At 32.0% G+C, this 144,179-nt stretch overlaps 2 protein-coding genes and 1 long non-coding RNA gene across 13 annotated transcripts in view; 1 reads left to right on the forward strand and 2 right to left on the reverse strand.

The window, feature by feature from the left end:
• The first annotated feature begins 562 nt into the window (after positions 1-562).
• Positions 563-74,797, forward strand: LOC132756609 (otoferlin-like). 5 transcript variants are annotated; one of them, XM_060747722.1, is made up of 24 exons: positions 563-688; positions 8,186-8,323; positions 8,835-8,996; positions 11,889-12,060; positions 12,427-12,554; positions 14,424-14,564; positions 15,993-16,013; positions 16,239-16,262; positions 18,582-18,738; positions 19,364-19,542; positions 20,421-20,504; positions 21,968-21,994; positions 25,465-25,599; positions 27,114-27,257; positions 27,963-28,090; positions 37,602-37,772; positions 45,806-45,966; positions 52,884-53,026; positions 53,656-53,744; positions 55,890-56,036; positions 61,755-61,945; positions 65,343-65,524; positions 73,346-73,446; positions 73,892-74,797. In XM_060747722.1, the coding sequence occupies exons 2-24, from the start codon at positions 8,204-8,206 to the stop codon at positions 74,070-74,072; spliced, it is 2,988 nt and encodes a 995-aa protein (XP_060603705.1). In that variant the 5' UTR covers positions 563-688; positions 8,186-8,203; the 3' UTR covers positions 74,073-74,797. The 5 variants fall into 5 exon arrangements, with proteins under 5 accessions (XP_060603705.1, XP_060603707.1, XP_060603706.1 ...); XM_060747724.1 differs by lacking the exon at positions 21,968-21,994 and adding an exon at positions 1,676-1,744 and having other exon boundaries at positions 631-688; XM_060747723.1 differs by lacking the exon at positions 15,993-16,013 and adding an exon at positions 1,676-1,744 and having other exon boundaries at positions 631-688.
• Positions 22,642-24,467, reverse strand: LOC132756613 (uncharacterized). The gene is made up of 3 exons (XR_009629348.1): positions 23,905-24,467; positions 23,587-23,671; positions 22,642-22,938 (listed from the first exon to the last, which is right to left on the reverse strand). It is a non-coding gene; the product is annotated as an uncharacterized LOC132756613 (long non-coding RNA).
• Positions 74,798-80,957: 6,160 nt separating the features above from the next.
• Positions 80,958-144,179, reverse strand: part of LOC132756610 (eyes absent homolog 1-like) — a 78,925-nt gene continuing 15,703 nt past the window's right edge. For 3 of the 7 annotated variants that reach the window (XM_060747734.1, XM_060747731.1, XM_060747732.1), the window contains exons 2-19: positions 142,424-142,491; positions 135,928-136,067; positions 130,235-130,324; positions 125,789-125,890; positions 123,005-123,068; positions 121,341-121,615; positions 119,220-119,300; positions 118,645-118,712; positions 116,325-116,487; positions 114,943-114,999; positions 105,746-105,805; positions 105,261-105,415; positions 99,919-100,008; positions 93,112-93,170; positions 89,492-89,652; positions 88,919-89,033; positions 87,385-87,506; positions 80,958-86,351 (exon numbers count right to left, since the gene is read on the reverse strand). In XM_060747734.1, coding sequence (XP_060603717.1) covers positions 86,170-86,351; positions 87,385-87,506; positions 88,919-89,033; positions 89,492-89,652; positions 93,112-93,170; positions 99,919-100,008; positions 105,261-105,415; positions 105,746-105,805; positions 114,943-114,999; positions 116,325-116,487; positions 118,645-118,712; positions 119,220-119,300; positions 121,341-121,615; positions 123,005-123,068; positions 125,789-125,890; positions 130,235-130,262 — 1,782 coding nt within the window. In that variant the 5' untranslated portion in view covers positions 130,263-130,324; positions 135,928-136,067; positions 142,424-142,491 and the 3' untranslated portion in view covers positions 80,958-86,169. Of the gene's footprint in view, positions 86,352-87,384; positions 87,507-88,918; positions 89,034-89,491; positions 89,653-93,111; positions 93,171-99,918; positions 100,009-105,260; positions 105,416-105,745; positions 105,806-114,942; positions 115,000-116,324; positions 116,488-118,644; positions 118,713-119,219; positions 119,301-121,340; positions 121,616-123,004; positions 123,069-125,788; positions 125,891-130,234; positions 130,325-135,927; positions 136,068-137,377; positions 137,524-142,423; positions 142,492-142,932; positions 143,072-144,179 lie in introns of those variants that run through there. The other 4 variants (XM_060747727.1, XM_060747728.1, XM_060747729.1 and 1 more) reach the window with 4 other exon arrangements.

Raw genomic sequence — 144,179 nt, forward strand, 5'->3', positions numbered from 1 at the left:
TTTTAAGATTCTACACATTGAGATGCATATTTTATGTACCAAACCACAATCTTAATCATTGCATATCTTAAGCAAAAGAAAATTGTTAGGCATGTTGCAAGCAATAGAATAAAGGCATGTTGCACAGCACATAGAAATAAATCCCATGTTACAAATGTTTGTACATCGCAAAAAATATGTATCCATTTTTTCTAACTTGTAGACGATAAACTGCGTAGTGTTATATAAAATGATAATTGTAACTGAATATTTTCTTAGTCAGTATTATATCTTTTTGTTTTCTAGATTACAAAAATAATTTACTTTTTAAAGCATGACTATTGAGATATTGTATTGTATTGTTAATAAAAATGAAAGTTAATCAAAATTGACATAAAGTGTTAAGTCGTGATAAAAAGAATGAAATTATATATTCACTATTTCCTCTGCTTTTTAATGTATAATATTTAATTAAATGTCAAATTAGAAAAAAGTTTTGATCTGACTTTAGTTAAAGTTATTTGAAAATCTGTTGTTACATTTACAGGGTAAATCAGAGTTTATTGGCCGCGCCCTATGCAAACCGGTTGTGAAATTGAGTAATGAGAAGTATGAAGGTCCTAAATTTCCACCAAGTTTGGAATGGTGGGATATTCACCGAGGGCCGGACAAGGCCGGCGAACTTCTGGCAGCTTTTGAGCTCCTGCAGGTATGTCTACTTTTATATATCGAGACATTTTTATTGTGATCCAAATCTGGATATAACTTATACAGAAATATTCTACAATAAAGCCCAGAGATGCATTATGTTACAAAATATGGATTTGTTATTTCAATGATGCAATCTTGTTTACACTATATGGAACAAGCATTCTGTATGGAATTTTTTTTTTAAATATTTACAAAATTGTAGTGTAATACTAATGTTTCTTCAACAAAAATACTAATGTTTCTTAACAAAAGTTGGATCTATTGCTGACATAACAATGAGAAAAAACATCTATCATAAATACCGTACTTTTTTTTTTTTTTTGTAAGTAGAAATCAAAAATCATTTATTCAATTGACCATCACCTTTTACAAAATTTTCCGTTTAATTTTTTTCTGCATGTATAATCAGAATTAATTTGATGAACCTTGATTGTAGAAATGACTATTTGGAAATTTTCCCAAATATAGCAGAGAGTAGATTTTTATTTTTTCTTAAAAAAATAACAAAAACATCATACTTTGTGTAAGAAGATTTATACTGTAGTATTGACAACTTTTATAAAAAAATTTACAGAAAGGCGGCGTGTAAAATTAAACATCTTTGTCGAAAAACATTAAAAAGTTTATTTTTAACCCTTAACCTGCTAGGACTTGACCAGACTGTTGACTAAATTTAAATTTTCATCATGATATCCCTTAAATTGATAATGGACAGTTCCAAAGATTAAAGCTGGACAAGTCCATTTAAGTAATTCAGCAGGTTAAGGGTTTAGCTTATTCTTTAAACAAATTGCTTTCATTGAAAACTTCCAAAAAGTAAAGATTTTTTAAAACATACTATAATTTATTTATTTACGACAATTAAAAATTTACTTTTGATGTTATCCTAGTGTTAGAATTAGAAATTTATGTTGTTTTTTTTTTAATGCTTTTATATTTGGCTATACATGCATTAGTATATGTTTATTTGATATGGTGTCTATAGTTTCCTTTTGACGAAGAAGAGCTACTACTGGCCAATCGTACGCCACCGTATGCAAAGAAATTTATTCGGGTATTGTAGGCAAACTTACGCCATTTCTTCTTTTTCTTGAATGTGCTATTTTTTTCAATTCCTTAGAATTTCTTTTTCTTTTTTCTTAGAACGTTTGCCCACTAGTTCAATAGAAATGGCAAATGTTGCACATTTAAATAATGCACCATTTTGTACATTTCTTTTTAGATATTTTTTTTTAAGTAATTATAGAATTATTTTGGTATACTGTGCATTTAGTTAAAAGTTAGAAAAAGAAATTCCCAATTACACAAACGTTCAGCATCAGTTTAACCACTGTTTCTATTAACCTTTCATCCATTTATTTTTTCATCTGTCCAAATTTTTCTTCTACTTGTCCCCTCTTCTTTCTAATATACCTTTAACCAGCTAGATTATTAAGTTTAAAGGCCACAGTTTATAAAGGTTGATTTTTTCCAAAGCAACAGTTTATAAATGTATTTTAATAAGAAAATATAAAAAATGACTTTTTTTCTAGAGCAGAGTTAAATTTTTCTAGGGTGAAGTGTCATAAAGAATTAATCAGTTTTAATAGATTGTCTTAATTTAACTGTGGAATTTTGACTTGGTGTGACTGGAATTATTTTTTCTAAGATTTATATACCATTTCATGTTAAAGCCTCATAGTGAAGACTGGAAACACGCCCAGCTATGTTGCCTCTTTAAGAAAAGTCTTTATAATTAGGTCTAAACCAATAACTTGTGTGCAAATTTGCAGATTATTCCCGCACCCTGTTATTTTTGCCCAGAATATTTTTATATTGTTCAAAATGACCAAAAACTTTGTTATAGATTTTAAATTTGTTTCTGTCAGTCATTTTACAATAGGTCTACTTGTTTCTAGATTTTTTATATATTTTCATTGCAATTATAAATTTACCTATCACTTTATTCTTCAATGACACTTTTCTTTAATCTTTTTATCTTTCATATTTTTTAATCTTGTCCTCAAATCATTTTGTGACTCCTGATATTGTATGGAGAAATAATTATTATGACACACTATAAATTACCTTCGTTGGCCTATATTTTTGAAATGATAAAACATTATCCTTGAAAGTGGGAATGGCTTATGTGACAGTTCTGGACATGGTGATATAATTCAACATTTTGTTGGATCTTAAATCACCTGTGTCCTTGACTGGTTGTATTTAAGTGAAATTGGAGGACAAAAATTAAAAGATAAACCATCAAAACAGCAACATGCACTGTAAGTCCCTTAAATATAATGCAACACAGTTTCTAAAATTGGGAAAACCAATGCAAAGTATCATGAACCAATCAGATTTCAGAACTGAATGGGTAGGTTTGAACCTAAATACTCAAATATAGCCTTTTTGCATTGTTAACCAATCACATTTCAGAACATAGGTTTGAACCCAGAAACATAGGTTTGAACCCAGTTACATAGGTTTGAACCCTTTTAACATAGGTTGGAACCCAGTTACATACCCTTCACACTTTCTATAGCTCACAAAATTTGGCATGTAAAACTTGGTACTAATGTTGATATGTTATATGAATGGTTATATAGCATATGAATGGTTATATAGCATATGAATGATTATATAACATAGATAGGTAACAGAATTAAACAAGGTGTATTGAATGTTATTATTTCTTACTTAGCCAGGTGATAGTGTAAGTATTTAACCTTGTATGCTCAGCACGTTGGTGTTAATAGAGCTTTTACATAAATACATAATTATACTGTCAAACCTGTACAGAAAGGCCAGTTGTCGTAATTCAAACAAGTCCTATATTGTCTTGTTGTGTCTTATTAAATGTGATTTTAAACAACTGATTTAAAATGGGAGAGACATCCTGGTGGTAAAGGCATCTGTCTGTCAACAAAGAGATAAGGGGTTTGAGCTTTCCTCTTGTCTTGGTCATGGTTACTCAAATGACATCATTTGACATCATAATCTGGCTAGTTCAAGGTAGCTGATACAACTATAATTAGAATTTTTTTGTGTCTTTTAAGTACAGGTTTGACTATGATCTAGCCCTTGATTTGCTGATTCTGTCTTTTGTAATTTGCCCTGCTTTGAATTTGAAGAAAAATCCCTTCAATATTAATGGGATTTCAATATTAAAGTACAAAAATTGAGCTACCAACAGTATACAGTGTGTTCAGACTACACCGATGTGCAAGCTGGCCTGGCTGTATACTGATGGCGAAGGTCAATCAGATTGGTTTCAGCAGGTTAAGGGCTAGATAATGCAGCATTATATAGCGGAGTTCATGCTTTATACATACCAGTTATGGTCCTTGGTTCTTTAGTTTGCCGATTGTAACAACAAAAATTTGTAACAGCACTTTTTTGGCACTAACATGCATACCCTTTGCTTTTATGAAGTCAGTTTATAAATAAAATTGATTTCTTTTCGATATTTTCAACATTTATAAGTTACAGTAGTCATATAAATTAATACATTTCTTCCTAAATAATTATAAACCCACCTGCTTATAGCTCAATAGAGAGAGCATCAGATTTGTAATCCAGAGGTCGCTTGTCCGAGCCCCTGGTAAGAAAAATTTCTCCATGGCAAATGATCTCGGATAATGAGTGTTATGGTTATTTGTCTCTCACCCCTGATTCAATAGTCAGTCGGTTACTTGTGGAGAAATGGTTAGTTATCCGATAAAAGCCGGTCAGTTGGATGGCACGCTGAGATATGACCGAGAAAATGTGTTAAAATCAGTGGTACAACCAGAAAAACAAACAAATAAATTCTAAGTGATTATATTGTTTGCTTTTGTGCAAAAAAAAAGAATAATTAACTTAATAAGGCTTAATGCATAAAATATAGTTTTTATGAGCTTGCCTTAAAGCAATGCTAAATATAAACAGTAATTTAACAAAGATTCATTTTTATATGTTTTTTTTTTACAAGATAACAATTTTTGAATTTTTAGCAGCTATAATGCTTAGTCTTTTCATCCAGCTAAGAATCATATGAGCCTGCATGTTCAAGCAGTTCGACCTGCCAGTAGGATTTTGGCTGTTGTCAATTAAAATACCTAAGATTAATAATGGACTATTCCCAAGTTTTTACCAAGGCAGGTCCATTACACAAATGAATCAGAAACAACTGATACATAAGCTTCTATCAAATAGCAATCATATCTGAGCTACTTTTGCAGGTTTCTGTAACTAAGTTGTTGATGTCAATACAATACAATATTTTGGGGGCGTCCGTGGCCGAGTGGTTAAGGTCGTTGACTTCAAACCACTTGCCCCGCACTGCTGTGGGTTCGAATCCTGACAGGGACTTTGGACTCTTCCATGTGAGGAAGCTATCCAGCTAGCTTCAAAATGTCGGTGGTTCTACTCACCATTAATTTTGTGCCTGAAATAATGCATGGAAGGGCATCTGAGGTCTTCCTCCACCAGTAAAGCTGGAACGTCACCATATGACCTATACTGTGTTGGTGTGACGTAAAACTCAATTAAACAAAGAAACGAACAAACAATACAATAATTTGCTCTTTAAAGGGCCTCTGGCCCCCTGTTTTAAAAATTTCGTTTATTTTGCTTTGACTTCTTAACTACCTACCCATCATTGCCCAAAAATATGGGCCTATCTGAAGATTTTGTATTCGTGATGTGTCTGGTACATTGTAGTTTAAAGATGTAGCTTTGAGTGGTACACCTATGCACTGAAAACACACTTTCAGGAAAAATATGCCCATAACATAGTTATTGCTTTTAACTGAATCTAAACATTCAACACTGTTACCTGATCAAGAAAAGTCATATAGTTATGTCATGTTTTTTGTGTGTTTTTTTAGCTCACCTGTCACAAAGTGACAGGGTGAGCTTTTGTGATCGCTTTTCGTCCGGCGTCCGTCCGTCCGTAAACTTTTACTTTAAATGACATCTCCTCATAAACCACTTGGCCAATTTCATCCAAACTTCACAGGAATGTTCCTTTGGTGGTCACCTTTAAAATTGGTCAAAGAATTTAATTCCATGCAGAACTCTGGTTGCCATGGCAACCGAAAGAAAAAACTTTAAATATCTTCTTTTAAAAAACCATAAGAGCTAGAGCTTAGACATTTGGCATGAAACATCTTCTAGTGAGTGTCTACCAAGTTTGTTCAAATAAAAGCCCTGGGGTCAAAATTGGCCCCGCCCTGGGGGGTCATTGATTTTCCCTATATGCATATAGTAAAAACTTAAAAAATCTTCTTTTAAAGAACCCAAAGAGCTAGAGCTAAGATATTTAGCATGAAACATGTTCTAATGGATGTCTACCAAGTTTGTTCAAATAAAAGCCCTGGGGTCAAAATTGGCCCCGCGCGGGGGGTCATTGATTTTCCCTATATGCATATAGTTAAAACTTAAAAAATCTTCTTTTAAAGAACCCAAAGAGCTAGAGCTAAGATATTTAGCATGAAACATGTTCTAATGGATGTCTACCAATTTTGTTCAAATAAAAGCCCTGGGGTCAAAATTGGCCCCGCCCTGGGGGGTCATTGATTTTCCCTATATGCATATAGTAAAAACTTTAAAAAATCTTCTTTAAAAGAACCAAAAGAGTTAGAGCTAAGATATTTAGCATGAAACATGTTCTAATAAGTGTCTACCAAGTTTGTTCAAATAAAAGCCCTGGGGTCAAAATTGGCCCCGCCCCGGGGGGTCATTGATTTTCCCTATATGCATATAGTAAAAACTTAAAAATTCTTCTTTTAAAGAACTCAAAGAGCTATGGCTAAGATATTTAGCATCAAACATGTTCTAATAGGTGTCTACCAAGTTTGTTCAAATAAAAGCCCTGGGGTCAAAATTGGCACCGCCCCGGGGGTCATTGGTTTTCCTTATATGTGTATAGCAAAAACTTAAAAAATCTTCTTTGAAAAAACCCAAATAGCTAGAGTTAAGATATTAAGCATGAAACATCTTTTAGTGAGTGTCTACCAAGTTTGGTCAAATAAAAGCCCTGGGGTCAAAATTGGCCCCGCCCCGGGGGTCATTGATTTTCTTTATATGTGTATAGCAAAAACTTAAAATCTTCTTTGAAAAAAACCAAATAGCTAGAGTTAAGATATTAAGCATGAACCATCTTCTAGTAAGTGTCTACAAAGTTTGTTCAAATAAAAGCCCTGGGGTCAAAACTGGCCCGGCCCCAGGGGTGTCATTGTTTTTAACTATATGTGTTTTAAAAAGCCCAATGAGCTAGAGCTTAGATGTTTAGCATGAAACATTTTCTTATGGGTGTCTACCAAGTTTGTGCAAATAAAAGCCCTTGGGTTAAATTGACCCTGCAACATTGGGCGAGGGGACTATATACAGGTGAGCGACCTCAGGGCCATTATGGCCCTCTTGTTATTGGGAGTGGGGGGCACTTCTTAAGAAAGTGTCATGCAACTTATCTGAAATCAGCTATTATAAATGTGGAAAAGGTAAAGTCTTTGGACCTTGGTCATTTTTCAGAGGCTCAGTATAGCTGCCAAATACCTGCTTACAAATGGACCTTTCCAGTTTTTATCAGTGAAAGATTTCGTTCCGCTTTTCTTTTTATTGCTAGGTCACGAACCTTGCATTCTTTTGTGTAAAGCAGGTCAAGCAGTGACCATGTATTAACCCCTACGTACATGTAGCAATTGGATAGACAGTCGGCTAATTTGCATAAAACTGTAAACACTGGAAAAGTCCAATGTACAAGCTTAAATGTTGCCTTAAGTATAAATGATAATGAGTGATAAAGCTTGATTGTAAAAGAATAACTAAAAACTATTTTGGTACTATATTGTTTCTGAAAAACTGCTTTAAGTTAACATATTCTCAAATCTGTATTTAAACATATATCTTGGTACCAGTTATTTGTAATCCTTCTCCTGGCAATGTGGTGAGGGGGGAGTAGAATCAGGTAGTAGGAGTGGTTTCAGATACCAAATAAGGTGTGGTCCACAATGGGAGGAGCTATGGGAGAGCTTGTTACAAATGACTGGTTTACAACATTTAAGGCATATTTATCAATTTGTATGGTATTGATATAGAAATAAAATATAACAGTGTACATGTATATACAAATAATATTGACGATATTAATAAATTACACAAGTTAGAACTTAATCTAATAGAACTTATCTAGAAATTTATACATATTAAACACAAGTTGTTTAAGTCAGTTATATCAAGGATAAGAAATTGATATGTTCTAGATTGCATGAACTTGCTTAAGTCTTGATTTTGTAAACTAGATTTAATTTATTCTCTTTGTATAGGTCAAACGTTTCTGGACATATAACCTTTACTGTTTCTAAATATAGTCTTGAAAGTCTGTGAGCTTTTTGTAAGTAGTAATTTTTGCATTACAGTAATGTTAATGGTTGTTTCAAATTTTTGTAATCAGTCAGTAGTTTTCCTTCCCTGTCCTTTAGCGCAATAATATAATCATAAATGCGGTAACATTTTACTTGGCATGTTTCAGCTAGCACCGTTTGGCGACATGGGTGGTCAGGACTTACCTCCCCTGAGATTACCTGCGGAATCTGAACGACAGGACAGGGGTCCGATCATGCCAGTTCCTAAGGGTATAAGACCCATTCTTAGTAAACACAGAATTGAGGTAAGGAAAAGGAAAGATGAACATGATAACATAAAAACTGATTTTGATTTAAATGAGTTTTTTGTTTACTTGATTACTCGTCTTTTACACATCTTCCTTCACTACTGTGGGTTCAAATCCCTTCAAGGACTATAGATTCTTTTATCTGAGGAAACTATCCTGGAGGTTGGTTGTTCTACTTGTGTGTCGCTCGTGCCTGAAAAAATGCAAGGAGAGACATCTGAGCTCCTCCTCCAATAGTAAAGCAAGAAAGTTGCCATATGACATACAGTTTCAGTGTGACTTAAAATCATCATACATCTTGTTTAATTAAATTTTAATGAAATTAGAAGATTCCTGACGTTTAGAAACTGAAAGATATTTTACATGACCAGTTCGGTCTTCTGTGAATGGTAGTAAGGTGACATACTACACATCCTTAGTGATCTCACAAAGACTTTAACACACAAACACTGGGTTTAGACAGGACTTTTTACCAAAAATACAAAAAATTCTCGTTTTATTGTTTCAGGTTCTGTTCTGGGGAGTAAGAGACTTGAAGCGAGTACAGTTGACAACAGTTGACAAGCCTCGTATTGACATAGAATGTGCCGGACATGTGTTACAGTCTGCTGTTGTACTGAACTGCAAGAAAAATCCAAACTTCAGTGTACCAGTCAAATACTTTGATGTTGTAAGTGATTATTATGCCCCCATTTCGAAGAAAAGGGGGTATATTGCTTTGCACTTGTCGGTCCGTCGGTCCGTAGACCAAATGGTTTCCGAGTGATAACTAAAGAACCCTCAGGCCTAGGAACTTCAAACTTGGTTTGGTGATTGGTCATGACCAGTAGATGACCCCTATTGAATTTGGGGTCAAGGGGTCAAAGGTCAAGGTCACATTGACCTTGTAAGCAAAAACGGTTTCCGATCAATAACTAAAGAACCTTAAGGCCTAGGAACTTCAAACTTGGTATGGTGATTGGTCATGACCAGTAGATGATCCCTATTGATTTTGGGGTCAAGGGGTCAAAGGTCAAGGTCACATTGACCTTGTAAGCAAAAACGGTTTCCGATCAATAACTAAAGAACCTTAAGGCCTAGGAACTTCAAACTTGGTATGGTGATTGGTCATGATCAGTAGATGATCCCTATTGATTTTGGGGTCAAGGGGTCAAAGGTCAAGGTCACATTGACCTTGTAAGCAAAAACGGTTTCCGATCAATAACTAAAGAACCTTAAGGCCTAGGAACTTCAAACTTGGTATGGTGATTGGTCATGATCAGTAGATGATCCCTATTGATTTTGGGGTCAAGGGGTCAAAGGTCAAGGTCACATTGACCTTGTAAGCAAAAACGGTTTCCCATCAATAACTAAAGAACCTTAAGGCCTAGGAACTTCAAACTTGGTATGGTGATTGGTCATGATCAGCAGATGATCCCTATTGATTTTGGGGTCAAGGGGTCAAAGGTCAAGGTCACATTGACCTTGTAAGCAAAAACGGTTTCCAATCAATAACTAAAGAACCTTAAGGCCTAGGAACTTCAAACTTGGTATGGTGATTGGTCATGATCAGTAGATGATCCCTATTGATTTTGGGGTCAAGGGGTCAAAGGTCAAGGTCACATTGACCTTGTAAGCAATAACGGTTTCTGATCAATAACTAAAGAACTTTAAGGCCTAGGAACTTCAAACTTGGTAGGGTGATTGGTCATGATCAGTAGATGACCCCTATTGATTTTGGGGTCAAGGGGTCAAAGGTCAAGGTCACATTGACCTCTTGGGTAAAAACGGTTTCTGATCATTAACAAAAGAACCCTTAGGCCTAGGAACTTCAAACTTGGTATGGTGATTGGTCATCACCAGCAGATGACCCCTATTGATTTTGGGGGTTAAGGGGTCAAAGGTCAAGGTCACATTGACTTTGTAGGTAAAAACGGTTTCCGATCAATAACAAAAATACCCTTAGGCCTAGGGACTTCAAACTTGATATGGTGATTGGTCATGATCAGTAGATGACCCCTATTGATTTTAGGGTCAAGGGGTCAAAGGTCAAGGTCACATTGACCTCTTAGGTAAAAACGGTTTCCGATCAATAACTAAAGAACCCTAAGGCCTAGGAACTTCAAACTTGGTATGGTGATTGGTCATGACCAGTAGATGACCCCTATTGATATTGGGGTTAAGGGGTCAAAGGGCAAGGTCACATTGACCTTGTAGGTAAAAATGCTTTCAAATCAATAACTTAAGAACCCTTTGGCCTAGGAACTTCAAACTTGGTATGGTGATTGGTCATGACCAGTAGATGACCCCTATTGATATTGGGGTTAAGGGGTCAAAGGGCAAGGTCACATTGACCTTGTAGGTAAAAATGCTTTCAAATCAATAACTCAAGAACCCTTTGGTCTAGGAACTTCAAACATGGTATGGTGATTGGTCATGACCAGCAGATGACCTATTGATTTTGGGGTCAAGGGGTCAAAGGTCAAGGTCACATTGACCTTGTATGTTAAAATGGTTTCCGATCAATTAACTAAAAATGCTTAGGCCTAGGAACTTCAAACTTTGTATGATGTTTGGTCGTGACCAGCAGATGACCCCTATTGAGTTTTGGGTCAAGGGGTCAAAGGTAAAGGTCATGACCAGTAGATACTTGATAACCCTTATTAATTGTTTGATCACTGGGTCAGAAGTCATGCATAATAACCTTTTCACATGACTTATTGGCTGCTGATAGGGGGCATACATGTTTTACAAACATATCTTGTTTTATTGAACTTAATATGAATGGAGTAATAGATAAAAGTGTAAATTGCATTTATATGGAGAAAATGTTTAAATAGATTTTTTGGCACTAGCAAATACAGTTGGGTTTGGGCCACCAGTATAAGTAGGTGCCGGACAGAAAATCTACTTACTTTGTGTCAGACTGCAAATAAATTTTCTATTTTATCATTTTCCCTGAAATTTTCAAAACCAAAAACAGAATCAAGGAATTATGATAATGTAATATCAAAATATTCAATAAGTAGAACATTTTCACATTTTGTTATGACAAATAAACCTTTCTATTACAAGGTCCATACTTCCTTTATAAATGTATGTTTGATTTTTTGTTGCTTTTAGTTTGTACAAATTTATTTTAGTTCGATTGTGTTGGAAGCTATAAGCTTATTGAAACACTCCCAAATCCGTTCCTGGAACCAACCAGTACTAAGCAATGAATGTTAAAGTTTCTTTCTTATCGAAGCAATGGCTTGCCCCTGACAGAGCCAGCAATCCTCAAATTACTTTTGTCTAGTCTAGTGTGTTAACCACTTGGCCATGGCACCACTCTTTAGTCTATTGTCCACTCTATTTGTTGCTTTTCAATATTTAAATGCTTTTTTCAGTAATAATGACTTTCCTATGCCCTAAGTATAAAGCCAGTCAAATCTGAGTGTTAATTTGCCTTATTTTTAGCATTTTTATATTGAAACCCCTTAAATAAATGATGGACTGTTCCAAATTCATAGCAGGGCAAGTCCATTTCACAATTCTAGCAGGTTATGATATTATAATCAAAAGTTGGGTCTGATATTTTCAGGAACTACCAGAAAATGAGCTCTATTGTCCACCAATAACCATCAGATGTGTAGATTGTCGTAACTTTGGTAGATACGTTTTGGTTGGCACCCATGTCATAAACTCCATTCATAAATTCATGTATATTCCAACAACGAAGAAAGCCAAACAGGCATTGCAAAAACTGTTCCCAGGTTTGTAAAATGTCATTTGTATTCTTTTCTTTTGTTTAAGGTAAAAAAAAAAGTAAATTATGTGGATTGTTGAAGATTGTTTTGTGACTGTTGATAACCAATAATATTTTAAAGCTATATATCAGCGTATATAATAATGAATGAATAGCTAACCATTAGAATGTGTATTTTTTGGTGGTTAAAGATTTAACTTGTTTTCATTCATACTATTTGAGTCAGCTTTGATGTTGCACCAGTATATTAATTGCCTGCAATACATTAATGGCCCACAATCTATTCATAGACAAATGTAATTGGTACTTATACAAATTCGACATGCTATGGTTAGCCTCTGTAAAGGTCAATAATATCTTTTTTCATTTATAGGGAAGAGGCCTGATGCACCACATGTGATACACACAGGACCAGTGTCGACGAAGGCATCAGATGTGGCGGTCAACATTGATGAAAACTTTCCACTTATAAAGAAAGAAACGCAAATCACAATTGACAAAGTAAGAAATATTATATTTTAATTGTACATATAATTTTCTGCATGAGTTGTGCGTTTTGTAAAAAACCTTGATTATCAAAGAATCATTCTTATAAACTGCACTTTTTGAAGAAAAACAGTTAAGCCTTTGTCAGCTGCAGTAATGGTTAACTTTTTTGTGGTCTTATTATACCCCTGCACAACAAAGTTGTAAGGGGTTTATGTCCGGCCGTCCGGCGGTTTTTCCTTGTCCGCCCAATAACTTTAGATTCCTTTCACCCACAGTCTTCATATTTGGCATGGAGATTAGTCATGATGAGTAGATGACCCCTATTGATTTTGAGGTCACTGAGTCAAAGGACAAGGTCACAGGGGCCTTGACTGAAAAAAGCTTGTCTGTCCAATAACTTAAGATTCCTTTGACCCACTGTCTTCATATTTGACATGGAGGTTAGTCATGATGAGTAGATGACCCCTATTGATTTTGAGGTCACTGGGTCAAAGGTCAAGTCACAGGGGCCTCGACTGAAAAAAAGCTTATCTGCCCAATAACTTAAGATTCCTTTCACCCACAGTCTTTATATTTAGCATGGTGGTTAGTCATGATGAGTAGATTACCCCTATTGATTTTGAGGTCACTGGGTCAAAGGTCAAGGTCACAGGGGCCTTGACTGAAAAAGGCTTATCCGCCAAATAATTTAAGTTTCCTTTGACCAACAGTCTTCATATTTGGCATTGAGGTTAGTCATGATGTGTAGATGATCCCTAATGATTTTGAGGTCACTTGGTCAAGGGTCAAGGTCACAGGGGCCTTGACTGAAAAAAGCTTGTCCGCCCAATGTCTTAAGATTCTTTTGACCCACAGTCTTCATATTTGGCAAGGAGGTTAGTCATGATGAGTAGATGATCCCTATTGATTTTGAGATCACTGGGTCAAAGGTCAAGGTCACAGGGGCCTTTACTGAAAAAAAAACTTGTCCGCCCAATAACTTTAGATTCCTTTGACCCACAGTCTTCATTTTTGGCATGGTGGTTAGTCATGATTAGTAGATGACCGCTATTGATTTTAAGGTCACTGTTAAAAGGTCAAGGTCACAGGGGATGAAGACTGAAAAAAGCATGTCCGCCCAATGACTTAAGATTTCTTTGACCCACAGTCTTCATATTTAGCATTGAGGTTGGCCATGATTAGTAGATGATCCCTATTGATTTTGAGATCAGTGGGTCAAAGGTCAAGGTCACAGGGGCTTTTACTACAATAAGCTTATCCCCTCAAATGCATAAGAATGCCTGTATTAAGTGTTATTGATTTTGACATTTTCACATTTGAAGCATATAATTAATTATGTTCTCATATATTCATAATAAAACATCCCCATGCAAAGCTGCATGAATGGGGGTATTCAAGTCATGCAGTGGCAGTTTCATGTTTGAGGTCAAAGGTAAAGGTCACTTTGATCTTTGCCACAAAAAACATGTAGAAAACAGTAGAATACATAATTTAGCAATGCTTTGGCTTACTTCCTTCAGATTTGGCAGGGACGTTGTCCTTGAGCTCTAAATGACCACTGTTGATTCTGACAAAGTGGTATGCGGGGGTATTCACGCCATCACAGTGGCAGTTCTAGTTCTCTCAGAAAGTATTCAAGCTCTAAACTTGGTATGTTTAAATATTATCTGAATGTGATGCCATATCATCAAAGCAGGTAATCCATGAATTTTGCAAGTAATACCCATTTACCAACATGGATTTTTGTAAAGTAATACTCATTTACTAACATGGATTTTTTGGCTCTGGTTAACCTTTTTGTTAAGGCACATTTCTTGACAACTGTCTAGAATTCTTGTTCAATATCATACTTGTTAAATTTTGAACTTGGGACAATTTCAGGGTGTGCAGCAAAAAGACAAAAAGACTGAGGAGAACACTCGACGACGGAGACGGCGATCAACAATTGAAGAAGAAGAGCTAGATGAGGATGCAATGGACTGGTGGAGTAAATACTTTGTGTCCATGGAAACGCTCATTATGGTAAGCCCTCTTTGAAAGATTTGGATAGTTCAAGCTATTTTTTGTGCTTAAACATGTTACTAGGAGAGAAAATTTCATTGCTGTAAGATGTTAGTAGGCAAATGATTATAACATTTAGTTGGCACTTTAGATAACAGTTAAATAGATCTAGATTTATTTTGCTTGTTCATAAATTCAACAAATTAAAATGTAAATGGCATTTCTATTAGTATCTAAAAACAATATAAGATTGACAAAAAGATGTTTGAAAAGTAAAAATAGTTGTAGAATTATAGATTAGTTTTTGACAATTAAATCTTTAAGCATAAACAGTTTTTTACAACTTTATTTATTCACTGATATCTGAAATCCCTTTTCCTATGACTTATTTGCCCTTGTTAATCATTGTATGTTAAACATTCCTTTACCCTTCAATTTACATTTGTTAGTCATTAGCAGATTTCATTCAAAACAAAACGATATAGTCAAAAGTCAAGGTCATTAATAATTTTCTTTAAAACAAAACGATATAGCTAAGTCAAAAGTCAAGGTCATCAACAGATTTCTTTAAAACAAAACCCTATAGATAAGTCAAAAGTCAAGGTCATCCCACTGAAATCAGATTTAAATTGACTCAATGTCAAGGTCACTTGATTGACAAATTGAACAAATAATATAAAAATATAAAAGGTCAAAGTTCATTATTTAAGTTATATTTGGAATATGCTGATGATAATGTCACCCTGCTAATTGGAGTAAAGTCACTTAAAATCAAGTAATTTTCAAGCGTACCCTAATCGTTCTCGTAAAACAAGGTTCTTTTTGTAAAAGAAATGATTCCTGAATAGAATTAACCCTACTGGTCAATTCTTTTTTTTACAAAGTAAACCAATTAAAATGAGTGATAGGAAATGATGATCAATTAGGTTTTTGTTTTGCATGCGCTGTAGGCAAAAAGTGTCATGTGATCAGTCTTAATATTGTCCTAGCATGATTGTCATGAGCCTCTGTGTGACCTAGATCAGAACCCATCACATCCTGGTCAGTAGATGCTTATCTAAATTAAGCCTATCACATCATGCTTTGACAATGTTGTAACTAGCACCCAGGTGTGCACAATTAGTTTATATGTAAACTTTTTAAAATCTCTCTTGTTGTAACAACTAGATTTAAAGTCTTTATTGTTATTTAACCATCTTGTATCTTTTAATTCAACTGCAGGTACAAAAACTTTCAAATATGAAAACTTGCTTTACCCAACATTTGATTAAGTAACATACCGGTAATTATTTTACAGACTGTTTAATTTGTCATAACAAAGTAATACCAAATTATTATGTATTTTATTTATTATCCTTTTTTGTTTGTTTTCAAGTTCATGATTTATGAAGGGGTACGCAGAAATTGTAAAAAAAATGGGGTTTTTAAGATGTTTTGTTTTTCATTAAGGAAAATGCTGGGATAATTAAGGTAAGGTTTAGCTGTCACACTTAGTGAAGCTTTTAGCGAGAATGTTTCACCAACATAGTTAGAAGTAAAATTGTAAGTGAACAATTGGTAATCATTCATGACGAAAAATCTAAAATGAAAGGGCTTACCCAAATTACCATATATGATTAATGTATGAATTTTTTTAACAATATGGGTGTGTGATATTTATCTCTGACACTGACATTATGAAGGATTTTAATTTAGGATCCTGCGGAAAACCACGATCAGGTAACCATTCTGCAACATAGGTTAGATCAACAGTTTACTGTTATGCTAAAATTTCAATCTATATATTTTTTTTTTACTTTTTTTTTGTCTTCCTGTCTTTTTTGCTCTTGGTGAATGCTTCAGTATTTTTCACATAAATTACAGGACAAAGATTCAACTCAAAATTGTCTTTAATGACATCTAAGAAAATATCCTTTGAGTCTTTTTCAGGTGTGATTATCATTTTATTCCGTTTTTATATATTTATTCTTTTTTTTATTTTTATTCTTTTTGTTGATAAATATGAAACGGGAACATTTTTGAATAATTCAATGAAATTATTATAAGAAAAATTTGTAGAAGTTTAGTCATTTTATACATTTTACAGGAGAGGGAATGAATTTCTTCCTCAATATCGAATTTATAACACAATTAGCATTTTTGCACCCCATATGGAAACTAAAATTTGCTCTTTATTTTTAATAGGAAGAGTATGTAATATTTATCACATTGTTGCAGCAGTAAAAATGTTTCAACCTAACATTATTTGAGGCATGAAATTATTTGATAAAAATGCATGATTAACCCATTTATTGATTGCTTTTGAAAAAACTTTTGGACACACGTAACTTGCAGAATTTGGTTGGAAAATTGCACATTAATACTTTGTTAAACCACCTCATTTTGATGTGATATAATTATAATTTTATATCGAACCATTAAGATACTCATTGAGTTGCCTAGAAATCATCAATGTATAGTTAAACATTGTATTTCAGGAGAAAAAGGGGCACAACTCTTTCTTTACACTATACTACACAATCTTCATTTTTCTTATGCACCTTTCTACACAATTACACAATGACAAACTTTATGTGAAAGTTGAACTAAGTTCTTAAGTTTTAATAGAAAACATGGTTAAATTTAGAAAATATAAATTTCAAAAAATATTAAACAGCATGAGAAATGAATTAAAAGGACATTTAGGAAAGGTGATTTTAAAAAGGACATTTATCAAAATGTTATTAGTGAATATTGTTATGAATTACACCTCCGAGTGTGGTGCATATGTCATTGTGTTGCAGTTTTCATACTTAAAAAAAAATAAAGTAAAGGGAGACAACTACAATATTACAAGAAACTTTCTAGTCTATAGTTACTCCTCTTGCATCATTCATTCATTGGAAACATATGTCGAAATATAAAGTTTTTATGGAATTCAATGCATGAACATTATTTATTTCATGTAATGGATATAATCCAAAGGATTGCTTGACAATGATAACTTGCCGTATAATGTGAGGTTTTATTTGTGGAGTCTGTAGCCATGCATACCTGTTGGTTATAATTCATTTCATATGATCAGGGTCTTTCGAATAGAATTTGAAAGACCCTGACATGATTGTGGAATTAATTTCCACAAAAAGCGAATGAATGTTTATTTAATGAAACAAAATTATATTCTCAGGTATTCTTTGTCAATGTTTTCATTTCAAAAAACTTATATTAAGTCTTAAAACATCAAAAATGTCATCATATTTTACTATCTGCATCTGCTTATGGTCATATTTGAATATAATTTACAGTGTTATTATACCTTTTGGTGTTGTAAGAATGTAATGTTGTGATATTAGGCATGGTGCACCATCACTATTGTATAACCAGCCCATCATACCATGATCTATCATGTTTTACCTTGAATTCCGAATATCAAATCTTCACTTTACAATATGAGACAAAAATACAAATCTATCAAGCATTCTTGGATAACTATTAAACCAATAAGCGATAACTTAGCAAAACTGGTCAGTATTTGAATTACAGGAAAACAAGTTTAAATCAGTTACTTTTGAGCTGTTAGAAAAATAAAAAAAGAAATATTATGTTTCCTTTCCTTTTAACATAGTTGAACTTTAAACTTTCCTTTCTATTCTCAAATCATGTTTTTAGGGCAATATATTATTTCAAACCTATATTTCTATTAAACTTTGTTCTTAAAACCTTTGAATTTTTTTTTCACAAATCAGATTCTTAGGTAATATATTATCACAAATAGTCAATATATTATTATATTCACCTGCTTTTAGTTTAAAAATGTAAGGGTGCACATTATTTGGTTAAATAATAATTTCTCATTTTGTAGGTTTAGTACAATATGTTGTTTTTTTTTGTGTGAAATGTGTCATTAATGTTTCTATGAGAAGTAAAAGAATATTGGACAACGGTACGTCATCGTTTTGTTCTAAAGTTGATTATCTTACATGCGCAGTTTATCCAGAAAATATAAAGTTATATATCTATTAAAAATGAATGGATATATTTAAATATTTTTGAATATAGGAGCATGACAAGAAACGAGGAGTGGAGAACTTTGGTGACCCTCTTGACCTTGATAACCAGATCACGCCCATGCCGACCAGTCTGGCAGATAAAAACCAGTCAACCACACCATATGGTGCCATAACCAATGGCGATCCTAAACCCCCGTCTCCTGAAGGTAAATCTTGCGCCATCAGTAAAGCCTTCATAAATGCTTACATGCCATTAGCATAATTTTAACATGTCATTATTGGTTGCTACTTGTATTATCCACATTTGAACTATTGTGCCTTATTGTAAAGAACTTACCTTTCAAAGTTTTTGAAGTGAGCATATAAGAATTTTACACCAGCTACTTGTACAGACCGGAATAACTAGCTCAAGGGTAACTGTTTACAGTAGTAAATGGTTGAGGCATTAGAATCGCAGCTACTGTTTATCTCTGTGTGATCAGAAGAGGCGACTAAATGGGTTGGAATACTTGGAGTCAGCTCTAGCAGGTGAGGTTGTTTTGACCTCTGGTGTTGCTTTGAAGTTTGAAACACCTATCATCTTCCTGTTTTGGCACCGTATGATCCTATACTGTGTTGGTGCTCTGTAAAACTTAATACAAACAATATACATACATGTATAAGAAAAACCTGCAGGCAATTTGGCAAGCAGAAGTTAATAAAAGAGTTGTATCATCTTTGGCTAAATTATGACCATTTGTTTTAAATATCTGCTTTTGACAGAAAAAAATGGTTTTCTTGCCCTTTTTATCAAAATATATAAACTGTATATAAAATGTCTGTTTTATATAGATCCAGATTTTAATCCTAAAGAGGCAAAGAAAATGGAAGAAGAATTAAAAAAGATGGAGAAAAAGAACGAGAAGAAAACATTCAAGGGAACGGCAAAATCAGTCGCCCTGGCATCCAGACTGTCTCCAAAATCTCAACGTAAAAAGGACGCCTTATTGAACTCAACAGCGCAACTTAAGGTATGAAAATATGTCATACAGAGTAATGCTTAACCTTTTGTCATTTTGTCAACTTGTAGTATTTACCGTTTAGGAATGGCATTTTTAGTAACATTATTTTTAAAAGTTGATGTTGTGGTTTTCATTTGTACTCTTAGAATGCTTGCTTTAAGCTCAGGGTATTGGAAAAAGAAATTTCTTGGTCATAAAATAATCCTCAAATTTATAAGTTGATTCCTTAGCATAGACCTAGTATTCATGTCACACAGCCTCTGTTACTAATTTGTGTAATTCATGCAGAGAAGTTGACACTTACTTGTGGGGAACTGCTGCTTCAAAATCCAGAAAAATTTTAATTTATCAATAAATGATAACTTATATCTGACCTAAATCTTACCTTTTTACCTTTTAATATGCCTGTTTAAAAAAAATGGGTCATATACGTGTAATGGGAATGCCAGTGGCAGACAGGTAGATGCCAGTAGCAGACAGGTAGATGCCAGTTTTGTCCAGAGCATAATGAATGGAGGGATTTTAGTATTACTTAATGAAGATGTTCCCTTCACGAAATGAAGCATCATGCATATGAACCAGATTTTCTTTGGGTCACTCATAAATGTATTAAAGAAAATGCTTCTCTGGAGGTTTGGTCAAGGTCACACAGAGAGGTCAAATGTCAAATGAAATTATGGAAATGTGTGTACAAACCATTTGGTCATCATGAGTCACAGTCAGGACACTGTTTAATTTTATGACCTGCATATTTTTATGACAATGGTACCCTTGTTTGTTGTAATGTTTTATATCTTTTATTTTGGCTTTGATTGTTGTTATATATGTTTATTATGATTGATTTAATATGATTCAATATGATGAGGTATAACTGTATGTGTTAACAGGGATTTGTGAACAAGGCATTTTCTAGGAAAGATGAGATGGATGAAAATGAAAAAGCCCACAAAGCTCACATAAAGAGATTCGAGGTTCATCACTAGTTATATAATAACTACTAACTTTACATGTATTTAGCTGGATTATATACTAATTTTGCCATTCAGGAAGGAAGGAAACTGTATTCTTTTGCTCATATTCTGTATAAGACTGACCGTCTGTTTCTCACATCATTCTGATTAAAAGCCTGAAAAAAGAATTTATGGGTTGACAAGTCAAAGGTCAAGGTCAAAAAATTATAAAATTTACAAAATGAAGGTTAAATTATCATCTGAAGTCCACAGAACAAACAAACTTCTTTAAAAAGTACATTTGCTCATGCATATGATCTTTGACCGTCTCAGGAAAGATTTGTCAACTACAGAAATCATCAATGAGGTTGAAGAATAATTTGACTATGAAAGGTAGTTTCTGTCAAAAGTAATTTTGCTATGATTCCCTGTATGAAGATCAAAACTTTTAAGGTAAAAGGTCAAAGTTTAAGATTGCTGAGCTTAATTCATGCATTGTTTGTCTGTGGCATTTTGGTTTGAAAAAAAAACATGTATCTGGGTTAATAGGGCAAAGGTCAAAGTTGCAAGTTATAAACAATTTCCGTTCAATCACTTGAGAAAGCTATGGTCTTCTGCCATGAATATATTCCTTGTCATTGCTAAAAATGATCATATGACCCATGTTGCTCTCAGGGTCAAGGGTCAATGTTTTATATGACCTTGTCATGAAGGAAGCATATGTCTTATACAACAAAATCTTCTAAAACTAATACATGTAGCTGCTTTATTGAAATGTACTCAGAACTCTATATATGTATATCATACATGTAAATTATACTAACAAATTGTAGATTAGAGTCTCTTGTTATATGAACCTGCTTTGGCATTTAGCTTTATTGTCAGTTAGAAGCTATCTAACTAGCTTATACGTATAGAAGGTCCTTGAATCATACTCCAGTTGCTTTAATATCAGTGTCTGTAAAGAGCCTGCATGGCTTCAAATAACTTGCTCCCACTCCCCTATGGGTTCGTCTCATTGATGTGACATGGGGTTTTAAATGACTTCATGTGAGGAAGCTATCTAGCTAGCGGTCCTTGAATCATACTCTAGTTGCTCTATACTCCAATCATACTTGCCTGAAAAAAGGCAAAAAGAAGCACCAGTGGCCATGTTTATACCATAGCTGCAAAGTAGGCATAAGTTTTACCTAAAACTCATCAAAATGAGTAAACAGATAAACAGAAGTTGCAGACTGTACTTTGAATTTTATTACCTCATAAGAGCACATGGCATTCTCAAAGTTGACACATTCTGTCTGTCATTATTTGTCTGAGTGTTAGATTACCCATGCTTGCAGAACAGAACTAGGCCAGCCCAAAATTTCATGCAGTCTGTCCAGGCTGATTTTACTGATGCCTGTGATAAATTTTAAAATAAAATAGATTAATGATGAAATTAAAATGATCAAAACAGTTATCATGTCCCCAATATTCTTATCTAGGATGAACAACAACCAGCATCTCTTCAGGCTTACTTTACATAAAATGAGCGGTGTCACGACAAAGCCAACATAGTGCGTTTGCGACCAGCATGGATCCAGACCAGCCTGGACATCTGTGCAGTCTAATCAGGATCCATGCTGTTCGCTTACAAACCCTATTACAAGTACAGAAACTGATAGCGAACAGAATGGATCCTGATCAGACTGCACGGATGCACAGGCTGGTCTGGATCCATGCTGGTCGCAAACCCACTATGTTGGTTTTGTCGTGACACAGCTCAAATATGATTTAACAAAATTAATCAAAGCGCTGAAAGCACTGATGTATTCGCTGCGCATTATAAATACATATGTGTCTTACTAAAAACGTTGCAATTGTAACGAATAAAGGAATATGGGCCACTGAATTACAGATTATTAATCTGATAGAGACATTATTTAACACTGGTTGTTGAATATTACATTGAAAGAGGGAAAGAAAAAAGAAGATTTTAAGTTTTTGCTATACACATATAAAGAAAATCAATGACCCCCGGGGCGGGGCCAATTTTGACCCCAGGTCTTTTATTTAAACAAACTTTGTAGACACTCACTAAAAGATGTTTCATGCTTAATTTCTTAACTCTAGCTATTTGGGTTTTTTCAAAGAAGATTTTTTAAGTTTTTTTGCTTCGTCTTTTTTTGTCAATGTTCCTCTTGGAATTGAATATGGCAGTATTTTGGCTACTATTACCCAGGATGCATCAAATCTTGGAAAATCCCGAAACACATGATAACTTGCGTTAGAACAACCCCAATAATACTGAATTTAACTGTATGACGTCTAAGTTACTTCTCCATCTATATTAAGCTCCATGACATGTCCAATCAATCAGTAAATCAATAAGTTGATTGATCATTAGAACATTCAATCAACAATCATCAATCAGAGAATGAATCATCGAGTCAATGAAATCGAGGAAATCAACACTCTGAAATTAAACAAATTACATCAACATAAAAATAGAGTTAAATCAATTTCCTATGTCTGAAATGCATAATTATCATTTAAATAAAAACCTCCAAATTTATGGTCAATTACAATAAACCCATTAACACTTTCTATATGATCTACGTAAATAACCGAGGTATATCGAGTGAAAAAATACGAGTTGCTTCCCTTATCTTCGAGTAAAATTGATATCTCTTATGCTTAAACAAAACCGCTAGTTTGTTCTGATTAAATGTCCGATTTTAAAATGTATTACACCAATAGCAAACGTTGGATCTTAGCTTCGTCACAGTATATTCTTCAACACATCTTTTGACTCCACAAAGTATTCAAATGAACAGTTAAACCTACCACATGTCAGACCATTTTACATACGATTTATACAGTGAGAAAACAACCGGTTATCTTTATTCCTAAAACTACTGATAAGAAAAGCCTCTCGTCTGCTAGTTCTGAAAGTGTTTATCGGTGTATTAAATATTTACAACACATTGAACAGCTTACTTAACCTGTAGGTATATTAACATATAATATAGCTATATGCTTTCTATTGGCCGCCACAATCATAAGTTCATTTAATGAAGTTATTATAAAATACATCATAATCATAAATAAATTCTAAACTCACCAGTTCGTGGAATTGAATGTACCAATAATAGCATTATCTTCTTCAAACACGCATACTGTCAAACTCTCTCTCTCTGCTGTAACTTCTGCAAAATATAATAAACACAATGTGCAAAGTGATATGAATAAAATGTGAGATTAAGTAAACAGAGAGCTAGATTAACGGATTTTTCTGAAAACAATTCTCAAAGGTTCCAAATCACGAAAACTGATGACATTTCAAATCAGACCACACTCATTACTTAATTAAAAAATCATCTATGACATACACTCTATAAAACACTAATTTAAACCAAATGCAACTCAAAATAATACTGACCAACTATCAATAATCCATATTTCCAATAAATTAAGAACACTTTGAACTTTTTACAAACAAAGCCGCTTAAACATAGACAAAACTAGTGATATTGCGGGAAACCAAGGGAAACAACTCAAACAACAAAAAATATATCAAGACACCTGAATTATCAACACTGTTACACATCATGAAATCCAAATAAGAATTCCAAAACAGATTACATTAAGTTCAAATAATATTGGTAAGTTTTCTGTACCTACTTATAGAAAATGATGAGATCAGCTTTCACATACAAATATAGCGTCGAAAACTTTGTTTTGGTACGAACTACTTCCTTACGCAAAGTTAACGCGAATGAATACTAATGATATTTTTTACTGATTATATCCTGAAAACATGCAAATAATATACGATAGAAATAACACAATCAAAAATGAACTACTGACAATTCAAAATCTTATCACTTGTGTGTGACAAGAAAATCTGTGTAGAACTACTTTGCGTTGTTCGGTACCCATTCTTCTATTGAAATCCCGCAAATTGTGATAGAACTGTATTCACTGCTAACGCAGCGAATACAAAAACTAAAAAATAACCAAAAGGATAATGTGATTCATTTATCACACATGTTTATAAAAATATTGACAACACCAAACTCAAAAATAAATACTGATTATGCACATTTACATTCATAGACTAACAGATATGTTTTTGTGTTGCTTTAGACTTAAACAATTTTATTCACTAATACATGTTGTCAGTTTTCAGTGTGTCTAACAGTTCTATACCTCCTCTTTTGGGAAATTTAAATTTGTAATGACTTTTTTCCAAAAATGTCCTTGAAAATCTTGTTGGTTTGGTGAGTTGTTTGGTTCTTGTTTAAGAACTTCTATTTTCTGTGAAACAAAATCTTCTCCTAGCTTCAGAACCTCAGTTTGATAACTCAATCGGATTGCCACAAATACCTATGATCGCAGGATCTTGTATGAAATGTTTTCCATTTCCTGTGAATGGAAGATGCTTACATTGTACTTTTGCAAACTTCTATTTCTTTTTTTTTTCTTTTTTTTTTTCGCTCTTTTATCGAGAATAATTATTTTTCCACTTCTTACAGGAGTGTATGTAGCTGAGGTTTTAATACTTACATTTAATTTTTGTTATGAATTAAAACTCTATAACTAAATGTTCCTAATACTTGTATTAGTAATAGTGGTGTAGGACCTAAAAATGGTGGTGAGAGGCATGAAACCTAATTTATAGTGGTGTAAGACCTAAACTTAGTGAAATATACACACAAGACATCCATTTATAAAATTTATCCATTTTGATTGATTTAAAAAGCCTTGATTATTCCTTGTTCAATGTATATATAAAAAAGAAATGAAATTCTTAAATGTATTACTTTTTAAGTTATTGTAGTGTTAAGTGTTATTCAAGTTGACTTTGTTAAACAGTGAGATTTTGTTTTCTAATCATGTGTTCATTAGTCAAAGACTTTCTGCAAAACAGTTTTCAGTGAAAGAATATTTAGAATATTAATTTTACCATTTGTGTGATAATGTACAACTTGTTTTCTAGGTGTTCCCCAATGAGCTGGAAAGCCAACCAGAGTTCAATGGCTTCAAAGACTGGCTACATACATTTGAACTTTACAGAGGAAAGAACATGGGCAATGAAGTTTCTGATGAAGGGAGAATTGTTGGAAAGTTTAAGGTAATTAACTGTTTATTAAAATAAGTCATTGTATAATGAAAGTATTAAAGTAACTCATTGAATAATGAAAGTATTAAAGTAACTCGTTGAATAATGAAAGTGTAAGGTAATTGGTTGTATAATAATGTAATAAGTTGTATGTTCATATAGGTGTCTTCTCTACCTCCTTTCCCCCCCCCCCCTTTTGAGGCCTCAAATGGTGAAGAAATGCCTTATTTAGACCCCAAACAGTTGTTTCCGTTTGAAAAATGTTGTATAAAAAGTTACTTTTTCGGCGCCATTCTCTATCAAAAAGATACTTGATGGGGGTTTCAGAGGGGGATGTGCCCCCACCAGCTTAAGGGATTGAAGGCAGCCCCCGTCATGGCCAAGAAGATTTTGGATTTATCATAAATGAAGATAGATGACTCAATATTTTTAACGGTTACTGAAAGATAGATATATCTATTGTGCTATGTTTGCACATATAAGAATGAAAATATGTCTTATTTTTAAAAAAAAAGTGAGAGCAAAATGTTGACTGTGTCAGAGTATTACACTATGGCGAGTTATATACCTTGTATATATTTTATACAGTAAATGGGTACTGCATAGTAATTTTGTTCTTGATGATCAAGGGGAGATTATTTTATGATAATTTGATCATTATTGGCAAAGCAAATGTTCCGGATGCCAGTGGTATTTTAAGGTAACTGATTCTATATCGAAGAAAACCAATTTTATTTTTAGGTAACTGGTTTTATATTAAAGTAACCATTTGTACATTAAGGTAATTTATTGTATATTAACCCATTACTTCATATACACGCCTTTTAACGCCTTTTTCACCCACCCCCCCTTTTTGTTGTCTCAAATGGTGAAAAAATGCATTATTTAGGCCCTTAACACTTGTTTTTGTTTGAGAAATGTTGTTAAAAAAAGTGACCACTTTTTCGGCGCGGCCCCCCAACCAAAAGATACATCAGGGGGTTGCCAGAAGGGGGATGTGCCCCCTTCTGTTTGGGGGGTTTGAAGGGGGGCGGAGACCCCTCATCGCCAAGAAAATTTTGGACTTGTGAGAGGCTATAAATGACCCCAGATTGATCATAAGGTAACGTGTAACCAACGCTGAAAAGCATTTGACTCTATCTCAATCCATTGAGAAGTTGCAGCACTTTGAAATCAATTATAATGGAAAAACTCAACGCAAAATAGTGATTTTTGGCAATTTTGAGATGTCCCCTCGTTGCCATGGTAACAGAAAATTTAAGCCTGAGCATGTTGTTGCAAGGGCAATGGTCCAGTCAACATTTGTGCCAAGTTTGATTAGTGTTTAAGCAGTTTTTATAGTATTATAGCAATTTGAACTTGTAACGGGAGACTTTTCAATGAAAACAGCCATTTTTCACAAAATGCTCATGAAGTAATGGGTTAAGGTAATTTGTAAATGAAAGATGGTATTGCAGTTAAACATTTAATGCACAGTTGCAAATAGAAGTATAAATTATTTCATTTGTATTATTTGTACATTTTAGGGATCACTGAAAATTTACAAGATACCACTACCAGCTGACATAGAAGACAAAACGATTACTGGAGGTGACCCATCATTTGGACTCTTCCAGGGCCTTCCTGGTAACGAGCCAATTAAGGTCCTAGTCAGAGTTTATGTTGTCAAGGTATGTAATTACTGGTCTCTTTAGGTGTAAGAATGTGATGGCTATTGATTCATTATGTACATTACTTTTTATCAGAATTCTGGTTGCTATGGTAATAGAAATTGTAAAATTTTGGCTTTATAAGGTTGAACTTGAATATTGAAATAATATTGAAGTCATGTGCTGAAACTTGGCACGAGTAAGTGGTAATATGTATACATATTTTTATTCCCTGGGACCAGAAATTCCTTACAAATGATATAACTCAAATATTGCATAATAGGTATCAGGTTTTAGAACTTTTATGTTTGAAAAGATTGCAATATAAAGATTATTCCTCCTTTTTGTGCATTAAGATTAAAATTTTGCTCTTGTCCGTCTGTGTGTCCGAGTGTCCATTCATCCATTCCATGTTGTCACATGTAGCTCTAAAAGAGCTTGAGCAAAAGTCAACAGACTTCTCAGGAATCAGCATGTGAAGTTGTGCAATTTGGGTTTCGTGTGTGCATTAATAAGTTTTGTTAAGAGTTGTTCGCCTTAACTTAGTAAAAATTTACAGTTTTTAACATGATAACATTGCAAAAATTGGATGTCGTTTTTATGTCCCAACCATTTATGGGTAGGAGTCATGTTGAATTTCCTTTGTCATACTGTGCTGCTGTTCATCAGTAGACTATCTTTTGTATTTAGAATGTATAGCTACATAAGTTTGTTTTCTTATTTCAGGGTAATGACCTTCACCCTGCTGATATGAATGGCAAGGCAGATCCATATTTAGTTATTCGTTTGGGAAACACTACGCTGAATGACAAGGAGAATTACATATCCAAACAGCTCAATCCGGTGTTTGGAAAGTAAGTTATTATGAATAACATAACTTTGAATGGAATTTTTTTTTTTCTACATAACTGGACTTGAAATAATTTTTCGAGATTTATGTACCATTTGATGCCCATCTGCACCAATTACTTGTGATCATTAGTTAAGTCGGTTTTTCCAGCATAACAATTTCGATTTTAAAGAATTAACAAAAATTGTAAAAGAATTTGAATGCTTTTAACTCAAATTAAGCTAAGAATTGAACAAAATATAATTGTTACTTTAATTTTTAGTAGATTTATTACCTTTTTCTTATCTTTTTAAGTTCCCCAGTTAGTTTGAGTAAGAAATTTAAATTTCACTTTTTCTTTTTGACCTCAGTGGAGTTCCTATGGATAAAAGAATATTATGTTAAAAGTACTTAATTTTTGCATATGAACACAATATTGCAGTAAAGAAAAATAACTCTGCCTGCCTTAATTTCACTGCTCATAAGGCAAAAATTGAGTTTCTTCCCTTTGAGCATTGTTCAATGTTCCACCCACTTGTCATTGAATTTTTGCTAAGAGTTTAAAAATCAGTAAGTTTTAAATTTCAGGGCTAATGTTTTCCCATCTTTCTTTAAAGTCAGATACCCGCAAATTCCCAAGTCGGGCGGATGTTTTATTATTCACTATTTGCGTGCAATGCTTCAATAGTAAATATATCTTTTCAAACCGCAGACCTTTAAATCATTCGTATATTTTAATTTGATTCACCGAATGATGGCAGATTTAACAGATTAAGATCTAATGTTCGTAGATTTGATTGTTATGCTTGGTAAAGATCAACTGGAGGGTCACTGTAATGACAATGCTAAATATTTTTTGGGCACCAGCTTAATGACTGACTGATATTTTTAGGGCACTAAACTTAAACACTAATTATATGGTTATATTTTTAACATTTATATAATGCTTATAGACATTTTTTAATATTTTTCTTATAACAAACTGGTATTCAATGTTTGTGTTTTTCTATATACCTGTATTTGGGTGTTTGTCCATCTAATTATATTAGGTCAGATCAGATTTAATTAAGAGTAAAAAAAAACTGACCTTGACCTTAAGTGACAGTAACAAAAGACTAATGCCGCTGTGAGGTCTGACCAAATTTCTAACACAAAATGGCTACACAGTTGAAGTCTTGGTATTCAAACCCTTAAACTTCAAAATGAACTGTTCCAAATGTAAAACAGGACAAGTTCATTTCACAAATTCAGTGATGTAAGAGTTAAAGTAGCGCGCCTCAAGATTTATGTTAATTTTCAATAAAATTTTTAAAATATGTGTAAAGGAATAATAATGTGTAGTGACCAAAAGCAAGCAATTTACACTAACAACTCGCGTAAATTACTAAAATGAGGTAAAACTGTGCAAAAAAAGCCCTTACTGCATTAGTAACGCATTAAAAATATAGTCATAATAGTGAGAAAAAAAAGCAGTCATTAACCACATGTAACATGTCAATTAATACTTGAATCTATAATATTTTTATATTCCTAAAGTCTAAGTCATATTTTATATAAAGTTTGCTTTATTGAAATATTTTGGCTTATCTCGGAGGCATGTAGCTTTAAAGATGGATTTAAGCTTCCTTGAGGTGTGATAGACTAGTAAACAACCAAGATCATCTGTCCGATGAGACTTAAATAACATTCTGCTGATGAAATAATAATTATATGTTGCCATTAAAGTTTTCTTTTCTCTTACAAAATTGTATATGATTATTTCTTGTGTTTTCTGATATATTATTTCCTGCAATGTTCTCAGTCAGTCAACAAAGCCTAAGTCACATAATTTAGTTAAACCTGATTATAAACAGCACAACAAACTGCAACCCTAGCTGAATTTCAGAAATGGACAATTTTTTATTTTTTTGAGTCCTCAGACCAAACAAATAATGGTAGCCAAATTTCAGACCCTGATGTGCTTATTTGCAAATACCGAAAGTAGTCCAAACTCATGGAAGTAGTTACTTCCCTTTATATTTAAGATCTGTGTGTCAATTTTTGAGATATCAAGATGTAAATTGTAAGTTAGTCAGCCACCAGTACTCAGCCTGGTCAGACTGCATCGATATACAGGCTGGCAAGGCTTCATACTGGTGGCAAAGGCTAATCATTTTATGTTTCAAGCAGGGAACAAAGGATAAAAATTTCACATACATTATACATGCAAGCTTAACAGAGAAATTATACATACAAGCCTGACAAGGAAATTATACATACTAGCCTAACACAGAAATTAAACATACAAGCCTAACACAGAAATTATACATACAAGCCTAACACAGAAATTATACATACAAGCCTAACACAGAAATTAAACATACAAGCCTAACACAGAAATTATACATACTAGCCTAACACAGAAATTAAACATACAAGCCTAACACAGAAATTATACATACTAGCCTAACACAGAAATTAAACATACAAGCCTAACACAGAACAAGCCTAACATAGAAATTATACATACAAGCCTAACACAGAAATTATACATACAAGCCTAACAAGGAAATTATACATACTAGCCTAACAATGAAATTATACATACTAGCCTAACAAGGAAATTATACATACTAGCCTTACATTTCAATTATACATACTAGCCTTACATTTCAATTATACATACTAGCCTAACAAGGAAATTACACATATTAGCCTAACAAGGAAATTATACATACTAGCCTTATATTTCAATTATACATACAAGCCTAACATTTCAATTACACATACTAGCCTAACAAGGAAATTATACATACTAGCCTTACATTTCAATTATACATACTAGCTTAACAAGGAAATTATACATACTAGCCTAACAAGGAAATTATACCTACTAGCCCAACATTGAAATTATACATACAAGGAAATTGTACACATAAACTATACATACTAGCCTGCATCTGCAAAGTTTCTCTTTTACATTTGATCTAATGGTCATTTTTAAAAAGCATGTAGGAGAAGAAGACTGTTATATAGAGAGAAATTGTTATTACTGGTTAGTTTATAATCCAGGAAAGCTCGCTAGGTGGAATGACCACCGAAATACGGCCAAAATATGTTTAAATTCAGCAAGAAAAACAAACAGATTTAATGTCTCAAATATTGTAATTAAGATCATTTAAAACTATTAAAATTATAGAAAACAGTTGAATGTATTGAAAACAATTGACATTGAAATGAAAAATCATAACCAGTAAGTGTATGTCACAAAATATTAATTTTTTTCAATGCTTGATGAAATTAATTTTAGGGTTGACAAAATATATACATATGTGAATGAAATTTATTTGGGTGGTCGGCAGTTTTCCAGAATGTATCGCACTTGCTGCGATAATGGCGACATTTTGTGAATGTCATTACATTTTGCGTATGTCATTATTATAATATAGGTCTTAGATCTTACAAGATACTAATTTGATTTGATCTATAAGACAATTATAAACCGTTCTTTGTTTTATTGTTTTTTATTTTAGTTGGATTATCTTTCAGCTGAACTTTAAATATTTTACCCTGACTTATAATGACTTTTAAAATATTTATATAATCATGTTTGAAAGATAACAACAGCTTATGTCACCTGTTGAACAATAATTATTAGGTAGGAAAAATAATTTACCGTGCTCGTTATTAAAGTGGATTGGTCTGTAATGGACACATTTTCCATAATTATTTCAGTATTAATGAAAAAAAATATAAAAGTATCATTTGAATATTCTTATGAAATTTTGTTTTTAAAAAAATGTTGATAAAGTTGTATTAAAAATGAGGTATTATGAAAGTTTATATGATAAATATTCGTATTTTGTTCAAGAACATTTTATTATCCACTATATAAATATATGAAATATCCCATCAAATATCTCACACTTGCCAACAACATCAATTTTTAACTGCAGTTAAGTTTGGTGTTATGTCTCGTACTAAATACTATCAGACCTTCCATCATAGACCAATTCACTTTAAGACAAAACACAAAAATTATGTTTTATATTAAACATATTTTTTTTAAGAAGCAAATTATGTCTGGGGATTAAAATAAATGCAAATTGTCAGTAAAAAAATAATTTCATTTGCTAGATTTTTAGTTAATTAATTTTTCTTAAATTTAATATATGATAGAACATGATAGTTCACCTTTTGTGAAAAATTTCAAGTAAGTATTACAGAAATAGTGTCAGTTTTAAAATGTACGGTATTATAATTATTCATATATACCAATAGCATATTGAATCACCTTCTATACCAGATAAGTTTTCATTGCTAGCATGCATTTAGCTATATTTAATAATGATAATAAAAGAAATATTATTAATATTTACAACTTAAAAACAAGTTCTTGCGAACCTGAGGATATATTATTTACTAGTAAATTTTGTTTTTAATACCAAAATTAAAATTCTTTGAAATACAAGGCTACGATACAACAACACAGAAAACTGTTTTTCCGTGTTATTCAGTAAATTATTGATTTTGCAATAACAAAGACACAGATTTTTTTTTACAGGGATAAAACAAGAATTTTTTAGCTTAAATAGTATTATGTTATTATATTTGATAATTTCAGCTGTCTGATTGAAAAAAAAAAACACACACTAATATTTCAATCATAATTAAATACTCAGTATTTGCATCGATCAGTTTTCACAGAAGCTTTCCATTCACATTGTGTAACATTATCTTATACCATATGGTAGCAATCCAAGTTTCAACCCCCCCTGCCCCCCTTCCTTGCTTGACCACGCCCCTTATTTGTGCAACATTCAGGTAGATTTTTCATTACAGATTAAAAATTTGATTCACAGATTTAAAGAATGAAAAGGAATACTTGAATTTGTTTTAATGGCTGGGAACATGCAAGGGAAAAAGTAACTTATATGTATCAAATTTCCGTCTGCATGCTTATACTCTAATGTGTATACAAGCAATTTAGCTTTTTAAAAGGGGCTTAAAGGTTAAGGTCATTGGCTTTGAAATCAATTGCCTAACATGGTCATGAATAAGAATCCCGCAAGAAAAATTCAAATATTGTAAGAAAGCTTACTAGCTTGATTGCAGACGGTCAGTAACTTGACCCAGGTGTTTGCCCCTCCTTAATTGATGCTTGAATGGTTAAACAAGGGGTCTTCATTCAACCTTCGTCACAATTATGACAAGAAACAAGAGAGAAAAAAAGAATTTTACTATGTATTTTGGAACTCAAAATTTTCTGAGCAGAGATCATGTTCATGACTATTTTCATATAAAATACATGTATATCATATTATGACAAATGACAGAACATGCATTTCTTTTTACAAAACTAGTTGGTTCTAAAATTAAACATGGAGTTTTGCTGAACACAATTATGACCTTCTAAAACTCCTAGCTCCAACCAATGTAGATATTCATGCTTAAAACTTATCACATGTGTTTTTTTTTTCAAAACAAGTTGGTTCTTAAATCAAATATGGAGTTTTACTGAAAACTATTTTGAAATTTGAAAAATTCCTTGTTAATGGTCAATCTTTATAACCAATGAAAATATTTACGCTCAAAACTTCACACAGTCATGTTTTTAAAGTGATTACTGTTTGTCACTGTGATTCTACTCATTGCATATTTTTATATTCCTGAATTATTCATTTCCGTTTGTCACCTTAGATACTTGCTTCATGATTCAGTCAAGTCAATGAGGGTTGTCAAGTGTGCCGACCGTGTGCCAGTTTTTTTAACATTTTTTTTTCCTACAGAATATTTCAAAATATCTATTGTTTGAGAAATCATATTAAATTGTTACATGCCTGTTGTAAGAAATCAAGAGAAGGAAAAAAATGTACGCATGAAAATATGCGTCAGTGGTAATAACCAGTTGCGACCATGTGCACGTGTGTTGTTTTCGGTTAAACTCGTCAAGACATTTTTTATATCGTACGGTGCATTGCCTTGCTTACATGCAAAATCATATCATGTCTAACTATTATTATCCATGCAATATAATGTACTTAATTTGCAGATAAAATCAAAATTTGAAAATCTGGCATGCAATGATTTCTCCAGTTTCTTTTGGTATTGACAAAAGGTTAGGGACAGTGACCCTTATAATTAATTAACATGAACGCCATTGTTTAATTTAATTAATAACCGGCGATAAAATTTCAGAACTATTTTATGACAACTTACATTTAGTGAAATATTACCTTTACACCCAGTATTTGGGAACTACTTTTGTTATGAACACATGGTATTAAAATGAATCATTCTGTGGACTTGACCTGGTTTGACTCTGGACTGGTTCATTATCTGTTAAGGGGTTTCAATATTGAATTACTAAAACTGAGTATCGAACAGTGGACATCTTACAGTGTACCTCTTGGGCGGATGATATCTATAATGATGTGTAGACTGGCTTAGCTCTGTTCTGGTGATAAAGGTGTTGCAATATAATGGCAGGCACTCAAAGGTACCAGTCTTGTAACATCTGATTGGCTTATAATACAAAAACTGACCAATGATAGTGATGGGATTTCAGACATTCTTGTGTCTTTTTCCTTTCTTTTCACTATACATTTATATTAAAAGTACTGCAAGCCCCTGACTAATCTCTCACTTCACTTCTTCTAAAAGTACAAATTTGTGTCATGTGAGAGGCTGAAAAAGAGGTATTAAATTGAATAAATAAAGAAAATAAATAATAAATAAGAAAATAATGTATAAAAAATGATTGAGTTATTACCAAGTTGCTCAAATCACTGTGTGCATTAAATTTGATCATAGGTAAGGAAAGATGAAAACGTCGTAATTATTTCAGTATTAATTTTACACCATTGTATTACTCGGGACATTGTATGAATTATTCATTCATAACTAACTTTGGAGGTAAGCCAGAATTTACAAACATAGTAGTAGTGTTTTGCCCGATCATTGTTTTTATCATCGGTATAAATCGTCTATTATTGCCAACAATGTTTTTAAAGCACAATTTTTGTTATATTTGTCTTCTGCCGACCACCCTTGACCGTCTGATTATTCCAGTTCATCAGTTCCTATAACGATCCCCGCGCTCGCATTGTCAACAAAAATGTCTATTTACGATGAGATTTTGTAAAGACAATTTTCAAATTATCTTTTAAAACAATACATGGATCACACTGATTTTGTGGTATCTCTTAAAACAAAAGAACATATCTATCGTTGATTGTTAAATGGCGAACAAAAATTGACGGAATGCATTGACGTTTAGTGAGCCGTATTTCTATTTATCTGATAATGATTCCGGTCTGATAGAGATTTCGATAAAAGCATTGACGTATTAAGAAAGGGAAATAATTTTACCTAAAATTCTCCTTCGGTCTTCAATTGATCTACATTTGACCAGATTTTTAGACTTGAGGCGAAAATTTTGCATTAAATCTTTACTGACATCCTTTAATGAAATAATGATAAAATTTTTCTTTTTTTTTCTTTTGGTTCATCAGTGTGTATGTTTTTAAATGTTAGAGAAATTAATTGATTGTTTATAAGTTTTTATTTGTACATTGTATATTTACAGTACATTTATGTGCGAAACTTTAGGTAAAGTAACTGTTAACAAACAATGCTATGATGACTAAAATAATGAACTTTATCATGATTAATTTTGTTTTATTTTCTTATTTGTATTTTTATTCATTTTTAATTATTTTTTTAAATGAAACCTAGTGTCTGTTAAAAAGGGGGGGGGGGGTAGGATAATTATCTTGTGTGGAAAGTCACCATATGACCTTTACTGTAATAATGTGACTTAAAATCCATCAAACAAGTAAAAAAAATAAACATTTACCTTTTTACTTAATCATTTAAAAAATATATATATATAGTTTCTAAAAAGAACTCTACTCATTACTTAACTGTTTTGAATAAAAGTTTTAAAATTAGTTATCCTAACTTTACTTCAAAAAATTAAATTTCGTGTGCAAAAAGTCTCAATTATTAATTATTAGATATTATCATTTGCTAATAAAGACACTTCCTTGTGTGGAAATATACATGTACCTAATACTATACAAATGTACAAAATTCAGGAGCGTAAATTGGAATTGTTAATTGTTTTTTTAAATGCCCTTTTTATGTAAATTATACAAAATAGATTTATTGAATCAAATAATTAAAGTAACTTATCTAGTGACGAGCTCAAATGAAATGTTTGTTTTAGCTCGATTTAATTTTTCATTAGTGTCTTAGCCTGTATAATTTTGAACAATTACCTAGCGCGTTTATTGTATATAATTTTATACATGATTTAATTTAGGTATCATGTTTAATATTGGTCCGCGTTTTTTTTAATCTATAGATCCGGGAAGACGAGCTAATAAATGAGAGTTTTGCCTCGTTTCACTTCATATGCACTTTGATAGGTTGATTGGAGTTTAGGTTATACATATTTCATTGAAATTTGACGATATAATTTTTAAGAAAATAAACTCAAGATTTATGTATTATCAATAATTTAAATTGTGACGAATGATAAATTAGTTATATTTGCTCACTTGCAGATATCAATTGATAATAATTGAGTGAATTGCCTTTGATGTGTGCATTTGTGTGCATTTCTTTGAATTACAGAGACTTTGAAGTCTGCATAATTAGTGCATTTATATGTGTGATTCATTACTAACAAATTTGTCTTTTACTATGTTTTTTTTTATTTAAAACTTTAGTGTTGTACGCATGTACGAACAAAGTTTATTTCTCCATTTATTTTGCTGTCAGCTGTATTTATTATGAAATTTTGACTCTTTGAATATTATCAACAATTATAAGAGACCCAATCCACCATGTGTGTCATGTGTGACCAGACGCAGTATGGTCTTCTGCTAAATTTTAGTAATTTTAACCTCGAAAGCTGCTGGAACTGGAAAAAGTTAGCCTATGTCACCAGTATAGAACGAGGCCAGCATGCACATCCGTGCAGTCTGACAAGGCCCTATATTGTTAGTAGCTGTATTTTGGTGTTTTGATATAGAAATCCCTTAAATTATGAATGGACTGTTCTAAATTCAACGCAGGGCAAGTCCATTACACAAATTTAGTGTAAATATTTTACACACACTATGTCAGCAATGTTGAAAAGTTCAGAATGTAATAAAATTGGTGAAATAAGGCAAATATAATTATGTCCTCAAAAGTCCAATCAATGCAAGAGCATATTAAAACTTATTAATTTTGGCAAAGAAGTTGATATTAAGATAAGTCAAATAATATACATGTTTGTCAAACTTGAATCTACAGAAACAAAAGGAAATGAAAAAAAAAGTATTTTTGTGAAAGTCCCAGTAGACAAGATTATGTTAAATAGCCTCAAAATATGCAGAGACTTGCACCTTTTAAATTCCTTTCATCTGTAAAAGTTTTAAAAAATGAATAACTAAATTCTGTCCAATCTACTTTTCAATCTCGAAGCATTTTAATATGTAAAAGGATTTTTTTCTAAAAAGGTAGTGAATATTGAAATGACAAAAGAATATCTTATATTTTTACAGATGTTTTGAAATTGAGGCAACGTTTCCAATGGAGTCATTGTTGACGGTCCAGGTTTACGACTGGGATCTTGTCGGGATGGATGACCTGATTGGTGAGACGAAGGTTGACCTAGAAAACAGATACTACAGTCGACATAGGGCAACCTGCGGAATTTCCAAGAAATTTGATGTGTGAGTATTGATGGATTATATTTTTAGCTCGACTATTCGATAAGAATAAGTAGAGCTATTGCAGTCACCCGAGCGTCGGCGTCCGCGTCGGCGTCGGCGTAACCACTTATGTTAAAGTTTTTGTAATAGTTCAAATATTTTCAAAGTCCATTGACATATGGCTTTGAAACTTTGCACACTTGTTCACCATCATGACCCCAACCTGTAGACAGGAGAAGGTAACTGTATCAAGCATTTTGACAGAATTATGCCCCTTTTTAGCTCGACTATTCGAAGAATATGAGAGCTATTGTAGTCGCCCCGGCGTCCGCATCGGCGTCTGCGTTGGTTAAAGTTTTTTGTAAAGTCAAATATCTCAATTATTACTTGAGATATTCAATTGAAACTTACAATACTTAATATTTATAGTAACAAGGTACATCAGATTGACAAGTTTGATAACTCTGCCTACAATATTGACAGAATTATGCCCCTTTTTAACTTAGAAATTTTGGTAAAAGTTTTTTGTAAAGTCAAATATCTCAATTATTGCTTGAGATATTCAATTGAAACTTACAATACTTATTTATAGTAACAAGGTACATCAGATTGACAAGTTTGATAACTCTGCCTACAATATTGACAGAATTATGCCCCTTTTTAACTTAGAAATTTTGGTTAAAGTTTTTTGTAAAGTCAAATATCTCAATTATTGCTTGAGATATTCAATTGACACTTACAATACTTATTTATAGTAACAAGGTACATCAGATTGACAAGTTTGATAACTCTGCCTACAATATTGACAGAATTATGTCCCTTTTTATTTTAGAAATTTTGGTTAAAGTTTTTTGTAAAGTCAAATATCTCAATTATTGCTTGAGATATTCAATTTAAACTTACAATACTTATTTATTGTAACAAGGTACATCAGATTGACAAGTGGGATAACTCTGTCTACAATATTTACAGAATTATGCCCCTTTTTAACTTAGAAATTTTGGTTAAAGTTTTTTGTAAAGTCAAATATCTCAATTATTGCTTGAGATATTCAATTTAAACTTACAATACTTATTTTAAGTAACAAGGTACATCAGATTGACAAGTGGGATAACTCTGCCTACAATATTGACAGAATTATGCTCCTTTGGAACTTTTTTGTTAAAGTTTTTTTGTAAAGTCAAATATCTCAATTATTGCTTGAGATATTCAATTGAAATTTAAAATACTTTTTTGTTGTAACAATGTACATCATTGGCAAAAATTGCATAACTCTGCCTGCAATATTTGCAGAATTATTTGCCCCTTTGAAACTTAGTAATTTTGGTTAAAGGTTAAAGGTATTAAAAGATATTTACTTGAAACTTTACACATGCACTTAGGGTCATAATTGGAGGGTCATAATTGTATGTCACTGACCAAGTTCCATAACTCTATCTTGCATTAAGGCTGATTCATATCCCCTTTTCTACTTAGTCTCTTGGTTAATGTTTACATGCAAGTTTTACATATCTCAATAACTATTAAAGATATTTATTTAAAACTTCACATATGCATTTAGGGTTATAATTGTAGGTCACTGACAAAGATCCATAATTCTATCTTGCATTTAGGCTGATTTTTCTCCCCTTTTTCAACTTAGAAATTCATGGTAAAGTTTTGTTTGTAAGCTGTTATCTCAATAACTACTGAAGGGTTTGCCACTTTGTGCCTTTTTTGGGACAATTTTATGCATTCATAATAATGAAGCAGTGATTTACTTGATAAAACATCTTAATAACAAGCCTTTGTACCTTGTCTGTCAAATTTATTTTTCATAGGTAATTAGTATTATTATATTCAATAAAACACCCTTGTGACATTACCTTCCGAATAGTCAAGCCAATACTGTATAATTAGACTCTCTCTAAGGCCTATAACATGAATTTATAAAAAAAAATTAGCCCTTTTGTCAACTTAAAAAAATTAACATTATCAAGGCTCTTTTACTATCAAGCACTTAGAATAGTCGAGCGTGCTGTCCTTCCGACAGCTCTTGTTCGACTTAGAATTTACGTTAAAGTTTTTGTAATATTTCAAATATTTTCAAAGTCCATTGACATATGGCTTTGAAACTTTGCACACATGTTCACCATCATGACCCCAACCTGTAGACAGGAGGAGGTAACTCTATCAAGCATTTTGACAGAATTATGCCCCTTTTTCGAGTTAGAATTTACGTTAAAGTTTTTGTAATAGTTCAAATATTTTCAAAGTCCATTGACATATGGCTTTGAAACTTTGCACACTTGTTCACCATCATGACCCCAACCTGTAGACAGGAGGAGGTAACTGTATCAAGCATTTTGACAGAATTATGCCCCTTTTTCGACTTAGAATTTACGTTAAAGTTTTTGTAATAGTTCAAATATTTTCAAAGTCCATAGACATATGGCTTTGAAACTTTGCACACTTGTTCACCATCATGACCCCAACCTGTAGACAGGAGAAGGTAACTCTATCAAGCATTTTGACAAAATTATGCCCCTTTTTCGACTTAGAATTTACGTTAAAGTTTTTGTAATAGTTCAAATATTTTCAAAGTCCATAGACATATGGCTTTGAAACTTTGCACACTTGTTCACCATCATGACCCCAACCTGTAAACAGGAGGAGGTAACTGTATCAAGCATTTTTTTTACTATCAAGCACTAAGAATAGTCGAGCGTTGCTGTCCTACCGACAGCTCTTGTTAGTTATGATTTTTAAAAGATTATTGACAGGTTATAATTATGGCCCTATGTAAACGTTTGTTTGAAACTATAACTCAAGCTGCTAGGCGATTTCTTCATAAATTGACGGCAGCCTTATATATAAATCTATATATACGTCATGATTATCCAATGAAAAGCAATGTTACAAACGTGCAGAATTATAAGATTATTTTCATATATTTCTACATACTTTAGTTTTTGACGTCAAATCACAAAGTCTTGTCAGTCCCCACTGTAGGTTCAAATGTTGTCAAGAACTTGATTTCTTACATTTGAGGAAGCTCATAGTCCACCAAGCTTACAGGAGTCTGGTGATTTCTACACAGATACTGTGTGATCTAATAAAGGGCACCTTAGGATCGTTTCCACCACCAGTAATGCTTGAAAAAGTTGTCAAATGACCTTAACAACATTAATGCAACTTTAAAAGCAAGAAAACAAACAGTTCAGACAAAACCTTTTCAAATGTTTTTCTTTTTGTGAAGATGTGGTGGAAACAAATTATTTTGAACAATATCATGAAAATATGTCAACTTTTTTTATCATGGACTAACATAGCTTTTTCTTGTTGTACAGGAAATTAACTGAATTACAATTTAGAATTTAGTTAACTTAGCTTTAATTTATTTTGTATTCATGTACATCAAAAAAAAAATTTATACATGTACATGTACATCAAAAAAAATCTTAAAGTTGCAGCATTAAGAAGGAAATTGTTTGATAAACATGGAAAATAATCATGATTGGCTGCAATGTAGAACTAAAGTGACTTTTTTCTATGCACCGGATATTGATGCATGTGCATGTAATGATATAGAAATATTTATATCTGAAAATTGACACCAATTTAATGAAGATAAACAATTACTTTTCTTAATTTCAATGAATATCTTATGATAAATTGATGGGAAGTTTAGTTTTGTCATTTGTAACTTAAGGAAATGGGAAATAGGTGGAGTCTATGCTAAGCCCAGCTCCACTTAACACCCTCCCAGGGTTATATCATATCAAACATTAGCAAAAAAGTTGCGCGCTTGAGCTTTTGTTTGAATGTATTAATACATGTATATTATAAGTACATGTGTACTGTGTGCCTACTTCATACATGTAAAAGAGAATGAAACAATAAAATATTGATTTGAATTCTTCCTAAGGATGGGCTTGGAAGAAACTTTTGTATGGCATCTGTACTATCATTCCATGCCAGATTGCAATGGCTTCTCATAGGTGTTGTCAACTGCAATAACTATGTTTAGATTGGTTAATTTCAAAATGAGGCACAGAATGTAACCAATCAAAATTGCTGTAATAAAACTTTGTCAAACTATGAGTATTGAATGCTTTTTCTTATTCAAATTAAGAAAATTATTACTTCCTGGTGTTGTTTTTGATTGTAATTAATATAATATGGACATGACTGGCTTTTTCATCAGGGACAGCAGGCATTCTGGGGCTCTTTGTTTTCTATATCCAAGCTGGCTTCAACTTAAAATCTAAAGTTTAAAAATATTCTCGCCATATTTTTGGCATCTTTTTACGGTTATAAATATTGTTGTATTCAAGTAAAATCTTACTTTTCACATGTTACCTGGATGTAAAAACACTGTCATTATGTGGGCAGATACGCTCACTGTTTCAGTTGTGTCTGTCAATAAATTATTAAGTTTAGCACAAGTATTTTATATTTATGTCTAATTTATATCTAATTTATATCTAATTCAAACTAATTTGCAGCTGACATATAAGGAATTATGTTTCAGACGAGTTACAATATATCATGCTGATATTACACACAAAGGAGTTACCTCCCTTTGGAGGTTGACATGTTGCTTTAATTTTATTTATTATATTATATTTTTTTTTCAGATAAATTTAATTATTCAATCTTGCTTTTCATTAGTAACATTAATGTCACCCCAGAGGGATATTTAGATTGTATTTGTGCCTCAAACTATATGTTCATTTTATTTAAATGAGCCAATTCACAGTTAGATTTGTTCATGAATTATGGAAACTGGAATTAAGACTCGCAGATTGATAGCCATTTTGAAATATTAATATATACTTTATGTGACATTGGCATCAATTACTGATTAATTCACAATTGCTTACAAAAGAATCCTTTTAATTCTGGCTTTGACAAACTGCGTAGGAGTTTAAACACATGGTGGTTTTTCCAGCATGGTCGTCCATAAACCAAACTGTTTTATACATTAAGTTTAATATAATATGCTATTATATGCATTAATCATTCATCACAATAAAAGGACCAATACATTTTTTCAGCCTGTGTCCGTATAGATTTTGCTCAAAGTGCTATCATAAATTATGACAATGCAATCGATTGAATAACATGACAAATTGGTGCTATATGACCTTTCTCTACCTGTTCAATATAACCATATTGATGTTCAAGTCCTCCTATGAGAAAGCACCCTCAACATTATTTATTATTTCATTTCACATATTAACTTTTTTAAAGAAACTCAATTTTTGAGCTCTTGAAAAAATAAAGTGAGGAATTGCTACAGCTAACTCAGGAAACATTGGTGGTTCTACTCAGGTGGCCTGTTTGTGCCTGAAATAAGTTAAGCGGGAAAGTGATTATATGACCTTTACAGTGTTGATGACAATATACCCAACCCCCAAAACAAATTCTAGTAATATCAACATCTCAAGGGTCATACAGATTTTTAATGACATCATCAACATCTTTTTTTTTACATCATCTTTAAAATAACATTAAGGGTAGTTTTGTCATATTTTAATGGAAATAATTTCAGATGTATATTTCATGAAAATACAAATTAACAAAATTTGATAATCTTTTCGTAAAGATAATGCAAAATTACAAAAGAAAAAAAGAAAGAATATGTATATTATGGTAACAAGTATTCAAAGAAATGTGGTTTTAAAGTTGTTTGTACAATAAACAAAACAGTAGTGTAAATGAAAGGAGAATTAACAATAAAAACAACTAAGTGCTGATCAAGATATGCGTGTTAAGAAACCTGACTGTTTTGACCTGCATTGTTTTTGCTTGCGGGGTTTTGACCACATCCGTTTGCCAGCCAGCACTGGCTGTTATAGAGTGAAAGTGATCTGGTTAAAGCCATTAGTTGTTGAAATCCACACTGCAGCCTCCCCATTTATAATTGGCGAGTGGTCAAACTGGTCAAGTGTGCTTTCCTGAAAATTTCCGTAAATAAACTTATTTTAGTCGTACAGTAATGGAGGGTTAGTTTCAGGTTTACAGATTTGATGGGCATATGACACATTAATAGATGAAGATCAGAATATAGGCTATGCTATTATTTTCTTCTTTATCTTTCTACCATTCTGTATATTGATGCATATAAATTTTGCCACTTAGTAAATAAAACAGTAAAAGAACAGCATGCACAGTTAAAGGCCCATTATGCCTTAGAAAACCTCTTTTTTTTTATATCTCAAAAGTTTTTTTAAATTTTGGCGTTCTTTTATAGTATCCAAAAAGTTACTCATTGGCTAATTACCGAAACCATCTTTTTCATCTGTTGCTTTCTGGCAATTAATTCAGTTATAATGAATTAATATTTTATATGGAAGCCAAAATAATGTGCCTTTAAAATCAGTCCCCTTAAACTTAGGGTGTGCTTTTTTTAGCTCACCTGAGCTTGCTCAGGGTGAGCTTTTAGGATCGATGAATGTCCGTCGTCCGTCCGGCCGTCCACAATTGCTTGTGAACACTCTAGCGGTCGCATTTTTGCCTCAATCATCATCAAACTTGGTCAGGATGCTTATCTAGTTGAAAGCTCGGATGAGTTCGAACATGGGTCATCTCAGATGAAAAACTAGGTCACAAGAGCTAAAAATAAAAAAACCTTGTGAACACTCTAGAGGTCACATTTTTGACCCAATCATCATCAAACTTGGTCAGGATGTTTGTCTAGGTGATAGCTCGGATGAGTTCGAACATGGGTCATCTCGGATGAAAAAGTAGGTCACAGGAGCTATAAATAGAAAACCTTGTGAACACACTAGTGGTCACATTTTTGAACCAATCATCATCAAACTTGGTCAGAATGCTTGTCTAGTCAATTGCTTGGATGAGTTCGAACATGGGTCATCTCTAATGAAAAACTAGGTCACCGGAGCTAAAAATAGAAAAACCTTGTGAACACTCTAGTGGTCACATTTTTGACCCAATCATCATCAAACTTTGTCAGGATGCTTGTTTAGATAATAGCTCGAATGAGTTCGAATATGGGTCATCTAGGATGAAAAACTAGGTCACCGGGGCTATAAATAGAAAAACCTTGTTAACACTCTTGCGGTCACATTTTTGCATCAGTCATCATCAAACTTGGTCAAGATGTTTGTCTAGGTGATAGCTCGGATGAGTTTGAACATGGATCATTTCGGATGAAAAACTATGTCACAGGAGCTAAAAATAGAAAAACCTTGTTAACACTCTAGTGGTCACATTGTTGACATAATCATCATCAAACTTGGTCAGGATGCACGCCTAAGTAATTGATCAAAGAAGTTCAATCATGGGTCATCTCGGATGAAAAACTAGGTCACAGAAGCTAAAAAATAGAAAAACCTTGTTAACACTCTAGTGGTGACATGTTTGACTTAATTGTCATCAAACTTTGTCAGGATGCTTGTCTAGGTAATTTCTCGCATGATTTTGAACATATGTCATCGCGAATGAAAAACTAGGTCACAGGAGCTAAAAATAGAAAAATCTTGTTAACACTCTAGTGGATACTGTTTTGATCCAAATATTCTGTTTAATTGGTCTGAAAGTTTGTTTTGATGATTTCTAAGTCAAGATCGAACATGGGTCATCTTGGATGAAAAACTAGGTCACACCGCCCAAATATGGAAAAACCTTGTTAACATTCTAGTGGTCACATTTTCGACTCCATTATCATCAAACTTGGTCAGAATGCTTGTCTAGGTAATTGCTTGGATGAGTTCGAAATCGCATGTGAAACTAGGTCACCGGAGCTAAAAATAGAAAAATCTTGTTAACACTCTAGTTGCTACTGTTTTGATCCAAGTATCCTGGAAATTGGTCTGAAAGTTTGTTTTGATGATTTCTAGGTCAAGTTTGAATATGTGTCACCTGGGTAAAAAACTAGGTCGCACTGCTCAAATATGGATAATCCTTGTTAACACTGTAGTGGTCACATTTTTGACTCACCTGTCATGAGACTTGGTCAGAATGCTTGTCTAGGTAATTGTTTGGATGAGTTTGATAATTCAGGTGAGCGATCTAGGGCCATCATGGCCCTCTTGTTTAAATTTCAGATCAGGGTACAATGGATGGCGTGATCCTGTAAAACCAACTCAGATTCTATCGAAACTATGCAAGGATGGTAAGGTGGATGGCCCTCACTACCAGCCAGGGAGAGTTCGAGTTGAGAATCGAATATTTACAGCACCTATTGAAGAATTTGAAGAGGAAGATGGTAGGTCAAATACTGTTTTCAAATATTAAAGAACTATCGAAATTTTGTTTTGAAGTTGAAGAACAGAAGATTAACGGTTATAACCTGCAGTAAAGAAACCAAAAGTTCGCATTATAGAGCCAGACCAACATGCACGTTTGTGCAGTCAGATTAGACTCGATGCTATTTATAGTCAAACTGTAGAAATCCTAAAACTTCAAAATTTTAATGGACTGTACCAAATTTAAAACGAAGCAAATTCATAACATAAATTCAGCAGGTTAAGGAAAGCTTTTTTTAATCAGTAATAATTCTTTGGTTATATTTTGATACATAATTATACTGGGTAAAATTTCTTTAGAATATTCAGTATTTTAATTTTATCTGTCCAACATTATGAAACTTACCTTTTTATTTCTATTAAAAATTATTCTTATTTTTGAATAAGCACAAACTGTAAAATTTAATGTTTATTTATTATATGCCTTGAAGTGTTACTAAGAGATAATGCTTTAATTAATATTTGGATAATGAACATTCTCTGTTTCTCCATTATTAAACTATTTTCCCTTCTTTCAATGCCTGCAATTTGGTTGGATGGAATCAGCCACTGATCAAAGGCATTTTTGTCAGAGTATACTGTGTTTAATCAGGCAGTGGCGATGGTATAAAAATATACAAGAACAAATTGTTCCTTTATCACCGAAATAGATAACCTGTTCGGAAATAGATAACCTGTCCCGCCAGTGGTGATATACAAATATTGAGAACATTTTTTACCCGAAGAAACTGCCCATCTGTCAGTGAAACAGCCAACCAGACCAAGAAAATATTTGGAAAATTTTATCTTTATGTTTATAACAGATTTTTCAAAATATTTTTCTTTTATTGTTGTTTTAATATGTGTCTAAAAATAGATTTGTAATTTATTCAGTCCAAGACAGCAAACTTTTTACCAAGAATTGATCTTCAGATTCTTTTTTTTTCTTTTCTTAGTTTTTTATTTTTGTTACAAAAAAAAATTTCTTTCTTTTTTTGTTCATTTATTGAATGTATACATTTGTATTAAATCTCCAAAAACGTCATAAGATCTACCAGACTGATGTGTAAAATATATTTTCATTCTGCTAAAAATTGCTAACCATTAGTTGTAACCCTTTTATATTAATGCAGGCATTTAGTTTTTCAATCCATTAAAAAGGCTTATCTCTGGATTAAATAAAACTGTAGGTAAAAGGGGCTCCACCAAGATTCAAAATTGAATTTTTTTTTATAGAATTAGAAGATCTTGGGCACTAAAACAGTAAATTATGAAAGAGATAATATTTTTCATCAGAATTATATTGGATGACAAAAATATAGTGTGAATTCTTGGCCAAATTTGAGTGTAATGCATTTGAACTCTTTAACTTTCTAGGGCATTTTGCATAATATAAATAATCAGTTTGGAAAATTGGAGAAAGAGAATTATCTGAAACTTTGCAAACTAATTATTGGTATAGATCTATATTAAATGGTTTAAAAATCTCAAAAAAATTTCCAGTCAGGTCCTGTCTAAAAAAACGAGTGAAGTCCCTTTAAGCCTATTTTTTATTGTATAATAAAGTTCAATGCAAAACAAATTTTATCACTGACCTTGTTCTACATGATACATAATTTATTTCATGATTAATTCTCGTATACATTTCCGACAATGGAAGATAGAATATCATCAAATTACGAACTTTATGTATTTCACAAACCTTAAAATGATTTTAAATTAGACAATAATTTCCCATTTATTCAAGAAATTGATAAAAGCACTTTCACAAATTAGAACTTGAAAGTGAAACTGAGTCTATAAATATAATTTTAAGAATGGTAAAAGCTTCGGCCTTGTGGTAATGACTGCTATAACAGCTTTTTATAGTGAAGGGGTGGTTTTTTGCACTTAGATTTTTTAGCTCACCTGAGCTTGCTCAGGGTGAGCTTTTAGGATCGGTGAATGTCCGTCGTCCGTCGTCCGTCGTCCGTCGTCCGTCCGGCCGTCCACAATTGCTTGTGAACACTCTAGCGGTCGCATTTTTGCCTCAATCATCATCAAACTTGGTCAGGATGCTTATCTAGTTGAAAGCTCGGATGAGTTCGAACATGGGTCATCTCGGATGAAAAACTAGGTCACAAGAGCTAAAAATAGAAAAACCTTGTGAACACTCTAGAGGTCACATTTTTGACCCAATCATCATCAAACTTGGTCAGGATGTTTGTCTAGGTGATAGCTTGGATGAGTTCGAACATGGGTCATCTCGGATGAAAAAGTAGGTCACAGGAGCTATAAATAGAAAAACCTTGTGAACACTCTAGTGGTCACATTTTTGAACCAATCATCATCAAACTTGGTCAGAATGCTTGTCTAGTCAATTGCTTGGATGAGTTCGAACATGGGTCATCTCTGATGAAAAACTAGGTCACAGGAGCTAAAAATAGAAAAACCTTGTGAACACTCTAGTGGTCACATTTTTGACCCAATCATCATCAAACTTTGTCAGGATGCTTGTTTAGATAATAGCTCGGATGAGTTCGAATATGGGTCATCTCGGATGAAAAACTAGTCACCGGAGCTATAAATAGAAAAACCTTGTGAACACTCTAGTGGTCACATTTTTGCATCAATCATCATCAAACTTGGTCAGGATGCTTATCTAGTTGATAGCTTGGATGAGTTCGAACATGGGTCATCTCGGATGAAAAAGTAGGTCACCAGAGCTAAAAATAGAAAAACCTTGTTAACACTTTAGCGGTCACATTTTTGCATCAATCATCATCAAACTTGATCAAGATGCTTGTCTAGGTGATAGCTCGGATGAGTTCGAACATGGGTCATCTCGGATGAAAAACTAGGTCACAGGAGCTAAAAATAGAAAAACCTTGTTAACACTCTAGTGGTCACAATTTTGACTCAATTGTCATCAAACTTGGTCAGGAAACTTGTCTAGGTCATTGCTGGGAATAAATCGAACATGGGACATTTCGGATGAAAAACTAGGTCACAGGAGCTAAAATAGAAAAAATCTTGTTAACACTCTAGTGGCTACTGTTGTGATCCAAATATTCTGTTAATTGGTCTGAAAGTTTGTTTTTGATGATTTCTAAGTCAAGATCGAACATGGGTCATCTTGGATGAAAAACTAGGTCACACCGCCCAAATATGGAAAAACCTTGTTAACATTCTAGTGGTCACATTTTCGACTCAATTATCATCAAACTTGGTCAGGATGTTTGTCTAGGTAATTGCTTGGATGAGTTCGAAATCGCATGTGAAACTAGGTCACCGGAGCTAAAAATAGAAAAATCTTGTTAACACTCTAGTTGCTACTATTTTGATCCAAGTATCCTAGAAATTGGTCTGAAAGTTTGTTTTGATGATTTCTAGGTCAAGTTTGAATATGTGTCACCTGGGTAAAAAACTAGGTCGCACTGCTCAAATATGGATAATCCTTGTCAACACTGTAGTGGTCACATTTTTGACTCACCTGTCATGAGACTTGGTCAGAATGCTTGTCTAGGTAATTGTTTGGATGAGTTTGATAATTCAGGTGAGCGATCTAGGGCCATCATGGCCCTCTTGTTTATTTTTAAGGACAAACTTGAATGAATGTCTGAGTTAGATAGCAAAAGGCAAGTGTTCTTTTTTTTTTTAAATATTTTAATAGGCTTTTATGTAAGTACCTTAGTGGTCTTATGAAAACATGGTATTTATTTTGACATTTGGAACGAAGGAATTATTTTTAACTCAACTTTTCCAAGAAAAAATGGAGCTTTTGTCATGACCCTTTTCTCGGCAACAGCATTGATTAACATTTGAGCCGTGTCACGACAAAACCAACATAATGGGTTTTGCGACCAGCATGGATCCAGACCAGCCTGCGCGTCTGATCAGGGTCCATGCTGTTCGCTTACCAACCCTATTACAAGTAGAGAAACTGATAGCAAACAGCATGGATCCTGATCAGACTGCGCGGATAAGGGAAGATAATCCAAAATTTCATTTTTGCAAATTTATGCCTTTTTTTGCTTATTTTGTTTTGTTTTTGTTTTGTATGTCAATTTCTCAAATACTGTCAAAGAAAATCACATTAAAGTTGGAAAACTTGTTCAATTTTTAAATTGTAATACATTTCTAATGGCCAGGTAACTTTATCATTTTTTTCTTCACAGTTATTCCCCCCTTTTTGTCTTTGAATTTTTTGGTAATTTTTTGTTATTTCTCAAAAAGCATCAAAGATATTTCCTTTGAACTTGGAGTACTTGTACCATTATCATTTTCATTTATTGATGTATTTATTTTTGTCGATTGTCACTCCTTACCTATCATGCTGCGTAATTTTTTTGACTATTCTGTATTCTGTAAACATACAGTTTATCCTTCTGGTCATTATAAATAACACCTGATATTAGTACTTCCAACATTAGTACCTTTTTAACTGTATAATAACATACAGGATAGTTAGAAATTACATATTATATTTCTAAACGGATCTGGAAATATGAGTAATTTTGTATACTATAAAACAATAAGTACAAAATTAAATCTGAAATAAATTACCAGCCAATTGTTTTTGTAATTTCTAAATTACCGACATAAAAGTAACAAAAAAATATTAAAAGCAATTTTCAAATTACTGACATATTTTCTCAAATCTGAAGGTTATATAAAAGAATGGTATAAATTGTTATTGCTTAAAAAAACAACAAGAAAACAAATTCATTGCTTATTTCATGTAAATTAATTCTATTTTAAGAAGGGCAGACATTTTGTTTCACATTTTTACAGTTCGATCACGCCTATAACAGTGAAGATAATGGTCAATCAAAAAGCTGCGGAATTGTAATAAATTTGTTTCTCGCTGCCTTCTGTTTTAATTCCGTTCTCGTATATTTTATAAACAACCGTTAGCTGTAAAAGTCAACTAGATAATCATCCGTACATGCTAATCCAATAAAATACACATATCTCAAATTATTACTTTCATGCTACATTCGGAGAATAAGTTAATTACAGATTAATTTATTATACAAACAGGTTTAGTGAGCGAAATAAAGAGAACTAAGTACCCCTCCTATTGGTTCCCTCTGATAAGACTTCTCCTATTTCACTTTAAATACCTCAATTATCCAGAATTTATTTTATTAAGATATTTCACAAGATAAGGATGATGCATGCCTCATTTGAAATATTGGTCAGCTTTTGTGATAAGAGAGATAAAAATCTTTTAAATCGCAAGAATTGCAATGTTTTTTTTTTCTGGAGACATTTTGTTTTTTAGGTACAAAGATCTATAAAACCACCTGTTCTCTATTAATCTAATGGGCATTGTTTTTTTATAAATTTGCTTCTGTATGAACATTGTCTTAACATGTTTTGAATAGTTTTATAAGGGTTTTAGATGGTTTGAATAAGGTTTTACAATTTTTTAACATGTATCGATTACATTCCTGATCCTAGCATATAAGATTTTGCTGTATATGGTGATAGTTAATGTGAGAGACAGGATTTCAGGTCTTCTAAACGTTTGATTTCAAGCTAAATTTTTGAAATAGATCCATCCTGCTTTTGATTTGGAGCCACTCATTGTTGGCATAAGGGATTTTGATGATTAGAATGCTAAAATTGTGGAGCCAACAGTTCAGGCTGGCCTAGCTGAGAGTTGGACCATTTCTCTCTGACAGACTAGCTTCTGAGTAAACAAACTAAAACAATTGAGGACACCTCCCCTTATGTTAACATGTCCTTCAAAATTTTATCAAAATCTAATGAAATATTCTGCCTCACTTACAACATGACAATCAATTTATATGCTATCCTGAATGTTTTGTCCACAAAGCCCAGTTTATTTCATTAATGGAATATTTTTCCAGATTTTAATGGGAGGCTGTCAATTTTATGGAGAGGATCTAATGTGATGTCTTCCGCACCAGTTAAACAACAAAACAATGTAATGGAAATTCAGTAATTTGAAAAAGGGATTAAAATAATAAAAGTTTGATTTTGATTGTCATACCATATGGCTTAGATACTGACCAGTGATGTATTGTTAAAGTTTTTTTTTTACATCTGACGCACATGGTTTATTGTAAATACATACTAAAAGGGCGAGGCTAACCAATTGATTTATGTATTTTTATTACATGTATTATTAGAATTACTGCTCATGAAAGAGATCTATTGTCAGATGTTAGTCCAGGGTCTTTGGATTCCTTTTAATCAAAACTTGGGTAAAGTATAGGAATATTTTAATATAAATGAGCCATGTCATGATAAAACCAACATAATGGGTTTGCGACCAGCATGGATCCAGACCAGAGCTTTGACCATTCCTATCTCAGTTGTTTGTCAAACTTTATCAGTATATCTGGTAAATAATTTGTATATAAAGATAATGTTGATGATAAAAGTGCCATCAATTTGTCAGATCACTTTTACATTTATCAACATTGTTTTTATGTCTTTGAGGGTTCAGTGCATTTCTGTCATGATTTAAACTCCTGAATTCTTGAAATGAATTTGTCCAGTTCTGTAAATAAAAATGGCCATTATAATTTTTGGGGAATCAGTAGAGTTATTCACAAACGGGGAAAAAATAAGGTCACTTTTTTAATTTGTGAAAGTTGGGGAGACATGCGCTTTTTTACAAAAGCATCCTCTAGTTTAAATACTGTTACAAAAAAAACTTGCCTCTGCCACCAAGAGCTTGCAGACAAATTCTCGGCATTTTCATTTTTGAAAACTTTTTATCAACAGAGAGTCACAAATTGAAGGCAATGCAGATAACTCTTTAATAGGGTGGTGATTAATCAATATAGATATTGTTTTAATTCAGTTAGATACAGTCTGGTAAGTCATGAGTCATAAAATAGTATTGTGAAACAGAATTGATCTGAGCAAAATAATGTTGCAGGTCAGAGGAAGTCAATGGATGAACACCTGGCCCTGGCTGTCCTTAACCACTGGGAAGAGATCCCTAAAGTAGGCTGTAAACTGGTTCCCGAACACATTGAGACAAGGCCCTTGTACAACCCAGAGAAGCCGGGCATCGAACAGGTTTGTCATATTAGACTGCTTTACAAAAGAATTTTCAGTTGATTACACTCTGATCATAGTCCCAGACTGTGCACATGTCATAATTTTTTATGCTGTTACGCATCTTTTATGATATTCTGTGTTTTTGATCTAAAGTAAGCATATTTTCGGGCAATATTTTCAAAGTGACACGATTATGAAAGGTATTATCTTGCTATTTTTCTGTGTATGCTCACAACAGCCATATTAGGCTGAAATAGATAGTCTACTAATGCCATCTTTAATGGTTTATATTACTGAAAGTCTCCAGGTCTAAAATACAAATTATTACTTTTGAAAAGTAAAAAAATATTAAAATTGCAGGCTGCCAAAACCAAAATTTTAGACTGGTATAGAATTTTGCAAGACTGGTTCTTACGTTTGTATTATTTTATACATTTGGCTTTCAAGGATTTCTAAAAATGATTATTATTATAAAGGTATAATTTTCTTGAGAAAATTCTGGTTTGAAGAAACATTTTTTTTCTTTATTATTTTTAACTTTGAACCTTTGATGTCTGAGGTTTTAAAGAATCTGTATGAAAATAAAAACAGAAAAATGTGTATGTTCATGTTTAAAAATTATTATTTTTTTCTTTTTTAATCCCCAGGGTAAAATAGAGATGTGGGTTGATATGTTCCCAATGGACATGCCGGCCCCACCTCCAGCTGTGGAAATAAGTCCCAGGAAACCAAAAAGGTAACAAAACACCAGTGATATCAAACTAAAACCAAAATATGCAAGGGCTGTTTCGAAAAAAAAGATTTTAAAAAGTATATTTTGTACAGAAAACCAAAAGATAAAATGGTATTAATGGCATTGTTAATGGCATTGACGGTAAGTTCACAATCACTATGTTGACACCCCTTGTATATTTATGATATTTTAGATTTTACGACTTATTTTTGTGAATTCCCCATCTCTGTTTAAGATATGCCTTTAGTTACTCTGCAGAAATTAAAAGTAATAATCTTTTGCCACTGGTATAGCAGTCTGACCCAGCTCTATTGTGTTGGTTAAATAGCTTTAAATTTTCACCTTGAGCTCCCCAAAATTGACAAAAACGAAAGCTTGACAAGTCCATTTAAAAATACATGTATTATGCAAGTTAAGAGTAAAAAATGTTTATTTTGCCATGTTTCTTGAACCTATTCACTTTGCCTGCTATGAAAGCTATAAGTTAGACAATGATCTAAGATAGTATTCCAACCCTTACTTTATATGAAGACAAAGATATCAAGATAGTACTCCATCCCTTAGTAGACAAAGTTCCTAGCAAAGTACTTCACCCCTTACTTAATAAGTAGACTAAGTTCCTAAGATAGTACTTCACCACTTACTTTATTTAGTTAATAAGTAGACAAAGTTCCTAAGATAGTACTTCACTCCTTACTTTATAAGTAGACAAAGTTCTAAGATAGTACTTCACCCCTTACTTTTATAAGTAGACAAAGTTCCTAAGATAGTACTTCACCCCTTACTTTATAAGTAGACAAAGTTCCTAAGATAGTACTTCACCCCTTACTTTATAAGTAGACAAAGATCTAAGATAGTAATTCACCCCTTACTTTATATGAAGACAAAGATACCAAGATAGTACTCCATCCCTTACTTTATAGGTTAGTACTTCACCTCTGACTTTATAAGTAGACAAAGATTCTAAGATAAATTAAGAAAGCTTTTCTGTCTGTAATGAGATCAAAGTTATTCTCAGTAAATGCTTATGTTTACATCACTACATTGTCTGTGTTGTTACATTCAAATAAGAAAGTCTAATTTTTTACACGTTCGACCCTTGACATACTCGATAATCAAGTAACGCTTGTGCTCATTGTTTTTTTCCTGGCCTTTTTTTCTCAATTTTATTCTGAATTATAGACCAAAAAAGACAATTTGTGTTCATAATAATTCATAAATTGAATTGAAATCAAATTTGCAATGATAAAACATTACTTTTAAAGTCATATATCAAACGCGGCATTAAAAATACTATATCAAATGTGTCCAGTAAAACAGGAGAGCTGTCTGTTCTTGCCTCCTTTAGGAAGAGTATTCTCCTACCAGACGGTACCTAATCACGAAGTATATACATAGATATATTTATTGATGACAGAAAAGTGAAATTAAAGAAACTTAGAAGGAACATAAAATAGATTTTCTGACAGAAAAAAGATTAAACAGATGGGATTTTTAGAAATTAATTATTTTAAAAAATACCAAAACAAGATGGGTAAAACACCTACAAGATTGCTCTGATCTGTCAAATGTTTTACAAGCCATATGGTTTTAATTGTTTTTTTTTTCCTGCAGATATTTTTGTTCAAGGCAGATTTTTTATGAATTTTTATTGTTTGCTAGTTTATATGAATAAGAATTGAATAGGGTTCTTTTCTTTTCACTATATAATGGGGGCTTGTATAAGGACTTTAACAGTTTAAAAAAGTGTCCCTTCACTATCCAAAAATGCATGCTTCACAACTGTAAAAAATGCCCCTTTTACAGTAAAAAATTTGTTTTGTTTACTGCTACAAAACAAAAATAACAAAATTTCAAAGCTACATTTTAAAGCAGCACCTTGAACACTTAATAATTCCAAGTACAATTAATCTACAAGGTTGTTACAGCAATCTCAAACCTTTATGTTTTGCTTCTTACCAAATAAAGTAAGTTCTGATCAGTATCAGACTTCTTCTTAAAAAAAAGATTCTAAAACAGTTACTTCACAATTTCAATAAAAATGGTGTTTTTCATTAAATAGAAAAGCCTAGGATTCTTCGCAATTAACAGAAAAAGAGCCGTTTTAGTATAGGTTATTAATTTTAAAACTATTTAAAAAAATTTCAGCTATGAGTTACGCTGCATTATTTGGAACACTGACGATGTTGTCCTGGAGGATGATGCATTTTTCACGGGCGAAAAAATGTCCGATATTTATGTAAAAGGCTGGATTAAGGGTCAAGAAGATATGCAGTCCACAGACATACATTATAGGTAAGATTTTTGCATAAAAGATAAATGATTCTTGCATAAAATATTAAAGATTCTTGCATAAAACCTGGGCACCCAGGTATACATTAACGGAGACAAAAAAATGCATTAACAGATAAAATCATTTTAGCGCAGGATTTTAATTACGGATGACTCAAGGCACCATGTAAAAATACTGCAATGATAGCCCAGCAAAACCTCTCTAACAAAATTATACCCCACCCTCCCCCATTCCCCGGGAAAAACTAAAACAAAGCAAAAATATACTACGATTTTATCAATGAACTGTTATTTTTTGTTTCCTTAAAAGGAATGTAAAGTCTATTATTTCATGAAAAGGAACGATTTGGAACTTTCAAAGCATTAAAACAACTTTGCAAACAATATTTAAATGATGTGTAGGCGGAATGTAACAATACTGCATAATGAAGAACTAGTTTCTATAGCGGTTTTTATCCGGAAGTGGATGTTGTTCGGTAAAGGCTAAACCTGTAACGCCTGCGGAGATATAGCTTATAACTCTGTATACATTGCAAGCAATGTATACAAAAACAAACTGAGTTAACAAGATGATAGCATTTGATAGCATTATATTTTAAATCCTAGACAATAAGCATATATGGTGCTTCCAATAGATTTCATATGGCAGAAAATAACATAAGAAAAGTAAACATTTTATTTGTTTTTGTATTTTGATTACCATTTTGGTAATTGTTATGCCCATGACTGTGTACAATGTATATGGTATTTAAATTCATATTGTAACGGAGATATCAAAAGATTTTTCCAAATTAGCTAGCAAAATTCTGTTAAGAAATAGTAAGAAAGTGGTCTCCCTTGCACTAGATGTCTGTTGTTGAATTAGATAACATATATACAACTTTGAAATGTTATATAATATATATTGTTACCTCAGTATAAATGTACTATAAAAAATACACAAATTGCAGTTAAGGCTATGATCACATAAGTATTGTTGTCGTTTTTTTTTTCAAATTTGGTATTGTAATATTGTTTATAATTATATACATGTATATAATCAGTTCAATAAATACAAACACTTTTTTTTCTCGCTTTTGACGTTTTGTCTTCTGCAGAAAAAATTGAGCCTATAAAATAACAAGTATCTGTTCAACTATATGCTAAACGGAACGTGATGTAAACACGGAAATAAAACTTTGTCAAATAAAAACAGAATCTTTTAATACGAATACAGCAGCATAAAATACAGTTAATTTTTGTCACACAAAGTCGAGACTTGTTTTACGGCTTTAATGAAAGAAAGTAACAATACAAAATTATATGCTCTTTTTCCCTTCTTTTATTTACTGTATTAGTTTGAACAGATTAATATTACTTGGAAAATGTATAGTTGTGTCAGTGTCACCATTTTTATGGTGGCTCATATTATGATTGAAAATATTGATAAAGCCAATATAATCTGTTTTTAATTGAAAATTAATTCAACATTGTAGATAAATTGTTTAAAAAATGATATTTTATAAATAGTGAAATATCCAGCCAAAATCACACCCAAATTGTATAAAATTTTCACCATTTTCACGCTTAATATTAAATAGAATTTTCATACAAAAATTCATTAAATTAAATTTTGATATAAAAATCACAGCTAAAAATTTCACAATATAAAACGAAAATTTAAAAATCACTCCAAGTTGAATTAAATTTTCAGACTTAATTGCAATAAATAAAATGCATTTTTATTTCTTAATTATAAATCTTGTCAATTAAATTTTTTGACACTAGTTTTTTTTTAATGTAATATTAAACATTGTGTTTTTAGTTTTCTACATCATTCAGGAAACTGTTTTTAATGATTTAATGTAATACTGAATTTTTTTTTCTGACACCAAAGAAAAATTGTTGAAATATATGGCATTTGTACCTGACCTTCATGTATATGGTCTGCGATGTACCCTCGCATGAAACCGGAGCACTGTTTGCATTATATTAGAATTCTCAGATGAGAATAGATAAATTGATTTTCCGCTTGATGATTTAGGTACAAAGCAAGTGGAATAATTACGTGGCCTAAAATTAATTTGCTCATTCAGAATTCCGACATACGATCCATCCAGCCTTTGCAAGAACTAATGTTTGGTCTATGGAGAATTCTTATTATGTTTTCCTGTAAATTACAATGGATTAGGAGTGATTTTATGCTCAATATAAAATAAGGAAACTATAATATGATTCTTCTGAAACAAACAAAGCCTTTTTTTTTAGCGTTAGCAATAAACATCTATGGTCATTTTTAAATTGTACAATTTGTTTAAGCTATATATCTACTGCAAAAATTATTATTTTAATTTTAAAAAAGTATGCTTTCAAAATGCTTGTGAGAAGGAAATATGGTAGTAATTGCCTTTAAAGTGAATGAATGACACAAACTGGTCTGTGCTTAACAGATACAACCATTCTTAAAATTGGGTGGGGAGGGGGGAGAGTATTTTGTTCCAGAATATTTTATTCTATTTATGTTCAATATCCATGTGTGTAACATTCTATGGAACAGATAAACTTCTGTACATGCCATAGTACAGGTACAGCGTGAATGACTGTAGAAAGGATTTCATGACCAATCGTAACGATAGTGACTTACTCCTTCCGGGAATCAAACCTGGGTAAATTCCCGATTCACAATCCAAAGCTCTACCTATTGAGCTAACTGGATGCCTTATTGGCCATTAAAATTTTAAAAACTGATTATTGATTCAGAAATATCATGAATGGTGAGATGTAAAGCTGAATTGTATTTTGGCTTGTTTAGATGTCACATCAAAAATATATGCACAATCGTGCAATACAATTCAACAGTCTCAAAAGTGGCATGGGTACGGTATGTGATAAAAAGAATGAGCAGTATAGTGATATTTGTATGCTTGACCGTTTTAGTTCAGGACAACTTGAGTGAATTGGATGTACTTAAATCTTCAGTTCTTGTTGAATTATACATGACATCACCAGTATGTTGTCAAAAAAAAAGTTATAATTAAAAGTCAACTTTATTTGATTTCTGTGATGTCAAATACTTATGTGTCATGCATTTTGCTCTGTGTCCGACCCTAAACTTGATGCTTACTGTCTGGGTAAACAAAATAATTTTTGAAAATAAAATAAATATTTCAAACCACAAGAACTAAAATTGTTAGATGCCAAACATATTTATATATAAAGATATCATACTGAAAAAAAAATGTTCTGTTATCATAAATGTCAAATGTGTGACATATAAACCGTAGGTTTTAGTTTTCCTACATAGACGATTCAAAGCGCAGTTGTATGCAGTTTGTAAAATCATGTCAGTGTTCCTTTTATTTTCCACAATATTTTGTTACCGTAAATTAATGACAATACTTAAATAGTTATTAATGTCATTGTAAAAAGAAACATCTTAAAAAAATTTCAACCAATAAGAAACACATTTTTCATTTTGGAAATTAAAATTTTTCATTAAATGTGAACTTTGATCGTAAGCATTTTGTAAAGACATTAAAATTGTTTAAAATGTTTCCCGATTTTGACAAAGAGACAAATTGCTTAATATGTACACCTGCATCATCACATAGAAGGTCAAACATCGCGCTTGAAAATACCGCCTTATTTGATATTACTTTCACGACTTTGGTTAGAGGATACGCATAAAAACATAGACGATACCTCAAAACTCACCGTTTTGTACGCTTTTTAAACATTTTTTTGAAACAAAGTTGTCAAACGTTCATATCTTATTTCTGTACCATTTAGGCTAAGGATGCAAACAGAACATCTTCCATATGAAACTGTTGCTATTTGATATTAAATGCTCAGTCAGTCAGAAATATACGTGTTGAAATATAAGAATGGTTGAAAGACCGATGAGAAATAAAATTTTCTGCAAATAATCGTAATGCGCCATCGTTGCGAAAATGTGCAGATGTCATGAAATGAAAAAAAATGCTATCTTCAAACAAGAAAGAGTATTAATATTCCTTGACTGGCAGCCGTAAAATGTTCACGATTAATTTTTTTTCAAGTCATTTCAAGTAATAATAATAATAAAAAAAATGAGAAAAAAATTCTACCATATCCAGATCCATAAATATATTTCTTGAATAAATAATAAAAAGAATAATAAATTTTTAAAAAAGGTACTTTAAATGACAATGCACTTTGTGTAAAGTACGTTGATAGAATGTTATTGTTAGTAGGGACGATAGATGAGTTATAATCCATTTAAGAGAAAGAAAGCAACACGGTAAATCATAAATATTCAACGATAAGAAAATATTCTTATTGAAAATATGTTGACAGGAAATTAGTCAAACTACGGGCAAAAATAGGTGACAGTACATAAAAGGATAAATCAGTTTTAAGCGTTTTCAAAGCCGGAGTAATCTTTACTGAAACTTTTTGGCGGATTTGTAAAATCGAACAATGCAAACTCGAATGGATTATAAGATAACTGTAGATAATCGTTAAAGAAAGTTGTGATTTATTCATTTTAGCTACCCCTTAATAAAATGTAACCCAATCTTTTAAACAACGGCCTTTTGTATGGTTTGGAAATAAAATGTCAGATAGGAAGAAAAAGCCATATTTTCAACACTTTTTATGTTCTTTTAACCTTAATTATGGTAATGACATGCAAAATAGGAAATTTCTTAATACTAGCTTTTTGAAAAGGTGATGTAAATAAATAAACAGGTACAGTTGGAAAATTATAGAATTCTTTGTATTTACAAATATAATGAAAAGAAATAAAAAACGTTAATTATTACCTTTCTTTACAGTATATTAAATATATTTTTTGTGAGCGGGGGGGGGGGGGGGGAGTGAAAGAAATGAATTGTTAATATTTTAATATGCTTATATTTTCTTTGGGACTTGTTAGAACACCCTTTCAGACAATCATCAAATATTTCATTCACTTGTTTATTTCAAGGTATTCAAAATTGTATACTTCTGTATTTGATTAAAAAAAAAGAAGAACCTTGACAAAATTAATATTTCTACTGCCATGCCAAAAATATATTAAAATTTTATCATTAATTATTGTAATGTTTATAATAAAATGATAAAATTAAGTACGGTAAATAGAAACTTGGTTTTGAAGTCATCAGGGTGTTGGTACAAAAAATAAGATTATTTTTATTTTCACATCAGGCCCATATTGTATATTGATAATTTACTTCACTTTATTTAAATTTATTAATGTCTGTGTTTCAACAATGTATAAAAAAAGAATTTCTTTTAAAGCAAACCACAAGAAAATTAATCAGATCTTTAGTAATAATTTTAAAATTATGCACAATTTGTATTCTTTTTACCTTCTGGATGCTTTTCACAATAATAGCCTAGTGGTACCCTCTTAGATAAATTACAGCATCATATCCTAGTCTTTCATTTTTTATTATACAATCTTTTAAATTAACAATGGATTGTTCCAGTTACAAAATGAGTCAAATCCATTCAAAAACAACAGGTTAAAAGGTCAAAATGTTTCAGAAATATAGAGAAAAATAGCAAGAATTATATAAAAATTTAAAAAGTTGCTTTATGAGATAAAAAAACAACATGTAAAAAAAAAAAATTGTTTACGCACCACTTCTAAAAATTAACAGACACAAACATGTGAAAAGGTCTACCAAAAGTTATAAATATTATTGTGTACAATATCATATGTGTTACATAATACATGTACATATTTATCTACTTCAGGTCTCTGACAGGGGAAGGTAACTTTAACTGGAGATTTATATTTCCCTTCGATTATCTGGTTGCCGAGGAGAAGATCGTGATCTCAAGGAAAGAGACTTTGTTTTCCTGGGATGAGACTGAAACTAAAATACCAGCACGACTGAATCTCCAGGTCTGGGACGCAGATCATTTCTCAGCAGACGACTTCCTAGGTAAAGTCATAAAGTAGTTCGTAGAAATTATTCACCAAAACCTGAAAGTTGTCTCTTAATGGCCTTTTCTTGTCAATTCTCTCACAGTTCATCTTAGAGATTCAAACCTTCTCTTACATACAATCTTTATGTGCAGATTTTGTAAAAGACAAAGTAGGCACTATTGTTATTTTAAACAAACATTTGTACATAAAAGAAGGCTTAAGACAAGTTTATTATACACCTTTTGCATAAAATTTAACACAAAAAAAAAACACAGAAAATTATGCGCAGAACGAAGAATTTCCTATCTGACTTGAACTCACCTCAATTGAGACATTGCAGAGCACCAACCTTTTACATTCCTCCAAAAATACATAAACCAAACAATTCAGACAGAGACCACAATGTGCAGACCGTAGAATTGAATATAAAAAACACATAAAGCTACATAACCTAGGTCTAAATTATTACTGGTAACAATTGATATAACAGCACTGTACTTGTCCATTCCAAATATGAGCATGGCATCATGGCATTAAAAAAATAAAGACTCCACACAAGACTAAATCAAGCAAAAGACATGGATCCCCTTATGGCTTATGCTGTAAATACTTTCATAGACGTGCTTCCAATTTAATGGGGGATTTTTTAAGAGCAAATCTTTGGCACTACATTGGGCGCAAAGTATGCACCAAGATATTACATGTTCTTCATATATTCAATTGCAAAGGTCAGCTCACACAACAGCAAAAAAAGCCAGTTTCCCCAAGTTTCAATACGGCAAATCACTCAGTAAAAGACATGGACATGTCATACAATGGTAAAATAGTGATGAAAACAAAACGTTATGTTAAGAGGAAGTATGGGTAAAAAAAGATTTGTGCAACAACGCTGTTGGGAATGAACCTGATCCAGGGATAGATTGGAAAGAAGAGATTTTCATTGCTACAAAACTGATTTGCGAGGAAGGGGAAAAAAGGATAATAAAATTTTTGTAAAATTTGTGGAGAAACTGTCCGTGCAATGAAGATTAATTGAAAATACTTACCACAAGCAAAATCAAAGTGCTGCAGCACTGAATGCGACGGACATGCAACCGGAGAGACACCAAGGCTTCTTTTAGAAAAACAAAACAAAATAAAAACAAAACACAAAATATATAACAGAGAAAATTTGTTCCATACAAGTTCGAGATTTGTAGAGCAATATATTTTGTGTCCCAAATTGATATAATTCAGATTTTCTACTTTCAAGCACTTAAATACAGAATGAAATTTATGCCTAAAAACTCTGGTCAAACTTGTAAATCAGTGTCCTTATCGATTTATTCTAAGAAATGATATGTAAATAGAAAAAAAAACTATCAACGAAATATTTCTAGAATAAATCCAGGCAAATAAACTTCAAACATAATACATTGTACATTTGAGAATGCTATTTAGAATTGCTTCGTGTTATATCATAGTGGGCATACAGACAATAAAATATAAGTCATTCGTATTTTTATTTCTCTTGGATATGTCTCATTAAAAAAAAAATGGTTAAAATCATCGGCAATTAATAGTGTATTTCTTAGATTTTTTTATTTACAAGGTAAAGATGTAGAGGCCAGAGCACATCGTTTTTATTTTAATTTAAATGTCACTTAAGCACTACAGTGTTTAGTTGTCCTTTTCAACTTCACACTAAATTCCATTTTCAACTTGTTTGCTTCTTACAATTGTATAGCATTTCTAAAACTATTGCATTACAATCCGCTGGTTGTACTTCCTAATCGCCTGTCCAAAAATCAGAACAGGTAAAGCAGAATCTATTTTTAGAATATCGAAGGTTAACTCATATCATGACCTAGTAAAATATGTAAACAAACCACAAGAATCGGAAGTAGAACTGATATTATAACTTCCTTACCATGATTTCAAGACTACATGGCGGTAAAGTGTCTTACATGCATTTTCAAAAATAGATATTTATACTAGCCATTGAACTGTATCTAATATATTAATAACTGCTGAATATTCAGCTAAACCCGCGGTATGAGTCACGAAAATAGTTCTTCTTTTATTAATGCGCGAGTTATCCTAGAGTCACGAAAACTTTTGATTTGTTAATAATAATGTTTTGTATAATGTAGAAATATTTATTTCCTACTAATAATGTCTTGGAACTCAGAGGTTACACTTTATTGTAGTATAATTTGCTGTCCTACTTTTTCGACAGCGGTAAATCGTTTCAGCAGTAATTTGCATATTGCACAATAATACTACGGGACTACAACGTTTTTATCAATAATATACGTTCATATTTTAACTTGGATAACTTAATTTGAAATTGAAAAGGCTAAATATGGAAGACATTAAGATATCCAGACAAAGTATGGGAGTTTTGAAGGATCAAATTCATGTACTATTTCTTGGGCTGTTAATTGGTTTAGGACACATTGCGCGAGTGTAGCCAACGAAATCCCATGTGTAGATGACTTAGCTCTGAACGCGCCTGAGGGCGCGTCCGTCGCAAAAATGAAGAAAATAATAAGGATACAACTAACATTTTATACAACAACAAAAAAAAAAAAAAGAAGAAAAAAAACTGAATTATAAAATAATTTGTTAAATAAAAACAAAAATGTTATGCACATGAGATTCAACAACAGACTTGGCTCTATTTTTAGAATTATGGTTCTATTTTTAGTAACATTCAAATAACATCCCACTTCAGAAACAGATTTTCTGTATAAAGGGTAGTACATACCTGAACTTAGTTTGTGATTAATAAATTTATAAACCTGTCTTGACATTCAAGTGTGTTCCTCTAACATTAGTTTATTTGCGAGTTAAAGTAATTTACTTATAACATTTATAGTAATAATAATATTTATTCATGAAAATGAAAAGCTTTTTTAGAAAAAATTTTAAAGCTGCATGCCTCAAGATGAGCAAAAATATTTCAAGAAAATAAAACTTGAGAAAAATGTAAATGTCTAAGAAAAGCAAAAAGATTCAAGTAATAATCTTCATGTTATAAAATATGTGGGATAAATGACTGATTTTGTAGATTTTGCACCATATTTCTACTGTGTGACTTAAACACAGTAAGGGCTATTTTTACCTAGTATTGACCTGTTTTTGGTAATTTATGTGAATTATATGTGTTGTTTGAAATGTGTAAATTATTTACTTTGTTCACTCCAAATGTTGTACTTTTAAATACATTTTCAAAATATTCATGAAAATTGGCATGAATCTGGAGGCAAATGCTGCTTGAATAAGAATTAATGAAAAATGTTGTGATTAATTAATAAATATTTATTACATGAAATTTTGCATTAACGAAATAACTCTTTCAAAATAGAAAAAAAAATCTTTAAAATTTGCTGCCAAATATGTGCCACATTCCATTCTTTTTTTATTTTTAGGTGCATTGACTTTGGATCTAAACAGGTTTCCAAGGGGAGCTAAATCATCAAAGTTATGTACGTTGAACATGTTAAAGAATGATGGAAGTGTTCCACAGATGTCTTTATTTAAGCAGAAACGAGTAAAAGGATGGTGGCCATTTGCTGTGAAAAATGAGCAGACGGATGAGCTGGAATTGACGGTAAGAATAATTTTTTTTTTAATTCATGCAACGTAAATTGCAAATTTTGATACAGAAAATATAAGACCTCTTTTTTGTGGGAATGGTTTTGTACTGTGTTGTTATTAAAACATTTTCAAGAGCTTTCCCAGTAAATTGTTTTTCTATCCATGAACAGGCTCAATCAAACTGACCCTGTAACATTTAATTTTCACTGTTTTAGACATTTGTTAGGATTCTTTATTATCCCCCGCCGAAAAATTTCAGCGGAGGATATAGAAATAGTCTCCGTCCGTCCGACCTTCCTTCCGTCCGTCCTTCTGTCCGACATTTTTGTCCGGAGCATATCTCTAAAAGTATTTGAGTTATCACCTTGAAACTTCATAGGTGGATAGACCTCATTGAGGAGGAGTGCAGTGCACAAGAATGATAACTCTACCTTGCATGATTTTTGAGTTATTGCTCTTTGTTATTTTTCAAAATTGATTTTTGTCCAGAGCATAACTCCAAAAGCCTATGAGATATTAACATGAAACTTCATAGGTGCATAGATCTCACTCAGGAGGTGTGCAGTGCACAAGAATGATAACTCTACCTTTCATAATTTTTGAGTTATTGCCCTTTGTTATTTTTCATACCTAATTTTTTAACCTGAGTGGAGCATAACTCAAAAAGTGTTTGAGATATCAAGATGAAATGTCATAGGTGGATAGATCTTATTGAGGAGGAATGTTGTGCGCAGGAATGATAACTCTTCCCTATACAATTTTTGAGTTATTGCCCTTTGTTTTTTTTTCATGCTTTTTTGTCCAGAGCTTATCTCAAAAAGTATTTGAGGTATCAACTTGAAACTTCATAGGTGGATGGATCTCCTTGAGGAGGAGTGCATTGCACAAGAATGATAACTCTACCCTGCATTATTTTTGAGTTATTGCCCTTTGTTATTTTTCAAAATTAATTTTTGTCCAGAGCATAACTCAAAAAGCCTTTGAGATATCAAAATGAAACTTCATAGGTGCATAGATCTCACTCAGGAGGTGTGCACTGCACAAGAATGATAACTCTACCTTTTATAATTTTTGAGTTATTGCCCTTTGTTCTTTTCATACTTTTTTCAATTCAATTTTTTTCTCAAAAAGTATTTGATTTCATAGGTGGATAGATTTTACTGAGGAGGGATGCAGCACACAAGAATGATAACCTACCCTGCATATTTTCAGTAATTGCCCTTTGTTATTTTCAGCCATCAGTATTCACATAGGTTTCAAATCTGTAATCACTATAGCCATCAGTTTTCATTACCAAAAGACCTCTTTAAATGGAATTATTCCGCTCTACTACATATACATTCTTCCAATGAGCAAACACATTCGGCGGGGGATGGCCATGTTGACATGGCTCTTGTTTCTCTTTATTTTACTGAATAGAAATAACTATTGCACAAGCTTCCAATTTTCAAGTATATTATTTTAAATGCAAAATGCAAACATGGATGAAAAAATGATTACGTGTATAATACTGAGCACGCATATAATGATTTCAATGCATTTATTTGTGTTGCATCGGATACGCATACATTAACCATATCGTTCATGCACAATTCACAAGTTGTACATTCAATTATTCCATTCAAACATTTATTTTACTGAAATGATAAAAAATTGATTGCTGAAGAGGTATTCTTATTTCATTACAAATATCAAATATTTACCAAAATTTACTAGGACAACCCTTGTATATTACAAAAATTCTCGAACATTTGGCTAGCTTTATACAAAGTCATGTATAGATAAAAGGAAAAAATCATGGTATTTATGTAATGAGATTTTTTTTTCCAAAAAATTATCAGAGAATTTGAAATTTTTTTATTTATTTATTTTTTTTTTTTTTTGAAAACCGGACACTTATGTGCTTAACTATATGAGAGGGTCTTATTTACATCAGATTGCAGTCAAATAAGAAATACAGACAAAGGTCTTCAAAATATCATTTATTATACAGTAAAAGATAAAGAAAAAATTGACCATAAATTCAAAAACTTTTGTAATTTACTTTTTGTAAATTGAGGAAACTTGACTTTTATGGACAGAAAGTTTTATATGACAGTAAAATTAGTGAAACTACAAAAGATTAGGGAACCGGCAACACAATGTGATATTAAATTATGAAAAATGAAAGTTTCTCGTTTTACGAAGGCCATCACCTGCCCTGCAAAGGTGTGGGATAGTACCACCATAGGGATAAACTACAATGTGTTATTAGATACAAAACATGTTTTCAGGGGTGCTCTTTTTGTTGGGGGTATGGGATCAATTTTTTTGGCTTTATTTAAAAAAAAATGTTTTTGTCATGAGGAACATGGTTTGTTCCTCTGTATGAAGACTTTGTATATGTTCAGTTGAGCCGTGTCATGACAAAACCAAAATAATGGGTTTGCGACCAGCATGGATCCAGACCAGCCTGCGCATCCGCGCAGTCTGATCAGGATCCATGCTGTTCGCTTACAAACCGTATTACAAGTAGAGAAACTGACAGCGAACAGCATGGATCCTGATCAGACTGCGCGGATGCGCAGGCTGGTCTGGATTCATGCTGGTGGCAAACCCATTACGTTGGTTTTGTCGTGACGCAGCTCAGTTTTAGCCTCACATAATTATGTTTGTAGTGTGAGGGCACAAAAAAATAAGATTTTTGCTGTCCAGTACGGACCAAGGACATGCTACAAGTTATGCCCTTAAAGGGTTAATTTTTTAAGCACAAATTGGTGGCAATTTACCTCCATGAGTATTAGCCAAAGATATGAATGTTGATCTAAATTAGGTCACGGTAAGACCTAAAATTTAGTGTACAGTAACCTGAGAGAATAAAAGAAAAGGAGGAAGTCCTTTAAATTTAATGGGCTGTTGGTGCCAAGCAAAGGGCCTGCTTTTCAAGCTGTCACACTCTGTACTAGTACAGTACTCACGCACCCAAGCTGTTTAACCTCTCATGATTTTAAAATCTATTCTTAGTGAATGAAGTGCTTTGAAATTATCATATTTTTTTATAAAAACATTTTTCACCGTCATCATTTAATAGGTTGATATAAAACAATTTATCATGTCATGATCCTAGAGATTTAAGCTGTAATAACTTTTTCATTTTCTTAAAAAATATCAAATTTCAAACTTAATGGTAACTTTACAATATAACGGATGATTTTTTTTTAGAGTAAAACTCTCCCCATTAACCATTGAATTGTTTTTAACGGCTAAAATATGTTTCAAACTTAATAAGGGTTATATAATTACTGATTAACAAAGAAATTAAAGTGTTAATTAAATTCTGTCATTTGAGTTTGTTAAAAATTAACGTGATGAAAAGATACCCGCAGCGGTAATTGTATATCTGTGCTACCAGCATAAAACCGGACCAATCAGTGCTTCAACAGTTGTTGCGTAATTTTGCCATTCCGTAAGTTGCAAATTCGCAGCTACAAAAATCCATAGCAAAAATGTGGCAGGATATAAGGGTAAAAACGAAAAAAAATGCCTCCTTAATGAAGGAAAACAATGAAAATAATTTGAAAGAAGTAACATCAGGAGTGAAGTGGGTAGATTTTTATTCCTTTCATTTCATTTGCCAGATGACACTGGCGATTGTGGGAGTGATTAGCAAATTGTGTGTTTTTGATGTAAATTATTGCATTGTTGTTTGCGTTGTTTAAACTGATGTTACCACAGAACATTTAATTAGTGAAGATTAGGCGAGATAAAATAACAATATATTCCCAGCTTAATGTCTCGGCCATGTTGTATTTGCATATTTGGACCTATTGTTTTTGGACCCCTGTGTCCGTCGTCCGTCGTCGTGCGTCGTCAACTTTTCACATAAACAACATCTCCTCTGAAACCAATGACTGCACATCAACCAAACTTTGCAGAAATGATCCTTGGGTGGTCCCCTTTCAAAGTTGTTCAAATGGTTCCGGTCTGTTGCATATGTAGGTCACAGGGCCAGAAAAGGATTTCAAAAAACACAAAATTAAAAAATCTTCTTGTCTGAAAGTACATGGGCCAGAGCTTTGATTTTTGGTATATGGTATCATCTATGGGTCCTCTACCAAAGTTGTTCAAATTTTGTCCCTAGTGTCAAAATTGGCCCCGCCCCGGGGGGGTCATAGGTTTTTCCTTATATGTCTATAGGTAAATCTAAAAAAAATCTTCTTCTCTGATTTGGCAAAGGCTACAGATTAGATATTTGGCATGAAACATTGTGTAGTAGACCTCTATCAAGTTTGTTCAAATAATGGCCCTAGGGTCAAAATTGGCCCCGCCCTGGGGGGTCATTGATTTTCATTACATACATATAGTGAAAACTTGAAAAAATCTTCTGGTCTGAAAGTAAATGGCCTAGAGCTTTGATTTTTGGTATATGGTATCATCTATGGGTCCTCTACCAAAGTTGTTCAAATTTTGTCCCTAGTGTCAAAATTGGCTCCGCCCCGGGGGTCATAGGTTTTTCCTTATATGTATATAGTAAAATCTAAAAAATCTTCTTCTCTGATTTGGCAAAGGCTACAGATTAGATATTTGGCATGAAACATTGTGTAGTAGACCTCTATCAAGATTGTTGAAATAATGGCCCTAGGGTCAAAATTGGTCCCGCCCCGGGGGTTCATTGATTTTTATTACATACATATAGTGAAAACTTGAAAAATCTTCTGGTCTGAAAGTAAATGGCCTAGAGCTTTGATATTTGGTCTATGGTATCATCTGAAGGTCCAATACCAAAGTTGTACAAATTTTGTCCCTAGTGTCAAAATTGGCCCCACCCCGGGGGGTCATAGGTTTCTAAATATGTATATAGTAAAACATAAAAAATCTTCTTCTCTGAATTGGCAAAGGCTACAGGTAAGATATTTGGCATGAAACATTGTGTGGTAGACCTTTACCAAAATTGTTCAAATAATGGCCCTCGGGTCAAAATTGGCCCCGCCCTCGGGGGTCATTGATTTTCATTATATACATATAGTGAAAAACTTGAAAAATCTTATGGTCTGAAAGTAAATGGCCTAGAGCTTTTGATATTTGGTATATGGTAATCATCTATAGATCCAAAACCAAAGTTGTTCAAATTTTGTTCCTAGAATTAAAATCGGCCCCGCCCTGGGGGTCATTGATTTTCCTTATATGTATATAGTAAAAACTTAAAAAATCTTCTTTTAAAGAACCCAAAGAGCTAGAGCTAAGATATTTAGCATAAAACATCTTCTAATGGGTGTCTACCAAGTTTGTTCAAATAAAAGCCCTGGGGTCAAAATTGGCCCCGCCCCAGGGGGTCATTGATTTTCCCTATATGCATATAGTAAAACTAAAAAAAATTTCTTTAAAAGAACCCAAAGAGCTAGAGCTAAGATATTTAGCATGAAACATGTTCTAATGGATGTCTACCATGTTCGTTCAAATAAGAGCACTGGGGTCAAAATTGGCCCCGCCCCGGGGGTCATTCATTAGCTCAACTTTTTTTTTTAGATATATACATATTATATATATACATACATATATATATATATACATAAATATATATATATATATACATATATTATATATATATATATATATTATATATATATCTTAATATATATATATGTATGTATATATATATATATGTAAGGAACCAATATTGTGTATGTATATATATTATATATAAAATATATATATATATATATAATATATATATATATATATATACACATACATACACACACACACACACACACATATATATATATATATATATATATATATCTTATATATATATATGTATGTATATTATATATGTAAGGAACCAATATTGTGTATGTATATATATTATATATAAAATATATATATATATATATATATATATATATATATATATATATATATATATATATATATATATATATATATATATATAGACATAAAAAATCTTCTTTTAGAAAACCCAATAAGCTAGACCTTAGATGTTTAGCATGAAACATCTTCTAATGGGGTGTCAACCAAGTTTGTTCAAATAAAAGCCCTGGGGTTTAAACTGGCCCCGCTCCGGGGGGCCTATATACAGGTGAGCGACTTTGGGCCATCATGGCCCTCTTGTTCAATAATGGTAAGAGTGCATGGGTACTTTTTTATTTGCAATAAAGCAGATCGGCTGTTTACAGTGTAAGAAGCCCAAAATACAATACCTTATTAGGTCATAAAGATTTTCAAAAAATGAGTATATGATACATAGAGTTCTCTTAATTACTTTCCGGTATGTACAAATGTACTGTACTGACAGATTCCCGGATAAGGAAATAATTGATGGTTAATAAGCATAAAATTCTTTTAATATTTATTCAATTAGATAAATAAAAAATATCAGATGTGTCGAGTAACATGTGTATATAAGTGCCTTTATCTTGTGAATTATCGTATATAATAATTCATTTTACGGGCGAGTATTGAGTTTTGGAAGATGTCATTGTTAAAACGAGAACAATCGGGCATTGTTTTTGAACAGGTTGTATTGATCTGTCCTCATGACAATAGTTTTAGATCAATTATCTGAACAAGAAAGGTCATTAATTCATTCATGGAAAATGATTTCATATTATTTATTTATTTGTTTGGCGTTTATTTTGTGCAAACTTGTATTGTAAGTTTAGGTATTGTTGTTATTAGAGTGCAAACTTTTAACCAAATGTTTCTGAAATAGATTGAGCAAAAAGTGTTTCGTACTAACTTAAATAGTTTTAGTTTTCTGTTTTTAGACTTCACTCTTATCCTAATTTCAGACTAGGCCCTACCTTCTACAAAAGAAAAATTCCTTTATAGTCTGCCCTAAAATGGATATTACTTTATAAAGTCAGACCTAAAATAGATATTACTTTTATTTCTCAATTTCTTATTTTCTCAAGCATCAGTCTTCCCCCTGTTTTTGATTCATTTTAGAATTTCTTTCTGAGTTCCAATCTGTATAAACTTTGCTTCTTTGACAAGTGGTTCATTAAGCGTATTAAACTTGTCATGATTTTGAATATAGAATTGTCTTGTATTGGTTTTAAAGGATTTTAAGATGAAAATTCTCATATTTAAACTGAACTAAATTTAACCTTTACCCTCTTTGAACAGGAAGTGTTTAGCCTTCGCCACCAGAATAGAGCCTGGTTTATACAGCCAGACTAGGCTCTATTCTGGTGGCTGACCAGTATAAAATATTAGTCCTAATATCCGCAAATTGATCATTGACAATTCCCAAAATGGTAGCTGTACAAGTCACATTTTATCCATTCCCACCTAAAGCTGAATAGAGTGCCATTATGGATAGACACATGCAAGAAGGTTTAGGGCAAATAAAGTCTGGTAGAATAGCCTTATTAAACTTTTGTACTGGTGTTTTAGGTAGAACAGCCTTATCTAATTCATACAAATTTATTTTAATTTGATTGTGTTGAAAGCTTTAAGCTAATTGAAACACCCTCTAATCCATCCTTGGGACCAACCAGTACTTAGCAATGAATGTAAAGTTTGTTACTCAAGAAAACATTGGCTTGCCCCTGACTGGGTCTGAACCCACGTTGTCAGCAATCCTTAAATTACTAGTCTGACGCATTAACCACTCGGCCATACCGCCACTCAACAGCCTCATTTGACTCTTGTACTGATGTTTTGAGGCTTTGGTTCTGGTTGAACAGCTTTATTTGACACTTGAACTGGACGCTTGTACTGAATTTTTAGGGCTTTCTATTTTTGCTTCTACCCTAGTATACTGATGTCATAGTGTTTCATTATTTTGGCTGTTGCCAAGGAAGCTGATATTGGTGTTTACCATTTTCAGGGTAAAGTTGAAGCAGAAATGCACCTGTTTACATCAGATGAGGCTGAGAAACACCCTGCTGGTCAGGGTAGAAATGAACCAGACCCATTGGAGAAACCAAAGTATGTCAGTTATACTAAAACATTTTGTCTTACATTGTATTTTTCTTTTAAACATATATCATATACAAAGGAATAATTTGTTCACTAAATAAAAGAGTTATTAATGTTCATCACTTTGCATGTAAATTTATTTCATTATTTTATATCAACAAAACCATAAAGTATGTTAACTTGATATGTATGTACATCTTTTAAGCACTTTTTGTTTCCTAGTTCACCTTTTGCTCAAATTTTGCAAAGGACTTTTTTGATGTGCATAGATTTATTAATCTCTGTCTTATTATACATTATTCTTTTTGTTCAAGTTATTGAAAATATCTTTATAATTATTCATTTACTGTTTTATTGAGTTCATATAATTAGAATTATATTCACTTTCTTGGCATTACTTTATTTTGTTGAACACATCATCATATATATCATTATGCACCATTTTTATTTCCAGTCGACCAGACGGATCGTTTATTTGGTTCTTGAACCCGCTGAAGTCAATTCGCTATATACTCTGGCATAACTACAAGTGGATGATCATAAAAATCCTCATTATTTTACTGTTAGCAGCACTTCTCGTTTTGTTCTTCTACGCGATGCCAGGATATACTGTGAAAAAGATGTTTAACGTTTAAGTTGCCAAAAAAAATTCCAAAAAATGTGTTTAATTTTCTTAGTGATCATGACTTAGATACAGCTGTGTTCATTTTTTGTTCCTTTTTTAAGACATTGCATGAAGTTACATCCACCTTCTGCTCATTCATTCATTTATTTTCAACAAATTGTTTTCCAGTCGACCAGATGGATCGTTTATCTGGTTCTTGAACCCGCTGAAGTCAATTCGCTACATTCTCTGGCATAACTACAAGTGGATGATTCTGAAAGTCCTTATTATCTTATTGTTAGCAGCACTTCTTGTGTTATTTTTCTACGCAATGCCAGGATATGCAGTAAAGAAAATCTTCAATGCTTAGAATAACTGACTTATTTTGGCTTTATTAGTAAAACCAGTGAAACAGATCATAGCAAATTTGCAGGCTATATAGTGAAAACAATATAGCAGGAATTGGATATCCTTGTGGTACACCAGAACATATATGTGATCAAAATCTGTGTAAAATTAGCAAACCACCTTTATTTATGTGTGAATGAGACTTGTTAGTGTTATGTCAAAGAGGAATTTTCCTTCAGAGTGTGCAATATTGGTTGATTTATTGATATTGAACTTTAGCTTGTTCTACAAAATGTCTTCATAGCAAATGTGAGGAGTAAAAAACAGTTAATAGTTATAGTGCAATAGAGCTGTGTAATTGATGCAAGATTTCTTCTTAAATGTGTGTTACCATTTTTTCAGTATCTATTTCTTAAATGAGCTATTATTACAAAGCTCATCAGTTTTGGTATTTTGAAAAGTTTTCATTTCTAAATAAAAAATCAGTTATTCTTATTACTAAATATTGGTTTTAGTCTTTTTTGTATTTTGTCATAATTTTCTAAAGTTGTTCATTGATCACAGTAGTGAACAATCAGATGAGGTATGTTTGAACGTCAAGATTTTATAATATTTACAAAATGTTTGAACAAGGTCTAGTAAATTATTCATGAAAAAAAGATATGACAATAACAAACTACAGACCTTGTGGTAAGTGATAATTTATTATTAGCAAATTATCTTGTATTAATAAAATACATATACTGTATTTAGATCTACTTGCATTTGATACAAACATTTTAATCTTCGGTCTTAAGTCAGTTAGATCATATGATACAAGTCTTATAACTGAACCAGAACAATGAATGAGAAGTATTGAACATCAAAAAGGATTATAATCCTTATAAAATGGAGACCCGACTTATAAACAACGTCTTGTAAGCAAGTACTAGTTAATTAAAATCATGTATAGTAAATGTACATGTATATGGTATGAATAAAATACAAAACATTTTGAGATTTTCTTGTAGAGGATTTTAGTGAAATTTTTATGCCTGAAATCATATTTGGTGTTTCTGAAATGTTATTTGGTGTGCATGAAATGGAAGAGCAGATATTTATTTGCTACTCAAAACTTAAAACAAAAATCATAATCGAAGTCATTTCCTATCAAACATTTAATTTTTTTATTTTATGAAATGAATTCATGTTGCAATAATGTGACATGGTTTCACATAATATATTAATTTATATAAGAGAGTATGATTTGTGTTTCATAGTAGATGATTTTGTATAATAATGAATGACTTTGTATAAAAATATATAAATATTTATAATCTGAATTTGTATAACAAGCATATGAATGTGTGTTAAATATATATTAATATGTTTAATGGATTTTGAATTTTTATAATAGTAGTTCATGAATTTGTATAAGAGTGTATGGATAAGTATGATAGCATTTGAATGTGTTTGAGGATTTATAAATTTGTATAACAGCACATGGATTTGTTTAAACTTGTTTTTTGTGAAAGTCATTCCATTTGTGATAAAATTCAAATAATGCATTAATGTTTCAACTTGTAATCACAAGGTGTTTTTGTTTGTAAATAAAAATTATTGATATTATAGGGACAATTAAAGTTAAGTTTGTTTCCTGTAACTTAAATGTTCAGCTGTTTTCTATTTCTATTTACAGTGCAACCTCTATAGAAAGACCCTCTGTAGACCATTGACCTCTTTACAACAACAGTATAAATTTTTCCCAAAGTCAAACATATCGATAAATTTAGCAAACACTGTTCATTAACAACCAAAATACTTTTTCTGCCAAAGATTTATGCCAAAATATTTCATGGGAAAAGGCTGTCTTCCCAGCTTATGGATTTGAGATCCTTTTTCACCAGTAAAGCTAGGAAGACCATTTTTGTGTGGACTTAAAAAAAAGGTTCCAAATAAAAGTTTTCCATAACAAATAGTGTCGATTTCTAATAAATTGCCTGATTTATAGATGTTGTACTAATAGCTAGTTATTTTAAACCCTCTTTTTTATTCCAATTGTGATTGTTTATTTTTCAAAATCTAATTCATAATTTAACAAGATTGCTTGTCATACAACAACAATTGGCTTGCCATGTTTGATCATGTTGTAATTCATAGAAAGAACAAATCAATCAATTTGTACAAATTACAGATCAATTTGAGTACTTTACCAAACAGGACTGGATAAAAGCCCGAATTATAAACCTGTTATATCTTTACATTACATACAGGAAATAAACTTAACTTTAACCCTACTTTTGTAAATCTCCACTATATGTGATATTGTTTCTTGTTGATTTTTTTCTAAAAATTTGTAAATATAGTTTCACCCTATATTATGTAATCATACCAGCACACATTATATGTGATGTAGTAAACATTGTTACATTAAAAAGTATAGGCTAGTGCACTCTACATGACTCTGCATTGAAAAATTACTTCAGTTAAACATTTTTCATACTGAATAAATCCACCATAATGATTTTAAAGTTTGTCTAAGGTTATGTATCACTATGTCATTGATGTCTCACTAGGTCATGTGATGTCTAACTAGGCCATGTGATGCCTCACTATGTGATGTGTCATATCACTAGGTCATGTGATACCTCACTAGGTCATGTGGTGCATCACCAGGTAGTGTGATGTCTCACTAGGTCATGTGATGTCTCAACAGTTCATGTGATGACTCACTAGGTCATGTGATGTCTCACTAGGTCATGTGATATATCACAAGGTCTTGTGATGTCTAACTAGGTTGTGTGATGTCTCACTAGGTCAAGTGATGTCTTTCTAGGTCATGTGATGTCTCACTAGGTCATGTGATGTATCACTAAATCATGTGATGATTAACAAGGCCATGTTATGTATCACTTAATCATGTGATGTATCACTAGGTCATGTGATATATCTCCAGGTCATGTGATGACTCATGAGGTCATGTGATGCCTCAAAGCGTCATGTGATGCCTCACTAGGTTGTGTGCTGTCTCACTAGGTTGGAACTGAATGCTGTCAAGCATTTTTTTTTTCATTTGAAAAAAAGCAATATGACTTGAGACTTATGTTATGGTAGGTCTAGTATTACTAGTTTGCCTGCAATATTAAACAAAGGTGCATTTGAAGTATTCTTCCATCAGTAAACCAAGAAAGCCACCATGTGGTCTGAACTATACCAGTGAGACACAAACCCATCTGAAGTAATATGGACAAAGCTTTGTTAATATATATTTGTATTATATCTTTTACCACATTTCAAAACTACTGCTTAGAAAAAAAAACATCCTACTAAGATTGTAGTGAGAGGGGAATGGTCCTTCATTTGTAAATAGTGTATTTAATTTTAGGCACTTATAACAAAGGCATGATATAAGGTAGTCAAAACCATGATGCACATTTCTTATTACAAATACAAAGTGTATTGTTGTTGTTATTTGAATTTGATAGCCTAGCCTAAACAGCCGTCATATAAACTCACATGTAGAAGTTTTGTTTTTGTTTTCTTGAAAAAAAAAGACTTATAGTGTTATAGTGGCAATAAACACATTCCAAAACACTATTCTCTTTGCTTTGCTTTGCTGTTCCACCTGTAAGCAGTATTCACACTGCTGCTCAAATAAAATTAATTAGGCAGGATTAAGTTGGGTTCTTTTATGTGGTGACCATCAAAATGGTACTAAAAAGTACAAGATGTGTTATAGCAGTTGTTCAAACTTGGCAGTATGGACAGTCAATGGTTCAGACCAAGCAGGGTTCAAACTTGACATTAGCTTACTTTCATTCAGGCACTTTTACTGGTTAAGAAACCTTTTTTGTCTTTTTTTTCTCATCACAATGGACCTAAAATGGTCAGATTTTTTCTAAACTGCAAATTGTCAGACAGATAACAGAATGGTGGTAATTCAGAAAAATATGCTGCAAACTTCTAACCTTACCTAGAATCTAATTCTGCTGCCATAAGTAGGTAGAGTACATTGTTACGAAGAAGAATTTATCATCAGTCGCAAAACTATTAAGTTACAGTGTGATGACGTGTCCATGCCATAAAGCCAGGACTGCAGTCTGACAGGCTGTATACTGTTGGCTGCCCAATAGTTAAATTGAAAATCACTCTTAATACAGTCAAACCCCTGAATCACTCATACTTGTAGTTCTTAATACAGTCAAACCTCTGAATCACTCATACTTGTAGTTCTTAATACAGTCAAACCTCTGAATCACTCATACTTGTAGTTCTTAATACAGTCAAACCTCTGAATCACTCATACTTGTAGTTCTTAATACAGTCAAACCTCTGAATCACTCATACTTGTAGTTCTTAATACAGTCAAATCTCTGAATCACTCATACTTGTAGTTCTTAATACAGTCAAACTTCTGAATCACTCATATTTGTAGTTCTGAATACTCTCAAACCTCTGTTAAAGACCACCTCTGAATAAAGAACACCTTGTAAATAAATGCCTTTTTTTGGTAACATTTTATTAAATAAATTGAATACAGTATTAACATCCAAAATAAGGCCACTATAAAGACCCAAGTTTTGTCCCTTTTGGTGGCCTTTGTTCACTAGTTAATTATAAGAATTCAGCAGCAGAAAAACATATATTGTCTTTTTAACTACAGTCATGAAGATACACCAGTTAATTTCTAATAAAATTTCAATGCACCACTTTGTTAAAAATAAAATTTTCAATGACTTGGGAAATAGGATAGAATGATTGCAAAATATGCTTTTTTTCAGTAAAGCATTTGAGGTGGGGGAATGTTAATGATACAGTGAACACGATTTAACAGTAATGTTGATGTAATAGTAATACTTGTCAACTAATATGGCACCTAAATTTCTGATTAAATGCTAGAAAAATGTTGTAATAACTTCACATAGAGTAATAGGAACGTGACTATATTCTGTACTATAGAAAACAATAACTTAACGTGTAATGACAATATGTTCAATAAATCAACTTAAATTGCTTTTTTTTTGCATACTTTTCACAGATTAGAAATAATAAATTCTTCATTGTTTCCATGCAGACAGATAAATCGCAACATTTGCCTAGACTGACACATTTTATGGAAACGTGTATTTTCAATTTCCTTGATGTACCATGAAATAGACATTAAATTTGATTGACAGATGCACGATTTGATGGACATGATACTAAGAGACGATAAACAGCTGAGAAAGTAAAAAAAGTTTTTTTATTTATATAAGAAATGAAATACAAGGAAAAAAACCTATTCATATAGTACAAATTTCAGTACATTACAGACAGAGACAAATAAATTTTAGACCAAGATCTTTCCTTCTATACAGAAGCAGAGTTTTGATTGAAAAAAACATTAAACCTTTCACAGAACTGAGACTTATCACATCTTTATTCATACTCAATGAAAGTAGTTCTTGAAAGACGCAAAATAAATGTCTAATAAAAAGTAATTGGAAGGACAAAGCTTTATCAATAGCTGAAACCAAAGGCATATTTAGCCAAGAAAATGATAATGTAGAAGTTCCATAAAGACCTTTGTTATACATTATGTACACTTACATAATGAATTGCCATTTGACCTTTCTTTTATTAAAGGTTAAAAGCAAATATATTAGTATTATATAATTTGAAGTTAAAAGCAATGTGAATCCTGCAAGGGCACAATTGAAAAAGATTAAAATTGCACAGGTCATTCCAGACAGGTTTCTGTTATATTTGGCCTAATCGAAAGGTGGTCAAACACATAAAATATTGAAATAGCAAACTCTTCTGTCTTAAAGTGATTGTACTACATTTGGTGACCACATTTTTAACCACTTGTGGCCCCCCATATATAATGTCACGCACAAGTGGGCACACACTGAAGTAGCACAATAATCCTCCATATGTGTTATATAGATTTAATTAATGTTGCCACTAGAAACACATTATGGGCAACTCGGTCCAGATAATCACAATGTTATTACTATTTTTTTTAAAGGACACTACTAAGATCATAAAGCCTAAAATTTGAATTCCTAAAATAGATCACCTGGGGCACCTAAATCAGACATATATGCAAAAGATAATTGCAAATTATATTCAGGAATAATTTTCTTTTTTTTAAAAGTCATATTTTTGTGCATTCTTAGTCCGATTTTAGTGAAAAGCGTTTCAACTCTTCAACTTTGGGTCTTTTTTTCACAATTTGAATTATTTTTTTTTGAAAAACAAGAGAACAATAGATCTTAAATTTTGCACTCAAGTTATTGTTCAAGACCTACATCGACAAGTGGAAAATAAATCTCCGAAATTTATTTCCAGTCAAGTCAATCTCAGTGGAGTCCCTTTAAGAATTACTTGAATAACTTTTGAATTGGAACTGGAATTACGAAAGTGATTAGTGCACAGATGTGCCATCTGATCATGGTCCGCACTGCACTGTTCAATCACTACTTTGAAATTTCCCTCTATAAATGATCAATGTTTCTGCCCAGCTTAAAAGACGAACAAGTCAATTTCAGATGACTTGTCCATGGTAAGGGCAAAAGATTTTTTATTTAAAAAAGACAAGAAAATATAAGATTTGTAGTATATTTATTTTCTCTTGCTTTCAATATTTATAATACATAATGTAATCAGGATTTATAAAATGATAAGACACAAAAACACCAAATACCATTCTTCTTCTCTCCTGTTAAATCACAAAACTGATTGTACATAAAAAAATAATTACTTATCTACCTGTTGTCTATTGAGGCTCTATTTTACTTTGTTATTTTGTTGCAAATTTTTTGGTTGTCAAATCTTGAGTGACAGATTTGAAAAATCAGATAAAAAGAAACATCTTTAAAAATCCACAATTTATAGTTAACTTGAAATAGGTCAATTTTCAAAAGTATTTTTCACACACTAACACTAAAAAATAAATTTCAGTATATAAAAGTAAGGCTTAAACTTATTTTTTTTAGCTTGATAGTGAAACAAGCATATATTAATCATGTCCACTTCCTGGAACTTACCAGTACTGGTGCCACATGAGGAAACATGATCTGACCTAAGAAGGGCACAAACCTATGATCCCTGGGTTAAGAGGCAGACACCTTAACCACAAGTGGACATGATTAATATATGCTTGTTTCACTCCCCTAAAAGTGGACTGGTTATATTTTTTTCCAAAAAAAAATAAATTTTAGGACCAGTCTATAAACAACAGGTAGGCTTTACAAAATACTCAGAATGTCCACATCTGAATGGAAATTCCTTATAACAGAAAGCAATATATGAAATTCAAATATACAACATCATATAAAGATATAATACTTCATTAATAAAAGGGACTTTGGTTTTACTAGCTTGGTCAAATATTAAAATATAAAATGTACAATGAAGTCTTACATAATAATGAGAAAATATGTTGCTAAAATATACATTGTAATGCAACTCCCAATTGTTTTGCCTTTGAACAATATACAGAAAAATTGTATATATATGATAAAATGGGAGAAAATGTAGTACAAATATACCTAAAATTTTGATACAGACATTTGTAATAAATATATTGGTGGGGGGAACAATTTCATTTAATTTCCCCTATTTTCTTAACAACAAAAACAACAACAAAAAGCTGATGTAGGCTGTACATGTACTGCATGTATGAAAGATATTAGGTTTTACATCCATCAATAGCTCACATAGTTTGACCCATTTACTAAATATTACACTTTAATTTGTAAAGCAGCTGATGAACAAGACTTGTTAGTGATCATGATCATTTGGAAGCTTACTAAATCTCTATAAGAAATGGTATTAAGATGAATATATTACGATAACAAAATAAAGATTATCGGCTACACTGATGGCAACTCCCTGATGTCGCTTTCACAAAATTTAAAAAACATGTCCTTCCGAGTTAATTTTAAGAAAATCTATACTTAGCAAGCCTCGTTGACCTTGACTCAATTTGACCTGAAACCCCGACCAGAGGGTAAAGGTCCAAAGGAGGATACAAGCACATCCAATATCTTCCAAATTAACACATCAATATCTTCCAAATTCAATCGTAAAGGTACTGTGACAAAAGAAATCTAAGGACCAACCCACAACTATATGTATATGCTCCAGGGAAATATTGCGGGTGCATGACAATAAACCTTATAAAATGAAAATAAACCAGTAATACTAATTGGTGGGTTTGATTAATCATATTCAAATATAGTATCCTTCCCTTCTCATCTTTCACTATATCATGTCACAAAATTATAAGCAAAAAATAGAATTCTTTTCATAATTGTTATATCGTTATATTTTTTATACCTTTATTACATTTGTTGCTACTGCGTTCTCCCATTATCTCAGACCAGTGATATTTGCATTTATAATTGCAGTGACGTATATAGTGACACCCTTAAAAAAAAATATACTCGTCTTTCAGTAAAATGTGACATAAAATGAGAACAATGTGACAGCATATAATGTTACATTATTTTACCTATCACCTTTAAAACAGGTCAACAACATTTTAGAAAAGGTGAAAAAAATCTAAAAATCTCTTTTTTTATAATTAAACTGTTATATAAGTTATACAAAATATGTCAAATATCATAAAGAAGTATTTAAAACAGTAAATTGTTGTAAAATTGGAATCTACTGTGATATTCCATTAAGCAGACACAACAAAATATGACATCATAGATACTAATTTTGCCATATTTAAAATGCTGAAACTCTTGTAAATTAATCTTCCACGTAATGATTGTCTGCCGCAACATCTGCCTTTTATACAGTTTAAACAAATCAACATTAAAATAACAAGTTGGCTGAAATCAGTTACTTCCCTTTCCCTTTAGTAAATTTTCAATCATCTTTTTAATTTGGTAATTACAAAATTGTGTTACTATAAATAGAACAAAATATGAAATTCTGTTACTAAAAATAGATCAAAATATGAAATTCTGTTACTATAATTAGATCAAAATATGAATTCTGTTACTATAAATAGGACAAACATGAAATTTAATCATTACATAAAAATAACACGCTGGCTATTATTTCAAGCACAAAGTCTGAGATTCAAATGGTCATGGAGCACTTAAAATTTCAGGTAAGCCTTAGCTCTTAAAGCTGTTTATTATTTAGCAAAATAATAACAAGATCTCTTATATTTTGGTAAAAAAACAACAACAACAAAAGACCTTAAATGTTGCAATTCCTAAATACTGATAAAATTTAATGAAAGAAAAAAAAAAACTTACAAAATATATCTACTGTCATTGCACTGATAAATAGAACTGACCCTTGACAAAAAACAAAACACTTATCTTTATTATTATACAAAAATACAATCAATTATGGTGTCTTTTTGAATGGTGAGTCACTACTCATAAAATGAGTAATATATGGATTGTTAACAAATGCTAACTTCAATGAAAGTAGACATAAAAAACACCTTGTGAATGTATGATCTGGCATGACAATCAAGTGGCAGTCTAAAAATATTAGGAAGGTTTAAATTTTATAAGTATTCTTCCTATAATTTGACCTTATAAATATGATGCTAATGGGTCAAACTCTTAAATATACCCTGGATATAAATCTTTTATGTATCGAATAAACTGAAATAATTGGTGGTCACGGTCAAACACTGGAAATAATTTAAATTGGTATGAATACAATTTTTCAATAGAATAAATATTTTTCATTTGAGAAAAAAAAATTGTTGGGATCTTACTAAGACAATAGTGAAAAAAAAAATCCCTTAAATTTACATTTGAAAAAACTGTAAGAAAGGTATAATCTTATTTATACCTATAACAATTATTTTGTGTGCATACTGCAATAAAATATCATAACAAAATGATGATATGTAAAAAAAAAAAGACACAAAAAAATAATACATATAAAAAGTCATTTAATCAAAAGACATTACTCATCAATTCATGCTGCTGAAATACCGTCATCAAACTATGAATATTGTTCTTTTTTCAGAACCACAAATTCTAGAAGAACTGAAGTCAGAATTAAAACTAAATGTTTGCATAAAAGGATAAAAGACCAAGACTGTGTCCTTATTAATCTGGGAACCATGAGTATATAGTTTTTCTAATATCAGACTCGGAAACTGTGCATAATCGAAACTTAACGAAAAGCTGTTGCATAAAATATCTCCGCAATATATATTGCCAGGAACGTACAGGACTTTAATCTTCAAACCTGTGCTTGAACAGACTTTCTAAACGGATGTCTCTCCGAGCTTTTATAAATCTATTAAAATTAAAATTGCATCATATTTAAAAAAAAAAACTGGCAAAACTTTGCTACACGTAGTTGCTTTTCTTCCTAGAATAAACAAATTTTCACACAAGGGTGTTCACATCCCCTTGATGAGAACATAACAAACAATAATAGTAAAATCAAATTGAAATATAATAAATTTAGATTATGATAGCAAATACGAAACAATACTGTAAAAAGATGTAAAACTGAAACTTATAAAATATAAAATATTGTTTTTTGCCGAAAAAAAAAAATCATTATTAAAGAAAAAAAAATGACAAATGGGTCAACAGGTTAGTCACCCAGTCATGTTTTTTTATTGACAAGAAATTAACTTCATGAATTCTTGGGATTTTAATATCTAAAAACTGTGGGGTTTCATTTCAGTAACAACGTACTTCTAATATTTATTGTCTGGATAAATAAACATGTGTTAAGTATGTGTAAATATATATATGTATATATGAAACAAACTAAAACGTAATACAAAATGGCACATTTCAACAATATATATATATTACAAATATATATATATATAAAACCCAAATCACTCAAACAATATGATTTAAAGAAAAAAAATACACCTAGATAATCCATGGTAACTTGTCATTTTTCCTGACTTTATCAACTGTAGATTATGTACAGATAAAATTCTTCACATTTACACATCTTTTACACAATCCACTGACAACTTCACCACGCCTTATTCTCTTTATATATGACGCTGTACACAGTTTATTCTTACACTATTCACAGTCACACAGACAGTTCCTTAATGCTGAATATTCATTAAAAAATGTTCAGTTTACAGTGGAAAATATGAAATGTACTGCACATGTAATGAAGTATAGAGTTCATGAAATGTTCATGAAATGTTCATGACATGTTCATGAAATGTTCATTAAGATGTTTGCCTTCCGGTTAAAATTACGTCTGCCATTCAACAACTGTTATTTATTTCTGTATGACATCCTATCACATTTCAAAAGTAAGTGTCACATAATCACTTCTTTCCACTTGCTTTACACCTTTTCTTATATGTCATACACTTTACACATATGTATAACACATATGTCTGTCTTGCACTTTACACATATGTCTTTCATATTTTGTAAGTTCACATTTACATACGAGTTTAGCTCTTCATTTAGAGTCAGGCATGCTGCAGACGGCATTCATTTTTCTATAAAATCTTGCATGAAATCTCTGCAAAACAAACCAGTAATCTCAAGGTACCAAAACACAAAGTTTTTAAAAAAAAAGTTTAAACAAAAACCATTGAACTTTTGCACAATTACAATACGGTTCAACAACAATGTTTCTCATCTGCATCAAATCCATAGAAATTCATTGACACATGGTCATCTACGGATTGACATCATCCATAAAAACTGGATAAAGTCTCATAAATAACTTTGTATAGCTGTATATTGCTATGAAATAGCCGGCACAAACTCCCGTGTAAAATTTCAAAAGTCTTATTTACGCACTGTAACAGATTCTGTAAAGTTTTTTGTCTAGAGGTAGCTAAGTTCTAGTGCATGATGTAAAGCGGCTAAATCGGAATGATTAGAAATTCTCCAAAAAGGCCAGGTCATTTGTTTCGCAGCAGCCTCTTCATCGCGACCATCTCCGACTACAACATACGTACATTTCTTTCCAAATCGTGACACGATTCTCTCAAAACAAGACTCTTTACCTGCAAACAATGAAATGAAAAATTTAACCAAATCACACCTGGATCATTCTCATATTAAAAAAGACAAAACACTTCATCAGATTACCTTTGATATTAAACGAGGTGGAAGAAGAATCACTTCACAATAACATGCAATAAAAGATATACAACTTTTATTCGACTGTAATTTTTTTGCATCAGTCATGTTGTATATGTTATTTGAATAACATAATAAGAATTTTTTTCATTTTGATAAGTCATGCTCCTTTGAAATACAAGACACTAAGCTTTATGAATCGTTATTTTTTTCTAAGTTTATATGTAATGTGATTTGTAAAGGACCATCAGGTTCTTTCATGTAACAAAACATGACACTGAAAGACAACAACAAGGCATTTATTTTATTTTTTTTGGAGAAAAACTAGCAAAATATACATGCTGTTTCTGATTCCAAAGTTAACTTCCAAATACCAAAATCATTCATGTATGCTCTACCATTATAATGGACTAATATTCAACTGAGACGTGGAATTTAACAAGGTTTACTTTACAGAAAAAATCCACATAAGATGGGTAGAGTGTATAGAAAGCATAGTGTTCAAGGTGTCTGCCATTTAATCACAGATCACATTGTGTTCATGATCAAGATTCCTAATATGACACCAGTACTGGTAAGTTCAAGGATGTGGACTCAGGAGTGGTTTTAATAAGGTCTTTCATCATAAGTACGCTAAAATAAACTTTTTCTTTTTTTTTGGTTGGGTTTTACATCATTCACACCAACACAGCAGATTTTCAAGCTTAACTGGTGGAGGAAAACCTCAGGTCCCTTCCATGCATTAATTCGGGCATGAACAGGCACCTGAGTAGAATGTAAGATGATAGCTTTTCCGAATGAAAGAACCCAAAGTCCCAGTGGGGATTTGATTCAAACCCCTAACATTGAGGGGCAAGCAGTTTGAAGCTGACCACTCTACAATGGAGCCACTTTGAAAACTTTTAAACTAATGAAAGATTTGGGCATATAGGAAAAAGTATGTTTACAATATTTTACCTATTTTAGTAGCACTATAGACATTTTCTATAGCAAATACACCACCAAGGCCATATAGCAAGGTTTTAGCTAGGGCAGGCACTAACTGAGTTGTCGTGACTAGTACATTCACACAGTTTGATCTGAAAATAAACATATATATAATGTATAATATAAATAATAAACATAAAACACATAATTCTACATATAATGGTAATCTTTTATATATATGGTAAAAAAAAAAAATGAAAAAAGTTCATAAAAACTATATGAACTTTTTGAGTGCTTACATCTTATATCAAGGATTGTGTGCTAACTATCATATTAGGTATGTGACTTGCAGACAACCCTGGAGAGAGAAAACTACTAGTATACTGTAGAAAAATGTTGAACAAAATGTATAGAGAAAATCATAATTATTAAGCCTCTATTATCCAATTGTATGACAAAAATGGAGACAAAACTAGCATTACTTACAAAAATATACTTGTATTATAAAAGAAATAATAATAATAATAAAGTACAAAATAGGGCATTGATTCTCAACATCTGACCTATTAATCCTATGGTTTCATTATAAAAGACTCAAACCAATCCTTCAACAAGTATATAGTGTGAAAAAAGGAAAGGGAAAAAAACAAATACACATGTATTGAGAAGAAAGCATCAATTTTCAGTGTATAAAACAGCAGGTTCTGCGAGCATACTCTTCAATTTTCTGTGATACAACATCACATGAAAAATTATAGCGTAAGCCCAAGACTAAAATTATATTCCTAATTAGCATTGTTTGCCACCATTCCTCATGCCACAGTGTAATTGTACGTAAACGTCAATATCAGGATAGTATTTTGGCATTAATTATTTACACAGGGATAACCCAAGGTTCATTATTGTACCTAATTTCTTTATAATTATGAATTTGATACTTTGTACAAAGATTTCAGCATGCAAACATAATTAAGTGTGTTTTCCAGCAAAACGTGCTTGGCATATTAAACCAAACCAAACACAACTTCGATTTTTTTTTATTAAAGTATAATCATATTTAGTTTAAAGTCCTTTCAAACCGTCAAGAAATTATTTAAATTTGGCCAATTTCATCATTCTCTATTTCTAAATACATGTACACATAAAACAATTAAACTATGAATATATATGCACCATCAGCAAAATTTTTAGGGCAGTAAGTTCTTTAACTATAAGCCAACTCAGGTCGTTACAGAATCTCCCGATGGTGACCAGTGTAGACGGAGATCAACTTGAATGTCATGTCCATGTCGTCTGATCCTGGTCTGCACTGTTTGTTATTCAGTCAATACAAATTTTGAAAATCTCCCTAAAAATGATGAATGGCCATGTCGGGATTGAAAGAAAGACAAGTCCATTTAAGATATTAGGCGGAGGTTTAAAGGGTTAAACATTATAATTACGAAGCCGTTTTCTTATATCATATGTTCTTACTCATATGTTATAGGACAAATGCAAGCCGGCCAAAACAGAACTTTAATCAGGTTTACGAAAAAAGGTAAGACTGCCTGTTATGTATACATACCTGGAATTGATGATACTAAGAGATTTAAGGGCGAGTGTTAACCAGTTGTCGGTAAGACTCTCAATTTCTTGACGTAGTTGAACCCACTGATCACGTTTCTGTGGTCCTATAACACCTATCAACACAAGACATTAACATAACATTAGACATCAACATTCGCACTTCACTCTTATCATGAAATGCTGTAAAATGCAACTAAAAATACAACTAAAATGAAAGAAAAGGCATGATTTTTCACTCTTTTTTTTTGAACAAGCATTGAAAAAAAAATGTTTTTTTAAAAATTTTTTTGAAGAAGCAACGAAAATATGGGTTTTTTAAACAGTTTTCCTATTCTGTAAAAAGGAAACTAGGATTCAATTTTTTACTCTATACTACTTTGTTTTACAGGCCTTACCAGCTTTAAACTTAAATTAATTTGTAATCAAAAAGAAAATCAAGTGACAATAAAGGGTCTGGTCAGACTATATGGCTGTTTTAAGACTTTGGCTTTATTCCAGTGGCCTAGGTAACGTCATTATCACAGTTAGTTAATGTGTTAGGAAAAAAAGTAAAGAACACAAGAACACGTACCTCCAACGTTGGTTCTGTAAGTATTGTACAGTTCCTTTATTCGGCGATATCTGAATGCTAATTTTCTCATCCAGTCAACTCCCCCTCGTACACCAGTTGCTAGGCACAAATTGGCATTAGTTGCTGCTTGTCGGAAACCGTCCGCAGCAAAATTATACGTACTGAAATTGTGAACATATTCAATTAATATATAAATAAATATGAAACAATAACAACTTAACTCTCATATAAACAATATATTGTTGTAATTTGTTCTTTAAATTAGTAATACATTTTAGTTTAATTGTGTTGGGTGCTATAACGTTATTGAAACACTTGAATCCGTTCCTGGAACCAAGCAGTACTAAGCAATGAGTATAAAGTTCCTTGCTCCTGGGAAAAATGGCTTACCCTGACAGGGTTTGAACCAGAATTAACCACTCGGCCATGCCACCACTCAAATTGATTCAATTAATTAAGTGGCTTTTGTTTTACATAAAAACAAACAAATGAAGCTACTTTTAATCAGTTTAGGTTCATTTTTTGCTACATTTTCTTACATAATTTTATAGATTTTCCTTTTATTTTTTTTCCATTTGCTTACACAGTACAACAAGAGGTAAAAAGTATTCAAGATCAATCTTTTAGCAAAGTGCTAATTTTATTTGATTCTTATTGAATTATGATTGTAAATAAGATATTTTGAAGAAAAATAAAGGTCAACCAGAACATGGTATTTTGTTTAGCCAGAAACATTTTATGACATAAATTTTAAGTTTTTCTTTCTTGTCTATGATCAAGCTAAATCGGGAATATTCTTAAATTTGTATCATATTTTATATATTTTTTTTTCAACATTGCCATTTATTTTTAAAATATAACCTGCTGTCCTGTTCAATTTTGATTTCTTTTTAAAACCATACCTTACCTTGCAAAATATTTTAAAAGTACTTGTCTGTCTTTTAATCTGGACAAAACCATTTATCAACTAGACCTATCACTGAAGGTGATTAATACCCCCACCAGCAACTTTTTGAAAAATAAGTAGTCTGAAGAAAAATTTCAACACAAACTATCAACTGTGTACAAAGAAATATTTCAATTAATTGTAATCTCAACTGGGGTCTCCAAATAAGCTTGCTTTTCACAAAGTTTGATTACAATATCTCATTCCTAACTCTAGTTATTGTCCGGAAACCATTTTTCTATTTTTAGGAATGGTGACCTTGACCTTGACCTCCAGGGGGTCAAAATGCAATACCAACCCAGGTCTTCATATAAGCTTGCTATACACCAAGTTTGATAACAATATCTCATTCCTAACTCTAGTTACTGTCCGGAAACCATTTTTCTATTTTTAGTAACGGTGACCTTGACTTTGACCCCAGGGGGTCCAAAAACAATACCAACCCAGGTCTTCATATAAGCTTGCTTTATGCCAAGTGTGATCATGGTATCTCATTCCTAACTCAAGTTATTGTCTGGAAACCATTTTTTTACTTTCAGGAACAGTGACATTAACCTTGACCCGAGTGGGTCAAAATACAATACCAACCCAGGTCTTCATATAAGCTTGCTATACACAAAGTTTGATAACAATATCTTATTCCTAACTCTAGTTATTGTCCTGAAACCATTTTTCTATTTTTAGTAACGGTGACCTTGACCTTGACCCCAGGGGGTCCAAATACAATACCAACCCAGGTCGTCATATAAGCTTGCTATACACCAAGTTTGATTACAATATCTCATTCCTAACTCAAGTTATTGTCCGGAAACCATTTTTCTATTTTTAGTAACCATGACCTTGACCTTGACCCCAGGGGGCCTAAATGCAATACCAACCCAGGTCTTCATATAAGCTTGCTATACACCAAGTTTGATAACAATATCTCATTCCTAACTCTAGTTATTGTCCGGAAACCATTTTTCTATTTTTAGTAACGGTGACCTTGACCTTGACCCCAGGGGGTCCAAATGCAATACCAACCGGAGTTTCCACATAAGGTTGCTATATACCAAGTTTGATTACAATACCTCATTCCAAACTCTAGTTATCGTCCGGAAACCATGATGTGGACCGACCGACGGACCGACCGACTGACCAACCTATACACCAAAGTTTGATAACAATATCTCATTCCTAACTCTAGTTATTGTCCGGAAACCATTTTTCTATTTTTAGTAACGGTGACCTTGACCTTGACCCCAGGGGGTCCAAATGCAATACCAACCGGAGTTTCCACATAAGGTTGCTATATACCAAGTTTGATTACAATACCTCATTCCAAACTCTAGTTATCGTCCGGAAACCATGATGTGGACCGACCGACGGACCGACCGACCGACCGACCGACCGACCGACAAGCTGACTCCTATATACCCCCCCTAAACTTCGTTTGTGGGGGTATAATTAGGAAATTTCAAAACGTACTGACTGAATAGCAAACAGTACAGACCTTGGATCAGATGGCACAAATGTGCTGGCTGATTTTGGTCTGCACTGGTTGCATGGATAAATTCAGCGACCACTAGCAGGCTTAATGTTAAATAAGGTTTGCATATTTTCTATCTATATAAAAATACCTTGTTTTCAGAGAGCTCTACTCCTTCAAACAATATTGGTCTATAACTAGAGAAAGTAGATATTTTATTGAATTTTATGTCGGATTATCTAGCAGGCATATTTACAGTGATAAAATTCACATCAAAGATGGATCCAACTTGATGGAATGGGGGGTAACCATTTTATCAAAGCCGGCTTAAAGGTATAAACAGGGTGCATGGTGATTATGTACCGATGATGGATGAGACTATTCTCACAAAAACACCGGAATTTTAACAGTGCAAAGCCAAGTGGTATAGATAAGGTAAAGCCCGGGATGAAAGTTTTTTTTTCTTTCGCTCATGATAAGCAGATGGCTTTGTATCACAACTCAATGTTTTAAGTGTCAAAAATAAAGAAAATGATTTTGATTTAGAAAACAGATGTTTCTTGAACTAGGTAAAACATGTTTTGGGTTCTAAGAAAGAAAAAAAAAAGAAGGAAAAAAAAAACTCGTTTGTATGTTTATAGAAACCATTTATAAATAAATCAGAATCATTTAGTTAAATAAAAGCAGGTGGACTGGGCAGGTTTTTCTCACAAATCTCCCAGTGTTCCATGTTTTGACTGACAGTTTGATCTATATAGGCTGTCTCTCTTCTATTTAAAGTCTTAATCAAATAAATGGAGAATAAGTCAAAGCTGAAGGTTCAAAATTGTGTGGTTTCACCTAAAAGATGTATTTTCTCCCTTTGTTACAAAAAATGTGTATTTTTTTGCGTATTTTTTTAATAAGACAAATAGCTTCTACAGCATGTGAATAAATATGCAGACTGACCTTACTTTAGACTGGTTCCTTGCGCCACCATATTGGTCACAAGTGTTCACAAGTTACCCTTCTAGAATTAAATTCTGATCAATAAAGCCTTTGCCACAAGTATAGAGCCCAGAGCAGCCTACACATCCATGCAGTCTGTCTGACCAAGCTCTTAACTGTGATATCCCTAAAATTAATAATGGACAGTTCCAAAAATGGAAGCTGGGCAAGTCTATTTAAGATATTCAGGTGAATGGTTAAAGAGAGCCAGTGGTTTACCTTAAATCTTGTCCATTGTCATCTGATGAAACATCATCAATATGTACTTGATCACATTCCTGAAAATATACAAACATCATAACTTCACAACATGTCACATTCAACATTTGTACTTTTATTTATGAATATATGTTTGTATTCCTTAACCAAAGTCAGTCTCTTTCAACTTTCCCACAATTCCGGTTGTGGAACTTCTTTCAATGTCTCCACAATTCAGTTCATAGAACTTTCTAACACCAAATTTAACTATCCTTCACTGACAATTTTCCTACATGACTGACAAAAAGGTGGAATTCAATAAAACATTTTTTTTTTGCTACATTAAGAAATCAGTTTTATGGTTGTGGGCAAACACCAATGAAGGCAGTAGAATACAATGTAAAATGAATTATGTCCCTTTGACAATACTCTGGTCATACAGGGTGTGCTGTGTCCACTAATTAAATAAATATGTTAAATTCTTTATGACACCTTACAGTTGCCAGGATGTGGCTACAGGTCAACAGGGGGTTTATTTGGACAAACTTGCACACATGTGGAATTTATAAAATAAATTAAAACATAAAATTTTCCCTGAAGACATTAATTGGCTCTGGTTTTTTTTACATTTTCTCATTCAATAACAAAATAATATGTGTATTAATAACAATTGTATAATATCAAAAATTGTTGAAATAAATAGGAAAATGCTATGTAAAATAGAATACTTTAAGGGAATCCCAAACTTTAACAAATTACATGTTACAAAGTAGAATACATTGTAGCATTAATTAGGGAAATAAAATAAGTAAGGGGCCATAACTCCTTCAAAATTACATTTATCATATAACCACAACAATAGATAATATCATGCTAGTTGTAAAATTATTCCAACGCCTCACACTCTTCACCCTCACCCCATCTACAACCCCACCCTTTTTTCTTAAATAAACCCAATAAACCCCTGTACCCACTTATAGTACAGATCACAAGATTTTAGTTAAAAAAAGACTAACAGGTGAGTAGATCTCAGCATGGACTTGTCAAAGAAAAGCTCTGCTAATCACTTTTGACAGATGAGATTGGTATTTTCAAGTTTTCTCATGAGTGTCCACATTCTTCTAACATGTGGTTCTCATTCAAACACATTTTGGGGGGCTTTAATGCACTATTGTCTTAAGTCACTGGACTTAAATAACAACATAAGACATTGTCGCATTTATTAGTCATGAATAATGATAAACACCAAATTTTTGTCTCAAAATCACCTTGCATGCATTTGCATTTTTTTTCCCCTGCCTTTCCTTAAAACATAAATTATACCAATTAAAATAAGTGTGCATGTTATCTTTTTCTTTCATTTCATTGATATAGGTATGATTACTTTAAATATATAAATACAGGGGAAATTTTTTTTAAGATTATCTCTTAAAAATCTCTTTTATAATGATTAATGTATAGGATAAAAATTATTAAACACTTGTTAAGGAGACATGAAGTCAATTAAATGTGACACTTTTTTGGCTTAATTGTATTAATGGACTATTCCTGCTTTGGATTTGGAACAGTCCATTGTAAGTTTAAGTGATTTCAATTCAATTTTTTTAAAAGAAACCAAGGGTGGTCAGGCTACATGGATGTGTAGGCTGGTACTGGTGGTGTTGGTAGTTTTCACTCTGGATCACGGCACATTGAATTTACCCGAGCAAAGTTTAGCCACCGCATCATTTCTGGGTTGGCTGTTTAGCAGTTTACCAGAACTAGTTCCCTTCATTTTTGCAAGGAACTGATTACTTCTGTACACGCAAGAGCAGAGGTGCAGTGTGAATGACCGACTTCAGAAGGGATTTCATGATCAATCACAACAAGTGACCTGCGATATACGGGAATTGAAATCAGGGGTCACCTGATTTACAATCCAATGCTTTAGCTATGAAGCTAACTGGACAGCTACAATGTACAGGTTGCAAGGCTTGTTGAATACCAATAAAACTGTAAAGTCTTTAATAAATTACTTCCAGCAAACATCAATTTTATTCATCAGAGTATCAATTAAAGAACCGATTCTAGCAGAAAAATACATGTATAAACATGGATACGAACATCAATAAAACGCAAGAATAATGCATGAATGAATAATTACTGATTAAATACAGCAGTAATCTTTATTATAGAATACTGTTTCCAACCCATTAACAGTATAGACTCTAAACCTTGTCAACTGAAAGTTTCACAATTATTAAATATTTTACAATTTTTCGTTTATTATCTTTCTGTATAATCCAGCTATGAAACATTTTCCAAGGCAATACATCTAATCAATAATATATAAAGATGTTTTGTTTTTTTTTCTGAGAAAAACCTCAGCAAAAATATATAAAGAAACTTTTCTGAGAAAAACCAAGCAAAAATATGTACTGAAACTTTTCTGAAAAAAAGAATTTAAAAAAATTGCAAAAAAAACATAAGGAAACTACAATAAAATATATAAGGAAACTTTTCCAAAGAAAACTGTGGCAAAAAAAAAAAGATTCAAGTTTCATTATTATATTATGATAAATGTTAATTTATTTTACATTTTAAATATTTTTTGTTTTTTCCCCCATACAAATCAAATATATTACTGCAACAACATGTAATTGCTTCGGATTTTTATGTCGGAAGATGTTAAGTCTAAAAAGAAAATGAACAAAGTAAGATATTAAAAGAGACAAAGATGTTAAAAAAATTAATCTGCAAAAGATAAAATTGCGATGAAGTTAAAAAAAATCTGAGTTCAAAATACTCAAATTAACTACAAAAAAAGACCCAAATTTCTTTCACATTTTGCTTGTTTGAAATAAAAGTGTTTCAAATTGAAACGAATTACCCCTTAGAGCTGTATCTGTCAAATCAAATTTGATAGGAGGGGAAGCTGTATTGGATTAGGGTCGGAATTTGCAGAAATTTTAAGTGTTTCCACCTTCTCAAGTATTAAATGTCATGATAAATATGTACCATCTCTACCAACCAGCAACCTGTTGCCACACTAAGTAATCCCCATGAACTTTTCCCTTTCATTTATTGCCAGGGGTTTTCTTTGGAAAAAAGATTCCTCCTGTAATTTTGCTACGATATTCCAGGAGAAAAAAGTTCCATTATATTAATATAGGTTAACCCTTTGAGTATTCAACATAAATGTAACTTGCTTATGCTATTGGTACTGAGTCAGGCCAGTGGGATCGAACATCTGAACGTGTAACTTGCTTATGCTGTCAATACAGAGTCAGGTCAGTGGCGTGCCACACATCTGAAGGTCCGTGCAGTCTGACCAAGGCTTTATAACTTTGGTTGTTCAATTTAAGCAGTTTGATCTTGAACACCTCTCACAATAACACTGCACCCACAGGGCATGTGCACTTTACAAATTTAGACGGGTTAGGTAAAAATAGAAATCTTATTATTATAAAATAACATTGGATAATTTCCCTCTTTAATATTCAGTAACAACGAATGAAAAGGACTGGTAAAATCTTATTTAATCAGAGAAAATTTCTTCAGACAAGCATAAATCTTATCTGACGGGTTATTTCCATAATCTGCCAGTTATTTCAATAATACAGAACGATCACACTTGAATTGATGTGGCCTCGAATTGTGTGAAGAATTTAACACATTGTGACACCCAGTGTTACAAGACAGTAATCACTTGTACCATAAAATTTTCATCAACTCATTTGCATAATAATTACAGAAAATGTGGCTAGATAAAGACCATATAACAACGTAAACTGTAAATAAATTTCCGCTTAAAGAAATCGTTAAAAAAGAAAAAAAAACATCACCGAACAATCTCCTATTCATAAAAAGAAACAACCTGCAACTTTAATGCCCGCTTATTTATATTACATATTAAGTTAAAACTTAACTTTCCGTAAGGATATTAAATATTTAATCTAACAAAATGTATAAAAACTTCAAAAATTCAAATACATAATTATGCAATTAAAAGAAATCTATTTATAATTCAATATTCTTCTTAAGCGGAAAAAAACTATATACAGGGACAATTATCTTGTTATAAGTGAAAACGGGTGAAAGTATCTAACCAGAATCTTGATATAAAGATTGATAGAGGGCCCTGTCATGACGATGTTTTCATATAATTTTGTTAGCAGTTTGCCAGAGGCTCTTCATTTGCTTAAGAAAACATTTCATCCGAAAGACATAGGAGGTGAATGGCGAGTAAAAATATTCAAGAAAAAAAATTTGTTTTCATTCAGATTTTTTCTCAAGTCAGTAGTAATAAAATATTTCAAAAGTGTATTAATTTTTGTATATTTGAATTTTAACCCTATGTTAAGCTCAAAAGCTTTCCTTTGGCATATTTAAATTTTAACCATATGTAAAGCTCAAAAATGTAGATATGTACTTTCCTTTTGCATATTTAAATTTTAACCATACCTAAAGAAAGAGATAAAAATTGGCATCAATTTCAAATGAATGTTCAATATAATGTTAAAGAAAAGAAAAATGGACAAATGGGCAATTTATTTTGTGTCTGCAAACATTTCTAGTTTCTCATTATTTGGTCCTCCTATCCTTAGGTCATCTGAAGAAATGATAAAATTCCTAAATTACTTTTCTGCTTACATTCCTTGCTTGAGTCGAAATATTTCCTCTTAAATCAGTCGCTGTCACATGTCACGGAAAAGGCAAACTGTCACTATGCCTGCGCAATGCAAGCCGCAGCAGGCTAGCCTAAGGTCTGTTTATACACTACGGACAAATTCAATCCTAGTTAGCAAACCATCTGACTTTCACCGCGAAACCCTGGAGAGTCTATCATTCAATTAATTCACTTGAAATTCAGCGGAAAATGTGACAAAAATTATGTTCAATTTGCCATGACATGACAGACAATGGTCAACGTCCCTGGCCACTTGTGACCGCTGTCCGAGGTGTCAATGTCCAATACTGATAATGCGCTTCACTGATCCATAAATGGACTTAATTAAGTGACCAGTCTATTACAATCATGTGGTCAAACGGCCAATCACAAAGTTGACAAGTAAAAGTGACCAGTAATGGACAATTGATCATTAACCGTCTTGTATACGCACTCCAATACAATTTCATTTACATGTTTAATGGAAAAGCACTTTCTCCCGTAAGAAAAGCAACATTACGGTTGAGCAAATATTTTCTATGAGATTATGTGCGTTTGGAGAGTTATAACATGAAGTGGATGAAGTATGATGGAAACTGTTTATACGCTATGTAAGAGGGTCCTTGAACATCTTGAGAATGTATCCTGATAGCCTACAGCATACTGGGTGCTCTTAATACAAGGAGATGTTGTGTAAAAACTCTTCAATCCTAACTACCACCGTGAAAAGCAATTTCAAGTGGCAACATTGTATCATATTATTCTATCACATGAAGTACAACAATGCTACAAATACAAATCTGTTCATTTGCTTCCTGAAGTATCAAATTCTGAGATTTAAGTTTATGATTTATATTAAAAAAATTATAATACAGAAACCACAACAAGTTTTTCCTTTCCTAATTTTTGAATTTTCGTCCTTACTTCATTTAGATTCTTTCTCCTTAATTTCCAATTTGTCTTCCTCAATTGCTAATAGCCTCTAGTAAAACAACCCTGACATAATCATGGCTAAATCATAGGGTAATTACTCTAGCAGTAACCCAACCCCAGACCCTCTGGCAGACTTATCCAACCAGCCAGTACCCCCAGGGACACCTTGAAGCTAAACAGAGCTTGAACTATGGTTCCACTTTTTCTCTAAATCAGTTTCCTTGTCATCCCAGCCTCCCTTAACAATCAACTTATACTCCGACATTATTCTATAAGTTCATCCTCTCATTATTTTGAGACTTCTTTTTATGAGGTAATGCCAAAGGAATACGGAGAAAAATGCTGTCATTTATATTGTATTAGACTCTAACCATTTCTTATTGTGTCTACGATCTAATGTATATACCGGTACCTTATTTTCTGTTAATTACTTCACACATCATAAACCAATGAAATAGTCAATTAGTGTTATTTGTAGCGTAAATGCCAGAGCTCAAACTCATCATCCTAGTGAACTGAGCATGTTTACACATCTTCCCTTATCTACCATGCCAGTAACATCTGACACCATTGTGCCGCCAGCCCCAGGCACGCTGACCAGACTTGTTATTTACACTGTTATATAAACATTCTCCACTGAGACCGATCAACATGTATCATTCTACCCATAATGCACTTGAACTGGCTGGGGTATACATTTCAATTGGGCAAATACCAGACTGTTTGGATACTTGCATACTGCTATTCCCAACTGAGTACACATACAAGCAATATCATTTTGCCTATCTGCCAAAGTACAACAAATGTCCATACTGTTCTCACTGAGGATGTTGAGGATGAATATCATTTTTCACAACTACTGATATTATCTAATCAAAACTGACCAATGTGAGCAACCTAACACCTCCAGCAAGGCCTTGGTGGAAATTTGTTAATTAAGTGCCTAATGAAGCTTGCAGGAGAAATTTCTGGCTATTTTAACATGAACAGAAAACCTGTCAGACTGAAGGTCAGTAACTATCCACTCATAACATAAACATCTGTCTATTACAGAAATCATACTAGAATGATTTCATGAAATTGCCATAGTTTATCAGTGTATCGATCAGGCTGATCAAAGTCTCAGTAAAGAGGTGTCACCTTCCTATCAGAAGGTCAAAGATTTTAATCATATTCACTCAAAAACATATGATTAGCATTGCTTATTTATTTAATACAATGTGTATTAACAAGAAAAAAGAACTTACCTCTAAATCATTGAAGAATAGATGAGTATCTGCTAAACTAAAGATCATTTCTTCCATCCGTAAGCCAAGCTGTACAGAGGCCTGGGGATCCTGAAAATATAAATAAAGTTATATATTATTTTTAATATACAATTGATTTTTTTTTCTTCTTTTTTTTTCAAGTCTTGAGCTGGGTTTTGAGGGGGGAGGAAGAGGATTCGCGTGCGTGGTAGAGACTTCAACCTGCTACAAAATTTAGAGCTTGATTTTTATCTTATTTGAAAATAACTTTCTATTGTTTTACGATTTTTAGATAAGTAGCATTAAAAATACCTGTAGATATATTATCAGTATAGAAACATAATTGTTTAATTCAAGAAATAAACACTACACCAGGCAAAAGCATTTATTTTTATTTTTTTTGGGATAAGAAATAAATTTTCCTAAAAAGTTATATTTTAAGAAGTCCCATACAGGATGGCAAGAACTCAATCTGGTATCTTATTTGACAATCGCATTTATTTCTAGGAAATATATTATTTTAAATGTGTCTGCGATCTACAGAATATCGGAATATTATGCCGTCTCCGGTTATATAATCCAACTACCCTAACATTGTAATGTTTAATTTTAACATTTGTAATGATAGGAAATACCAAAACCTAAAAAATTCCTGAGTACAAAGATAGGTTCTATTTGATATTAGATTTTTCACCGGGAGGCAAACCAAATACATTGTACTAGAATTACAGTAAATCTATCAATTCTTTACAGAGCTTTTTCTGATAAATTATAAATCTTAAGTTATATTTTGTCCATGTTTCATAATTTTTTATTTTTTATATTTTAATATAACATATAGAGGATATTAAATGAGTGTGGATTTAATACTGAATGAGATAATACTTTATGGAATGAGTTGTATAAAATTATTTTATGCGAGCCTGTGGTGAGCATATCATTTTTTTCAATGAGTTAAATAAATTTATAGAAATGAATCTCATACACTAATATAATATTCTATTTATAACATAACCAACATTAGAACTGTTATAGTGAAAAAAAACAACTTTTTTTGTTATTGATGCGCCTTTATTGTAACACTAACATTTAGCGCGTCTTTACGATACATTTATAAAACACAAATTACGTCACGTCAAAATATATGCACGGCCATGAAATACCATTTTTACAGAGTCGCAAAAGCTGTATGGGTACGTGATAAATTAGATCATACAAGTTGAGTTCCTCAATACAACACACTGCCTTGCATCATACAGTTCTAATCAAATTTTCTTTGATATTCAGTTTAACAAATTTACTTTACATGAAGAGTAATTAAAAAATATACACATGTGTTGTTTTTTTACATTTCTTTTTATTTAAAAAAAAAAACAAACAAACTTTTTCAATAAATTTCACTGTCATAAAAAGAATAACAGAAAAAAACAAAACAAATAAATTATAAATAATTATAAAATTTGTATGAAACATCACGATTTGAATCATACAATTTTATAAAATGACTCATATGGCATTTACAATTTTCTAAAAATAGATTTCACAACAATTAAAAGATAATATTATGACCAATATCCGAAGCTCAAAGCTGTACCCACGAACCCAAACAATCCGTTAAACATATAAAAACTTGTCATTTTTTCAGCCCATTATTATTGAGCCCCTATACATAATTGCTCCCTAAATGCCAAGCAATGGTGCTTAATTGAATGTTAATGCTTGAAATGTTCACACAGGGAAATTTGCAGAAAATCCATTAGTGTTTTACATTTTAACAAAATCATCGGCAGTAAGAAGAGTGCATTTTAACACTCCCCTGAACATAAACAGGCATAATTGACCACTAATTCTCGTTTCACAAGGTTACGCGGTACTAAGTGCTCATTTTGATTGAAGAGAATTCGCAAAATTATGAAATTATGGAAATCTAAATGTGCCTAATGTACTAATGTATTCTATAAATCGATTTTACTGTGAAAATGTAAATACATAAATGCAACATAAATAAAAGCGGGGAAAATTGCCGGGGGTAATTATCCAGCCTATTGTATCAACAGATAAGTTATGTTATTAATCATGAAAACAAGAAAACCTGTCTGTTATAATGCTCAAATTAAAATAGCAGATTATGAAAACCTCAATGCGATCAAAGTGTTCTATTGAATTTATTCTGTCTAACAAATAAAAAAATAAGAATCCGGCAGCTAATAATTTAAGTCTGAAAATCATGAGAGAATTTTCTTTCTGTTGTTTGAAAATAAAACCATTCTTTTCCCCCTTCTCTAGAGCTTCTATTTTTTTGTTTGGTCTTCAGAACAGAACAAAAAATGTAATATTCTTGCAAAACAGAAGACACCATACTTGTTTCATAATGTTGTGTTTGCTATACAATGGAATGTCCTTCAGGTGTTCTTGACCTTCCTAGCTGGTGATCAAGGACACTTAATGGTTTTCCTTGACCATGCAATTAGGAACAAAAAAAATCGTCCTTGACCTTTTTACACTTTCATTGACAAGGCAAGACTGACTCAGAGACAGTTCAATATCCTATTTCCTGAGAATTATGAATAATAAGGGTCAAAAATTAGTTTGCATGATTTTTGAAAGACAAAATATCAAATACACAGGTAATGGAATGCTTTTTATATGTCTTTTTCTGGAATTTCTGTTATTTTCAACAGATGCTGCAAGAATGCTATGTTTATATGACAATAAATTTTACGGTCATAAAATGCACCCGGACTTTCTGCGTATGAATATAATAATGATTGCGTTAATACTAAAGTGTAATATCATTTACAAACATGACATTGGAGATGAGCTATTAGAAAAATTAAAAATCATCGCAGTACATCTCTCCTGTTCCCTCAATCCCGACAATAACATTATTTTATTGAGTAGAAACTCACGACCCACATTTCTTAGATGTTATCAATAAAAGTGAAATAATTCCCGTTTATAGACAATCACTTAGTGATGAAACTTGATTAAAGTAAATGCTTGAAATTTCCGCTAGAATTTCATAAAATGGCAAATATTTTAAACATTTCAACTAGTCAAGAATATTTTTCCTAAATATGTCCAACATAATATCGATTAAACTCATTTTTTTCCACATACCCTGGTATACTCAAGCTTGCAGAAGAACAAATGCTTATATCAATGAAAAAAAAATCAACATGCTTATATCAATGAAAAAATGCAATATTTTCTTCATCATCTATATCAAGAGGAAATGATAAAATACAATCAACTTGATTTATATTTGTCACTTGTGTAGACTGGAAGAATAGGTCTTAACAACAAAATTGCAAACAAAAATCATTACGGGTCTATATTTACTCAGAAAGAAACAGATTTCGACCATTAGGCTGTCAGCCCAATCTGTTGATTTAATATCCGTACTTAATAGATCTGCATAATTTTCCATGTTAAACCATTGATTTTCTGTTAATGTCAATACAAGTGATGATTTGGTAAATAACAAACTTAGTATATTCAATAATTGATGAAGTTCTGACTGGACAAGATTAGGTTATTCCAAGCAGACGACGATTTTCATATAAAAAAAACTGAAACAGTATTTTTTGTACACCATTACGTCAGAAATGAGAGACAACGAAATTCAAAGGTTTTTGCATGAAATATGAAATATAAATGAGCATGAACGGATCAAACGGAATAGTCAACTTAAAATTATCTTCTGTAGATATAAAAATGATGAAAAACATAAAAAAAACCTATTATTATTCTTTGTTATGACAAAACGCAGAAGTAATTTTTATCAAACAAAAAAAGCAGACGCAATTTTTTTAAACAATGCAATGTAATACCATTCTTGTTTGCAGATGTTACAGGTTTGATTATAATAAAGCAGGAACACAATTCAGAATGCTTTGTACTTCAAGTGCCCTTCACAAAACCTGTCACAGACTTCAATACTACAAATATAGGATAATACCAGAGAGCATTATGGGAAATTAAAGCATTGTCAATGTAATCGGTCCCTGGGTGTTCTCGGCACTCGGGAGGGTCTGACTTAGATGTTATGTAAAGAGACAGTAAAGAATCGACTGTTTCCGCATATATCGGAAGACCTTTGAAGGCGAGCGTTCCGTAAATGCACGCCCCAAAAACAATACGTTTTAACAATTTTCAACATCAAAGACATTGAAATAGCTGATAATGGACACAAACCTAGTTCAAAACAGATCTTATGGAGCCTTTGAAAATATAAAAGATTTAATACTTAATTTAAACAAGTTTCCAGTTCTGAATTGTTTATAATGTATTGTTGTATGTATTGTGCACATACAATCTATTACAAAACAAATAAATGCCAATGAATTCACGCCCAAATTACGATAGTTCATTCAAAGAAGAAAATGTTCAAAACTGTGTTTTTAAAAATTTTTTCTCTAAGAAAAATTGCACAAAAAGTCGGCTTGATTTTTTTTCCATTTTTTTATTTTCCTTCCTTCCTTTCTGTATAATGTACTAAGGAACCTCATAAATTAATTAGAACATGTTCTTGTAGACTGGGTTGTAGATTTTTTTTTGTTTACAAAGCAAACACAAACACCTGGCAAACTTTGACAGAAATTTATCGAATCAGTAAACCAGTCAAAGAAATGAGCAGAAGAACATGAAGGGAAAAGAAATGATCATACTGCTTTGAATGTCTCCAGTCTAATTCTTGTTGTTAAATACATATCATTCCCTTCTACAGAACAAAGGTGGCAAAAATATTCCACAGATTTCTCTTTTGTTTTTCTAATAAATTTTCCTGCCACTGAAAATATTCTCATCTTCAATTAATGTTTTGTATTTATATATTCCACAGATATTTTGTAGTCTTTCTATTGCCCCGTTTTATCTACTAGACAATAAACACACAAGGTAAAGGAATTCATATTTTCAATAAATTTGTTTAGTCTTCATGAAACCCGACAACCACAAAGGCTAATCCATCTTCTCAAATGAAAGGCCCTCAAAACAAACAGAAAATTTTTAAATACAACCTTTTATAATTACATAATAATCTAAAATAAAAGACTTAGTTTTCCGAAACACACACAACAATATATATTATTGCAAGCAGTGTAAAGAAAGGGTTTTTCCCCTTCAAATGCAATGCCAAATTCATACACTAATTATCATACATTTACTACACAATTTGCCTTTGATGTGTGTGACCAGACTCAAAACTGATGGGAGCTCAATTTTTATACTGTATTTTCAAAATTAAAACCCTTTAACTTTAAATGGACTGTTCCAAATTTAAAGCAAGGGCCGACCCATTATACAAATTCTGCCGGTTAAAGGTTAAAAAACAAACGTACCTTTCCATATCTTTGAGCATAGGACCCCGTTAACAGTGAGTGGAAAATAATTATAGTTTCATCTAGATCCCATATAAATACACGTTCTAAATCCGACTCGGGACTCGGTGAAGGATTCTGCCGCCGACCTTGCCTATTTTTACTTCCTTTTTGTCCTGAAAAAATAAAACGAAAATAATTCTTTTACTAGACCATCAATTATAATTACGGTAAGTAACTCAATTAAAAATATGAATATTCTTTATTAGACTATCTTTTAAAATTAAGTTATTCAATTAAAAATAATATGTATTTTTTGTTAACTATCAATCTAAGTTAACAACAAAGTATGTTGGAAATTTGACTTTGGAATGATAATATAAAAGTATCAAAAGATGATGGATGTTTCCTGCAACAGTAAATCTAGAAAATTGCCTATTACTAATAACAGTGTGAGTATCACTTTAAACTAAACAAAAAGAATCATATGAATATATAATACATACTAGCTCTATCTAAAGGGGGTGAAGGACTTGTAGGTATGGTATACTGACCGCCACTATCACCTGAAAATATACAAATATATATAAATAATTAAAACACAAAAAATATAATCTCTTATAAAATAATGGTAAAAGTTCTGAAAATTCTAAAAGAAAAAAAATTTCATATAAAAATGAAAATGATAATTTTTAGGTATTTGTCATCACAAAATTTATATTTCGTCATAAGTAACCCTCCCACTTTTAGCGGGAGACTTCCACTTTCTGCAGCCATATTTTCAAAGATTTTTCTTAAAATAAGGGGTATTTTCACAAATTAAAGAAATCTCCCTATTTTTGATGTCAGAACTTCCTTCTTTGTTTATTGCAAATTCTAAAATCTCCCTCTTTTTGAAGAAAAATCTCCCACTTGATCATCGAAAAAGTTCACATGTATGTATTTCGAGGATACATAATTTTTTTAATTTGACCAGGGTTATCAATAATTTCAGATCAGTTTTTTTTAAGGAGCATTATGACTGAAATTTATTGAAGCACGTTTATATTAGAAAGTCGTATTAATATTTCACATTTTATTTGCATGAAATAAAATATCATAATTATGTCATTTGATATTGAATTTACATATTTATTGATTGATAAACAATTTTATAAAATACAACATGCCTAAGGAAACCCTGCAATGTTAATTAAGATGCCTAAAAATTATTTGCTTTCTATTTATTGCACCCCCCCTCCACTCCCCCCCCCCCCCCCCAATAAAAAAAAAAAAATATATATAATTATATATATAGGTCCGCTGCATACAGTATATCTACGTGATACGATTACCGATATATAAAAAAATTTATATATATATATTGCAAAAGCTTTATTAAATAATGTTTTAAAACTCAAAATAAAAAGAAAATTAAAAAAAAAAATTGTCTTTTTTTCTGAATATAAATATAAAAGTAATATAATTAAAAATGCTATTTTGAATTTGCCGTAACTTTCGGTTACTTTCGGCCTTATCGTTCTTTCTCAGCAGCATTTATACAAATATAATTCAGACAAAACAATTGAAGCGACGTAATGTAAATATATATAAATAAAGATCATAAAATTCAATATGATCATGAAATAATAATATCTATTCAAATCGGTAATCTAAACATCAATAACAATTAACATATGATGTAATTTTTTTTAGTTCATTTTTTTTTCGCTAAAACATCTACCCCCAACTTGTAAGAGACATCTCAACTTTCACATCAACGTTGTAAATTAGAAAACTAATTAACTATGTAAAACTGTATTATTCTGGTAAAATCTGTAATCAAATTCTGTAATCAGGCCTTGAATCTAATCTACATGCAAATCTGCATTAATCCCCTGAATCAAGTGGTAGGAATTACTTAATATACCATAACATACAGTCTTTCGGTAACTTTCTAAAATATCACCAAATAACACTGATTTTGGCGATAAAATTTAAGAAATGAAATAGAAGATCCCTGCCATTCAAGCGGAAAAACGTTCTCACGAGATATTATTAGTGATATGCAACTTTTTTACAATGATATAAGTAATATGACCACGCTTTCAAACTCCAAGTCAGGAGAGCTGACAATAGGGAAGGTAACTCTAGTCAGCTATTATTTTCTGGGTCTCTGGTCATCAAAATGAATTGCGCGACCCAAGATGGGTGGGTAGCGTGACGCGATTATGTTAATTGGAAACAGTGGATTAATTGCAGGTGTTTAAAAGGTCAAAACTACACAAATACAGACAAAAACTAAAACATCCTTGCGTGACTTGAAACTGCAGTACAGAATAAAATATCATTATAGTATTTCAAACCGTTTTACAAATTGTACAAAATTTGGGGAATGTCTCTTAAGCCGAAAATACCATCGAAGTAAAGATGTTTTCATCGCTTAATCTCTTCATAACTTTGTTTAAAAAAAAAAACTAAAAAAAAACATATTTCTTTTTTCCTCGAGAATCATGCTATTTTTCAACTTGTAGACATAAATATTTAAGATTCTTTTTTACAACAACGTTTTTTTGTACGTTTATCATTAGTGAAAGAAGGGAAAACAAACTTTTCCTTCAAGAATCAGCGCCCACTGGGGCGACAGTGTCAAACTCAATGTTCGCAATAAAGCCCCTTACTGCTTGACACCCATTAAATCAGGAAAATATATTTCAAAATTATTTTAATGCTTTGTCCACATTGTCATCTGTCTATGTCAGTTGTACATTTAACACAGTTTTTGCAATGTCACCTTTATGATAAAATTTATCGTTTCTGGATGTAATCCATTTTTATAAGAATACAGAGTCAGTGGTTATCAATTAGTACATGCCACGATAATCCTTTACAAAAATTGATAATTTGATAAATTATACATCACGATTTTTGAAGATTTACTTTAGTGAAATATAAGAGAATTTTTTTCACCCTTTCGCACCTTAAGACATTTTTATTAATGAGTAAACTATCTACCAATAAATACTTATCAAAAAAATGCCCTAAACTTTCCTTATTTACAGTAACGGAGAGAGAAAAAAAATTCTTCTGAAAAAAAAATATGAAAGGATTTGACAAATTTGTTTTTAATGGGGATACAGTGAAAAATATTAAGCGAGTTTTAAAAGGATTAAAATATTATCATTGAAAACTTGACATATATATATATTAAACATTCTGGCCCTGTCACACTTATGGCAATAATAAATTGCTAACTCTGATCTCTCCTATATTTGTCCAAAATAAATTTTGTTTTGATGCTAAAACATTTTTATCTTGTGATGGAAATTTAATGCTTTTTGGTATCAAATTGACTCCTTTGGGTTTAAAAAAATATCTCATAGTGTTGTTAGGGAATACACAGTGCTTAACTTAAAAAAAAAATCATAAAAATTAAAAAAAAAAAAGATAAAAAAATTTATTAAATTGAAAAAACAATATTGAAAGAACTAATGAATTTTATTTTTAAAGAATGTCCAGTAGCGCATACTGATAATTTTATTCTGTTTTGTGGCATTTTTATATTCCGTAATGTTCCCTATAACTGGGATAAAGGAACTTTGATACATATCCCATAGTTCCTCTTTTTTTAAAGTCTATAAAAGCCAAACATATTTAAGATCAAAATCTGTTGCAAAAATTTTAATGCTGACATATTTATGGCCGTGCAAATAAATGTAGCTATTCACAAATCGGAATGGCCAGAAATTTATAGTCAATGAAATTTAACCATTTCATCATTAAGAGGTCATTTCAAAAATTTTAAGTTATTTTTTATAAGTTTTAAGATGGTAAATCGTGTGACAGTTCACATAACCCTGACAAAATTTACGGCTTTTTTAAAAGATTATACTCAGATTTTTTATCTGAATAAAAGAAATTTTACGATAAAGATAGAGAAATGGAGTATGTTTGACTCAAGTTGCATCTGTATATACGTGAAAATATTAAATGATAACGCATCTAAATGGAACAATGTTTATAAAAAAAAACAACCCTTTTACTATACAATTGTCACATTCTATCACGATCATATATAATATTATGGCCATATTTTTTACTAAGTTTTTTCATTATCCCCCCTCGGGGCCTTCCGATCCCCCACCACACACATTCTCCAACCTTTCCGAAAAAATATTTCACTCCGCTGACTTCTTTGCATGAAAAAAGTAAATAAACACACTATTTTTCTCACATTTTCTTTTTTTCGAACTAGAAGTGAAAATTTAAAATACATCATCAAGAATAATAACATGGTACGGACTGCCAGGGTACAAAACAATATGCGCCACAGGTGAATTTAAGTGTTTTATCCGAATAAATCACACAATTCCTTTCACACAGTGACGTTTTTAACATTCCTGGTGGCTGGGCCACGTTGAATTTTGAAGATTTATAACACCTGGGTTTAACAGGCTTAATTTGGGAGTGTCTCTTCGCTACAACAATGGCCTATTGTCAATATGAAGTTATTACGCTTGTCCGTTCTTAGTTGGTCTTATACGTACAATTATATGTACTATAACCGCTTGGCACCCCTCATCCCCGCACAATTTGTGTCCTCAGATGACCGAACCCTATGTACTTTTCAATATACATTAAATATATAGCAAAAACATGTACTAATATTACGATAAATGCAGACAACGGTTTACATACTTGTTCTTAGCGATAAAGAATTACTAGTACTTTTTGATAAAGAATTACTTGTACATATTGATAAAGAATTACTTGTACTTTTTGATAAAGAATTACTTGTATATATTGATAAAGAATTACTTGTACTTATTGATAAAGAATTACTTAGAATTTCTAAAATGCAAGCATTAATACTGATGAACATACATGTATTAAAATTGTTAAAAAATTTCCGAAAGAAAGAAAAAAAAAATTAAAAGCAACATATGGCCGTGAGCTGAAGTAAATTGCAATTCCCTAAACAAAACCATATAATCAAAATACCCCTTTTGTAGGGATAACGAAATAATGGTTAATTATTTCCTAATTTTGTCTCCCATTGAATTGCACAAATCGTGCACACAAAAGCTCGAATTTCAAATTAAAACTGGCAAAGTCTAGCATTAAATCAACAAGCTTCTGAAAATCATGCTTAAAAAGGCATTACTGTTACACGGAAAGATGCTGAGTCATTCTAGACATAATTATTTTATGTTTCTCTTCGCAAAAATTGTGTCAACATTTCTGATGTCTTCTAATTAATATCTCTCAAAAATGACAGAACATAAAAAAAACCAAAAAAATATTAGTTTTGTTGTTTCTCTAAATTTTTTACAAAATCAATGAATATTTCAGTATGTTTTTCTTTCCATTTATCTTCAAACATCTTACTGGGTTTAAAACTTTTACAACAAATCGAAAGTTACAAGAGATTATTGATAGAATTCTAAATGTTGCCCATTCAATTTTCTATCTATCATATAATGACATAGCAATCCAAACAGTGGCTACCTATTAAGATTTTTATTATTGCAAATAGCTCTTAAAAAATCATGCAAAAACCATAAATACACCCCAACTCTACAAGTGTAAGCATTTGCTTGATTTTTACATTTTACTTTGAATTATTAAAATCATTACTATTAACCCGAAAAACAAAAGAACCAGGAAAAAATCCATACAATAAGCACCAACACAAAAGAAAATTAAAAATCTGGGTAGATCTCTTTTATTTAAAATAATATCGTAGTCACCTCTTGCTGGTTAAATTAATCATTTGAATACGCGAATCATTATTAACATGGACACATATTCAATATCGTGGACCATTATGTGCGTGCAAACAATTCTCCACTCGTTCCCTGAAAATCCTAAACAATAAATCACTAAAACGTGAACAAATGATAAAAAATTCATTTCCCAAATACTGAACAATTTTTCAAATCTTATGACAGATTATTGTAGCGGGGGCTTTTCAAGTTTTAATGATAAAGTATCAGTCGAGCTTATGCGTAACTTAACATAAACCAATATTAACTTCTATAGTTTTTTTCCCTCCGTTATATGCGCGGCCCTTTGTGCGGAATTTATTTTGTATTGTGAATTTTCTCTTTGTGTTTTTTAATACTTTATCACAAGATAAAAGGCCCTATACATAACACATGCAACATTTTATAGGAGATTTCCAACATCAAAGCAACGTGCACCATTAGTGTTTTATCTACCATAGAATATATGTGTAGCAGAAAATTCTCCGATGTCTCTATAAGCGCAAAAATGTCCTTAGTGACCTTTCCGCACACAAATCCATTATTTGCGCAATTTCAAAACTTTGAAACAAACAAATTTTAAGGTAAACATAACATGTATGCTACTACTCTGGAAATTATTAATGAGTTTTTCTATGATTGTTGAATTATTAACTTCCAAAGAGGGGGTAAACAAAGGGAAAAACAAACAAAATACAAGACTGATGAAACTGCTCTCACACAGTACAAAACAAGAAAAACGAGTACGCAACACCATTGACAGCAGACTCCATGACAATAAAGAATGCTAAAAATTGTTTGCAACAACATATACAACTGGTTTTCATATACCATAATTGACCTATACCCTGTGAAACTTGCATAATGGAATAATCCTGCTTTAATTGGAACTGGACATTTCAATATTAAGCTGCCAGCAGCATTGACACTATACTGACTGTGTATTCAACAAGTTTAGTGTCACAATAAATAAGAAAAACTTGACAGAAAAAGAAGGTTTTAACAATGCTTAAGGAGATAAAATTAATATACTCTTTAAAATAAACAGAAACATCAAAATAATTCCTAAAGAAGAATGTGAAGCTTTCAAATCGCACCCGCTCTAAGAATCCGACCCTACATGATACACGTGCAGCTTCATAGTGTGTCGCTAACCACTATAGAATACACTGTAAAAATGCTAAATTTAGCCAACAAATAGATCAAAGTTTTAAGGTATTGACAAACTACACCATCAAACCATTTAAGAGAAGAAAGTTTGTGGCCGTTGAAAATGAATCATTTCTCATTCAGCCTTTATGTATTCTCTTCGCCATAACAATAAACAAAACACAGCTCGACAGCCATTTCAATTTGTGAATGTCAATCAATAAGATTATACGGAGATATTGGTGCTAGGGTTTGCTAGATTCTCTCATTTACAGACACTTTGACAGCCTATCTGGTCGTAATGGCAGATTTATACATACAAACATTTTCTACAAGTCAATAAGCACCCCAGCATTTTACCATTTTACGAAGAAGAAGTCTCCCTGTCATGGGGAAATCCATTATTCCGTTCCAGCAGAAAATGGGAAAACCGCTACAATGTGCAGTAATAGAGGAAATGGAATTAAGACATCCAATTTTAGTCACTTTGGAATTCATCTTATAGAATATCTCCGAGCAGTTCATAAAATGTCTGACAGTCGGCGATTGCTGACGTGTGAGAGACTGGTTCTAAACTGTGGTATAATAAAGATGACAAATTCGGAATTGCATATCTTATACCGAACGACGGACAAAATACTTCTTGCGTCATAAACATTATGGAATTTAATACGAAACATAGAAGAATTCTAACAAATTTTATCAAACGTTTTATACAGGTGAAATATAAAGATTAATATGGCATCTGAGAAATACTGGGAGTTACTGTTGAAGAAAGAAGCGTCAAGCTGAACTATTGTGACGTTGGACGTATACAAAGATACGGTCAATGGGATGACAAACTATATTCAGCTGACTGCCATCAAATATAAATACCTTAACTGGCCACCTGTACTAAGTCAATGTTCACATCGGGACCTTGTCACAGAAATAATAACAGCTTGAGCCACCATAATTATATTTAATCATCATAAACCCTGGTTTCCAACTCCAGTGAGTGCAAATGAAAAATTTTCACCATATAATCAAAGATGATTATTTCTGACAATGGACATAAATAACACACCTTTAATAAAGAACTACCTGCTTTAACAGAACATTATGGCCAAATTAACTCTAAAAGGATGTGAATTTTGTTAGTCCTTGAAGCAATTAACATAACGTTCATTAAAATTATAGAAGCTTAATTGCCTTTACTTCGTCTCCTGTAAAACTGCACTCTTTCTCTCCGCGAACAATCCAAATATATTATAATTATCGGGTATATGGACAAAAATATTGATATATAAGAAAGGAATCTCCAGTCAAATTGCTATAAATGGTTGCCGGCCATGATTATATACAATAACCAGTTAGAAAAGGTCGCACCATGAATGAAAATACGTTTTAAGATTGTTTATGGAACACATTAACGAAAATTTTGACAATTTATTTCGTAAAATGTCTTGAATCATGCGAGGCCACCTATAAAAAGTGCAAAAGTCGTCAATTATATTTGTCATACAGGCGAAGTCTTGACTGCAATACTAAATGCACGTCAAGGAGAATGAACTGTACATTTTTTTCCCCCCATTGATTAGATGTTTATGCTTGTCAAATATAATTTTGAAATCATGACAAAAAGGCATACAGACCAATCCCTTTCCTAATTCAACAAAAAATAAATTTGACACAAAATAAGACATATATAACATTCATATATATGTAAGTTACAAAACAAAGACTGCAAACTTTGAAAAGCAAAAGCATTTGGGTCATTGTGTTTGTTTGGTTTAAACTTTCTCACCTGACCCAAAGTGACCTGTGGTCATAAACCAAGCTGGACATCCCTGTTGCAGCTAATACAATTCTTCTCTCTCCACAAATTTTTATGACCAGACCTAATTTGTGTGTAAATTTTCTCTCAATTTCCTATGACATTAACTTGTCGAAAAGTGCACATGAGGACACTGGTCAAAGGATAGGGCTGTCATAAACATGCCTGGTCACTGGTGGATCACACTTGACCTCAGCGGTCAATCTTGACCTTACCGACCTCTAAATGAAAGAGCTGGTCAGTTCCCAGGGTCACATGTTTGTAATTTATTTTGCACATGCTATTGTAAAACAGATATTTGATTTATATTAAAGGCTTTACTTTAGACAACATCATGAATTTTCCACTTCATTTCTCTCCAATGAATGCACTTTCAAAATCCATCGGCGGACTATGACACACTTTTGACAAATCTAATCGGACAATCATTTCCTGACCCATATGTGCTTTGCTTGCAAAACAAATCTAAGATTATTGATAACAACTGCATATAAGATATGATATGATAAATTAAAGAAATACTGTTTGCTCCATAGACTACAAGAAAATATGTGTTCAGTAAGCAACTTTCAATGCATGAAGATAGCTCTATAGAAAACTAGGCCATACTGTCACATGTAAAAAACTAGAATGCACAACACGAATAAAATAAAAAACATTGTCAAATACTCATTCTTTATAAGTCTTTGAATAAGAAACCCCGGAATCAATGTACAGTCAATTTAAATTTTTAGAATTCATTTACAACAGTCTATGTAAATAAGCTTTGCACGCAATAACAGGCAAAGAGCAATGTAGGGTTCACATACTCCAGCTAGCAGATTTTAGTTTGCAAAAACAGAGTATCAGTAGAAAAAGTGTTTTTTTTTCAAACCAACTTAGGTGAAAGTAAATAATGAGAGGTACAACACAATCAAATCAGCGAGTGGGACATGTACAGGGTGTGGTATATATATTGAACAGGGTTTAAAATACATGACAATGTTCACCCTACCTGTAGAATTGGAGGGTGACTGTAGATCCATATGTGAGCCCTGTACGCTACTAGTAGCTGAAGATATACAAAATAACCATGGTTTACAGCTACTTATTTCTTATATCTACACAGTGGTTTAACATGTGTAGTCAATCTAACACGTGTATTCAATGTACACAGTAAATCTAACACATGTATTGTAATCAATGTGCACAGCCATTATCCAACACATGTTATCATTAGAAATAGCTTTGTACAGGAGTTGTTACTGTCACATTCAAGCCATCACAAATTATAATTGTGACATAAACTTTAGACCCTCTTTGTGCTTGTGCAAGACTTGGTACAGCGACATTTAAGCTATCTTTGTGTTTGTGCAAGACTTGGTCCAGCGACATTTAAGCTATCATTGTGTTTGTGCAAGAATTGTCTTGTGACAGTTAACCATCTCTGTGTTTGTGCAAGAATTGTCATTGTGATATTTAAGCCATCTTCATTTGTGTACATGAATTGTAACTGTGCCATACAGCCAGCCTTGTTTGTGTTTGTATTTGAAACATTCTTACTGCCTTAACTTGGTCAGACTTTAAAGACTTCCTTTTCAACAAACAAGGCAAGGCAAACATATTTTGCCACCCTTTTTTTTATAAAATTTCTTCTCTATTCTGTTAACAATGTTTGACTGATTCAATCCTCTTAAGTACGTTTGACTGATTAAATACTCTTAACTATGTTTGACTGGTTCAATTCTCTTAAATATGTTTGACTGGTTTAATTCTCTTAACTATGTTTGGTTCAATTCTATGTTCGACTGGTTCAATCCTTTTAACTATGTTTGACTGATTCAATTTTCTTAACTATGTTTGACTGATTCATTTCTCTTAACTATGTTTGACTGGTTTAATTCTCTTAAATATGTTTGACTGGTTCAATTCTCTTAACTATGTTTGGTTCAATTCTATGTTCGACTGGTTCAATCCTTTTAACTATGTTTGACTGATTCAATTCTCTTAACTATGTTTGACTGGTTCATTTCTCTAAACTATGTTTGACTGGTTAGCAAGTGTATTGTGATGTTAAGTATATTATACAACATACAGACACAAATGAAACAAACTACAGTCAAACTTGTCCCCAAAAGACCAGCCTATAAAAGTCAAAGAAAGTGATCTTTGTTTATAGTAAGCCTCTCAAACATGGTAATTCTGTGTTGTTTTTGTTAAATAGACAAATCAAAATGCTGGTCGTTAAATAAATGTTATACTGTGATTTTTTTTACACGAAAGGGGAAATAAACAGATGATTGAGATTCTGTGGTCTTTTTCTAGGGCTGGTCTGTATGCTATCACAGGTTTGACTGTATATTACTATCAATGAATAAGGAAAGAGATACTACTCACCAGTGGCCATGTTTGCTGGGGGTAGATCTAACACATATGTTTGGGAGTTGTTGGAAGGCACAGCTGTTGTGGTCCCTGAGAGGGTTGTCGGAACATACTGGTAAGGGTAGTAGGCGTTCGCTGCTGCGTTACTGTACTGGCTGTAGTAACTGTCTATAGTTGCCTGTATATATACAACAAAATACACATACTTTTGTAAAATGTATGTCGAAAGTAACGAAAGTTAAACACATATAATGGAATGACTTAGCATTCATTTTTAATTGTTTTACATAGATAATTAATGATTATATGTTTTCTTACAAAACAGTAATATTAAGAATATTAATAAGAATATATTATGAAAATTCTTTCTTGAATAGTTTTCGGGAAAAAGAAAAAAAAAACGAAAAAAACCACAAAAAAACAGATAAGGCTATATTTTTCATTGTTCTCTGTGATTAAATAGCAGTTAATGATTGAAATATCTCATAGACAACATAGCTAAATACGTGTAGCCGCTGGATTGTGATCTATCTACTGATTATAAATTTCTTTACTGATGATAAATATCAGAAACTATTAACAAGCTGTCAAGAAGTGATTTTTTCTGGGGAAAATTGAAAGTCTTCATATAGAATTTGACAATATAATTCTCGTCTTATCATTAACAGATTCACGTACGGTCTCGCTAACTGATGGAGAAGCTGCCCCCTTGAGTGAAATCTGCCGTCAAAAAACAAACTTAGACTCTCTGGCAAGCGGTAATTTAATTGAATGGGGGATTATTTCCTTTAACAGATGATAAAATTTAAATAATTGATTTCCGTGATTTTGTTCTCTCTTAAGTTTCGGTCCATGAAACCATTTTATGGTCTACGCAGTGTGTTAAATTGCCCAAAGCAGTTATGGGCCATGATCGCCAATTTTTATGGGGATTAACTAAAAATGTCCTATTGTGAAAAATCATGCTAAACGCATAGCGTAAAATACCGCTCAATTTTATATTAATGATAATACAAATTTATCGCAAGCCTCCGGCAACTAGCGTGAAATTAAAGAAAATAGTTTTTAACAACACATCATGATCATAAAATTTTATACGAATATTAAAATGATAAATTTAAAATCAATTTCCCTCTCTGATACATTTTCGTTCAAAATAGTTATTTTGAAAATTTACAACTCATAGATTTTAAATAAGTTTCCGAGTGTTATTGAAATAAACTGAATTTTCCTCTCTCTTTTTTATTATTACTTATAACTTCCTTATGATGACCTAAGTTCAGATGACAAAGTTAAGAAATCGTAAAAATTCTGCGAACAAAACAGTTTCATTTAAATTTCTTACAAAAATGTACAATACACTTAAGCTGTTTTCCATTTTCCTTATATAAAACAGGACATAGTTTAGTTTTTGGGCGTGCAAAAAAACTGTAAAATCATTGTCCTTTTCATCAAAATCAAAGTTATATTACAGATTTAAAGTAACAATAACTTCCTAAAATGATTTTATTTTTGTCATTTTCTTATACAATGCTTTAAACCAAAGATGCTAAAGTAGCCATTTTTTATTCGCTCTCATTTTTTATCAAAAACAAATCATGTTAAACATATGGATTTGTTAGACTTTGAGGTAAATGACATCATGAACAATAAAGCTGTGATGTTTCACACTCAACAGCGAGGGGGGTTGTGACGGTAACAAAGGTTTAAACCACAAAAGCTATAAATACCAATGATCGGTAAGTAAGTGACCCACAAATCATATGTGCCAGCTCACGATGAATGTCACTTTCCCGTCATGGTAGATGTGATATTTCACGACATGTGGGGTGACATTCAATTCTTATTCTCTAATGGCTTGCATAATTTCAGTGACACTAGATAATCAATTGATTTATGTAGTATTACTCATAACAAATTCATCAGAATCTCTGCTTGAATTTTAATGGTCCATCTGTATTAGGTAATTAGGTATTAATACAATTCTATACATATCTAGAAAATGCAAAATTTCAAAAAATGTCACAAAATACCTTGTACAGCTACAATATTGTGGTCGATTTTTTTTTACTGGAGTCAATATTTTGAACCTATTAGTGTGGTAGATAATTATACCATGGGGTTGGTGTGGTAGATATACCATGGGGTTGGTGTGATAGATATAACATTGGGGAACTATCGTAACTAAGGGAGGATCAAGAGTGTGGAGGGTAGGTCCTCTTTCACCAAATGAGGTTTTGGTCACAAAGGGTTTGTGGCAAAATGTTTCCAAGTCAGCAGCCTCAACCACTTAGCCCAGTAAAGTCCTGAATACAAGTAATGGTGAAATATTAACCTGTTGTTGTGGTGAATACACTGATGACGATGTTGTGCTGTTTCCAGTACCAGGAAATGAACCAGGACCTGCAAAAAATAAATAATAATCTTATAAATACACTGACAGGGTAAAACCTAATATGATAACATACAATAAATTTAACAGACAACCCTGTTAAGTAATAAGAAATGTGTCCATACAACTCAGGGGCTATCACTTTCCACTGCTTTGTCAGTCTATGGATGGACAATGTGATGGACAAGGGCAAATCTATATCCCTGCACAGCCCCCCAACCCCCAGAGGGGCATAAAAATGAAATTCAATTACGTTATGTTGAAAAATAATGTAGAATTCCCAAGTTCTATCAATGAACATATTAAACAATAATCACTGACTGTTACCTCTTATTTAATATTATTGTATGCATAATGCTAAACTTCACTTTAGAACCAGTTATGTAAAAATTCCAGAGATTCTATATGCATGAATAAACTATAATTTATTACAAATTAAGTTACTTATGTTTTAATTCTAGTTTCAGATTCTTGACCTTATTGAAAGGCTTTCAATCTAGTAAATCAAAACCACTCACTATAAGGAAAGCCTGCTTGCCCTGCCTGGGTAAAGTTTGCCCCATATCCTGGGTACTGTGGGTTCATTTTAATGGACTTGACTGAAAATAAAAACAAAAACAAACAATATTAACCGAATGACTTCAACAATGACTTTAAAACAACTTCCTTTCTCTCCCTGCCACTCAGATTATAACCTGGATATAGTAAAGAAAAAAGAAGCTTTCTTGGAAAATTTAGACATCATAGTAGGGTTTGAAAAGCTTTCCAATCTATTATGTTAAGACAAGAAATAAAGCATAGCGATTCCCTACAGACTTGTAGAAGGTTTTTATACTTAGACTTAATGCTGATTAATTCTCGTATTCGTGATTTTACAACCATGCATTGACTTTCCATATTCAGTGATGGAATAAATATGACAGGTAATATATATATTCAACGACTCTGTCGACAGCGACAACAATAACGATACGATTTGTTTCGAAAAACAGTTGTTAATCAAAATATCAAACTATTAATCATTTCGAAATTTTATTTTTTTTAATTTTTTTTTTTTTCTGAAAATATTGTATAAGGATACTGTTATCATCTGACGATACATCTTCAAATTTTACGAATATTACGAAATGTAACTAATTATCTGCATATCCCCTCTCGTTATATCTGAAACATTTTAATTATGTCACAATCATATAGTACATTAATCATAAATCAAGTTGCAAACATAAATCATGTGTTGTTTTCTTTGTAATTCTAATTCATTAATCATTTATGATAGGTCAGTAACATGTAAACTTTCGAAATTCTAATTTTCTCTATATATGCTGTGCGTGTACAGCACTGTACCGGCTTCTTACTCTATTTCCCTTTCCGTAAATGACAGTTTTCTAATTTGCATAATTTTCTTGGTTGCCATCTATTTACAAATTAGTAAAGGTATTGAATAAAAAAAACTGTATTACCCTTTTTTTTCTTTTTAAACAATTTATGACATTAAAGGCCTTTATCATTCTAAACCACACATAATGTCTATTTATTCTATTCATGGGGCATTCAACGGCAATTTTCAATAACCCAACTGTGCTAGGTACCCATATTAAAATCAACAATTCTACCCTCCATGTGCCTATTACAAAATCTATTCAATCTTTGTGGTACCAATGCCAATTTCAGTGATTGATCATTTCATCCCAGCTTCTACGATTTTATCTCCTAACTCATTTCATAGCGCAACAATACCTGTCAGCCATTTTAATTGACAGCAGTTTAAGCCTCTAAGGGAAACTTTAATTTATCCTAAAAGTTTACAAAGAAATTGATTTTTATTTGACAAAGAATTGCAATTTATTTGATAATCACCAAAAACTATCTACACTTTTTATACAGAATCCCTCCGCATGAAAAAGTAGTTCCCTCCAGTTATAACTAGTCAAGCTGTGCGTACATCCATATATCTTTCAATACGATTATTGTCCCGGCACGATTTAGTGTCATTTTTTAACATTACATTTTTTATTCTACTCAATAATTATGTGCTTTTCAATATTAAAGATACAGTTTTATATTTTATGTACGTTCCAGCAACATGTCACATTTACCGGGTATTATTCACGTCATATTGTGATATAACATAAATCTAACAGATCATATCAAATCTGTACACTTAATTCATAATTTATATACAAAGAGCATGTCACAGCATATAACAGCATTTTACTTTTTTCAGGTAAACAGTACTTTAATATATAAAGATCATTTTACTTTTCTGAGATTAACTGTTCTTTAATATATAAACATAGACCATGTCACATTATATAGTAGTCTTTAACTTTTCTGAGATAAACTGTTCTTTAATATACAAAGACCATGTCACAGCATATCACATTTTTTTTTTCATTTTCTATGATAATCTGTACTTTATAAGATGATTCATTTTTAAGTGACGTTCCATAAGCTTGATGGATAGCTCCCTCCCATGAAAAAATCCGAAGTAACCTTGTGGGTTATGAACCTAAGGTAGTGACGGGCAAGTGGTTTGAAGTCAACGACCTTAACCACTCCGCCACTGACATCTCTGTCATGAATTACTTCAAGAATGAGAAAGATAACTGTTAACAAACTAGTACAAGTCGACTTACTGTCTGCAGATGATTGGTATGGAGGTATATAACTCTGGGCAGTGGGACTGTTATAAAATGCCCCAAACTGCGCAGCCGCATTCTGACTGTACGCCTGCATCGTGGTGGGTGTTTCACTATTGATACCGTCGGTTTCACTTGTAGCCGAAGCCGAGGGTGTAGCGTTTGTTTCTGAGGTACCTTCGTTGGCTGTTTCTGATGATGACGATGATGATGATGCCGCTCCTTCACTCGTAGGAACTTGAACAATATGTGGGTAAGCTACGGCTCTGGAACTGCAAACAAGCGAGAGAGAAAAAAATATAGTCAATTTATATACAAACTTCCACTAACTGGGGATTACATCAGACATTTATACAAAGTATATATTACTGCTTTTGAAACTAGATCTACATGTATACCTTGATTTTCTCCCATTTTAAAACTATTTCAAAAGCATTGTGCATTGGTTTTTTTGGTTTTTTACTGTTTGTTTTTGTTGCTTTTTGTAGGGTTTTTTTTATGGCAGGGAGTGGGGGTTGGGTTTGGGGCATTTGAATTCATTCAGCTTATCAAGTACATCCTGGTAAATCAATTTTACTTAATAACGATATATTCTTGTTTGTTAATTGATAAATCATACCATTCTGAGAAAAGCATTAAAACGTTTTCACTTGCTTTTGCCTTGCCTAATTCAGCACAAGAGGCAATTTCTGCTACAATACACTATATGGCAATACAAATCAGTAGATATATTTTACAAGTTTAATCAGCTGAAAATGTTAGTGCATCCCTGAGACAGTGATTCTATAAAGTTTGAATTGTATTTTTTTCTTATATACAATCATGTATATTACAAAATTTTGTCTTTTGAAATAATTTAGAATTGAGATGAAAGCATTTTTTAATCTGTATTTTTTTCCGTGACAAACTTTTAGCCCCTTGAGACAATTCTATCATAAACCAGTTTAGAACCGAAATTTGAAATTTATCACGAATGACAAAAATTAGCAGGATTTTAAACCAATTGGGTGATATGTGTAAATTGTCAGTATCAGATTTTCTTCAATTCCTAGAATATTAAATTGGCCGGTGACTTCCACAGATTTCAAAATAATTAAAGGAAGCATGCATATCTAAGGTCTTAATAGTGATATAACGGGTAGTCGGGAATTTCTATCAAACCATATTCTTCAAATTTAAAGGAACTCCACTGTGGAACAAAAAGCGTAAAAACATAAAATTTGAATTTCTTACATAGATCAACACGGGGACTTAAAATAGAAAGGTATGCAAAAGATGATTAAGAAATATACTAAGAATAATTTGAAATCATATATTTGTCCCATCTTGGCAAAAAAACCTAAGTGGAGTCCCTTTAAAGCAAAAATTAAAATGTTTATAAACTGTGTAAAATAATCAATAACATTTTTATATCTTATTGTCTGGAATTAATATACATTTCATCCACTTGTTTTATGTAACAGACTAAAATAAAATACATGCAGTAACTTTATTTCTAAAATCACGATAACGTAATTTCCTTTGTTATTTATCATATCAACTTATGAAGCTTATTAAAGCAAAACATGTTTTTAGTTAAACCATGTTGATTTGTGACCTTTTTATAAAAATTTTAAGATGGCATTTTTTTTTTGGTGAACAAAATGTTTTATAATACTCACCTATTTAAAAAATTTGCAATGAAGTTTGGATTATGAAGATCAGCTAATGTCTTGTTAGGGTCACCTGAAACATAAGCAACAAGAAATATGAATGTAATTAATATTATTATATGAAAACTATATAATTTTTAAAATATACAAAAAAGCTATGTCTGCGCAACTGTGCAGACTATAATATCAGATCATAATAAAGCAGCATATCTTAATAAATTTCCATATTGAACCCTGTAAATTAATATTGGACCATTCCTAATTCAAAACTGGGCAAGTCCATTATTAAGATTCAGATAGGTACAGGTGCATACTAACTTTTCTGCGCCGCAATAGCAAAAAGCACCCCCCCTCTTTTCAAAGCCTCTTCTCTATAACAATCAAATATTATTTGAATATAAAATGAGAAAAATGAAAAAAAAAATGTAACCTTGACAACAAATATTAATTTTATATTAAAAGACAATGTTATAATTATGCTACTAATATCTCTCTTTTTTCTTCTATTGATAGAAATACAGGACAATATAGTAACAATGCTTTAAACGAGTAAAGCAGACGCAAATTATAAATTATTTATACTCCTGTCCATCATAAAATTACGAGTCGATAATGTATGTTCTTTATAGCCATTTATGCATTAAAACGTTATCATATTGGTGAAATAAAGTTTGTCATTGACTCTAACACAAAAGTAATCGTTACACTTTGTATTATGTAACAGTTGTTTTAATCGGCATAATAAGTGAACAAAGGCGAGCGTAAAATGATATGTACAGATACCATGCTTTTTTTACTTTTCGTGCTAAATTTTACAAATGTAACGATTGTATTTCTAGTGAACAAGTGTTACATTTAAGGAAATCAAACAAATAAAAGTAAACTTATACGGCCCATGTAATGTATACTTCCCAAATATTTGTAGACTGATACCCAAACAAGCTTATTGATACCCCGGATGAAAGTTTGCAAAAAACAAGCTTCTGTGTAACAATGACTTGCACCGTCATGATGAGAAGACAAAAAAAAACTAAACGAGAGGGGAAAAAACACCATGATTAAATTTTTTTTGTATTTCATTTATTTTTCTCCTCTACTTAAACATATTTGTGGAATAAAAACCACATTCAATTTTTCCCCGTTTTCACTCAAGCCAACAGTAAAACTTAAGTCATTGAATCGAAAAACCTTACCTCAAATATTTAGGTCCATATAATAATGTTGGACTATCTTGTTGAATTAAATGAATAACTTTATGAAGATATCAAAACTTCTTTGTTTCAACTATTTTAATTCAAACCTTTTGATGAAAAAAAAAACAACAACATATAATAATGGTGAGAATTAGATGTAAAACTTCTGTATTGTAATTAGTCAGTCAGGCCCTGATCAGAAATTTACGAAAATCAATAATGTCTTTTACACTTAATAATGAAGAATAGGGAAACTCTTTGAAGACACAGGTGTAAAATGACACTCTTAATGACACTATGGAGGGAAGTTTAGTTTCTTGCCAGCCATTTTCTCCCTATTATTTTCTAGCAAAGTGCCCCTATTTGTAGTGATTTTTCTCTAGTCTTCATCATGACATGCAGTTAATTAGTAGTTATGTTGTTTTTTTTCGTCATGTGCCTTGAATTCTAATAACCATGCATAGCCAAAAAAAAATATATTAATGAAAAAATGAAAAAAAAAATAAAAAATTTCAAACTACAAAATGAAATTGACAGCTTAAACAAGAAAGTAAAACACTTTCAAACAGTTCTCCATAGATCATGGGTATACAGTACCAGTTAGTGTCTATCCATTCACATGCAATTTTAGTCATCAAAAATAAAAACAAATAAAGTCTTTTAGGTTTTAAAATATGATGTCTTCAAGATTACTGAAACAAACAACTTCTTTTAATAGAGATATTGACCAAAGGAACAACTTTTTCAACAAACCCATTGAAGCAGAGGCTTTATCTGAACAAAACCAGAAACCAGTCCATGATACCATTTTTTTTTTTATCCAAATCTTATATAGTAAAATAGTTTACACAACATAAAGGCTTCTTTTTAAGTTGTAATGAAGCTACATGAAAAACAATTCAAAAGATCCTTTTAACCTTATTTAATAAATCATTCTTATCCAGTCTATAGAATTTAGCCCACACATAGACTTCTGTAAACCAGACTCTAATTAGAACATGCTGTGAGTCACACTCAGATTATTGTTGATTAGTCTGTAGAAAAGACCAAATTTACAAATTTTTGTTCCAACATCTACAGAACTGAACTCATGCACTGACTCATTCAATCATCTATATCAGAGACTTTAGTTCCTCATCAAGAGAATTGAACTAATTCATACACATTTTTCAACCAGTCCAAAGAAATCAACTCACAAATTTGTGTTAACCAGTCTCACAAATTTGGTTAGAAATCAACTCACAAATTTGTGTTAACCAGTCTCACAAATTTGTGTTAACCAGTCTATTAAAATAAACTCACAAATTGTGTTAACCAGTCCATAGAAATCAAAATCAACTCACAAATTTGTGTTTACCAGTCTTACAAATTTTTGTTAACCATTCTATTATGAGTACCCACAGTCTTATTCTGTACTCCACAAAAAACTTTAAGACTATAATGACAATGTCATGCGGTTAACTTCGAACATAAATTTAACAAAACGCCACACCATGCTGACCTTTGTTTAGTGAAATATATCATGCAAAAATAAAATCGGCATTTCTAAAACACTGGGTTTTTTTTAAACCAAACTTTCAACATGCTTTCTGCAATTTACCTCTGCCAGTGAACCAGTCAATGGGAATCGTTATAACCTCTCCTGGTGAGAGAGGGGACCCAGTCATAGAAGTGTCACCGAGACTAGGTTTTATAGTTATTACTGAAATAAATAACATCTTAACTGTAACGATCATAATTTAAATATGTATTAAACAACTGAATTGGCTAAATTTTATGTCCAGTTAACAGAGTATCATAATTAAAAGTATCACCAAAGATATTTTTATCTTTTATTTTCATATATATAAACAACAGTATTTCCTATTTATAGTTTTGAGGAAGTGGCTAATTCATTTTTTTTTTATTGAAAGATATTTATAGGGAGTTGAGATTTTAATTAACAACTTGTCAAACTCTGCTAGAAATTCTATGAAATTGTTGTATTTGTTGAGACGTGTTGGCTACACGATGGCTACACGGTGGGTTAAAGTGTGAGAACCAACATAATACACAAATAGCTCAGTCGCAATAGAGAACAGATAAGTGTCGCCCAAACAGTTTTTCACAATTCCATTTTTGCCCTTTTTCTCTTCTGGAGAGCCTCTTCAGCGTGGGTGACTCAATTGTGTTTCATACAATGAAGAGTAGTCAGACTAAATAAACCTCCAAATGAAGAATTCGCCATTCATTGGGCACTTGTTGGAACATGAAAGAACTCCAATGCAAAGGAGCGATAGGAGGTTAGTTTCTCGTGAAGAGGCGGTACACGCCTTGTTATTGTGCACAGAGATATTGATAGGGATCTTTATGTCGTTCAAGATACAAATATTGTCACAAAAGGTTAAAAAGCTGCCTCACAAACCATTCTATAGACTATGTAGAAAATGAAGAATGTCTCCACTTTAGTATCAAAATAAACTTTAATAAAAGCCGAATTACGCGTCTATCATTCCTTATACGATATAAACGTAAATACTTTATTCAATCAAGAAAATTGCATAACCTTTGTACGAAATGATAATCTGAAAATCAATCTTTATAATAAAAAAAAAATCCTGTTATAATTTATGGATGGGATTCTCTGTCTTTCAACTTTTCAATCAAAATTAATTAACATGTTATTATACGAATTTCAATACAGATTATGACAAATGCGTTCCTTCTTAAGATTTGATTTTCCTCAAAGATAAAATCAGAGAGAGATAATTTTGAAAAATGGTTGAAAGAAACGTTGTTCAAAGTTTCGGCACGATGTATTAGCTCCCTGCCTCGACTTTAATGAAATCTGTCGAAGGGATAATACGTAAAGTCATCATAGAGTAACAGAAAATATAAATCATTTTTTTCTTGCGTGGAAATTCAAAAAACAAAGTGATAATAATTGGTGGATAAAATATAGCAGTGTCTGTACATTACAACTTGAAAAAACAACGATGATTTATTTCCTAATATATCATTATTTACAAAAAAATAATTTATAAAACTTGTATCATTATAATTTTGACAGGTAATGAGTAAAAGAAAATAAGCTTTTATAAATCATTAAATTAACATCATAAGCTGTTTTCATACAACTTTTTCAAATAGTTATAATTATTCATATATCTTATTCTAAATGCTAATAAGATTTTTTTTTTTGAAAGCTCAACTTCAAAAAGAAAACAGCAAATGAGGTTGTGCGACACTAAATGAAAAAATAAATTATTTTGTCTAAAATGATGGCAGTCATATACAGTGTTTTTCCATTGACAAGGAAACAAACAAATAAAAAAAATTGCAAAAATTTTAATCAAACTTAGCATTTATTTCAATTCTTTAATCTACATTATCTGTCAAACTATGTAAAAGTCCTGAACAGCTTGAGTGTCCTTGAAAAACAAATGTAATATGATCATTTTTTTAACTTAAATTTACACAATTGAAAACAAGAAGGCAAAATCCTGAGTCTGAATCTTGAATACCTTTTTTGATAATTAAAAAAAAAAGAAGAAAATAACGCAAAAGCTATTTGAGCACAGGTGGGTAAAGAATTATAAAACACTGATTAAGACTTCATATTTGAAGAGTATTCAAGGGGCAGCGAAAATGCCATCAAGAGATGCTGGCATGAAAATAGGGTGGGGAGATAAAATTGTTTTGTTTCAGACTGGAAGATAAGCCGTTATGATAAAGCTCATTTCTATGATAATGATTGATAAATTTCCAAGATCTTAGAGGCTAATTTGTCTCAAACAGCTCTGGTCATGCCGAGAAACATTATTTACAAGGCTTGTTGCCCTATCTTCATTTAATTCCTATCATCAATAAAGTAAATTTGTTTTCTACACCTTAAAGATTAGCTTCTGTGAAACAGATTTCTTAGATTTTTCAATATCTAGGAAAACATAAAAGAGAAGATGATGATTGATATTTGAAATACTTTTTTCAAATACGCTTCACAAAAAATAGGCTTATTTAGCATTATCATAAAAAAATACATTTGATATTCTAGGGGGCGGGGAGGGGGACCTTAAATTGATCTGGAATAAGTGGATTTGTTAAGCAAGAGGGGTCAAATGACGCTTTTCTTCTTCACCTTCATGAATTTTAACTACCATATGTTTATTAAACAATGTCTTATTATGTCAATGTTTTCTTTGTAATCAAATTCTATTCATATACAAGAAACATTTTTTGTACAGGTATGCATATCTAAAAAAACTAAAATCAAACCAATGCAATTTTTCTATTTGATACTGTAACAGAAGTTTTCTTTTTAACTCCCAATACATCATAACTTCCGAAAACTCAACTGCGGGCCTCAGTTTCATCGTCATCAAAAACCCGCAATTTGTTGTTCATTATACACTACACGGACGTGAACGGAACTTCACTGCTGGGGAGCTCTATGCTTAAACAAACGTGTTAAATCTTAATCCTTATGACCATTCAAAATGTAGCGCATAAAATAGACTTAAAATAACGCCCCATTAATTCTGTGAGAATTTTGAAATTAACTTCGCATAAAATTCAGACATTAAACCGTCAGGGTCGAACGATAATGTTTTGATAAAATTTAACAGCAGAAATAACAATGGGTTTTCCTGACCATAAAATTTTCATTTTATTCTATCATACATTTTTGAAAAGTTTGACTAATAAAGTCAAAAATATTCTAAACAACCCCATATAAGAATGTGAATTAACTTGTTATAATAGTTAAAGCGTGGCCTACATTATTTATTTAGATTTTAACACCCGTCTCCTGAAACGTATTGAGGGAAAAGCCATGAACGGGGAGAATTTATGTCACAAAATTATTAACTGCATGTAAAATACTTTCTATAACCCGACTTCAAATATCCGTCCAAGTTATAAAGAAAAGGTTTCTAAATTTTTCAACGCAAAGATTATATTTGTATTTAATATTTCATTTTTATTTTGTGCATTATGATCATGTGCAGCCATACAATTATATGACATATTAGATCAATATTTTTGTGAAATATGTTTTTGTTTTTTTTTGTATCCTACGAGAACTTGTTAAACCATTAGAACAATAAAAAAATAAATTAAATTCAAACAAGGTAAGTCAGTTCTGTTGTTTTCCGGTAATTTACAGATCTACCAATATTAGAACTATAAGATATTGCAGTATCTGGAATTGTTCCGAGATTTGTTTATTTTCCTTTGTAATAAAACCTATTTTCATCTGCTATAAAAAATGGAATATAGAGGAATATAGTATTTAATTCCCATTTACTGGATCCGTTGAGTATCAACAGCGGGGAAAATGACACATTCTAGATAAACGTACATTTTTTGTTCTTTTTCCTCAATAGTTCTTGTGATGTTTTATGGGCGAACCGGCTAAGTACCATCTGGTTAGAAAGATTACGATGGTCGTAAAATGGTGATAATGAAACTACGCACACAACTTTAGACTGATGAGTCCAACGTTTTTATTTTGTCTAAGGACATTAGTAACTGCACTGTGTTTACGATTTAATAGAAAGTCAATGTTCGGTGATCAAATCAAGTATTGGGCGATCTGATGAGGAAATTACTATTTTACTACGAGCTGCCAACGTCATCTGCCAACTTTCAACGTAAAGTCTTAAAGTTTAGGGTCAACCTGCCTCGCTCTTTCCACAATACTCAAGACATAAAATTCTCCTCTAATCAAGTCACTCTAATCTGATTTTACTGCATTTTAAACACTCTGTTTTACGACTCACAAGCTAGGCGTGATTTTTTTCAAAATTTTGGTATGCAGTGAAAAATTACAGCAAGTATACCATGTGATTCGTGGCATGGAGAGGCGCATTGGTCATTCCTGTATCAGCTTTGAAAGCTGGAATTTCCCCATATGACCATTTTAACGTTTGTGCTCTGCCTACCAAATTTTAAAAGACGTATCACATATGCTTCACACAGTTAAGAACGTTTGCAATATTCAATATTTATCTATATTTCACCATCATAGTATAATTATGAGACTTGAGACAAGAAAAGTTGAACTAACCTGTAAGTGGGCCAGCAACTCCTGACATTACCCACGGCTCACCGGCCTGGAGGACGGAATCCCCTGTAGTGACCAGGGACGGTATATCACCTGAAATCCACAAAATATAAACGTTTAATAAAATATCCAATACCGGTCAGTAAACTTTTTTAGAATATACCAAAACAGACCTTATATACATTGTATATTTAAAAAAAACTTGAGAGTCCTTATAACACCCTCATTAATTGATTGATTCTATCTAGGATGCGTTACATTTTATCACATCGCTATGTTTTTTGCAATTTTAGCTATTAATCACTATCAATGAATTTCGGTACATTACATACTCATTAGTTTATCATGTTCGCAAGATGCTAATTTCTTCAGAAAAAGTTTCAATAAGACGAGCATGCGGGGAATATGTGAGACTATCATATCATGCTATCACTTTGATGTACAGTAAGATATACCCGTACAAGCACTTTGTATCATAATGCAATATTAAAAACCAGATTTCGCTTCTTCATCACAAAGTTTTCTTGCAACCTAATTACATAAATTCGTCGAGACTCCGATTTAACAACAAAACACTAGAATCACTCCGTTCTCGGTCATATGAGCCGCGTCATGACAAAACCAACGTAATGCGTTTGCGACCATCATGGATCTAGACCAGCCTGCGCATCCGTGCAGTCTGATCAGGATCCATGCTGTTCGCTTACAAACCCTATTATAAGTAAAGAAACTGATAGCGAACAGAATGGATCCTGATCAGACTGTGCGGGATGCACATGCAGGTCTGGATCCATGCTGGTCGCAAACCCACTATGTTGGTTTTGTCGTGACGCGGCTCAATTATTATTCTTGTTTTCATTTCATGGTAAACCAAAAGTCTCTTTAATACAGATTTTATGGCCGCAGATAACAATGACAGCCACAGAATATGTATTTAGATTATGAATAAGGTATAGGTCGTTTTTTGCCCGTTTTATATCAGCATTAAGTCATGTTTTATATGATAGCATCTTCATTAATATTCAAATCTTCCTGACATTTATTTATTACTAATAAACTCTGCAATAAAATAAAGGCAAAGAACTTGTTTCTAAAGACAAACTTAAAATTTTTGCTGCATCATTTTCACTAAAGACATTATACTGACTTATATGATATCAAAATCGCATTATGATATATTGTGTCTTTGCTTATATGCTTGAAAAAACCAACTTGTATGGGTTATAATAGGATTTCATTATCTCACAACTGAATAAATAATTTTTATCTAGTGAACTTTCCAACAACTAAACTAACACTTATTATTTTACGCATGATACTGAATATTTAATCTCTATAAAAATCACTGTGACCTCCTGTATGAAACAACAGTGAAAAAAAAACGTGTACTTTTGAAGTTGCATAACACATCCATGTGTAATTGGGCAAGGAATAACTGATTGAAGGGTCGTACAGGGTCGGTAACCATTTTTCAAATGCCATGGTTCACTGTGTGAGATTGATCATTGCACTAGATGGCGTTCCTGTTATAAAGCTAGGGCAGCGATGAACAATCAAACCGCGGACAGCATTCACCAATTATACTGTCATCCTTTTTATTATTTCCCTCAATGAAAGATTGGTTGAAATGTCCAAAAATAAGAGTCCCGAATTCCCATGTCTCGAAAAATATGATGGATGCTCGCTAATTCTGTAAGGAGGCGGAGTTTAGGCGTCATTAATTCATTAAATATTTTAATAGCTTCAGGAGTACACTTTTTAATTCTATGAAAAGACATTGAAAATTCACTGATCGGAAATCTTGATAAAAAGGACACATTTATCGCAAGATCTTCAAAATAGAGTTAATAATGCTACGGATAATTATCATGTGTATTTTTTTCAATTTTTTTTAGGGCGACTTTAAAGAATTCTGTGTGAAAAATGGGTTTCCTTTTGAGACAGGGAAAAAATTTACAAGATAATACAATTTACTATTTTAAACAACAGCAATTGTAAAATAACAAATCCCTATCCTTCAATCAGAGAGATTATCTCGTATTTTCATCGTGGAGAAGAAATTTTTTTGTTACATTTTCCAGTATTTAATGTTTGATTTGTATCTAAATAGGGTTAAAGAATAAAAGACACAAAGTTTAACAATGGAGTTCATCTGTTTCTACTTGTTAACACTACTATATATAAGGTTATAAAAATACTATCAGTTTTAAAATGAAAGGTGCTGTACTAAGGCACATGTAATTGGCCGTGAATTTCTGCAAAAAGGTGGGAGGATCCTTGAAGCTTAGAAGACAAGTAAGAAATCATACTAACCCTAACTGCACCAAATACCTTAAATAGACATGTCCGTTTTTTCGATCATCATTTTCAGGGAAAATGTCAAAATAAGTACATAAAATTATGTGTTGTCTGATCTTGGAATCTAAGGCTGGTTGCATGTGTATGGCAAGGTGAGGTTAAATAAATTTCATTTCCAAGAAAGACAGGTTACCCTGTACTAAAACTGGGTAATTTGAGAGACTGTATATTTTAGAGTTTCATGATGTCAAAACTGGGTTCCCCATCCCCCCTCAAATTCTCTATAGGTTTATCAAATAAGCCCTTACACCACTCTACTGTACATGGTCCTACTTTGAAATTTGAATGTCCTTAAATGCTAAAATCAAACGACCAACAATATAAAATCTGGTGATACTGATCAATAGCTGGTTATCATATATAGGTAAGGTTAGTAAGGGTTATATATTAGATTCCGTAACACAATTTGAACACAATTTTAAAGATATGGGGTTTTTTTTACGCCAACACAAGTTTGATTTCTCCATTGATTATACAATTGACTGTTAATTACAATGTTAAACATAGAATATTAATGATTTACAGATTAAATCGCCAGTTAGTTGTTAATTTAAGATCTTATTGATTTGCATGTAATGTTTCCATCTAGCATATACCAGATGCTGTAAGGACATTCTTGGTACAAAATCATTAGGTGTTATTACCTAGAATTTAACATTTCTTGAAGAACATTTGATGTAATATACTGTACAGTGACAGAAAAATTAACATTTACACTGATATGACTTTATCATTACCCCTGCGACCAGTGCGGATCAAAATCTGCTACAATGTCTGTGCAGTCTGATCATGGTCTGCATTGTTCGCTAAATTCAGTCATTATGTATTTTGAAAAAATTCACAAAAATGATGAATGGTCAAGTAGGAATGTCTATTTTGGTCAAGTCGAAATGTCTATTGAAGATATTTATTGTGGTAAAGATTTGTAATTGTCCATTAAAATCAAGCTAACATTACAGTGTCTGGTGAGATATTTACTCTTAGCTAACCATTTTCTTTTCGTAATGAACTAAGTTTTGTCCTTCTTTGAAATTTGGACCTTCTGTTTAGGGTGTCAAAATTGAGCCATATTTGGTCATACTGCAAAGGACGCATAAAGGATGTGAAGGTTAGCCTTAGCATAAGCCTGCACTTACGAAAGGCCTCTTGTGTTCAAAGTCTACCCCCCCCCCCCCCCACACACACACACCAGTACTTTTATAAAGACATAGAGTACATCCTCATTAATCATTCTGAGTGTTAATGTAAATTTTCTGGTAAAAAACTGCGTATAATAAACAGTAGTTTATAGATTAAATACTTCCTTACTAGCGTAAGAGTGCATAATTTCTTACATCTCATATAATATTTCGAAATATATTAATTTTGATTATGAACAAAGCATGTCATTTAAATGTCAAAACTCCTTCCGTATTAAAAAATGATTAAATAATTTATTAGTGTTTATATATTGTACTTCTACTTCTTCTACTTTTAATATTTATTATGATAATTCCAAATTTAAGCCAATTATACTAACTTAACCCGTAACCTGCCGGAACCAGAAGTCAAATTAGCCATGGCCGCCAGTATGTATAGAACCAGGCTAGCTTGTATGTCTGTGCAGTCGGACCAGGCTTTACTCTGTATACTGTTTTTAGCGCATTATTTTTATTATGACAGTGAAATCCCTTAAACTTAGAATGGACTGGTTTAAATTCAAAGCAGGGCAAATCCATTACACAAATTCAGGAGATTAAGGGTTATTACAGGACAGATGAAGAACAAATGTCTGTCATCTGAGTTTTATTAAAATGCCTGAGTTTTAATATAACATAATTATTTCCCATCTAATCAAGGTGACAGTACACTAAATTATACACCAAAAATTAATTGTACCTGTCAAATGACTAAATGTATGAATATCTTATTCTTGAATTATTATTCCAATAGATAAAACCACTTTCTATTGCTTTCAAAGAGACATGCCACATTTAAATACTATATCAAAAGGAAATTTCTCCTTTGAACAATTTCTAAGAGGTAATCTAAGCATCGTTGAAAAATCGAAAAATGTTTTATACGAACATCTCTTTGCCTCAAGCTTATTTTATCTATTTAAGAGAATTGTAAAACAAGATTTGAAAATCTTTAAGTCCAAATGATGACAAACGAGGGTAATATATGCATTCTTTACAAACAATTTCCTTAATTGATCAACTACAAAGAAATAAATATATATGAGTCAACGCTGCCACATTTTTTAATCTTAATTAAAAAAAATTTAATTGTCAAATAAAAGGGGTACTTGAAATTGCTTTAACAGAAATATTTGAGAGCGTTGGATAGCCAAATAAATAAATTTCAAATCCCAAAAAGGTATCTGAAAAAAAAATGTTTGACATATTTCGATCAATTATTATTCTTCTACTTGTTATTGACGTTCCAATTGAGATTGGATAAAGTCATTTCCGACCCTCGACTGAGTCATACATACACCTGTATTTAGCAAATGCCCGTTACTTGTCAGAAGGCGGACAATAAAGGTTGGCAATATATCTATGTAAGCTATTTAACAACTATTAACTTCAAGATGACTTTAGATATGAACCGTGTTATAGGGTGTGTTATGAATGAAGTATGCGCCAGATACCCTCCGAACATTGCCAATATTGGCACGCAGAAGATAATTGAAGGAAGCAATTCCCTGACAATGGCGGAAGACTGGATAACAATAATATTCTACCTTGACATACAGTCTTCCACCTTTCAGGGTCAATTGACTAAATGATAAATATACTGTTTACAAAATTACTAAACCTGTTTGAAATAGAAAGATTACAATTTCATAACTATTTATGTAAAATTCTTATAATTTTTAAGAGATTTAAGTTTTTTTGAGATTTAGGGAAACTTCCAAGACTGCTGAACAATTAAGCAGCAATAACAACTCTGATAAATCATTCTTAACAATATTACCTATCTTTTGTCCTCAGTATTCAATACCCTAACTAAGAGCCGTACCAGTCTGAATTTCAAGGCAGTTAACCAAGATCCTACACTGACAACGCAGTATAGGTCATTTTGTGACTTTCCAGCTTTACTGGTGGCAGAAGACCTCAGGTGCCCCTCTGTACACTATTCCAGGCACAAACAGGCACCTGAGTAGAATCACTGACATTCCGTAAGCTATTCTCACATGAAGAATCCGAAGACGCTGGCGTGGCTCGAACCTACAGTGTGAGAGCTTCCTGTCATTGTCGGAAGCCTAAATTTCCTGTGCTGACCTCTTGAGGAGAGGAAAGAAGAGCAGGAGAGGGAAATAATAATATATCTGTACGAAGTTATGCAAGTAATACCTTGAGTGGTGCCATTGGTTATAGTTTCCGGGTAGCCGTCTTTAGAATCTGCTGATGTATGACTAGATGAATTCTCCTCGACTTGATTAAATGATGATGGACTATGATGATTTCTCACTGGTTGTAATTCCTCTAATACTCTGAAATAAATAATTCTAGGTTTGAATACTACTCATTTGTAACAAAGATTTTCATTGGATAATTCGAAAATCTCATATATTTAAATCCATATACACATTGTACACCGCTATTGTAAATTTATATAAACATTAATTTTCTTCCTTTTGAAATTTTCAAAACAGAATTTTCATTAATTTGTTGTAGAGATTTGGAACATAATTATATGGCCAGGTATAATTGTTTGTAAAATATATAACCCTAACAGGTAAGCACCCTCAGGTCATATAACCCTATGACTGGTTATATTTTATGACCATAAAAATTGTGAAAAAATCTTCACAACTTTAGATCACAATATAAACCATACATACTATATCAATTTATAAACAAAGGTTCAATAATTAAAACTGAAATTCCAAAATAAAAATCTATTAATTTTCAATTCTTATCGTCTTTTAATAAATTAACAACTTATAGAAAGAGCCATAAAAATTCTGAAGCAAGTTTTAAGGAAATAAATTAAAGAAAATAAAATGTTTTATCTTTTAAGTGACTTAAAACTTTTTTTAAGTAATATAAATTCAAATGCACAGGCGAAATATACATTATAGGGTAATAAAACAATCCTGTATGTATATAGATCTGCTAAAAGCGTTATAAACATACAGTGGAATTCATTCTCTCCATCAAATCATCGATTGCCGTTCAGGTCAAAGTGAAATTTTGCTTTAACAAATGACATTTTATTATACATCCAATTTTGAAACAGTAAAATAGTACAAACAAATAAAACAACATGCTCCAAACATGGGGCATTTATGATCCCATTAATGGCCTGACATCATTTCCAGACAATCACATCTACATTAAATGATAACTGTTCTCTCACTTTGCCTTATTTCTCTTTCAAATTTTTAACTATTGACATAAAAAAAAGTATGGAAATAAAAAATCAACTATTTTATGACTACTGTTATACCAGCTGGAAGAAAATGATAAATTTTATGTACGGGGAAATATTTCATCAATATTACGTGTTTTATAACTTTATATATACATGAATGTCATATCAGTCTACAGTATATAACATATAATACATGTACTTTCTGTTTAAATAAATCAGTAATTTTTTTTTCTTTATAAAATGAAGACATAAATATTGATTATTCTTTATTCGCAAGAGTAAATAATATTCGCTTGTGTCAATATTTTAAATCCTTTTAATTTGGAGTCAATAAAAATTAAACATTTTACGCCAGAATAAATTTCATCAGAACCTATAATTTTCAAATTTTGTTTCCATGGCAACCAGGAGATGCTCAATACTAACCTCATCTGTCAAATGTCAGCATTCGAAATTTATGTACGAACAAGATACACTAATAACGAACTTTGAACAAAATTTATATCCAACATATGCTTTGCGACCATCGCTAATCCACTGTCGGTAATATCATAGTATCCAGTTTTATTTGCGGAAAGAAAAAAAAACATAAATAAATGTACCAGAAAAATAGAAAAACCCCTCTGTCGGTTTTCAGACAATACAATGTGTATTTTTTTCCACAAAGTTCCCGATTTTTGGGTAAGAATAGCAAAATGTGGTCAACGGATCGTAACTATCTATCACGAAGAGATAGACAATCCCCACTTTTCAAAATCGCTACAGATTTTTATCAAAAAATTTCATGCATGTTTTCACATTACTGTCTTTAGCCAATAATAATAGATACAAGGAATTGCGTACAATAACGTATAAAGATAATGCTTAAAATAGTATTTTTAAAACTGAATCATTTCTGATAAGTGCAATATCGTATTATATATAATAAAATATTCTCAATTATGATCACATTAAATTATGAAATATAAGATATTTAATATCCATAGGGGTTATTTTACCACAAAATGATATGCAACTTCGGTACGAAAACCTTAAAACCTCCGATTTATTTTTTTTTTGTCTCAAACTCGACCTAGTTTTGTTTTTTATTGAAAAAGGGCACAAGGCGAACAATCTTAGATAAAGAGATAAATTTTTACAGCATTGAAAATCAGTGAGATCGGCGTGATTTTTCCTTAAGACGAACCTTAAATGAGCCGTCCACAATGCCCGTGAACTATTTAACAAATCCTATTAATTGTAAAAACAATTAATCTGCATGCCTCGATGTACATTTTAAAAGGAAAATTATAAAACAATGCACAGATAATAACCTACTGATCGGGAAAAGAAATCGGCATGATATAGGAGAGGAAAAGGCATATACATAAAATATAGTAACTTCAAGTCATTCACTTTACGTAAATAATTGAACGGACTTATAATAGTATTTTGAAATGGAATACAATATATTACAATATTTGAAGAATCTTCTCTAAGCTCATATTACCACAAATATTATATTTTGTTTGTGGTTGTAATGAATCAATGCACTTTTTTTTAATTGTTGATAAATACATTTTCGTTTTTTTACTTCCATTTTGTCAATTAATATCAATCCAAGAAAGTGCTACCCGTGAACCGAGGTAAAATTTATATTCTCATTTTTAATGACCTGGAAAAAAAACTTCACTACGGCCCTTAAACCAAGTTCAGCAATGATGCAAGTTCAATTTACATTTTATATTTAACCGCAACTCCGGCCCTAAAACAAAGTTCAGCAATGATCGAAATTTCAATTTACATAATATATTTAATTGCAACTGCAAGGAAAACAGATTTGATAGTAATTTTATCAAATTCCTCCGTCAGGTCTGTTACTATTATTTTCACAATAAAATGATTTAGAACTAAAACAAAACTAAGCTTTCTCCGATTTAACTAAACTTGTACCAGAAAAATCCAACAAACGCATGTTCTACTTTTAAACGAGGTCAAAATGGAATATAATCAAATTTAATTTCATCTAAACGAAATATAACAGTGCTCTAAATAAATACAGTAGCATGCCAAGTGACAATTCCAGTCGATCCCCATTCACGAAAATTCCTGTCAATGGTTTTGAGACTATTTTCAGCTCTATGCTAATTATTATATGCCATAAAACCCCTCTTAACATCAGCCTAGAGCTCATTGCTCTGAACAATAACAAATTAACCTAATGGAGGGCTGGCTTTGGGAAATACAGTGAATTATCTGTAATAACCTTCCATTTGTATTTATTGTCCTGTATGACAATAGAAAGGAAGGAAGAACAATACTTTCTATAGCTAAACCCGATAATATTTCACAAAAATACACAATAATGATGGAGACTGGCTGCCATGAGTTAATCAGAAAGAGTGCTTGCCATCGTACTGAGACAGGAAATATATAACTAGAAATGGTCAAACGAGGGTAACCGTTTCTACATGATTTAATAAACCGCTTCGGTTTAATGAGTAGCCGCATTTTCAGCTAATGTGGCGATTTTCTAAATTCAATAACACTGTCATCAATTTACCAAGAATTTTTTTAACACTCAATGCTTTTTAGTACATGTATATATGTACATGTTGAAAAAAAATTAAATGTGCACTGATACATTTATCTAGTTTCAAAAAGTAAACCAATGGGAACTGATTGGTTACAACTCTAGGCTTCACTGTAAAGTGGCGATTTAATTGGAAACGTGTACTTGTTAATAATAGGTAAATCAAAACACTAAAAATACCCATAGCAATTTCTGATTCATCCCTGTCACTATCAAACATCTTCTCCGCCTTTTTTTTTTTCTATGAGCATGTTTTTTAATTACGCATACCTAACTCTGTAAATAGACTTTTTATTTTGCAAGTATTTTTATTCATCATTTTCAATGTTTACAGTGAGTGGCAGTGGTGTCTTATCAGAGCTGAAACTTCACATAAACCTCCATGGGGAGTCTGGTGATGTTAAAACACAAATTAAGTGCCAGTTATTTCATCATTATTGGCCAATTAAAACCCCCAATACCAGCTGGTTCACACAGATAAGAAACTATCATTGTCACAGTAATCATGAGCAACTTTTGCCCAATTAGCATACATCTTTACACCAATCAAACACTTCAAAATGAAAAAAAAAAAATTGTTCTTGCTGGTTTGAAAATTTATTTTTCTTCAAGTTATTGAAATGAAAAAAAAATTGATAACAATATATCTCAGGCCTGGTCAGGTTACAGGTTGGCAATTGCTCTATACACTATCTCACTATCAAACCCTAAGCTTTCTACAGGGTTTCTTGCTACCTTTTCTTAATTACCACATACATTCTAATGAAGAAGATCATTGATCATGGCAAATAAAATAAATAAAACAACAAAAATATATGCATGTACAATTATATTCTTATCAGCAGTATGCTCCCTAAAAAACCATCACTTGATGGGGTGGAAAAAATGGTCGCTTGAATTTATTATTATACTGTACAAACTGATTCTTCATGTTAATAATGTTTACCTGTTAACGTAACCAGTTACAATATGAGCCGCGTCATGACAAAACCAACATAATTGGTTTGCACCAGCATGGATCCAGACCAGCCTGCGCATCCGCAACCCTTTTACAAGTGGAGAAACCGATAGCGAACAGCATGGATCCTGATCAGACTGCGCGGATGCGCAGGCTAGTCTGGATCCATGCTGGTCGCAAACCAATTATGTTAGATATCTTCAACTAATAACTGTGCGATGTTCATCAATAAATTGATAAACCCTCATTAATAATACCTTAAATAATGACCTGACTCAGATCCTCGTCAATTCATAAAATGTTTATAAAACACCCGTGTAACTGCCTACCCAACTATAAACATTATTCAAGTTTCGGAATGCACCTCTTTGTTCATTTTAGTTTAAGCTCATTAATAATGCTACATTTAATTGACTCAAGCACTATTATTCGATTCTATTAAAATTCAACGGCCTTTTTAATATTCCGTTGCGAATAGACTGTAACAATTCTTACAGAACGGTTTTTGTAGACTTTTTACGAGGCCGGTGATTACCACTTCATAATCACTACCAACAGCCAGCTAATTTGAAATTCAAATTTGTAAATAAAGCATGTTATTTTCGATTTAAAACTTTTCAATTTCACACACTACTTAAACTGAAAGGCATTGTGGGATAGAATAGTATTTATCTTCCTATAGAATCTCATCAGAAATATCTACATTTACGAAAATACAAAACTTCGTACATCATTTTCTCCCTTAAACCCCCACTTTGGGGGTCAGTGAAAAACATTAAAAAACAAAACATACATTTTTAAAAAGGGATTTTAAATTTCCCAAAAATCTTTTAAAAAAAAATAAATTTTAAAAATACCCCTTCCCCAAAATCTGTACTTTTTAAAATCAAATAACCCGTTTCCTACTAAATTTTTGTAATGGACTTACTCTTTGTTTAAATTTTGGGGAACCATTTCCTAATGCTTTTTAAAAGGGTTTTCCAAAAAAAGTTTATTTTTAACGGGGGCCCCCAAAAACGACTGGGGGGGGTTGGGCCCTGGTTTTGGCATTCCCATATACCAAGGGGAAAGGGGCACATCTTTTTAAAATTTTTCTAAAAAATTTCCCCTTAAAATAATTTAAAATTTCATTTATGACATAAACCTAAATCATAGATACTGAAAATTCAAGAAATGACTTCTGCTGCAAGCTTTGCAAAAAACAGCAGTAAAACTAGTTTTCTCATGTCCTATATGTATTAGAATGTCTTCTAAAATAATTACAGCACAGATTTTAACTAACTTCACATTCCTAAACAATGAAAAAACATAAAAACAAAACACTTACATGTTTTGCATGACAAGGAATTCATTAACCAGTTTCAAATAATTGCATAACCTGCGACTATTGCCATACTAAACCACAGAATAGATTTAAGCTAGCACAGGAACTTTCTTCATTTTCTGCCTAATTCTCAGGTTAAGTTTGAACCAAAGACAACGTATGTTACTTCCCAACATTAAACCAAGGACAATGTTTTTGCTTCCCTATATAATAAATTGAACAATATTTAACCAAGGACAATGTTTTTGCTTCCCTATATAAATTGAACAGTATTCAGCCAAGGACAATGTTTTTGCTTCCCCATATAAATTGACCAATATTAAACCAAGGACAATGTATTTGCTTCCATATATAAATTGACCAATATTAAACCAAGGACAATGTTTTTGCTTCCCTAGATAAATGACCAATATCAAACCATGAATCAAACAATATTTAACCAATGATAATGCATGTTGCGTCCCCATTTAATGACCAATATTGAACCAGGGACAATTTACAGTTCTTCCCCTTCATACATGGCCAATAATGTGGCAGTACACAACAAAAATCTTGTACGCTTCCCCAATACTTTCCTCTTGTGTGACATCTTTTCAAAATGTATACCCTAAAACTTACTTTGTATGATTGTTTAAAGTTGGATCATCACTCTCTGGGGTGTCACATTCAACTTTCAGTCTTTTCACCTGAAAACAGAAGAATGGAAGTGTAACAGTAAGTCACATATTCCGAGTATTTCATACTAAAATTTTTCTTTCTATATATTGCCAATAACACATCACCTTAAAGTTGAATAAAAAACTTTGCAATTATGCAATAACTCTGACATAACCATCACACAAGTTTTCTCTAATAACAACAAGTTTCTCAAATATCACTCTCAATGTTCTAGCCAACCATTCACAGATACTTTGTTAAGTCAGATTAGCATAGTATCATTATACAAATGTAAATAAGTTTTACTGCCTGACATACTTCCAGCTTCTGTTAACACTTAACCTTCTACCATTTAAATTACAGAATTTCCTCTATTTTTAAAAAAAAAATCTGACAAAAAAAACAAACAAACAGAAATAAAAAAGGATGTTCTCAATGCATGGTAGATAGTTATGATATTTATAACTTACTGGAGGTTCAAAGTCAAGGTCATCTAACGAGGATGGAGTTGCTGGTGGTGATAAAGAAAGTTCATCACCAAGGTTACAGTTACCATAGCAACTCATCATGGGATCAAAACCAACTATCATTGTAATAGGAAAGAATCCATTTAAATGAATAATATCTAGTAGTAGTAGTAATACAATCACAGCTTTACTATTGTGTCCTTGACCTATATATGTAATAACATCACTTATATCCTTGACCCTTTTCGAAATAAACAACAATAACACTTTTTCATCAACAACAGCAAATAGTATGTCCTAAACCTTTAAAACAACAACAATCGCACAATATACTTCAGCCTTAACCTTTGACAAAATATCACATAAGATGTCCTTGACCTTAGAAAATAATAGCGCATATGATGTGACCATGTCCTTGACCTTTATAAATATATAATCACAATAAACACTTGTTCACTGTTTTTTTTCTCATAAATAGATCCTTGAAGAATGAACACAAAGAGAAATAGAGCTAGATGCTGTAAGCTTTACTGTACAATCACCGAAAGCCTAATGTCAACAAGAAAAATCACACAATCTCTAGAATCACAGGAAAGGCATATGTTGTATATCCAGCTGTGTTAGATTACACATGCTTTCTTCACAGAGATGTGTTTTTTTCCCCTTTTCTTTTATGCATAAAATATGATAAAATCCCCTGATAGTTTCACCCAAATGTTCTTTCGAGAGTTTATATTTCACAAGTCCCATGGCTTGCTTATCAGCGAGAATCTGTTAATTTTTGGCCAGCTACCTTCACTGTAAATCGCAGAAAACAATCTCCTACCAAAAGTATTCACAAACAGTATATATCTATCTTGTTAAATTATGTTGAAACACTTTCTGTTAACTATGTAAGTAAGTAATTTCTGTGGTAAGAATTCAGTGCTAAAATACGTTATCTAAACCTGGAAACTGTAGTCGGATGCGTTCATTAGGAGTGTATGTCCAGAAAAAAATATGCCTGATTCTTGAGAGACTGACTTCAATGGAAATCTTGATGATTTAATGTACTGGATGTCATGGTTAGGTGGAAACAGGGACATGTTTGACTACTAAACAATCCAGAATATCCACTCAATTAGTGTGTAGGTTGTTGTTGTTGCTGTCTTTTCCAGACATTCCAACAGAATGAAATCAATTTCAACAAAAAAAGACGAGAAGCAAATTAAAATAACTTCAAAACATTAAGCATAAGTACTTGAAAGCTG

This window comes from Ruditapes philippinarum, unplaced genomic scaffold (genome assembly GCF_026571515.1).
Source record: "Ruditapes philippinarum isolate M1 unplaced genomic scaffold, ASM2657151v2 ctg740_1_1_1_1, whole genome shotgun sequence".
NCBI classification, from domain to species: Eukaryota; Metazoa; Mollusca; class Bivalvia; order Venerida; family Veneridae; genus Ruditapes; species Ruditapes philippinarum.

Excerpts from the sequence above, each read along its gene's own strand:
- LOC132756609 (XM_060747722.1), top strand. The coding sequence starts at position 8,204 with ATGGGTGGTCAGGACTTACCTCCCCTGAGATTACCTGCGGAATCTGAA. Across the intron at positions 12,555-14,423 it reads CGCAAATCACAATTGACAAA|GGTGTGCAGCAAAAAGACAA; the intron begins GTAAGAAATATT and ends GGACAATTTCAG. Across the intron at positions 16,263-18,581 it reads CTGCGGAAAACCACGATCAG|GAGCATGACAAGAAACGAGG; the intron begins GTAACCATTCTG and ends TTTTGAATATAG.